The 144179-nt window shown below is 33.1% G+C and overlaps 1 protein-coding gene and 1 long non-coding RNA gene across 22 annotated transcripts; one reads left to right on the forward strand and one right to left on the reverse strand.

The window, feature by feature from the left end:
• Positions 1-13175: 13175 nt before the first annotated feature.
• Positions 13176-19359, forward strand: LOC127736567 (uncharacterized). 21 transcript variants are annotated; one of them, XR_007999022.1, is made up of 5 exons: positions 13176-13859; positions 15524-15587; positions 16100-16291; positions 18277-18532; positions 19174-19359. It is a non-coding gene; the product is annotated as an uncharacterized LOC127736567 (long non-coding RNA). The 21 variants fall into 21 exon arrangements; XR_007999020.1 differs by having other exon boundaries at positions 13177-13859; positions 18213-18532; XR_007999038.1 differs by lacking the exon at positions 13176-13859 and adding an exon at positions 14613-14627 and having other exon boundaries at positions 18213-18532.
• Positions 19360-40323: 20964 nt separating this feature from the next.
• On the reverse strand, positions 40324-73792 carry LOC127736563 (uncharacterized). Its single transcript, XM_052247136.1, has 9 exons — positions 73514-73792; positions 71833-72177; positions 63304-63609; positions 54818-54922; positions 52837-52861; positions 50693-50733; positions 49613-49795; positions 48078-48214; positions 40324-44257 (listed from the first exon to the last, which is right to left on the reverse strand). Exons 1-9 carry the CDS (start codon positions 73767-73769, stop codon positions 44045-44047), a joined length of 1611 nt encoding a protein of 536 aa, XP_052103096.1. The 5' UTR covers positions 73770-73792; the 3' UTR covers positions 40324-44044.
• Positions 73793-144179: the final 70387 nt, after the last annotated feature.

Here is a 144179-nt window from a genome sequence, read left to right on the forward strand (position 1 = left end):
CAGGTTTTATTTAGATTTAATAAATCCAAATTTACAATCAAATACTCTTTAATCATATGTATGCTTAGTCAGCGTTGACTTAAACAGTTCTTTACTTAAAGCAAATATGTGTATAAGTTAAACAAATGTATAACCTGTGGTGCGCATGTTAACTGCTCACTTGCAAGGGCTGTATTTCATTTTTTTTTTTAAATCTATGTGTTATGGAACAACTTTTGTATTAAACATAAAATATAATAATTATAATTCACTCTTAGGAATATCTGCATTTGGGCATGAGTTCCACGCAAGTTGTATGTGTTAGCCAGTAATAATAAACTAAGATTTAGGTAAAATGATTCTCTATGTGGTCGTTTATTAGAACTATTACTGGGTGAATAAAACATCTAATTGACAGAAGTACAAAATAAGTAGTTAATTGGCCTTTTTAGAATCTAAAGAATCATGTGTAATTTTATTGTTCGTACCCCAAAATGAAAATTACATCACGTCATTGGTTAAATTTCCATTTTTTATGACATTTTTAACCAATCAGGACGTTTTGGTGTACACTTTTGAAAATATTTCCCAGGATTCATTAGATTCTGAAACGGCGAATTGTACAGCTTTATCCATAGTTCTGATTCTTTGGGAGTAAAATTCACAAAACACATGTTGTATGTCCTTAAACACAACTAAGGTTGTATTTCCTGAATGCAAACTATCACTGTATTGGCTAGACATATGCAATGTATGACGCTGTATTTTGGCATTTCGTAGCTTTTAGTGCTATAATTATCCTAATACTTTAGTACTCTGTGTTTTTGAACCACCGTAATTGCTAATGAAAAAAGGCGCTACGGTACAGGCAAAATTCAATAAAAAACCAACTATTTTTGATGCAGAAAACTGAAGATTGATCAACACGAACCTAAACAAAATTCCCCGACTAGAACAATTCTATCAATGATTTAGACTTTTGTTCCTGTCTTTATTACTACTTTGAGATATGTTATTTAATACATTTCAAATAGATATATCGACAGGAGACATATGGTCCGGGTACACAGTTATCTTCCCTCAATTTTCGTTGTCCAAATATAGTTCCCTTTAATTTCAGTATATTTTTTCTTAATTTTTTTTTTTTGCCTTTCCTTTGAATTTTCCCCCCTTTTTTTGCTTTTATGTGAATGTAAAGTCATCTAAGATAATTTCTGTAAAATTTCTTTTTGATATTTTGAGCAGAAATGAGTGATTTGGTTGGGTAAACATAGGTGTAGTTTCCTCTTTTCGGAAGCTCTCTGGCTTAACCCATACTGGTGTCCTTGTGTTTTGTGTTGCCAAGAGAAAATGAGCCGATGAAGTTTTCTAATTTTTTGATATGTTTTGTGGTTAATGCCAAACCTTATGTACACCAAATCTTGTTAGAAAAGCGCAGGTGGGATTTTTTTTATTTATCATTATGTTATAATAGACAGATAGGGGAAAATAACTGTGTACTCGGACCTAAGAGGCAGAACCCACTTTATCTAAAAATCGACTTTGTGGCCCCCTGATTTGCTCAATTTGCCTAAAAATTGAAATTTAAAGATAATTTATTGTTTATTTATAGAAAATATGAACAAAAAATTTTAAATTGCAAAAAAAAACAATTTTTGGCCTTCTGGTTGAAATGTTTTTACTTGTTGACACTTTTGATTCAATTTTGCTAACAGGGGTTCATAATTTTTCTCTTTTTGGGGCAAATTACTACACATACAAATGTAAAAAAGTTCTTTAAAGTTTAATGGAGGGAATAATACAAAAATATTCAAGAAAATTGTCAGACAATTCAGCCCCTGGCCAAAATGGACATTGTCTGATTTGGACAGGGGATTGTACACCAAATAGAAAATATGGGGTGATAAATTGCAAGCTTCCCAATGCTGGCGGGTGGAAACAAATGCATGTGCACAGACTTGCGTTCATGATAAGGCATCTTAATTTTCAACTACCTAATTTTGATGTCTCGCACCTGTGCCACAACACAAAATGTATCAATGTTGATCATCTTGTGTTAGACTCACACGGCTTCAACAACAGTAGAAAACATGCATTTCGTGTGGTCCTTGTCTTGGGCACCCAGACCCTTTGCCACCTTGCATGGTACACTTGAAGATGGCAAACAATAATATTGGTATTATTTATATTATTTATCTTTCAAGTAAAATTGAGAATGGAAATGGGGAATGTGTCAAAGAGACAACAACCCGACCATAGAGCAGACAACAGCCGAAGGCCACCAATGGGTCTTCAATGCAGCGAGAAACTCCCGCACCCGGAGGCGTCCTTCAGCTGGCCCCTAAACAAATATGTATACTAGTTCAGTGATAATGGAAGTCATACTAAACTCCAAATTATACACAAGGAACTAAAATTAAAAATGATACAAGACTAACAAAGGCCAGAGGCTCCTGACTTAGGACAGGCGCAAAAATGCGGCGGGGTTAAACATGTTTTTTTGAGATCTCAACCTTCCCCCTATACCTCTAGCCAATGTAGAGAAAAACAAACGTACAACAGTACGCACAGTAAAACTCAGTTTAAGAGAAGTCCGAGTCCGATGTCAGAATAGGAAACAAAAGAAAATAAACAAAATGACAATAATACATAAATAACAACAGACTACTAGAAGTTACTGACATGCCAGCTCCAGACCTCAATTAAACTGATTGAAAGATTATGTCTTCATCCTTTTAAGGTCTATTTATATATTTATTTATTTATTTATTTTTCTATCTTTTAATTATTTTATTCATTTAGACAACAATTTCAAACTTCTTTTTGAAAGATATGGTTGGTCCTTAAAAGGACCTTTGGTTAATATTATGTGCTGCTGGCTGGCTGGCTGGCTGGCTGGCTGGGTGTCTGTCATCTAAGGTGCAGGTGGAAGTGGCCTTTTACAGTTTGTACTATGGCTTAGCAATGCAGGAACCGGGTCTAACTGTCCTTTTCTGTAAACATCACACTTCTTTCGGCTTTGCTTAGCTTCTCTGTGTTCCAATATTTTTTCACCACTCCGAGTTAGCCGTCTACGTGTAACTTCAGGTTTTTTTTCATATTCTTGTTTGTAAGTGTAGTCGCTGTCCATTTTGCTCAAAAACTGTATACTGCACTCCGTCAAATTATTTTTTAATCCCAAGGTGTTCACACTTCATTTTGGCTGATGTTCCTGGCTTGTTGTTGTTACGGTGTATTCCGGATGCCAATCTTGCTTGCATGCCTCTTGAATGAATAACATTCTTCGGTAAGTTGACACTGAGGGCTCTATGAACACCTTCATTCTTATTGGTGGTGTCATATAACTTCATGCTGTTTAATGCCTGTCCACTTAGCTTCATCTTCAATATTTCTTGTAGTAATAATTTGTCTTTTTCGTCCATTTGCAGGACAGTGATATTGTAGCATCCTAGATACTTGGACCGAGTCCACCAGTTATAACCCTCATCACCGGTACAAACTACAGAGTACTGTTTACACATGGAGCAGTCACCATCATAACATCTGAGTGTAGCCTCCAGGACTTCGGGTAAGTCTTTACACACATCTTCTGTTACTTTGTTGTGCTTCTCCATTAGCTGTCCAATGACCATTGAGCTCCTGCACTTCACATCTTGGCTGAACGCTTTCTCCATTTCCATCCTTATCTCTTTCGTACGCCTATAGAACATGGATTCACTGAACTTAGCTCTCAGTGATGCCCAAAACTGTGACTGTCCAAGGTGTACATAGTCGGCTAGTCGTTCCACTTTCCACATAGGATGTAGGGCTCTAGTTGCATCGTCTATTCCTTTAGCTGCCCGTCCGTCTCCATCAGTTGTGGCGTTCTTCACCAGGATGTCTTGAAGAGCAAGCTGTGTACCAATTTCCTTTCCCATCTCATACTCTGACAATGGAGCTGCTCTGTGTAGGTTTGCCGTGCAGTCTTCATGACCATTGGGACATTCCACTTTAAATCCTTTTCCTCTCAACCAGGCCCCTTTCCAGCACATCTGATTCTGGGCAAATGATGCCACAATATATTTCTTTTCTGTTGTTGTCTCTATGGCAAGTGCAAAACCTTGGGTAGCATTTAGTCCAGGTTTCTTTCGACTGGTTATTGTCTGACTGTTGTACCTTCCGTCGACTGTGACATTGATTTCATTCTCTGCAAGTCCCCTTTCTTGATTTTTTGCCTTTACAATCTCCAGTTTTTCTGCCATATCTCTATTATTAAGTTGTACCAGTTCTTTTCCAACATTGTGGGTCATTCTGTGCATGCTGGTTCTTGAAGGAGGAGGACAGTCCATTCTGGCAAGTAACTACTGGAGTTTAGTACTCCCCATTGGACAGTCTTGTATTGCTGCTGCTACTGCTACATTGAGTGCTCCAGGGTTGGTACCAGGTTTATTTGTAACAATCTCCTTATACAGCTTCATAAATGGACTCATGTAGGTACAGGTCTTGCATCTAAGGGTATATTTCCAGCAGACTCCCCATTTTTCCTGTCTGTGTGCTAGTATTTCAGGATTTTTACAGTGCCTAAACTTCTTTATATGGACATTTATAACTGTGTTGAGCATCTTCATCATCTCTTCATGGTCGACGAACCTCATACCAGATATTGAACACCACTCTTTTTCTGTTTTCAGGTCAGCTGAAGGAACCAGTAGGTGGGAACGAGTCCTTTTGCTGTCATTGTCTGCAGGTGAAGTAGAAGAAGTGCATGGGGATTCATCAAGGATAGCATTCTGTTCAACATTCATTTCAACAGCAGGAGCATGGTTTTCTTCTGGATCTGGTGATGTGGACAGCTGTAAGACAGGGACTTTATTCCATGGCGTACTGTTATGCTTAAACTTGTAACCAGGTGCAACTCTCCCTCTCTGCAGTCCAATAAGGCCCTTGTTGAATGGACGGGAACCCTTTGGAAACATTTTGATGATAAATAGAATATTCTGGTGCAGTGTAAAGCGTCGAATGAAACTTTGATGACAGACCTCAACATTGTTAGTTTTTATACTTTTTTGCATTATGTAACTTTGATGCTGATTTTTAATTGGCTTAATGATGCTGTCAATCATTTTTGTTTATTGTTTTGATCTATTTTTAGCTGTGGGATTAAAGAAAGTGATTTTTAACTTCAAAGGGTTTGGTCTGCTTCAAAGAAAATGCCTTTGTTTGGCCTTTTTAATGGGAAATATTTTGTTTTCCTTGTTTAGATTTCAAAAAACATTAATTTAGGCAAATTTTAAAAGTTGTTTTGTTCAGAAAATGTGATTTTGTGAATTTTTGTTGAATTTTTTGTTGAATTTTTTTCAAATTAAGAAAAAAAAACAAATGAAAAAAAAAAAAACTGTACTATTTATTAAATTTTTCAATTGCAATTATTTCCTCACTTCTTAACCTTGGAAGTTCCAAAACACTTTATTTCATCTCAATATTCAAAGAAATAAGGATTTTATCTCATTTTAAATTTTTTTATTACATTCATATTTAGCCTTGGGCAGATGATGTAAAGGGGGTGTTGAATATACAGGTAATTTAGCCTAAAGGTTATTCAAGACCCCCATAAATTTTCATTTTGTTTATTTTAGAATGAATTTGAATTTTTTAATGCAATTCTCACAATTTAGGGATGAGTTTTGAAATTTTAATTGAATTTTAAAAGTATTCTAAGTTGGGATTTCACTGATTTACAACAAAAAATGAAAATTTAACTTTAATTGCACCATGAACCATTCTGATTTTGGGAATTTTTATCTTAGATTAGATTTGTGTAATGATTTACCTTTCAGAATCACTTTAATTTTTTAAAAAAACTTGCACTAATAAAAAAGTTATGAATCTTTTGATAAAGTGGGTGTCTTTAGGAAAATGACAAATTCATGCTAGGAAAACTGTTGAAATTAGGGTATGAGGGTAGGTGTTTAAGAAATGTCATTGCTGGTGCAAGTATTGTCCGATTGGTCTAAAATTTGGTATGCAGTCTTGATATATATTAAAGTTAATAAATATAAAATTTTATTTCATTTGGATAACTAAATAGGGTCTATTAGGTCCGGGTACACAGTTATCTTCCCTCAATTTTCGTTGCCCACAAATATAGTGCCCTTTAATTTCAGTATATTTTTTCTTAATTTTTTTGTTTGTCTTTCTTTAAATTTTCCCCCCTTTTTTTGCTTTTATGTGAATGTAAAGTCATCTAAGATAATTTCTGTAAAATTTCTTTTTGATATTTTGAGCAGAAATGAGTGATTTGGTTAGGTAAACATAGGTGTAATTTCCTCTTTTCGGAAGCTCTCTGGCTTAACCCATACTGATGTCCTTGTGTTTTGTGTTGCCAAGAGAAAATGAGCCGATAAGGTTTTCTAATTTTTTGATATGTTTTGTGGTTAATGCCAAACTTTATGTACACCAAATCTTGTTAGAAAAGCGCAGGTGGGATTTTTTTTATTTATCATTATGTTATAATAGACAAATAGGGGAAAATAACTGTGTACTCGGACCAGAGTCAGTAGATAAAAGAAGATATGATATGAGTGCCAATGAGACAACTCTCTCATCTTATAAGTCACAATTTATAAAAGTAAACAATTATACTAGGTCAAAGTACGTTCTTCAACACGGAGGTCTTATTAACGCAGGATAAGAGTTAAAGACCACTAGCAATGTGTATAATTGCAAAGAGATATATATTCAATGATTTCGTTTTGATATGCCTTTCGTTCATTTTCTTTTGTTTTCAAATTAATGTACAATATTTCTCAAGAGATATTTTACAGTCCCAAGTGGTAATAGAACAAGTGCATCATTTAGATTTATCAAGACTGTGTATTTTTTCCCCATTTTTACATTCAATATACCTGTGAAACTTTACTTACCTTTGTCCTCTGTCAGCTATTTACCTACATGTAGTCATTGTTTATAAATCAACAATATTTAAATATTTTTATATATAGTCAACTTGTTAGGGTACTGAAGGTATTAGGTATGGAGTTTTAAATTGGACTTATATGTGAAGTAAATGATCATAAAGTAAACGTGGTTTAATATGTAAGCCTTGCAATGCCGTTCAAGTGGTAGGAATTATTAAGTCTGTTGTAATTTCCAAATAGAATCGACGGAAAATAATTCTATAAATAGTAAGTGACAATAATGAATAAAAGAAATACTAATAGTTTTAGGACATTGCAGGAATAACTCATAAGTGTTATGGAAGCCCAGAGGGGACCTACAAAAAATAATATCATTTCGTTATCTCAATATATATATCGTTATCTCGATTTAATTAAATCGTTTCCGATATATGTATATCGTTATCTCGATATTTATATTGTTATATCGATATATTTATTTCGTTATCTGGATATAATTATATCGTTATTTCCATATATTTATTTCGTTATCTCGATAAAATTATATCGTTATCTCGATATAATTATGTCGTTATCTCGATATAATTATATAGTTACGGTGGGGTTATGGCAGCAAATAGCTCAATCAGTACATTATGATCTGCCTCTGCCGAAATTTAAGTTCAGATTGATCGGAAAATTCCTTCAGAGCTATGGCCATTTATTTTCAATTTTTCTTTATATTTTATAATTTGACAATATTTTGAAAATCGTAAAAGCTAGAGCCTTTTTTATGCATATTGTGTTACCCCTATCCGTCCGTCCCATTACGGGTATATAGTTATTCTGGATAACTTCTCCTACAGTTTGAATGCTAGGAAGTTTTCACCTATGCAGACTGTTTGAACATATATTGAAGGTGTGCATGTGGTCAGGGTTTTGATTTTTTATTAATATTTGCTCTTTTGGGAGATAGTTGAACTTTGTCATTTTTGGAGAATTTATTTGTATAAGAGGTAGTCCTACAGTGAACCATAAACATATGTGCTCCCATGCTCAACTTTGTGTATTTTAAAATAAAACTTTGCATCTGCAGGTGCATCATTTGTGTCTTTAAGACACAATAATATCTCAAAAAAAGTTTCACATTGTTACAGTTACTTCAGAGTGAAGTGGGGAGGGGATCACTTTGTCTAGTTTATTATTATTGTTCCAAAATATTTCCTGTCTACAATTATCTTAGTCACCCAGGTAACAGATTAAGGTTCCCGGTTTACAGAAATACCATCTATCTATGTGAAATAGAAAGCTAACAAAGTCCATTTTAACCTTTATTTAACAATAAGTTTTAAATGTCCCAGGCACGCTTGAAATAGTATACATATCTTTAATATACACGAGGTCGTAATAATATAAGTAAAAGAACTAATAAGTCAGACAACTCTTACCTTGGACAAATTGGCGTGAAATAAAAATATGTACACAGGAAAATATATGTTTGGGACCTATGTTGTAAATTTACAGTTCTATGCATTATCGAGTTATCTACAGATTGATACAAAACCTTTAACTACATTACGTTTTCGCACATGCAGTTCGATCGGCTTCCCTGGTCTGTCGCTTTCTTCTTTTCGTCCTGATCATGCATGAAATATTTGCGACTGGATGTTAGCAAACAGCAATCAATGTCAACAGAAATTGACATATCAAGCAAGCGGATCAAACTGTCAGCACAAAATAATAAGCCTGTTTAATGTCTTTCAAGGTTTGGCATCCATCTGAAGCGCGCGAAATGAAGAATGTTCGATTAATCCTCCAGTGGTGTTAGCCGGCGCTGCCCGACGGATAGTAATCCGACCTCAGTAAATAGGTTCAAATAATGAGATGTTTCATTGCATAACTTTTTTTATTATTACATGTAAAATGTCGGTCTATGGCTCATTTTAAAGAAAATGGAATATACCTTTGTAAATTTTCAGATGTTGATCCAGACAATTTAATTGAGTTCTGGAGCTGGCATGACAATAACTGCTAGTAGTCCTTTGTTAATTTATGTATCAATGTCATTTTGTTTAGCTTCTTTTGTTACCTATTCTGACATTGGACTCGGACTTGTTTTAAACTGAGTTTTACTTTGCGTATTGCTGTGTGTTTGTTTTTCTACATTTTCTAAAGGTATATGGGGAGGGTTGAGATCTCACAAAACATCGTTTAACGGTTAATCTCGCCACATTTTTTCGCCTGTCCCAAGTCAGGAGACTCTGGCCTGAGCTATACTTGTATGATGTTTAATTTTAGTTTCTTTTATATATTTCAGAGTTTAGTATGACGTCCATTATCACTGAACAAGTATACATTTTTGTTTAGCAGTTGGAAAGCAGGTCACGGTTTGACCCCAAAGTCTATCTGCAACAATAGAGTCACGTGACCGTGAAAATTCAGTAAAACTACGGATGAGACAAACCTCACTTTTACTCACTAAAATACCACCGTCGTAGTAAAAACTTATTGATCTAAATAATCTTGAATATACATAGTTTTAACTCGTCAAAACTTACACATCAACTCAAAGTCCTTTATTCTTTATTTTATCTTCAAACTTGAAGTTTGTGTGAAAATTGTCAAGGCTCCTGATCGAAAAATCTAAATATTTTCGAGGAAACTAAAAATAATGGGCTGAATTTGAATTTAATAAAGCAGCTCATTAAGTCAAACACTCGATATGAATATCTAGGCAATACAGTTTTGGATACGCAAACGTCAAGTTATGTTCAACACGAAGCGGTGGTTTTTTTGTCGATTTGTGCAAGTGGTTATCTCCCCTTGATATCACCAGTCAAAAATAAAAACCCACCAAAATGAATAAAAAGGAGTTTATTTTACAAAAATCAAGAAGAAAATAAAAGAAAGTCGATTAACATCTATGTTATTATAATATTAAGAAGAGATACTTCTCTACTTTTCAGAGAAGGATTACAGGTAAAACTTAAAAGACAAATAATTGGTAAAAAATAGATCTAGAAACATAGCTGAATTGTCTGAATTGAATTGATATAAATTAGCCCTGGCTGATGAAATTTACTTTCAGTTTGTAATTTTTATAATGGGATATGGGATCACTCCTAATGTAACTACTTCTAACAATGTTTAATTCAATAAAACATACTGTATACAATTTAAATAATCTTTCTAAAAAAAATAGTACTGACCATTTATATTTTATATTTTAATAAAGTGGGACCAAGAGTCACAATTTAGTTTCTTCAAAGTAAAAAAGCCTTTTAACTCAAGCCTATGTTTCTTAGTTGAACAGTACAGCACTGCCTAGAAAATATCATACAGAAAAAGGATAAGTTTACCAAAAAAATGACAAAAATTCTGTAAAAAAATAATGCTTAAAATTATAAGTGATAATGGAGATATCGTATGAAATTGTGAAAAAAAAACTATTTTTAATCACAATTTCATTCATATATATAATAAAATCAGTACAGTGGGAAAGCCAGTGACATTGAAGAGTTCCTTTCGGTGGTCACGCGGGAAAGGGGACATAATCGAAAAATTTCGAGGTGGCGCTGTAATCAGCTTGTAAACAAAAACGTAGCATGCGATTCAGACAATAAATTTATCAAAACGACTTATCATTCAACAGTATTTGCGGTTTAATTTTCATCAGAATAGATTTTGTTAAACGACTGCCAAAAAAAAAAATTAAAATAATTGGTTCGTTATTGAAATATGACAAATAAAGTTTCGACCTCCGTTGACTTCCAAAAAACCGCGGGTAATACCCCCGTCTGGAAATAACTGACACAATTGCATCCTAAAGCTTTTCATTGGTTGAGATATAAATACATGTGACCCAGATAGATAAAGGCACATGACTATACCAAGAACTTCCCGTCACTCTTTGTCTTGTTTACATAATTAACACTTGAACAGGAGGTGAAAAATCGAAATTTTTCAAGCGTTTTTGGAGTTATTTCATCGCAAAATGGAGCACAAGATCTATAAATTACCCGTTTTTAACCACGAAAATGATAAGGACAATGAAATATGATGATGTTTTCTCGAATTCAAATATATTTTCTTTTTTAAAAATGGTGAAATGTTTCTTTAAATTGTTCCGTCTTTGTTAATCTGTTCCTTGTTGCCCAGACTCTTAGTATCAATTATTGTCAATTGATATTTAATCATTATGCAGTATGTAACATATTAAGGTACTACACTGAGACAAGGATTTGTATACAAATCCTTGACTGAGACTTGTTTTGTGTATGAATGGATTTCGTTATTATTTCAGTTGTCTGGTGGTGCCCCCTTCCTACTTTCAAGAAAATGAAAACCTTAAACACATGCCAGGTGAAAAACCTTAGCTAATCTCTACACAACGTACTAAAACAACATATTTACATGCAAGCCAGGAAATCTTTGATCATGTTGATGTTGTGTTGTATACATTAATATTAAAAAACAGAATTGAACCAGCCATTGAAGGATCCCAACAAATTAGGATCCACTATATTAAATGGGTCTTATTGTTCTTATTCAGAACTTGAACATTTTTAGCCATATTTTCACAACTCATGAGATTGAGTTATCTGTATTCATTTATCCCGAGATCAACAAATATAGACTGGCACTGTGACTTGAAGAACCAGCTAGTCTGATGAGTTAATCCCTTTTCACTTGATTTTTTAGGGTCTGTTCTTGTTAAACAAATCTGTACCAGACTAGTGGGAAGGTTACACTCCCACATTTGTTTATATGTGCCTATCCTTATCAAGGAATCTGTTAGACACTAAACCATTCATTTTTAGGGGTGTTTAGGACTGTAACTATTGAAACAAAAATTGTTTTAATCAATCAGCAGGAATACTCAAAGCCAAGAACACACAAGTCTCAATTCATGAAAAAGCTGTATATGACTAAAAGGGAAATAAAACAAAGGCCAAATTGCTTCTAAGATCAAACTTGAAGATGCCTTGTATATGTCTCACTGATTTTGGTGATCCTGTTTTATCTTATTGAAATTGGTGTTAAACCCATATCTCTTATTTCACACTGTTCTTTCTACATGTCTCTCATGGTGGACATTTTAGGTACTGTAAATTCAGAAATGATTGTGAAGTTTTTATTAATGCAATAATGTGACTGGGTGAATATCCCATCAAAAAGAACTTATATTCCGATAGCCTATCAATCTGATTTAAATACAGATCCTATGTCCACGCTTTCGTTACAAGGAAGCAAAGCTTGGACACAGGATCTATATCTTAATCAGATTCATATATCTGTGTACAGATTTTCCTGAAACAACAATATTTAATCTTGCATTTTAGTTCATTCTTCAAAAATAGCAATAATAAATGAACACAATAATTTGTAAATTTACAGTATTAAAAAACCAAGGTTTTACAAAATCACGTGATCACATGTGGGAAAAGACCACTTGGGCATATCATTCTTAATACTACATTTTGAGCAGGATCAGCTTTCTCATTCAGAGCACCTGAGATCACCTGTATTTTTGTGGGGTTCATGTTGCTCAGAGTCTTTAGTGATCCATGTTGTAAAGTAGACACATGTTTGTCTTGTCATCTTTATTTTTTTGTGATGGCTTTATCCATTGTTTTCAACTTGCAAGTTTGATTGTCCCTTTGTATCTTCTGCCTTTGTATATCAGTAATACATTGAAACTTGACCATGCAATGCAATATATTGCATGCATATCCTTGACTTGAAACATGCCATATTAAAAGTGAAATTACCATTAATGTTGATAGATTATTAATGTAAAACAAATTGGAAAATCAATCAGGCTGAACATTGGATACAACAGTTTTGCACTGATTATTTTACCATTTATACAATGGTCTTGGTGGATGGTTTGGATATGGGTGATTGAAATTACTTGTTCATACCTAGTTTATCCAAATAGAACACTAAAGCATACATAAGATTCAATTTTTATTAAACTAAAAAACAAAAGAGGAAAATAAATTGAAAAAAAAAATGAAAAAAGAAAAAATACACCAGCTACATTATCAACCTTTAACATATTTATCATTTAATATAAGAAAGTAATAAAAGTCATTTTCAATATTCCATATAAAAATAAAGAATGTGGTATGATTGCCAATGAGACAATGTCCTTTTGTATCAGTCCTATGGATCATAATCTTTCCATTTTGAATACTGTGTTAAATATCTAAATGCACACCATTTTAATGAAATAATTTTTAAACAGCTTTGTAACCTTGCAAAATATTTTTTTTGTTAGTTTCAAAACATGAATTAAATTCCTATTCAAACTTGAAACTTACTTGTTCTCAAATAATTTCTGGTCATATTGGCGTGAAAAAGCCAGAAAACCAGTCGACATATAGCGGGTTGCAATTGGCAAACAAAACAATTTCTCTCTTAGTCTGATAAGTTGCAGACAATTTAGTCACTGTACTTAACAAATGAATGTCAACATAAAAACTACAAACTGAATGACTAGCATTCATACACGAAACATACAGATATGGAATGACCAGCATTCACAATTATAGGTACTTAGGGTGCAATACCGTCTTTCCCCAAACAACACAAAATGACTAGCATTCACAATTATAGGTACTTAGGGTGTAATACCGTCTTTCCCCAAACAACACCAAATGACTAGCATTCACAATTATAGGTACTTAGGGTGCAATACCGTCTTTCCCCAAACAACACAAAATGACTAGCATTCACAATTATAGGTACTTAGGGTGCAATACCGTCTTTCCCCAAACAACACATAATGACCAGCATTCACAATTATAGGTACTTAGGGTGCAATACCGTCTTTCCCCAAACAACACAAAATGACTAGCATTCACAATTATAGGTACTTAGGGTGTAATACCGTCTTTCCCCAAACAACACCAAATGACTAGCATTCACAATTATAGGTACTTAGGGTGCAATACCGTCTTTCCCCAAACAACACAAAATGACTAGCATTCACAATTATAGGTACTTAGGGTGCAATACCGTCTTTCCCCAAACAACAAAAAATGACTAGCATTCACAATTATAGGTACTTAGGGTGTAATACCGTCTTTCCCCAAACAACACATAATGACTAGCATTCACAGTTATAGGTACTTAGGGTGCAATACCGTCTTTCCCCAAACAACACAAAATGACTAGCATTCACAATTATAGGTACTTAGGGTGCAATACCGTCTTTCCCCAAACAACACATAATTACTAGCATTCACAATTATAGGTACTTAGGGTGCAATACCGTCTTTCCCCAAACAACACAAAATGACTAGCATTCACAATTATAGGTACTTAGGGTGCAATACCGTCTTTCCCCAAACAACACAAAATGACTAGCATTCACAATTATAGGTACTTAGGGTGCAATACCGTCTTTCCCCAAACAACACATAATGACTAGCATTCACAATTATAGGTACTAAGGGTGCAATACCGTCTTTCCCCAAACAACACAAAATGACTAGCATTCACAATTATAGGTACTTAGGGTGCAATACCGTCTTTCCCCAAACAACACCAAATGACTAGCATTTACAGTTATAGGTACTTAGGGTGCAATACCGTCTTTCCCCGAACAACACATAATGACAAGCATTCACAATTATAGGTACTTAGGGTGCAATACCGTCTTTCCCCAAACAACATCAAATGACTAGCATTCACAATTATAGGTACTTAGGGTGTAATACCGTCTTTCCCCAAACAACACCAAATGACTAGCATTCACAATTATAGGTACTTAGGGTGCAATACCGTCTTTCCCCAAACAACACAAAATGACTAGCATTCACAATTATAGGTACTTAGGGTGCAATACCGTCTTTCCCCAAACAACAAAAAATGACTAGCATTCACAATTATAGGTACTTAGGGTGTAATACCGTCTTTCCCCAAACAACACATAATGACTAGCATTCACAGTTATAGGTACTTAGGGTGCAATACCGTCTTTCCCCAAACAACACAAAATGACTAGCATTCACAATTATAGGTACTTAGGGTGCAATACCGTCTTTCCCCAAACAACACATAATTACTAGCATTCACAATTATAGGTACTTAGGGTGCAATACCGTCTTTCCCCAAACAACACAAAATGACTAGCATTCACAATTATAGGTACTTAGGGTGCAATACCGTCTTTCCCCAAACAACACAAAATGACTAGCATTCACAATTATAGGTACTTAGGGTGCAATACCGTCTTTCCCCAAACAACACATAATGACTAGCATTCACAATTATAGGTACTAAGGGTGCAATACCGTCTTTCCCCAAACAACACAAAATGACTAGCATTCACAATTATAGGTACTTAGGGTGCAATACCGTCTTTCCCCAAACAACACCAAATGACTAGCATTTACAGTTATAGGTACTTAGGGTGCAATACCGTCTTTCCCCGAACAACACATAATGACAAGCATTCACAATTATAGGTACTTAGGGTGCAATACCGTCTTTCCCCAAACAACATCAAATGACTAGCATTCACAATTATAGGTACTTAGGGTGCAATACCGTCTTTCCCCAAACAACACATAATGACTAGCATTCACAATTATAGGTACTTAGGGTGCAATACCGTCTTTCCCCAAACAACATCAAATGACTAGCATTCACAATTATAGGTACTTAGGGTGCAATACCGTCTTTCCCCAAACAACACCAAATGACTAGCATTCACAATTATAGGTACTTAGGGTGCAATACCGTCTTTCCCCAAACAACACATAATGACCAGCATTCACAATTATAGGTACTTAGGGTGCAATACCGTCTTTCCCCAAACAACACAAAATGACTAGCATTCACAATTATAGGTACTTAGGGTGCAATACCGTCTTTCCTCAAACAACACATAATGACCAGCATTCACAATTATAGGTACTTAGGGTGCAATACCGTCTTTCCCCAAACAACACAAAATGACTAGCATTCACAATTATAGGTACTTAGGGTGCAATACCGTCTTTCCCCAAACAACACATAATGACTAGCATTTACAGTTATAGGTACTTAGGGTGCAATACCGTCTTTCCCCAAACAACTCATAATGACTAGCATTCACAATTATAGGTACTTAGGGTGCAATACCGTCTTTCCCCAAACAACATCAAATGACTAGCATTCACAATTATAGGTACTTAGGGTGCAATACCGTCTTTCCCCAAACAACACAAAATGACTAGCATTCACAATTATAGGTACTTAGGGTGCAATACCGTCTTTCCCCAAACAACACCAAATGACTAGCATTCACAATTATAGGTACTTAGGGTGCAATACCGTCTTTCCCCAAACAACATCAAATGACTAGCATTCACAATTATAGGTACTTAGGGTGCAATACCGTCTTTCCCCAAACAACACATAATGACTAGCATTCACAATTATAGGTACTTAGGGTGTAATACCGTCTTTCCCCAAACAACACCAAATGACTAGCATTCACAATTATAGGTACTTAGGGTGCAATACCGTCTTTCCCCAAACAACACAAAATGACTAGCATTCACAATTATAGGTACTTAGGGTGCAATACCGTCTTTCCCCAAACAACACAAAATGACTAGCATTCACAATTATAGGTACTTAGGGTGTAATACCGTCTTTCCCCAAACAACACATAATGACTAGCATTCACAGTTATAGGTACTTAGGGTGCAATACCGTCTTTCCCCAAACAACACAAAATGACTAGCATTCACAATTATAGGTACTTAGGGTGCAATACCGTCTTTCCCCAAACAACACATAATGACTAGCATTCACAATTATAGGTACTTAGGGTGCAATACCGTCTTTCCCCAAACAACACAAAATGACTAGCATTCACAATTATAGGTACTTAGGGTGCAATACCGTCTTTCCCCAAACAACACAAAATGACTAGCATTCACAATTATAGGTACTTAGGGTGCAATACCGTCTTTCCCCAAACAACACATAATGACTAGCATTCACAATTATAGGTACTTAGGGTGCAATACCGTCTTTCCCCAAACAACACAAAATGACTAGCATTCACAATTATAGGTACTTAGGGTGCAATACCGTCTTTCCCCAAACAACACTAAATGACTAGCATTTACAGTTATAGGTACTTAGGGTGCAATACCGTCTTTCCCCAAACAACACATAATGACAAGCATTCACAATTATAGGTACTTAGGGTGCAATACCGTCTTTCCCCAAACAACATCAAATGACTAGCATTCACAATTATAGGTACTTAGGGTGCAATACCGTCTTTCCCCAAACAACACAAAATGACTAGCATTCACAATTATAGGTACTTAGGGTGCAATACCGTCTTTCCCCAAACAACACATAATGACTAGCATTCACAATTATAGGTACTTAGGGTGCAATACCGTCTTTCCCCAAACAACACATAATGACTAGCATTCACAGTTATAGGTACTTAGGGTGCAATACCGTCTTTCCCCAAACAACACATAATGACTAGCATTCACAATTATAGGTACTTAGGGTGCAATACCGTCTTTCCCCAAACAACACATAATGACTAGCATTCACAATTATAGGTACTTAGGGTGCAATACCGTCTTTCCCCAAACAACACATAATGACTAGCATTTACAGTTATAGGTACTTAGGGTGCAATACCGTCTTTCCCCAAACAACACATAATGACTAGCATTCACAATTATAGGTACTTAGGGTGCAATACCGTCTTTCCCCAAACAACACAAAATGACTAGCATTCACAATTATAGGTACTTAGGGTGCAATACCGTCTTTCCCCAAACAACACCAAATGACTAGCATTCACAATTATAGGTACTTAGGGTGCAATACCGTCTTTCCCCCAAACAACACATAATGACTAGCATTCACAATTATAGGTACTTAGGATGCAATACCGTCTTTCCCCAAACAACACCAAATGACTAGCATTCACAATTATAGGTACTTAGGGTGCAATACCGTCTTTCCCCAAACAACACAAAATGACTAGCATTCACAATTATAGGTACTTAGGGTGCAATACCGTCTTTCCCCAAACAACACAAAATGACTAGCATTCACAATTATAGGTACTTAGGGTGCAATACCGTCTTTCCCCAAACAACACAAAATGACTAGCATTCACAATTATAGGTACTTAGGGTGCAATACCGTCTTTCCCCAAACAACACAAAATGACTAGCATTCACAATTATAGGTACTTAGGGTGCAATACCGTCTTTCCCCAAACAACACAAAATGACTAGCATTCACAATTATAGGTACTAAGGGTGCAATACCGTCTTTCCCCAAACAACACAAAATGACTAGCATTCACAATTATAGGTACTTAGGGTGCAATACCGTCTTTCCCCAAACAACACAAAATGACTAGCATTCACAATTATAGGTACTTAGGGTGCAATACCGTCTTTCCCCAAACAACACAGAATGACTAGCATTCACAATTATAGGTACTTAGGGTGCAATACCGTCTTTCCCCAAACAACACAGAATGACTAGCATTCACAATTATAGGTACTTAGGGTGCAATACCGTCTTTCCCCAAACAACACAGAATGACTAGCATTCACAATTATAGGTACTTAGGGTGCAATACCGTCTTTCCCCAAACAACACCAAATGACTAGCATTCACAATTATAGGTACTTAGGGTGCAATACCGTCTTTCCCCAAACAACACAAAATGACTAGCATTCACAATTATAGGTACTTAGGGTGCAATACCGTCTTTCCCCCAAACAACACAAAATGACTAGCATTCACAATTATAGGTACTTAGGGTGCAATACCGTCTTTCCCCAAACAACATCAAATGACTAGCATTCACAATTATAGGTACTTAGGGTGCAATACCGTCTTTCCCCAAACAACGCATAATGACTAGCATTCACAGTTATAGGTACTTAGGGTGCAATACCGTCTTTCCCCAAACAACACAAAATGACTAGCATTCACAATTATAGGTACTTAGGGTGCAATACCGTCTTTCCCCAAACAACGCAAAATGACTAGCATTAACAATTATAGGTACTTAGGGTGCAATACCGTCTTTCCCCAAACAACACATAATGACTAGCATTCACAATTATAGGTACTTAGGGTGCAATACCGTCTTTCCCCAAACAACACAAAATGACTAGCATTCACAATTATAGGTACTTAGGGTGCAATACCGTCTTTCCCCAAACAACACAAAATGACTAGCATTCACAATTATAGGTACTTAGGGTGCAATACCGTCTTTCCCCAAACAACACAAAATGACTAGCATTCACAATTATAGGTACTTAGGGTGCAATACCGTCTTTCCCCAAACAACACCAAATGACTAGCATTCACAATTATAGGTACTTAGGGTGCAATACCGTCTTTCCCCAAACAACACATAATGACTAGCATTCACAATTATAGGTACTTAGGGTGCAATACCGTCTTTCCCCAAACAACACATAATGACTAGCATTCACAATTATAGGTACTTAGGGTGCAATACCGTCTTTCCCCAAACAACACAAAATGACTAGCATTCACAATTATAGGTACTTAGGGTGCAATACCGTCTTTCCCCAAACAACACAAAATGACTAGCATTCACAATTATAGGTACTTAGGGTGCAATACCGTCTTTCCCCCAAACAACACAAAATGACTAGCATTCACAATTATAGGTACTTAGGGTGCAATACCGTCTTTCCCCAAACAACATCAAATGACTAGCATTTACAATTATAGGTACTTAGGGTGCAATACCGTCTTTTCCCAAACAACGCATAATGACCAGCATTCACAGTTATAGGTACTTAGGGTGCAATACCGTCTTTCCCCAAACAACACAAAATGACTAGCATTCACAATTATAGGTACTTAGGGTGCAATACCGTCTTTCCCCAAACAACGCAAAATGACTAGCATTAACAATTATAGGTACTTAGGGTGCAATACCGTCTTTCCCCAAACAACACATAATGACTAGCATTCACAATTATAGGTACTTAGGGTGCAATACCGTCTTTCCCCAAACAACACAAAATGACTAGCATTCACAATTATAGGTACTTAGGGTGCAATACCGTCTTTCCCCAAACAACACAAAATGACTAGCATTCACAATTATAGGTACTTAGGGTGCAATACCGTCTTTCCCCAAACAACACAAAATGACTAGCATTCACAATTATAGGTACTTAGGGTGCAATACCGTCTTTCCCCAAACAACACATAATGACTAGCATTCACAATTATAGGTACTTAGGGTGCAATACCGTCTTTCCCCAAACAACACATAATGACTAGCATTCACAATTATAGGTACTTAGGGTGCAATACCGTCTTTCCCCAAACAACACATAATGACTAGCATTCACAATTATAGGTACTTAGGGTGCAATACCGTCTTTCCCCAAACAACACATAATGACTAGCATTCACAATTATAGGTACTTAGGGTGCAATACCGTCTTTCCCCAAACAACACATAATGACTAGCATTCACAATTATAGGTACTTAGGGTGCAATACCGTCTTTCTCCAAACAACACATAATGACTAGCATTCACAATTATAGGTACTTAGGGTGCAATACCGTCTTTCCCCAAACAACACAAAATGACTAGCATTCACAATTATAGGTACTTAGGGTGTAATACCGTCTTTCCCCAAACAACACATAATGACTAGCATTCACAATTATAGGTACTTAGGGTGCAATACCGTCTTTCCCCAAACAACACAGAATGACTAGCATTCACAATTACAGAAACAGTAGTATTTTTGCAGGAAGAAAATCACCAACAGTGACATTTAGAATATTTTACATTTAACGTTGACTTGCACATTTTCTTTTGTCAAAATTTGTTTCAACTGATTTTCAACAAGAAAAAATTAGTCAAGAATTTATATCCTTGAAGTTAGTACCTTTTGATCTTATTTCATCAAATAGGCTCTGCTGAAAATGATAAATGTAGCTGTGTGTATATTTAAAAATAAAAATATGTTAAGGGAAAAAAAGGTTAATTAGAGGATGAAAAATTTAAAAATAATGTAAAAATGAAACATATGTAAATAAAAATTGGAATAATTAAAAATAAATAAGCTTCTAGAAAATAAACAAAAATACTTAGACTTTGGATGTAAATTAAAAAAAATGCAATAATGATATATCCTAAAATGTAAGAGGCATTAATGTAAAAAAGTCCATATAAAACATCATCTAATGTCAAATAGTCCTCTGTTTCATAAATCCTCAAAACTGAAATGTTCCAAGCTCTTCTTCGTTCCTATTGTTATCTGTAAATATAAGAGATACATAGTTAAGAATTATTTTCAACTTCTAATTAAGCAAGTATTAGTTACCCAGTATGAAATTGTAGTCATATTTTAATTGTCTACTGAGTCCAACAATAATGACAAGTTTCACATTTCAATTTGAATGTTTCTAATTTCACTAAGACTTTTTAAAATATATTTGTAATCATCATTTTTATTAAACTGAAATAAATTTTATTGTAATAGTAAATAAACAAAAGTAAATAAGCTTAAATAGAATAAACAAAAAAGAGTTAAGACTAAAGATGTAAATAAATCATCTATGTTAATGACTTTATATGATATGTCTAAGGAGAAAAGGGGCATAATCATGATACAACTACATTATATACTCCAAGACATTATTCTATGTATTTATTAATATACTTTATCTTTAATTGACCACTTTTACATATCAATCTTTTTTTTATAGAAATCATGTCATATATATATTGTTATAATATATATATATATATATAAATAACAAAGTTAAACTTCACATTGCAACATTATATTATCAAATCTGTTGACTAAAAGGCAACAGTTAAGAATGTTACAATAATAATTAATAAAAACAATAACTCCAACAAACAATAATGCAGTCACTTAAAATTAATTTGCAGTTATTTAGATTTACTCCTAACATTACTTGTGGGGATGCCAAAGTAGTTACGTGTCTACACTGAGGTTGTGAGTTTAAACCCTCCTTGTGCGGGTTCGCTCAACTCCAATCTTAATTGACTAGGAGTAGGGTGGCTCCTAACAAAGGTTCTCTCTGAGCATTCTTGCTTCAAGTACCAATAAAAACTGGCTGACACAACATAGCAAATTATAAAAAGTGGCAAAAACACAAGCAATTCATCATATATAATTTGTGGGATTTTTTTTTAGTCCAACTTATTGAACTTTTTAATTTCCATCCCTAAATCTTGAATTTTGCTCTGTTAGTAAATGATATTTCAAAATATTTCTAAGCCAAACTTAAATGCAAATAAATCTTAAGTAGACTAAAATTAAGAATATTAGAATAAAGCACAATACAGAAGAATTCAAATTAACATTAACATGAATAATTTCTTTTGTGTGGACAGATTTTTATAGAAATCTGGTATAAAGCAAATTAAACTGTTAATCATATAAATATATGTACATGCAAAATGAATACTATATCAAGACCATGTGGACTCTCATTCCTATGTGGTAACTTTAGCCATAATTTGTTCCACATTATAACACTGGACAATTTAAACAATTTTAGATAGTACATGTATACAATTTGAAATTTTAATTTCCATCCCAGATCAGTCATAAATAATATAACTGAACTGCATTTGAATAGGACTTTTGAATTCTAAATAGGCTCATATTAATGGTTTTATATAAACAATACTATTTCTATTTGTCAATAGATGTCATGTTAGGGACTAAATAGGATACACAGAATGTATTCTCTGTTCAAGCTTTAAACGCACCAATTAGCATGATTAGAGAAGAACTTTTCAAGTATCAGTTCTCATTTAGTAATGCGTGTTAAAATTTTTAATTTCCATCCTAGATCAGTCATAAATATAGCTGAATTGCATTCGAATAGGACTTGAATTCTAAATGGGCTCATATTAATGGTTTTATATAAACAATACTATTTCTATTTGTCAGCAGATGTCATTTTAGGGACTAAATAGGATACACAGAATGTATTCTCTGTTTAAGCTTTAAACACATCTATTAGAAAACAACTTTTCAAGTATTAGTTCTCATTTAGTAATTAATGTGTGTGTAAATTTAATTACCTGTTTCATTAGCATTATATACAAATAATCATTTCATAATTAAAAAGAAGTTCATTAAACATAATATTCCATCTATGTAAGCAATATTTACATATAGATATAATAACATATATAATAATACTGTATAAGATATTTACATAGATTGAGTGCAACTGACCTGAAAGGACTTTCACATACATAAAGTAAATACCACCATTAAATTAAAAGGAAATATTCTAGATTCATGATAACAATACAAACAACTGTATTATAATGTATTCAATAATACATCAGAGACAATTAAAAACTGCCTACAAACACTTTTTTTCTACATGAAGTTTTTGACGCAATTTTACAAAAAAATGAGACGAAAGACATATGATTTTCATTGGATTTATTGAAAGATATATGTAAACAGTTTCAGAAAAGGTATTACTTGAAGTGATTGAAATTCTACTTTTGGTCAAATTTTGGGGAAATATGTCACATCTTTTCCCCCCTTTTTGCTATATTTTATAACAAAAAAATGCAGATTGTTGCCATGGATACACCAAAAAGAAATTATATTTTACTATTTTATATACTGGATATGAAATCTATGGAAGATTCTGATTACATACATATGCACATATATGACACAAACAGTAAGCTTAATATATTGCAAGAAGGCAATGAAAAGGGGATGGTTAAAATTTATGAGGGAAAATTTTAATACTTTTTCCTAACTGTTTATTGCTACCTTATGGCATACTTACCAAGATCAGAATTGTATAATTTAAGACTTTTCATACCTCAAATCTATTGATATTTAGATTCTAAATCAACTTCTGAAGGGATTAAGTGTTTAAGAATGACAATACATGTCAATTTTATTGTTTACAGTCCTTAGCAACCAAAATTAGACATTTTGACACAAGGCTTATAATTGTACTCTATTTGCTTAACCCTTGCTTCTGAAGGATTGCGGAGTATGTAGTAGCCTAAGTATTGAATGTTTTGTATTTTTTCTTGCGAATATATCAAATTATTATTTTTATCAGGATTTCATGTTACATTTTGACATATATTAAATGTATAGTTGATTCAGCTGTAAGAAATTGATTCCCCATTACCAAGTTTTTTAATCAAGTCTTTGGTATACATTAAACATAAAGATTAACATTTTCATGCTTGAAATTGTTAAATTTTGTACAATTTTGTATCATCAGAGGTCTTATAAAGATTTTCAACATTAAAAAACTGACAAAAGAGGTATAGTTTTTAAGATTTTGCCAAAAATTGAGGTAGAAACAAGATTTAACACTTTGACTTGGCACCTTTCTTTAAATCAGTTTTTGTCGCATTTCAGTGTCAACTGCTAACCTTCATAAAATATTCATTACTCAACCAATTTTGAAAAATTAAAAGGCCATTTTACTCGTTTTAGCTAGCAGAACACAGAAAATTAGTTAAAAGGGAGAATTTGAAAAAAATATTTACTATTAAGGTAGCAATACACAGTTAGATGTTTGGTTTCGCATTTTGGCCCCGGTGGATTTTTCATATATGAAAGTTATTGTGTAATAAAATTCATTTTTAGACAGCTGAGTACTAATTTAGACTTCAAAGGTGGTTTATAAGAACATCAAAATTATTTTTTACATGTTTTATGGGCTATTTTCTGTTTGACTCTCCGTATTTTCATAGCTAGACCGGTCATCGGTCCAGAAATTAATGTAATGTTTACAAACACTTTTTTTCTACATGAAGTTTTTGACGCAATTTTACAAAAAAAATGAGACGAAAGACATATGATTTTCATATGATTTATTGAAAGATATATGTAAACAGTTTCAGAAAAGTTATTACTTGAAGTGATTGAAATTCTACTTTTGGTCAAATTTTGGGGAAATATGTCACATCTTTTCCCCCCTTTTTGCTATATTTTATAACAAAAAAATGCAGATTGTTGCCATGGATACACCAAAAAGAAATTATATTTTACTATCTTACATACTGGATATGAAATCTATGGAAGATTCTGATTACATACATATGCACATATATGACACAAACAGTAAGCTTAATATTGCAAGAAGGCAATGAAAAGGGGATGGTAAAATTTATGAGGGAAAATTTTAATATTTTTTCCTAACTGTTTATTGCTACCAGAGGTTACAAGTTACAGACAACTGGTTCATCGCTGTATGTCAACAGATGTAAATACGCCAAAGAGTCTTCACTACAGGTAAAAATATATTTATTAGATCATGATAGTGTTTTTTCCACCATTCCAAAATCATTGATATGCGATAAAATTTCAAGCCATATAAAAATATTGAATAATCATCCAAAATCAATCTATTGACATTGATTTATCGTCTGCCATTTATGAGGCGTCCCAAACAACAGTCACGTGATGATAAAGCCTCCTTATGACTCTGAAAAATCTATGGAAAGCCTAATTAACAAAAATGAACACTTTTACAGTTTATTTTAGAAAAAAGTGACTTATCTTTTTTTTATGTTTTTGAAAACTATTTATGTTGATTGAATTTAATAAGAATGAGTAAAAATGACTATGAAGAACATATTACTGTGATTTAAGGACAAAATGCTTGCACAATGATTATAAAAATTTGTGCTTTAATAAATAAAATAATTGCAGCTTTATATTAGAGAAAAAAAAAATGATAATATTTTTTTCAAGGCAGATTTTAGATTTTACTGATAATTTCAAATGTTTATGAGCGTTCATTTTTTTTACAGATATCTTCACAATGAAGAAAAAGCAATACGATCCAAATGCTTTGAAATATGCCTATGATGCTGTCCAAAATGGAATGTCAGTTTACAAAGCTGCAAAAAACTATGGTATTCCAGAAAGCACTCTTACAGATAGGACACTTGGTTTGGTTTCTGTGGATGGGAGATGCTCCAATTATCTGTTTGATGAGGGTACAGAAAAAAAAAGGTGGACCACATTGCACATATGGCCAGTATTGGTTATGGTTATTCCAGGATAGATGTAATTTATCTAGCAACTGATTTAGCCATGTTTATGGGCAAAAGAAAACCCCAGGAGGATATATTAAGTAATAAATGGTACTACTCCTTTATGAAAAGAAGGCCAAATTTAACAATCAGTAAACCGCAGAAATTGTCCATGCAGAGAGCTAGATGTGCATCAAAGGAGACACTATCCAATTATTACAAAGAGCTGGGCACTATTATGACCAAAAACAATCTGCATGAACAGCCACACAAAATATTCAATATGGATGAGAGTGCTCTGCAAACTGAACATAGCCCAGGGAAAATAGTTCACGACATTGTTGTTAAGCCCCAGTCTGTCACATCTTCAAGGTCTTCAAATGTAACTATCAAAGGTGCTGGCAATGCAATTGGTAATGCTGTTCCACCCTATTATGTATTTCCTGGTGTTAAATTTGACAGGGCTCTTCTTCTTGACGGGACTCAACCTGGTTCTGATGGCCAATGCTCTAAGTCTGGATGGTCAAACAGTGACATATTCAAAACTTACCTTGAAAAGCACTTCCTCAAGTATGTATCTCATGATATCTCTGGCACTCCTCTACTTATATTGTTTGATGGCCACCGCTCCCATGTGAGCTTAACTTAACAAGATTGGGCTGAATCGAAGAATATCATCCTTTTCATACTCCCACCACACTGTAGCCACATTTTACAGCCACTAGATATAGGGTGTTTTGGACCATTAAAGGCTTGTTACAACAGGGAGGCACAGTTGTTCATGCGTAAAGACCCTGGATGTAAAATTACAAGATATAATATTGGACAGATGTCATGTTCACCCTACCAGAAAGGTCTATCAGCACAGAACCTGACATCATCTTTCAGGAAAAGTGGGATATATCCGTTTAACCCAAAAGCTGTTGACACTAGTGAACTTGCTCCGGCTACAATTTACCCCACAGCTACATCAGATGAAGCAACTGAATCTGCAATGAATAATACCCATATTTCCCAAGATGATGGAAACACTTCCTCTCAGCAATTTAGCAAAGCTGCCACTCTGACAATACAACAATTCGAAGTTTCATCATCAGCTCAAAAGGAACATGAAATCTCATCGGATCATAATGAATCAAATAGCCAACCTTTGCTTAGCCTAGTCCCTCCTGAAAACAGGTACTCTGATGACATCCAAATATATACTGCAGAACCTATAATTGAATTGAACACATCAAACAACTCTTCAAACATAAACACATGTACAGTAAACAGTTCTCCATCTGGATTCCTGCTAAAAAGGTCTGTTGTCTCAGTTGAAAAGACAGAAAAGAAAAGGAAGCACTTTACAATCACAGGAAATTAAGGAAAAAAGAAAAACATGGATCATCTGAATCAGTCAAAAAAGAAAGGAACATTTAAACCACCCTATAAAAAATCAGAGCCTAAGGCAGTTGAAATTGTAGCTAAACACCAAAACAAAGCAGGAAAAGATACATGTACTAAAAAGAGAGCACCTGTAAAAAGAAAAAGTTCAACTGGGATGGAAAAAACTGAAAAAAAGGTGACATTATCAGAGGATGATGTTAATGCAGGTCTTGGTACATCTGGTTTAAACAAGGATAAAGGAGGACCAATATGTCTATATAATTCATTAAGTGACAGTGATCTAACCGATGATGACGACGGTGAAATCTCCCTTAGAGATCAGACAACTAGCAGGAATTGTGTTTGTCAAATGGGCACAGTGTGACAATGATAACTGCCGTCACTGGACACATCTCCAATTCTGTAGTGCTGTTAGAGTCTTGCGGAGAGGAGATACTTTCTTTTGTCCACACTGTAAAGAACAGTAAACTGTCTTGTACACAGAACACTATTCCAAGAACTGTACGTTATTCTGATTCAAAAACAAAAAAAACCAATAGATTTAGAACTGTTTAATATTAATGTAATTTTTCCATTTATTCAGTTAAAGTAATTTTACAAAAAGTGAAAATTTGTGAAATATTTTTTTCCACTACCGACATCAAAATAAAATTATTTAAAATGATTTCCACAAAAAGTAGTAAAAAAAATTATTTTACATCTTTCAAAAAAAAAAAACTTGCATATTTGACTTTTTCAACACTTTTCATCTTGTCAAATATAAATTGTGAATTTGTCCTAAATAAAATAATGTTTTGCTGATCTGTACTTCTTTACTAGAATATTAGCGTTATTTGATGCACAAAATAAGGTGCATTAGTGTTCCTAGTTGTCCTCCATATTATATTTTACCTTTGCACCGGAAAGAGGTTAATAAGAAAAACAATGGCGGATGGTGATCACCGATTTTCAATCATTTATTAAACTGATAAAACTAGACAAACGGGTAACATATTATGCATCATTGAAGAGCTAAATATCTGAATTTTATTTATCTCAATCATATTTGTCCCATGTAGTTCGACCGGCACTTTGGTATAATGATTATCATTTTGACCACCGGAATGGGGTTAACCCAGTATACAAATTGACATGACTGGTGGTCACCAAAATTGATGTTTAATAGTAAAAAATGATAGCTTCATAATTGTGTAGAAATTTGAAATAGGTTACCCGGTTTCATTTAAGATTTTTAACGTTCTATTCCGTATTTGGATACGCAAACGTCAAGTTATATAAATTCGATGTTTTTGGCGAACAAAAAAGGCTGATCATTTTTAGAACGGACAGGATAAAGTAATAGCAAATAAAAGTTATTTTCGACAATGTTTCAATGTCGTATTGAAACTATATTGTTCACAAAATCTACAAACTTTAAAAATCAATTATAATAAAAGCATGACAAGTTGAAAAAAATAGTTTAAACGTCGATTTTTTTAGCCGATTTATTTCGCGGACTTTTTGACGTCACCGACGACTGTAGCGCCACCTAATTAATTCCCCCTGCTATTTCCAAGGACTTGCTTTCCAACTGTAGGGGCCAGCTGAAGCACGCCTACGGGTGCAGGATTTTCTCGCTGTATTGAAGACACATTGGTTACCTTCAGCTGTTTTCGGCTCTTTGGTCGGGTCGTTGTCTATTTGACACATTCCCTATTTCAGTTCTCAATTTGATATTACATAAATAAAATACATCGAGAAAACAAAAAAACATTTTCTTGATTTGTCGGGTTACTGACCTTGTGTATATTATAAAGAATATCATTTTTTTTTCAAGCAAACCTGGGGCCTATAGTTTTCAATGAATAAGCAAAAATGTGCGGAAATCTGTAAGTTTGTGTATTTTAAGAGAAGCAAAATCTAAAAGTTTAGCCCACAAGACTTTATTGTAGCTCTTAATGATCTGAACAATTTGAAATTTAAACTAAGGCTCAAGCTTTTAATCTAAAATTTGAATTGAATGGATTTGATTTGATCGATAAAAACAAATTAGAAACAGTCATTTTGAAAATTTTGGCGAAATTTATTTCTTACTCTAAAAGAAGTATATAAATATATGCAGTGTTGTATGTGTATCTATATTTATAATTGTGATCAATTTATTTGGCAATCGTCAATGGCAGTCAGCAGGGGTTAAGAACATCAAATGCGTTTTGTTAAAGTATACTTTTTCACTTTTTTGGTCTTTTGGAAAATGTTGTTTGTGCTGTATTTAAACCCCTTTACAACGAAATTTGTTTTACATGCACACGTATAAAAATTGCAGCCTTTATGTAATAATCATGCATTTATATTTTTGATATTGTATGCACTTATCATTATGCATAGGGAACTATTTATTTCTTTTAAACTCAATGTTAAATAAAGAATAAAGTGGTATTGATAGCTTTCTATTGCTCCTGGATAGATGACATTTCTGTAAACAGGGAAAATTAGTCTGGAGGAATAAGATAATTGTAAACAGGAAATACTTTGGAATATTTATGAAAAACTTAAAAGGCTCTAGCTTTTTTGACTCTCAAGATATTGTCAAAACTAAGATGAAGATTTGAAAAAAATTGCAAATAAAGGCCCAAAGCTCTTTAATAAGTTTTCCGATGAACCTGAACTTAAATTTTGGCAGAAACAGATCATTTTGTAAAGATCAATTTTACCCTCTGCTAGAATTTTGATATATGTATAAGGTTTTGAGTTATTTGCAAAAAAGGTGATATATTAGATTCTTTAATCTGAATGTGGAAAAAGATTTAAATATATAAAGCCATATGGACTACATGTAAGCTAAAGGAAAATGATAGGCATTAGTAAATGAAGTACAATGAAAATAAGGTTATATCGAAAGATTTGATTGCTACATTTCGGTTTTCCTGTTCAGAATTCTACTTCGTCAAAATTATTTCCCCATTACGACGTCTAAATATTTCGATCGTAGAAATGGAAGCAATCGTAGGGATGACACACTGTCAATTTAGCTCTTTAAAACCGATTAACGTATCCACCTAACTATAAAGCATCGTTTAGTGAACTTTTACGTATTTAGTCAACTTGAAACTATTGTCTGATCGGTTGTTAAGAGGAATTTTCGAAAGTTCAATAATACAAAATAAACAGCTGCGCCACGAGCGCATGATACGCTTGTCGTCTTGTGTGTGAAGTTTTATGCAATAATCAAAAATAGTTTTTGAGATACGGCGCGACACGTGTAACCCCCCCCCTTTTTTTTTTACAAAAAACTCAATAACTCTAAAATAAAATTTTGAATCATCATTAAAAAGTATACAGATCTTTAGATTAATGACCTCATTAATACAACTAAGAAGTGAGTAAAGTTTTAAGCAATAATCATAAATCGTTTTTGAGATACGGCGTGACATTTGGAAACTGTCGTTTTATTACAAAAAACTCAATAACTCTAAAATAAAAATTTGAATCATCACCAAAAAGTATGCAGATCTTTAGATTAATATAGATAAGAAGTGAGTAAAGTTTTACATTTGTAAGCAATAATCATAAATCGTTTTTGAGATAAGGCGCGACATGTGACCCCCCCCCCTTTTTTTCTACAAAAAACTCAATAACTCTAAAATAAAATTTTGAATCATCACCAAAAAGTATACAGATCTTTAGATTAATACAACTAAGAAGTGAGTAAAGTTTTAAGCAATAATCATAAATCGTTTTTGAGATTAGGCGCGACATTTGGAAACCACCCTTTTATTACAAAAAACTCAATAACTCTAAAATAAAACTTTGAATCATCACCAAAAAGAATGCAGATCTTTAGATTAATATAGATAAGAAGTGAGTAAAGTTTTAAGCAATATTCATAAACCGTTTTTGAGATAAGGCGCGACATGTGACCTCCCCCCCCTTTTTTTATTACAAAAAACTCAAAAACTCTGAAATAAAACTTTGAAACATCACCAAAAAGTATACAGATCTTAAGATTATAATAGATAAGAAGTGTGTAAAGTTTCAAGCAATAATCATAAATCGTTTTTGAGATACGGCGTAACATGTGAAAAAAACACCCCCCTGTTTTAGTTACAAAGTCCCGTAACTCAAAAAAATTTTAATCTTATTTTCACCAAAAAAGTATACAGATCGTTTGACCATCATAAGAAACAACTATGTTAAGTTTCATGAAATTTGGATAAGTCGCTCTGAAGTTACGGTGCGACATGTGGACGCAGGACAGACAGACGGACGCCGGACATTTGTATACCAAAATACATCCCGTCAAATTTTTGACGGGCGTTTAAAAAATCTAATGAAATATTTCCTGGAAGGGTACACAAAAAATATTCAGAGATTGAAGACTAATTTCTCTGGATAATACACACAAAACGGATGTTTTTTTTGTTGTTGTACTTTATGCTTTTTAAGATGTACTTGTAAAGTCTATTTGGATAAAATCTTCATTTTTCAACATCATTTAAAACATGTATGAAGTTAATAAATCATGTGGAAAAGTAAATGAAAACGTAACATATATCTTGTCAATACACATGAGGGTTAAACAAGAAAATAACATTACTCCAAACATAATTAAGATCTTTATCAAAATAATTTGACAACCTACTTGAGAACTCTTAGATTAGATCTGAGGACACAGTTTCGACAAATAATCAAGATTTACATTGTCTCATGTATACATACGATTTATTAACCACGTTTCCCAACTCCCGATCATACCACCAAACCCATCATTTGATACAGTTGTGAGATACTGGGTGCCTCTAACTTAATATCTGCTGATATTTAGAAATGGGATTTCATTTGACAATATTTACTCTAAATAACCTGCTGAAAAACTTCATACTAAATTCTGTAAATTTATTCTTAGAGCTCCAAAACAAAAAGTACTAACTTTGTTAAACTGAGCTGGGAAGATTTCCAATATATTCATATGATCAATCATTATGCAATGATTAAGTAGTATTACGGATTAGAAAAATCTGGTACTAACTTCACATTGTTTTACAATGATTTTTAGAGTCTAAGAAATTATCGAGTTATATGTCGTCTGAGAAATTTGTTTTACTGATTGATAATGAACTAACATCTTCTCACAAGGTTAAATAAATTGAAAAATATAAACTTGAAATTACCATGTTGAAAGATTGGATCCCAATAACCACTCAGACGGGAAACAATGTACCTATGTTACTTTTGAATGGTTTCGAAAATGTTTTTAAATTGTTAAAAATTTGAAGGGAGACAGAGTCTAACAAGATTTCGCATATCTGCTCAACAGTTACTAAAAGAGAGGGGTAGATATAACAACAAGTTTCGTTATTTAAAAAAGAAATGCAACCATGAACTTAAATTCCTGTTTGGCATGAAACATCAGATAATTGTTAATTTGAAACAATTTTTCTAGGAATTATGCCCCTTTATCTTAGAATTTTTGCCAAAATATACTATTGCAACAGTTTGTCATTGCAACTCCTCTGAAACCACACACCAGAATTTAACGAAACTGTGTAGATAATAAGGACATACTATGTAGATGTGCATATCGACAGTAAATTACGATTTAATTTTTCGAGGAGTTATGCCCCTTTATCTTAGAATTTTGGCCTTATAGTACATGTACTACTGCAACAGTTTGTCATCGCAACTTCTCTGAAACCACACAATAGAATTTCATGAAACTTTGTAGATAATAAGGACATACTATGTAGAAGTGCATATTGACAGTGTGGCAGCGATTTATAGTATTCTTTTTATATTTTACTTTGTATTTTTATAACTTAACCAATTTTCCATTTCAGCGAATTATTTCATTATTAAAAATATTTAATTTGATCTAAAGTTGTTAAAATATTTTGAAGACATTTTCTGAACTCATTACGCTATAGCTTTCCGTTTTCCAAATTTAGTCCCCGCTATGGTGTAATGAATAATTGACCATTGAAGCATATGATTATCCTGTATTGAACCCCATACAGTTAGTACTGCAGTGCAGGTATGACGTTTTCATGTACTATTGGTTAGTACAGTGAGTACATTTAAGTTCTGCCGCATTGGACTTTTCGGTGGTATTCATTGGGTAATTTGTACATTATTTTCTATTGGCTCTGTCTTGCTATTTCGCTTACGGTTTTCATTGTGAGGTTTATATTATTTGGAACTTTCTTTGAAGTTAGATGTTGTTTGTACCTGACTATTATTCTGGACCTTTTTGGACATTTTTGACAGTAAGTTTTATACATTTTGTAAAGTAATGCTCTTTCCGATAATATATTTTGAACTATATTTTGGTAAGAATAATTCTCACATTTTTGTAACTAAGTGTTTAAGAGTACATCTCATAATTTACAAGCTTAGAATTATTACGATTTCATCTATTGTAAATATAGCTATTCTTGTGTATCTTTTGAAATCGTTTAATTTAATTTATTGTCCTGTCAAGATGACATATCACTTAATTTATATATTTTTAATTGGCCTGAAATTGAATAGACTTTGTCACAGTATTTTGAATGTTCATTTTGAACATGGGTATTTATAATCGTATATTATTTTCAGAACATACCATATAGTGTCCTGGAATAATTGTATTAGTGTTTATGGCAGTGGATTTTGATAACTCAATCCCACATATTGGTAAGGATTAATTCCTTATTTTTTATAGATTGATCATTTTGTAATAGTTGCTTTCACAGCCAAATTGGCAACGAAATTGTATTTTATTCTATTTCTCTTTCGGCACATTTTAATAATTCTACATTGAAACTGTAAAGCGTATTGACGCTTTCTAAAATGAAGTACGGTTGTGTAGATTGCAATGCAATCCGAAACTTTGATATGTACTTTTAAATTAGCTATTTGTAATTGTGACACAAGTTAATCATGATTGTGTTTAATCATACTAGTGTTTAATATTGCTTGTGTTTAATAATGCTATGTAACATTTGTAAAATTGCTTATGATATTTGCTATTGTTTTGCAGAGTTACATTTTCCTGGTATATAATAAAGTATTTGAACCAGTTGGAGTCTATAATTAAAAGCCCTTATAGGACCCTATCACAACAGGAAATAACTATTATATTTGAATTTTTTTCTAGGAGTTATACCCCTTTGAACCTAGAATTTCGGCCTGAACATACTACAGCAACAGTTTGTAATCGCAACTCCTCTGAAACCACACAACAGAATTTCATGAACTTTGTAGTTTTAAGGACATAATATGTTAATGTGCATATCCATAAGAAATCGGTTGACTTTTGTAGAGTTATGAGTCTTTGAACTTAGGAATCTGGTGTGATTTTGTTTGTCCAGTGACAATGTGGGGGCGTGGGGTGTGTGAGCATGCTATAAATGTTCTATAAAATTACACCAAATTAATTTTGAATTATTTTGTATCATAGAAAAATAGGGCTGACACCACCTCCAAACGATCCATGATTCTGTAATACGGAGTACCAAAATTTGAATCCATGCTTAAATGCACATCCTCAAAAATCGAATAACAGATGTTTTGTATTATTTCTTAAAATATTCAGAACAATTTGACATTAGTCCATGCTTATTTTATTTAATTTTTTTTTTTAGATATGAATGATTTTAATATAACTATTTCCTTATTTTAAAAAAATACTTTTTGTAAACGTCGCATGGCGACGTTTCCGTAGATTTTACTTTTCCCAGTGAATGCTTCATCTATTGATATATACTGTGAAGTTTTTGTGTATATTTATATTTATCACATATTTTGTACTGATATGTACGTTTTTGCATGGCCAATAATAGCCGGAAGTCAAGGTTGGTTATCAGCCCTCGGGGCCAATATCGATATCAGCCCTTGAAATCCATATCGAGCCCCCGAGTTTAACTTCCGGTAACCTGTCAATCAAAAACTATTTGTAAACAAGTTGTCATCCGAAGCAGTTAGACGATCAGGAGAGGTTTCTCACAGATCAAATGACGATGTATGTAAATTCATAAAAGAAATGAAAAATGAGAACACAATGAAAAGAAATTTAGAAATTTACGAATCTGCTGTAGTAGAAAAAATGTAAAAAATCAACAGTGGAAATCACAAAAGTTCCCGTAAAATTTGGACGTCATAAAGAATTTAGAAAATAATTGACGTCATAATGAAAAAGCGATTGTTGTATGACATCGAAAGTTCAAGCGGAACATATTACCAAATCATAGTAGCGATATGGTGTATTCTTCGTCAGCATTAATTGGAAATGTAACACTTTTTAAAGTCGTTTAATATTTACAATTCTGGGAATTAATATATTTATTGTTAATTATTTGTTAAACTTTTCACAAAACTTTGTTTACTCACTGGGATTCGAACTTTGTTAACTCACTGTGATACATTTTTTAAATTTTTTTCGTTAAATGTTTTTTTGAATTTTTGTTGAAAATGTCAAACATAATTTGGTATATGCTATCTTTTTTCTCTTGCTTGAAAATATGTGATAAATAGATTATTACATGTCATTTTCCATATGGTCCGTGGTATCAGCCCACGACCCATATCAAGCCCTCGGGCTAAAGCCCTCTGGCTTGATATGGGAGTCTAGGGCTGATACCAGGGCCAATATGGAAAATGCCATGTAATAATCTATAAATATTTACCTACATGTTTGATGAAAGAGATGTGTGTAATATTAAATCGTAAAAATATCAATTGTTTTGTTTCAAAGAGATTTCCACAGCTATTTTTGTCTAATACTGTAGGTGCAATTTGGGTACTGTGACGTTTAATAGGAGTCGACCATTGGATGTTCCATTCTGATGTGCTGTTTTTGAAATAAGAGTTTTTTGAATTAAGATAAAATGCAAATGTGTAGAAATTTATCATCATTATTTGCTTTTGTAGCCAGTTTGAAACAAAGTTCAAAATTCTAAGCTGTATTCTTATTCGATAATCCAAAACTTAAACCGTGTTTTTCGGAAAACAAACCAAAACTGATGTGTATATAATATAAAAAAAAAACACATGTCTAATGTTTATCTCTAGATTCGACTTCCGTGACCATTGAACTTATATATTTTATATAGCGAATGTGGTCGAGTTGTTTGTTTTTTATATAGATAAGAAGGTTGGTTTTTCCGTTTGAATGGTTTTACACAAGTCATTTTTGGGACCCTTTATAACTTGTTGTTCGCTGTGAGTCAAGGTTCCGTGTTAAAGACCGTACTTTGACCTATAATTGTTTTTCTGTTACAAATTGTGACTTGGATGGAGAGTTGTCTCATTGGCACTCATACCACATCTTCTTATATCTACATATAAAATCGTATTACATTACTCTGGTGCCTTCAAATTTTAACTGCCATTATAAAAATAAAGAGATGTGTCACCGAAATTTAATTGCGAAATTCAGATTTGTAGGAAACGCTAGGGCAATGACCCCAGATACACATACACATTTTATAACGTTTTAATTGACGGAATTCATCCTTGTCCAGCTCTTGCCAGATTGAGGTTACTCAGAATCTGTGAATTGGCACAAATAGACTGCATTAAAGCCTGAATAATTTGAGATACTCAGAGGATATAAATCGGTGATAATTGTAACTTACAATGTAATATATTGGTTTCACGGATATAGCTGTTTACTGCATCAACTTGTTCAATCAATTACATGTACATTGTGTAGTAATCCCTTTTTTTGAACGGCCCAGGAGTAGCATGTTTTTTTTATAGGCATTTCAATGAAAAACAGGATAGTGCGGTAATTCTAGAAGGCAAGTTTTATCGTCGGAACATCTGAGATAAAACAATAATCTTTTTGTAAAATTTTGTTAATTGATTAACATTTGAATTGTCTCTCGATTTTAAAGAAATAAATTTTCCAGAATGCATCACTTTTAAAGCACAACTGAATTTTCCCTGCTGTCCTTGATCTAAGTTCGTTTTCTAGATATCTGACTTTACTACCACTCAAACACTCAACATTACAGGCGTATGATCAAAATAAAAATTTGTTTGTGAAGATTCCAACCGATGGATCTGCTTATGTAGCTGATTTTGGCTCAATGCCGTCCATTTTCATTAACAATGTCACAAATCATGAATTATACCATAATCAGTTCAAAAAGTCTTAATAACTCCTCCAGCATCTCGTGAGCCTCAATACTTTTTGTTGGCCGGGGTATTGTAAGATTGAAGTATAAACGCAACCATATTTAAATTATATTCTATTGCGGTTGAACAGCCACATGTATTTCAGACGGAACTTACAGTTCGCCAACGACAGGCATGAGAAAAGTAAAAAGTCCCGTAAGATAGCATAAAACAGGATAATTCAATATTTTCTATATTTCCGGTAACCAGAAGTACTAAAAAGAAACATATAACAAATGAGTTCATTTTCTGTAAAAGAAGATACTTTTTTTCATAAAAAGTGCTATTCTTGATTGACATATTTGTAATGCTACATATTTTTGATTTTTTTTTGTAATCTCGGAAATTTTGTCTTTATTCGTAATCGGACTCACCCTTACTCTTATCTTCACACATGTTTAGCTTCAGGCAAGAAGCTCGGTACTGTATTTTTCGTATTTGGAAACTTTAAAACACAATAGAGAAAGTTAATTTTATTATTCTGTGCTATTTGTAAGGGACTAAGCTTATTATAAGCATTGTTTCCTTGATGATTATTATGTGTATTTTTATAACAAACACACTCTGAGTCTCGTGTCGTCCGATAACCGATTCATTTATGTTTTGTTTCGCAGAACTTATTTTGACTTTATGTCTACTTTATATAATTTTCGGAGTTTCTATTCGTCCGGCTAGCCGGACGAATAGTTAAAAATCTCTATTTGTCCGGCCATCCGTTTGCGGTTGCGCAAATCTTCAATATCAATAAAATTGCCATGTGGCGCTAAAATTGTCCCGGATGAGGTGTCGGATAACAAACGCGCGTATGCAATGGACGTTTTGAGAATTGGAGCTCGTGATTTATATTTAAAGATGTCATAAAGCAAACCAGAGAGAACGAGATTGCTTTAAAACAAATTTCTATAGGAGTGACTCCAGAACAATAGCATTTTACATGTTAACCGATATAAATAAAGCCTAAAATCAAACTGAAATTGGTGATTTACCCCATGGAGGCAAAACGCATTCGGATAAATTACTTAATCAAATATGCTTGGATGGACTATTTATAAGTTCTACAAACTTTGAGATATATGAACATGCACTGAAATTACAGATATACCTGGACTGGGAATAGGATACCAGGGTTGGGGTAACCCCCCCTTTTTAAGCTGTTTTATCTAATAAATATTGTTTTCTAATTTTGTTCTATCGTTAATCACAGTCTTACTTTTGGGGCAGGTTACACGTGCAAACCTCTTTCTCTAATTCCTATGAGGAAAAAATCACCGAACATTTTCAATAAAAAATCGCAGTCCCAATTCGATAGAAGATGTTATGTTTATTCCATTGGTCACTTTTACATGCATATTCAGAACTTTAGCATGATACGTTATGAGCATCAACTAGACCTTCGAGCTGAGTCTGTATAAGTAATAATATAAAAGTCCGATCGGTGATCAAATCAGCCACCGAGTTTGTTTTTTTCTCTTTTCATTTCAATGATTTTTTTCCCTCATAATACGATGTTAGACAATATTTCTCATAACAACCCAGCCTTTATTTATCTCCTTAAAAACGTTATATCTTCATCATTATATTTTTGGCCGGACAAATAGCAAAATATCGTGAACGTGCTATTTGTCCGGCTTGCCGGAAGAATAGACATTTTTGACTATTTGTCCGGAGCCACTGCCTATAATTATTGCCACATTGCATAATATCCAAGGGTCGCGATAAACCCATCTTCGCTCTCCAATGGTTACGATATACTCCCCTCCTCACCACCCTCGGCGGATTAAACGAGAATTTCGTATCCACGAGGTAATGATTTTCATTGATTGCAGTCGTAACTGGCTGCATCCTATCAAAATGCGCCTATAACAAAGTCATGATCACGTGTAAATGTCGAAACTGTAGGTAAACAATTGTCACGTGCTGATTGTGCAACAAGTCTTAAAGTTTACCCCCCCCCCCCCCCAAAAAAAAAAACCCACAAAAAACATATGTCATTATTTAGTGACAATTTAAATGTTCTTAATCAAATGACTATGCGGTATGGGCTTTACTCATTGTTGAAGGCCGTGCGGTGATCTATAGTTATTAATCAGTGAAGTTCTGTGTCATTTGGTCTCTTGTGGAGAGTTGTCTCATTTGCAATCATACAACATCTTCTTTTTTATAATTATATGATAGAAGTTCATGTGTATATTTCTTGCACAAATGTTGGAATGTCAACGTTTATTTTCGTGTCCTGCTTCACCAAGTTTGTAAACTCTAGACGCTACCATGTTTTCACCTCCACACTGAAGAGATCCAAGTGCTACCATTAGTCAAGAATAATGTATTCGGAATGGGCGTGACTTTAATCAACCATAGATGGCGCAATATTGTTATCACAAATGTTGGCTTAATCTGCCAATGATGAAGAGGAGGGGAGTTGATCATAACCCGTGGCCAGGGAAGATGCGATTAACCCTCTTTTGTCGATTTTTGGAATTTAGGAGACGACACACACAGTCAATCACAGTCCTGCACTAGTATGTAAATTACAATAGCACACTATTTTGGTGTTTAAAAAAATACAGTACCGTACAAGTGGAACTTATTGTTTGATACTTTTTCCGTGTTACTATTAACACTGTGCACATTACTGAATTGTTATACTGGTGACAATTATTTCTGTGATTGTTCCTCATAATATGTAGTGTTTCGTAAATCTAATGTACATTTAAAACGGCGCTGAACAGTGAAACTTGTACCTAAACACACTATGATCTCTTGTACTAAGGATTTGTTTTTGTATTGCAAACAAATTATTCAACATACTTTTAATGTGATCATTTATATAAATAAATATATAATGGTTTTATACTCAATTTTGTAGTCCTCATTCATATACTCTTTTTCGGCGTTGAAATATTAAATTGTAATGCTTCCATCATATTTTTCTGATGTTTGTTTAATTCATAGAACTCGATTCCATCCACAATATTCTTTAACTGTTATCAATGTCGAATTAACGAAATATTAACAAAACACTGTGCCATGTATTTTAACAGAGATCGAATACCAACTCCCGCTATTATAGATATAATCCTTAATCATATAATTTACCAACAACAAGCAAACATTTTTAGATATTTTATGTAAAAGTCATTCTTGGTGATCATTCAATCTGTCTATGAGAAAACTTGCTAAATGTTTAATGAATCCAATAGAGTACATTTGAAAACAATTAAATTGTCATACGGAAGCTGAAATCGTACCATGTGACTCGACAATTTTTTCACACAGCACATAGTTGTCGCCCCTCCTCTGTTTCAGAATATATAGGTGTAATACCACCGAATCATGGTACATCACATCGGTATACGAAAATAGGTCGAAAAAAATATTCCCTTGCATTTGACAGTTGTAGGTTATTAATCCTACATTTTATTGCAGTAAAACATTTCTTTGTCATAAACATATGTCTTTAGTATTTCAAAGCACCATTATTTTTTTATTTGGGGTTTCTATAGAATATTTTGTAAACTTGAGGTTACATGGTTACTAAATCTTGTACACAGATTAAATAAGGGGAGAAATTTGATTGGTTAACTTCCAGTGATGGTTATTTTCTTATATGCAATGAAATGTTATGTGAAATTTTTTCTATAGTACTGGACAGGATAAAACTTCACTCATGCCAAGTATTTCTTTATTTGAAACAAAGATAAATTCTGCACAATTTTTTGAAAAGTGCAAATTTAACAAAGACAAATAGGGGGAAATCAATGGTGGTATTACACCTTTATAAAAAAAAAAAAAAAAAAAAATAACAGCAAAATGTGAAAAATAGTTGGTTCCATTCTGAATGACAATATTTTTTCAATTATTTTAAAACAATGAATTTTGAACCAATACAAATATATACCGAAAAGGTCAATTAAGGCCATTCCATATTGCCTTTAAATTCTTTGGATTTTGTTGCATCAATTTATTCATTGATACAATAAATATTACTACACTTATTTAAAAAAATTGTAAGGGTTCCGCGGAACCCAGTGTCTCGCCTACTTTATAAGTTATATACGGAAAAACAGGAAATATATTTTTTCAAATTTATATATTTTGTAAATTAGTATTTGGTATGCAAATTTACTTCTGGTTACCATCTTCTGATCATAAACAAGCTTTTGTCCAAGTTTGGTAGAAATCCAGGATAGTTTAAGAAAGTTTTAAAAACTTTAACCTCAGAGTGAATGTTATGTTAGCTGACAGAAAAACTAAGTCCATTTATAAGTAAAATACGGATAAACAGGATTTTCTTTTTGCAAAATTTACTTTTGGATACATGTTCTATCTTATGACCATAAACAAGCTTCTGTCCAAGTATGGTAGAACTCCAGGATAGTTTAAGAAATTTATTCAAATTCTAAAAACTTTAACCACAGAGTGAATGTTATGTTAACTGTCAGAAAAACTTAGTCCATTTATAAGTAAAATACGGTTAAACAGGAATTTGTTTTACAAAATTTATTTCTTAATACTATCTTATGATCATAAACAAGCTTCTGTCCAAGTTTGGTAGAAATTCGGGATAGTTTAAGAAAGTTATTAAAATTTCAAAATTTTAACCACGGAGTGAATATTTGTGGACACTACCGCCGCCGACTACGACGACGCCGACGACGGAATGTAGGATCGCTATGTCTCGCTTTTTCGACAAAAGTCGAAGGCTCGACAAAAATCACCATTGAAGTCACAAACAGTCGTTCAAAACATAACTTGCTCTATGCAAAAACTAATATTGTTAGCTAATAAAGACATTTACATGCACTAAATTATTGAATAAGAAAATTTACAATAGTAAGTAAGTTAGAATGTATATTAGTGTCAACTTATTTAAGATTTTGGCACAATATTTAAGATATTATAATTATATTTATAATATAGATTCAGTAAAATTCAATGATAAATTCAAAGTTTGACTTCCACAAAAACTGACAGATTTAAACAAATTTAAAGACTACCTCAACAAACGGAAAATTTGGGAAAAAAAAACTATTATATTTTAGACTTGGTCGAACGCTTTCATCCATATGAACAGCTTTGGACGTTGTTATTTGTCACGTTACTGTATGGTTTTATGCCGTTATGTTAATGTTGACGTAACTACAACAGTCATGAAAGTATCGTTTATCTTTCAACACCGAGATAAACGCTTTTATAAGATAGTGTGTCATTTCTTCCCGGCATGTTTTAATTTTCTGTTACATTTGCAGAACTGCATTACTAGTATTCTAAATTGTCTGTTTCTCTAGTGATCTAGATGTTTATTAAATTGGATAATTCGATATAGTAGATATATGATATATTTATGAATACGAACCCGTTTACAAATAATATAGTGTTAGAAGTGTGAATTATTAATGACATTTCCCAGAGATACCATGAGTAACATATCGGATCTATCGTCGCCGCACACCTTAAATAACCTTTATTTCATCGGCTTCCCTAAGAATTTATTTTTGGATCGTTCTTAAAAATATTGTGGACGATTATATTCTGTTTGGAAGGTCCAATCTCTGGTCCAATATCAATGGACATGGTTCATGTCTCAATGTTTGTCAAAGAAAAAACATTAATGTACAGTTAGTGACAACGCAATAATCTAAGGAGACACTTAACAAATATTTGAAACATTTCCGATAAATTATCAGTAAAAATGTGTAGTGACACAACATGCTATTTGTTTTGAAATGGATGCAATAATGTAGAGACAGCTGAGAACCGTTTTCTCAGTGTCAAAAAGATCCAAAATAAACGCAAAATATGCCATATCAGTAAACCAAATACCGTATATATAGTGCTTAGTTATGGTCATTGGTGATTTAAAATACATTGGTTAAACTGTTAATACGTCTAGTTGAATACTGGTTAAAATACACAAAAAACAAGCAAATTACCAACACTATCAGATAATTATAGTAAGGAAAAATTTTGAACGTTCTGAACAAGGATCTTTAAAATAGTTTGCTCTTTGATGAATGTAATAGAAAAATACTATGATGCCGATAAAAAAATGGAGCACTCTCATTCCGTGCAATTGAATTATTTACCCAAACTCTAAATGCTCTCTACATGTACAACCACATCAATGACACAGCGTCAAACAAGCTCCCCAGAGCTATTTTTTTAACTTCGAGCTTCATTGAGTTTGATAAGATATGCGTCCCTTTGTGTTAATTAAATTATTTTTAGTTTTTATTGAACTAGTATATAGAACGGAGAAGTGCATTGTATTGTATGGGATAGGGGTTCATAATCTGTTTGTCCAATTTTTTTTTTTGATTTTATGTTATTAAACATTATCGTTCTTTACCAATAAAGGTTTAAAAGTATCGTCTTTCTTGTTGTCAACAAAATTCTATAAAAAATAATCTATCCTTTAGCTGAATAAATTTAATTTATGTTTTTTTTTAATTCTTAAATTGTTTAATAACTTAAACTAAATAGTTTGCAAGTCTTGTTTCTTTCATTAGAAAATATATTATAATTAGCCAATACAATTACATAAAAAACAGATTGAGGATTGTTTTCATAACCGACATATATTCACAAATTATTTTGGTTCCTGAACTCCTCGGAACTTTTATTTACTTGTTCATCCTCCTCGTCGCTTTCATCACTTGGCAGTGGGTCTACCTTGATACTCAAATCTACATCAGCATAATCTGTTTTATGTTCTATACCCCGAATTACAAATCTTCTCCCTCCATCATCGTTGAAAACAAGGTCGGCGTATACAAGACCATCTTTGTTCTTGTTCTATTGTAAACAGAAACAAGACATGATGATCAAGATAAATTCAAATATGATGTATTTGCAATCCATAATGACAAAACTGAACGGCTTTATTGATCATTATTTCAAAAATCTTAATATTTCATTTATGCATATTTCTTTTCAAAATCTGATCGTAAGTATTCACATATGATATAAATTTTATATACATCATAGCTTAAACAGCAATTGATTGGTTAATTCTCAAATAATTCAAAAAGTAAAATCACAAAAATACTGAACTCCGAGGAAAATTCATAACAGAAAGTCCATAATTAAATGGCAAAATCAAAAGCTCAAACACATCAAACAAATGGATAACAACTGTCATATTCCTGACTTGGTACAGGCATTCTTTATGTAGAAAATGGTGGAATGAACCTGGTTTTAAAGCTAGCTAAACCTCTCACTTGTATGACAGTCGCATCAAATTCCATCATATTGACAACGATGCGTGAACAAAACAAAGACATAACAGGTAAAAATGTCAAATATACAGCAGTCAGCAATGTTTTATAATCTTAATCACTACAAAAATAAACAAATATGTAACAAAGAAGCACAAAATGGTATAAATTTGCCATAGTACAATAACACAATGACGGGACGTATAAGTACAGAGCTACGTCATATATGTAACGAAGAAACATAAAAAGGCATATAAACAAAGCACAAAGCAACAAACAAGATTTACAATAGCACAATAACTGGCTTTATAAGCACAGAGCCACGCCACATGCATACGAGAATAGTGCAAACAAAATTGACAGGACGTGAAACACAACAAAAACCAAAAAATATTTAACAAAGAAGCACAAAAAAGCATATATCAAACCTAACAACGTCACCCATCGCTTTCCCATCTTTGAATTTTATCTATGTATGCCAGTCCACCTATAAAAATCTTTAAGTACTGGGGCCAAATGGCTAGACCAACATTGACTCAAACGTAGAATCGTGCGTTTGACGTCAGAATGTAAACGTCACACAGGTAGAGATATAAAATAATTTTTTCGTTCAAAGTATGAAAATATTATAGTCTTCATATGATGAAAACATAATCTTTCAATCAGTTTAATTGAGGTCTGGAGCTGGCATGTCAGTAACTGCTAGTAGTCTGTTGTTATTTATGTATTATTGTCATTTTGTTTATTTTCTTTTGTTTCCTATTCTGACATCGGACTCAGACTTTTCTTAAACTGAGATTTACTGTGCGTACTGTTGTACGTTTGTTTTTTCTACATTGGCTAGAGGTATAGGGGGAGGGTTGAGATCTCAAAAACATGTTTAACCCCGCCGCATTTTTGCGCCTGTCCCAAGTCAGGAGCCTCTGGCCTTTGTTAGTCTTGTATCATTTTTAATTTTAGTTTCTTGTGTATAATGTGGAGTTTAGTATGACGTCCATTATCACTGAAATAGTATACATATTTGTTTAAGGGCCAGCTGAAGGACGCCTCCGGGTGCGGGAGTTTCTCGCTGCATTGAAGACCCATTGGTGGCCTTCGGCTGTTGTCTGCTCTATGGTCGGGTTGTTGTCTCTTTGACACATTCCCCATTTCCATTCTCAATTTTATTTAGTTGTTTAGGCATATCCTTTGCAGAATGCAAATTACAAGTTTACATTCCCTTCTTGCCGCTTGTCTATGCTTATTGTGTTTTTCTTCTAAAAAAAGAGCCACGTCATTATGTATAAAAGAAACACAAAAGGGCATATAGGCAAAGCATGAGCAAATATGAAAGACCAGACTACAAAATTTATAATAGAACAATAACACAATAGCGGAATGTTTAAGTACAGAGCAACGTCATATGTTTCAAAGAGACATTAAAAGTCACACGGACAAGGCAAATATGAAAGATAATACAAACAACACAATGACGGGATGTTTTAGTATAGAGCCTCGTCAAATGGATATCACCAAAAACAGAACAAACAGTAAAAGTAATATTAATAAAGACAAATAAAAAACACTATAACACGTATTAAGATGATAAACAACGTCAGTACGCAAAATCTTTACTTCAAGACAGTCTTGTATTATGTGTGATGCTGATACGCAATATTTATTAACAAGGTCTTGGTACCTTCCAATGAGACGAGACGTTCTTTGACATACCCCTGGTTCATCAACTTTCTGCTCAGACACTGCTGACGATTTACAAAGTCTGAGTAGAAGCTGCAAGCTCTTCAATACCGAATAAGTTGGGAAATGTATATCCCATATGCCGGTGAAGTTGGTATATTGCTACTAAGGTGAGGGAAATCGATAATTTCTAAATTAAAATCGTCTCGTTTGTCATAGATTCTGGTACTGAGATGATTGTGTATGTCAAATTCGAGGTATGAGTCTGAAAATGAGGAGGAGAAAGCCGTGTTTGTTGTTTCTTTAATTTCTAGGTCTAGGGGATATATTAATGGAATCCAAATCAGAAAAGTGGGGATTGTTAATGGAAAGAACATCATCAATATATCTTAAAGTGAAATTAAATAAACTGTCTTCTTTGATCTTCTTGTTTTTGACAAGTGTCTAAAGGAACTTTAATTCAATGAAAAAAGGAAGAGATCGGCGAGGAGAGGCGCACAGTTCGTTCCTATAGGAAAGCCGACAATTAGTTGAAATTTCTACATCCAAATTCAACAAATATATTGTCGATAAGAAGCTCCAGCATACTGATCACTTGTCCCTCTGTGTAGCATCATTTACCCTTTTGTTCACTGTTAACAAAATATGCCTTATGGTACCCCAAAGTAATAAATTTATAGCGTATGCTACCATTTTTATGTTGAAAGGCATTGTGGATTAATTCTTTTAGGTGATTTTTCAGTTTCACATGGGGAATGGTGGTATACAGGATTGAAAAATCAAAAGTTTTGATTGAACGTATTTCAGAAAAAGATCGAGATTTAAATTATCCAGAATTTCATTAGAATTTTTAAGAATCCACATATGGTTAATACCACTACGCGAGTAAACAGTTTTACATTATTTCTGAAGACCCTCTTTCACTACGTCTTTAACTAATGTTGAAAATGAAAGAATTGTAAAGAATGACTGTATATGAATTTATTAAAGAGTCTAAGAGGTTTCTTATTGTGTAATATAACATATTAAAGTGCAAATACATGCATATTGTGTACAACCATTCACTACACATCATCACCCATCATCTTTCCACAATTCAAATGTATATATATATATATATATATATATATTATGTATTGTTTGCATCCATGCTTTGTAAGTATTCTATGGTTATAAATTGTTCATGGGAGAAGACTATAATTATACAAGTTTGATTAACTTGTGTCTCATCCTATTTATATATTTAAGCAAATGAAATATGATTAAACTATATATATAAACTAAACTAAACACTGCGCACAGAATTTTAGTCAATCTAATGGAAAATTCTTTAGTGGAACATGCAGATGAACCGGCTATGTAATTTTGTTTGTACGGAATTTTGTGAAGCTTAGGTATCCAATACAAACAAGGTAAGTCCTCCGATTTGTTGTTCAATGTAATGTTCATTGAAGCCATGAAGGACTTATGATTCGCCAAAATCTCATCCTTGTCAAATGATATGTCTTTGTATGTGGGATTACCTGGGTGCTCATTTATTCCTTACTCTTTTACAAGACATTCGTAGTAATACGATTTACATACAAAGACACTATTATTTGAAGCTCTGTCCGCAGGAATAACAACAAACTTATCCCGAAGAGATGATAGACATTTCAAAGCCTCATTGTTTCTGAAAAGGGAATGTATTCAAATGTGCGGCGTATATTAATTAAACTTACTTGTGAAGCTACCTGTCTGTGGTTTACTTCACCTACATTTTCGTAAACATCGTCATTTCTTTTTATTTCGATTTTGGTTTTTCCCTTTTTGTTTGTTTTCAGTTTCTTCTTGCTTTCAGGATTACAGCCTACTGTTGCTGTATCATACAAAAATCATTTAAGTTAAAATGAGTTTGAATTTAAATTTAAATCATAATAGTTACTTTGACTTTAAAAACAATGATTCTTATTTCTTCTTTTTTCAATTGTCGATATTTCTTGTTGATCAGTCTTTATTTCTGTTAATGTAACTCATGTTTGTCGTTTGGTCGTTTTTCTTTTTGTCTATGATATTTTCAATTAAGTTTTGACTTCTGAGTTTGAATATCTCTTTAAATTAGTATCTTTCGCATCTCCTGTTTTTAACTTTCTTTTCGTCAGAACGAGTTTATGCCATAAATAAGGACGTATTTCTTTTGGCAATTCAGACAACATAAGGTGTGTTCAACGACAAGACAACCATATCATTATGCATTATTTGACTTATATGGAACGATGACTTTGTTCATAAGAAGGTAAGCGGTGTTACTATACCATAAATAAAGTCCCGCTGAAGAAGACCGGCATGACTTTTTGGAAGCTGCGAATTATTTTAAAGAGTTTTATATTGTTTTGTATATCAAGAAGTCTATACAAAAAAGATCAACCATCAAATTTAGTATGTGTATAGATCATACGGTTGCACAGTTGGTATGACAGTACCTAAAATTTGGAAATTCCCGATTGTGAATCGTCTGCTTTTAATACTTCTAAATTCAGCACCAATATCAGACAATTACACAAAAAAGTAAAAGAGCAAAATTTACGAATTCCAAGGAAAACACAAAACGGAAAGTCCCTTATCAAATAGCAAAATCAAAAGCTCAAACACATCAAATAAATGAATGACAACTGTCCTATTTTCAACTTGGTACAGGCAATTCCTTATGTGGATTCAAAACGAATTAGAAAAAAAAATAAGTATGAAGTGGTTTAAGTAGTACTTCGAGCTTACGTCAATATATAAGATGCATTACTTGCTGAACTGTGGGTTATTGATCTTGAGTGAGAGGAAATATTAAATAAACCGCGACCGGAAACTGTAAAATTTATGTTTGTCATTGTTCAAATTTTGAATGGATTCTGCTTCAAGTGAATACAATCAGCCAGAATGGATGTACACATAAAATTAATTCCATGACAACCACTTTGTACAACAGCTTTAATATATGGAACCAAATAATGTCCCCGATATGTTTAAATTACGAGAGTACTTTTTATACCTTTTCTGAAGTATAAATGTACTTGTTTTTCTGTCAGATAGAAATAAACTTTAACCTTATTTTTCTGAAACGCTGCTTAGTATTACTCAAAAGATAAGTAATTTTTTATAGATTATTTCACCAGCTTCAGGACTGTACTTGGTCTTCACAATGGTAGGCAATAGTTGACGTTCACATTTTTCTTCATTCGTAATACAGAACCTTATTCATAATGGAAACATATCAAAATATAACCTTTGATTGGCGCATCTGTTCTTTTACACACTTCAGCATACAGGGCAGTTTCGTGAGTATTTTGCTTTGCATTGGACTTTTCCCTATTGGATTTATCAACAACTGCATAGACATCTCCCGGTTCTTTGCATCGATTGAAGTCATCACCAGCCGATTCATAAAGTTCATTGATTTTCAGACCATCTGGAACATACATGTACTAATGCATTGGTAATCCTAAATAAAATTGAGAATGGAAATGGGGAATGTGTCAAAGAGACAACAACCCGACCATAGAACAGACAACAGCAGAAGGTCACCAACAGGTCTTCAATGCAGCGAGAAATTCCCGCACCCGGAGGCGTCCTTCAGCTGCATATTTAAATTTAACCAATTCATCAAAGAACAAAATGAAAAACACTTCTCAAAAGATTTTATAATAAGGGACTAAATCTAAGATATTCAACACAAGAACAAAAGAAATATATAATTCATACCAACATAGATAAATTATAATTAAGAATCAAATGTTTAAATAATTAAGTAACTAGTAAGAAAATAGCAAATATTTCCATATTTTATAAGCAGAGCTACATGCCATTTGAAACAAAATGATAGGCATTAATAGTATTCGCAATATAAAGAAAGGTGTTGATAAGAATTAATATAACAAAACAAGAAATCTAGTTTCTTAAACTGAATTATTATAATAATTTGATTAAACATGCATTTATGAAACTGTATCGGAAGTGTTCTGTTATATAATGTACGAAGTGATTATACAATTTATTCATTTCTGTACAGGATTATATATTTTAAAATTCTATTGCTGATTTAAAATGGTACTGTGATTTTCGTATTGAAGTATTAATAGAAAATAATGATGTCGTATAATGGCCGATGAGACAACTATCTACCAGAGATAAAATGAAGGTGTTTCCATTCTACCAATTTAAATCAACGAGACAATTTTTATAAATTAGAATAGGTTGAGAGGAGGGAATTAAAACAATGACATAATATGAATTGAGTATAAACACATAGCATTTCGAAAAATTTCTCTAACTACAAAATTGCTGTGAAAAATATAAAGAAAGTTACCTTCGTCACCCGCTTCTCTTGAGGTCAATGTCAAGTTGTTCCTAGATTTACAGTATGAAATATATAAATTCGTGTGCAGCAGAAGAAAAAATTAATTCTTGACGCTAGATTATTAACCAGTTTAGTGCACTGTGTATGAATATGCTCCTTTATTAATAAAAGCAAAACCGGTCCATAATAGACTAACAGGATATTAATACAGGGCCATTATGAAAAATAAGGTTATTATGAAAAAACAGGGCCAATATGAAAAAAGCAGGGCCATTATTGATTTTCAGTGTTATCAATTCAAATACATTTCTGGGGAAAACTTAAAGAAACATCAAGAAATTGAAAGCTCCTAAAATCATGACTTATCATCTTATTTGACCCAGTTGTCAAGTAAATAATTACATAATACATTCAATGGTGTGTATCAATTTATTTAATTCTGAGATTTAAAATCCTGAATGAATTAAAAAATATTGTATTTTGTATGCCATAAATTGCGTTGAAAAAGGCAACAATACACGTCAGCTATATTTGCATTTACATGTTATTCCATCACATCACTTTAAAAGTTTCTTTTTAACATTGCATTTAGTATAATTAAATAAATATATAGTCAATTTACCACAAAAACTGATCTGGCTTGGTTAAACATTACACATTGACGGTATGGTTAATAAAAGTGTAAAACAAATTAGTGTTTTCAATAGACCCTGTCATTTGTCCTCGGTCAGTGATAATGGCCCTGGAGGCTGTAATGCCCTCGGCGTTGCCTCGTGCGATTGCAGACACCCTCAGTCATTACAACAGACCTATAACAAGGCCTTTACGAAAACACCCATTAATTAAAACTATAATAGTATCCATTAAGTAAAAAACGTAAATTTACAATATTACGGTTTTTACACGATGTGACAACTACCTATGTAAAACTATTCTTTCCTGTGGAAAACAAACATCGGAAAAATGAGATGAATAATGTCTGCAGTTTTGGGAGATGTGTAAATTGTTCTTCAAATGGATATTATTTTTACCGGACGGGTGTGTTAGTCCCATAAATAACAGTATTTATAAATGGTTAATTATACACTGGTGACTATATTATTGGTAAATATTCTACTATGTGTCTGTCAACCATGGTGTCGAGTTACAAACTAAGTTATACAGGTAGCGTTGCTGGCAAAATGTTTACGGCAATGATAGCTAGCATAGCAGACCAGACGACGTAGATGGTAAGCCACAATCTAAAACGTGGTGAAATGTCGTTAGTTAGTTAAGACACAGAAACGTCGTGATGGTGTTCGTAAAATGTACGGAGTGTCATCTTTAATTTTTATCTCACTACAAAACTTAAATTTACTACGTGACTATATTTTGAGTCAGATGACCCTTTTTCTGTGAATACAAATTTTGGTGTGCTTAGTAGTATTGTTCACGGGCCCATACAGGGCTTGTCCGTTCATAATGATATTTCACTGCATGATTTTGTTCGTTTATTTATAAATTAATACAAAATAATCCTAAAAACTATGAATCTAGAGTGGCTGTTTATTTTACTTAACATAATAATCTTAAGCCAAAATTTGAAATGATACTTTTTTACGAATATGTTTCTTATTAAACGAGCAAAACATCAAGTCATGATAACTTACAGGTTGAAATCATAAAAAAATATTGGTATTTAACTCAGGACATATAAAACTTACAAAAACTGTAATTGAAATTTATATATGCTAGTACATATGTTTAACGATTTTAATAAAATCAGCAGTTGAAATAAAAGATTCGGTGAAGGATTTATCTTTGACTACACTATTTTAATTGTCAACTTTCCAAATGACATTTAGCAACATTAAAGCAGTACCTTTGTACGTAGGATAAATTTTTTTGACACTTGTCCTGGTCTTGATTTCTGCGATGGAATAATGTTTATTACAAGGGAAGAATTGAAACAATTTCAAATTGTAAATATGTCTAGGATCTTCCCGTTGGAAGATTTACAAAGTTTTACGTCATTATTGTATTATTATATCGTTCCATGTAACAGAGAGGCGATATATAACAAAGGGACATGCAAAATCAAAAGGTATTGAAACAAAACTAAGCGTTACCATTTTGGCTTCCTTATATTGTAAAAAATACTGGTTAAAACTCACCTATCAGTTTTTCTAATCGTCTTTCCTATAAATTAAATACATGTCAGCACTATTTTATTAATAAACATGTGTTAAAACAATATTTATAACTTATAAAATTTACGAATACTGTCATTTATATAGGATCGATTTTTTTTAAATATATAAAAGAAACTAAAATTAAAAATCGTACAAGACTAACAAAGGCCAGGGGCTCCTTACTTGGGACAGGCGCAAACATGTGGTGGGGTTAAACATGTTTTGTGAGATCTCAACCCTCCCCCTCATACTTCAATTAAACTGATTGAAAGATTATAAGATGGTGACAAGGGAATTATGTATACGATACATTTTCTTCATAGTTTGTAATTAAAAATAACTATAAAAAATAAAGTGTAATTGAAATTCCTTGTTTGTAACGATTAGAACAGAAAAAATCAACAGTCTTTACGACAAAAAGTTTCGATTTTTTATCATTGTTTCATTTCCGTTGATCAGTCCGTACAACGTAGACGATTAAAGTTAAACAATGGTTAACATGACTGATTTCTTTTTATTCCCAGGTACTTTGTATGTGTTAGATTAATGAATGGAACTTGATAAGCATAGATTAAGCACCTGAACAAGAAATCCGAAATTTCATCTATGTTAAGAAAAATGCGCCATGACTGCGAAAAGACAAGTTTAAATATGAATACCTGTGCCCTTTTTTCGGTAAGTTTCTTAGTTTGAACGAAGAAGTAGAATCGTATAATAAAAGTGCAATGAACTGAGTGTTCCTGTATTGATCCTGTTCAAGATTCCCCACCAACTGCACAGTTAAGTTTGAATCATGACAGGACCGTTACAAACAACGCAAGTTAATAACGCTACAATATGAAACAGTTATTATGCATTTGAAGCTAACCATGCTTTCTTTAAATTGTGAATTGAATGGAGAGTTGTCTCATTGGCACTCATACTAAATCTTCTTATATCTATTTCTTTAAAGTTGGCTCATTTCAATATGTTTCATGTTTTTGTATTCAAAAAATTTCCAAATAAAATATGTCAACAACTAAGTTTATCAGTTTTTACCTAAGTTAACCGGAAAGCTCCCATTATGCCTGATATGTATCTCCTATTTCAACAGTTCAGAAAACATCATACTTGTTGTTTTCTGAACTGTTGACAACTCCTCAACCTACAGAACTTTAATTTGTTGCTATGTCATTATGGACATATACACTTAAACCACTGCATTTAATCCATTATTAGCAGCAATCATAACACACAGATAAATGTGCAGTAACTCATGAACTTGTATGGGATATTGTGAGAAAGATTTGGTTTTTCGTACAGTTATGAATTTTGCATTGGTTCACGCATAATCAATCTGTTTAAAAAATTTGCATATTTCATTTTTTAAAAGTTATGAATACCATTATTACTGATTTTGTTAAAAAGAAACCCACGTAAACACCTCATACATGAACATGAAGTTGGCGTTCGGCAAAAACAAATTAATATAAGTGTGTGTCAGATTGATATTTGTTCAAATAGATAAGAATATATTTAACAGTTGAACAGGAAACAAAACTTTTTAATGAATCGAAAAAACAACTTTAATTTACACCAGTGATATACTTAAACCTCCTTTTGTGTTCCAGGCTTCCAAAGTTGCACGTTTGCATGCCGTCTTTGAATGTCATCAATAACCATGGTAGTCAAATGTGATGTAAGTAGACAAAAGAAGTTATAATTCTGGATGGTCAAACTATAGATATAGGAAGATGTGGTATGAGTGCCAATGAGACAACTCTCCATCCAAATAATAATTTATAAAAGTAAACCATTATAGGTCAAGGTACGGGTTTCAACATGGAGCCTTGGCTCACACCGAAGAGCATATCCCCGGTATGGCAGTATCAACAATAATTTTCAATTCGCTAGATGTTTTTAATAAATAAGTTCCATAGAATCAAATAATTTTATGCAATTTACATTGCTAACTCGTACGTACCCGATTTCTTCCTCATGACGAAAACAACTATCACAATGATAAGTATGACAAAGATAGTTCCACCAAAGAAACCACTAATTGGGCCAAGAATAGAAGTTGATGTTTCTGTAAAACAAAATGAAGCATGTTATGGAATTTTTTGTTTAAAGTAGTTATACATTTCATACGACTGAAGCGCTTTTCCGGATTTACCTTTATCAGGAACACTCAAAGACGAATTAATGAATTACGCTGCAAACTAATTTTACTGAAAGCTTGGTAATCGAAAAGTGACTCTGTACATCTGGTTTGTTAATCAAACTTCATCCCAAAACTAATGCAATGACCCAGTTATATAAATATAAATTTTCAAGAGTATTTGTTTTCAAACTTCTCTCATAAAACAAAAAAGCATATTGAAATCAAAATGTTCAAAACACTTGTGCATGTTTCATTTACTTTCGAAACAGCGTTAAAAGAAGTTAGAGACAACTGTATTTTCTCAACCAATGTTCGACATTGTTCGAATCGCATTAATATATTTAAAAGACAGTGATAGAGTTCAGCGTGTAAAAGGGTGTAATTGTATGAACTTCAAAAGACCGATTGCGTTGAATAGGTAAGCGTCACCTGCTATTCAAAAATCTCTCGTTACTCGAATACACATTCGATAAAAAATGCAGTAAGACGTTACGCACGGTATTCGGTCTATGTTTCATTTGACCATTTCTTGATGCATAAGTAGGACAAAAACAAATCAATTCTGCGTATTATTAAATAATTACTTGTCTTGATTCATCATTGAATCGAAATTAGATAAAACCTGATTTTAATAAATTTAATGTTATGTATTATTACATAATTAAGCAATGATTCCGTGTTCATAATGCCATTTTTGCCGTGTAAGACGTAACAACAATAACTAACCATCCAAATATAAACGAAGAAAAAATACGAACTACTGAATGAATTTGGATGAAATCTGTACAGGTGGAATATAATATGATCATATTCATGGTGTGAGACGGTCACGATTAATATCAATTATGCAGTTCGCAATCTAGCGACCATTTTCGAAATTCCATAGAGCTGTAAGATAGAAAGTTCGAGTATACAAAAATGAAAGGAAGCACTTCAATATTGCAATATTTTCACATAAATTGTAGAAAAGGTTCGCCACCTCTACATTAAAATGTGATTTTATTGAATTTTACGAACACATTTTTATTTCTAACACAGCTTCTCTCATTTTATTTTTTTTCAGTATTTTCCGTGTCTCCCTTAAATGTTACCATAGATCCATTGTTCAAGATTTTGCAGTACCATGATAATTTAGGGTATTTTAAATATGTGACAGACAAATGAACTATGAAAACAAATGTTACTACTGAAATGTGATTTTTTTTAAAGATTTGTTTTAGCCTTCAATGTTAAGGAAACGCTAAATTTTTCATCAATTTCCATCAAGTTGTCCGTGTCTCCCCAAAATGTTATCACGTCCAAATTGAACGTTTCTTGCACGGAACGTCAATGTAACGTAATATATATAATTTTATATTCCATTGACTGAAAGTTTATCATTTTTGTGTCTTTAGCATTTGACACGTTCTGTTTAATGATATATTTTTTGGAGATAATTCTTAATAATTGCTTTTACAAGGTAACAAATCAATAAGAAAATTTGACTTCCATCAAAGTTTTGTAAACCATGTGCTGATCTTAAAGCCGTCGAAGTTTTTGATAAATAATAAATTTTCTATAATACCGAACCTTTCGACTTTGGAACCTAGTAACAGATATATTTCTGCTAGTACGAATGTTTGTTGTATACACTAACAGTCATTTCCACGCATTCGACAAACAGACGCATGTGAAAAATACTCATTCTTATTCAAGAACTGTAGATCACATTTTAATTTAAAATAAAATGAACAATTCCAAACTGCCGTTTTCATAGATCAAGCAAAGAGAGGATATATAGTAGCTGTTGCTGCCGTTGACCCGAACAAGGATTATTTTTCATTACAATCTTCTTGAAAGACACATATTTGGGATGTTGATAGCACGGATAAAAAGACCCTAAAACTATTTGCTAATTGCAGCTCGAAAACTACAGTTGAAGGCGGGGTGATAACATTTATACTCTTAAAGCACTAAACAGCTTTGGTAATGTCTGTTTCCACGCAATATATATGTAGTATAACTGAAGTGCGATGGTCTGCGCCGAAGTGCGATGGTCCTTTCGCTGAAGTACGATGGTTTGGCGTGACATTTGGATATTGTGACGTTTTCACATACAAAATTACTAAAAACAAAATGGATTCGCAGGCAGAAGAATAAGATTTGTAACAGTAGATAAAAGTTTCATTCGTACACAGGAAAGGAAACAGAATGAAACACACCATGCTAGACCGGAACATTTGAGATGGAGGTAACCAAAACGTGTAAATCTAATTGAGTCAGGCAGCAAACCATGGGTAACAAGGCGGCTAAAAGAGGTCTTAGTCTGAAGACGGACTAACCAGTTCGAAAGTTCAAAACATTACAAATGTATGCCGCAATTGTTTTGTACAACAAGTAAAACGTCGTGATCTTAATAATACTTTTGACTTCTTTCTTCAAGTATACATCACATGATTGTGTCTGGACAGTCTTATTCTCCTGAAACGGGTTAGGTCAAAATAGCCCGAATGGTCCTACATGTAATTGGTGTACTTTTAAATTACTGTTGCTTAGAGGAGAAGCAGCTAATACTCAAGCTTTTGACAGAACACGCGTCGCTTCTCACTTTAAGACAAGCATAAATATACTAGGTGTTTTTTTCTTAAAAACTGTTATAATTTCAGATAAATGAATGAATGTGTGTTGTGAGCAATTTCTTATAGTTAAAACGTGACAAAAAGTTACTAGTTATTTGATAAAATTAGATGGAACCCTGTTTAGTTATTACTATAGACCGCCGCGCTGAACCCGTTTTTTTTTTTATCACACTTGAGTTCTCAATATCAAGTCTGTTTTTTGACTCCATACCGGATACTAAGCGGATAATGAGCAAATTAAAAATTAAAGTATTTGGTTTGACCTGACCAGAAATAAAACCCGATCATTCAAATGCGAGGCTAGCAAGCAAACTACTACACCGCCACATGGAGTTCTAATCTAACTTCAGACTATCATATTTAGCTATAGAAAAGAATTATACACGTCACAGTTAGCGTCACAATGTCACCATCGCACTTCAGCGTGTTAACCAACGCACATCAGCGTGTTAACCAACGCACCTCAGCGTCGACCATCGCACTTCAGCGTGACCATCGCAGTTCGGAGTACCATCGCGGTTCAGAGTCCTACATATATGCCTAGACTTAATTACTAGTGATGACGGAATCCGGAGCATCATAGTGGATATGCATTTTGCATCAATTGACATGCTTGGGCAGTGACAAATATTTGAAATATATACTTTCAATAAGTTAAGATTATGAGGAAATAAAGTGTATTTGTCAAAAATATATAATCAGTCATGTTTACATTTTTTTTTTAAATAAGTAGTTAAACATCAAAATGCCAGCTGTATTAAAAATAGTGTAAAGGTTTGACGTTTTGTACAGAAGTCGGTTGAAATAATTGAAAACTACGTCGAGTAACGTTACCATTACTAAACCAAACACTGTGCGTAACGTCTAAGTCAGACCTTGTTGTATCTGAGAATCAAAGACCACTAAAACACGAAGCAACTAAGGTCATCATCGCATAATGAAATTCGTTAAAAAAAATTCTCAAAATTTATTTATTTGCGATTTCAATCATTCAATTAAACATCTTAGCTAAACTCATGTAGAACTAGGAACCGCGATGGTACTCCGAACCGCGATGGTCACGCTGAGGTGCGATGGTTTGACGCTGAAGTACGTTTTTTGATCACGATGAAGTACGATGGTGGCATTGTGACGCTATCTTGAGGATAACTACGCCGAAGTGCGATGGTCTACACCAAATACATTTGCAAAGCTTTTCTTGTCAATGTCTTTGTTAAAGCAGTTTTTAATGTTTTTAAGTTGATAAGGAGCTTATTAACTTTTAAAACTATGGGAAACTGGGAGGATTGGTAGATAGGTACCGAATATCTGCATGCTGATATTTTAAAATATCAATATGCAGATAACCTGATAATCGATTTATCGGGCGTATTTTGCGTCTTTTGGAAGTGTTTTCCTAGTTTCATCAGAAACTGGAAGATGCCTTGATAAGATCGGGTCAAATTTATCAACGTCGGTTCTAACAATTTGACGTGGTTAATATGTCCGGGTCAAAGTTATTAAGCCCGGGTCACCGATAATGGAAAGTTAACATTCTGCAGCGATTTTTTTCTCGATATCTTCCAAAATGTATGTTTTACGTACGACAGACCGTGCTATTCTCTAAATACTAACGGGACAGCAGACATACTTTCTTCATTATATTATTAATTATAAACGAGGAACTCATGAGAAACAACACAAAGATAAAATGCTAATGCAGAATTATATAGAAATATGAAGATGTCTACATGTAGAAAATCACAGAGGATGATCTCTCATTTATTAAGCAACTGTAATTAAGGACAGCCATAGAAAATAATATGGAATGTATATTTATACACTAACTACTAACTAGAGGCTCTAAAGAGCCTGTGTAGCTCTTTGGTCTATGGGCATATCAAACATTAAGCACACTCTCCAACATTGTAGACGAGAAAAGAATTCCTGACAAAAATTTCCTATGAAGGGCAATAACTCGTAAAAGGGTCAATTGACCATTTTGGTCAAGTTGACTAACTTGTAGATCGTACTTTGCTGAACAATTTTGCTGTTTACAGTTTATCTCTATCTGTGAAAATATTAAAGATAATAACCAAAAACTGCAAAATGTCCTTAACATTACCAATTCTAGGGCAGCAACCCATCAACAGGTTGTCGGATGCGTCTGAAAATTTCAGGGCAGAAAGATGTTGACCTGATGAATATGTATATCTCATGTAAGATTTGCTGTAAATACTTTAGTTTTAGAGATATAAGCCAAAAACTGAATTTTACCCCCATGTTCTATTTTTAGCCATGACAGCCATCTTGGTTGATTCGAAGGGTCATTGGATACATATTTTAAATTAGATACCGTAAGGATGATTTAGGCTGAGTTTGGTTTAATTTGGCTCAATAGTTTTGAAGGAAAAGAATTTGGTAAAAACTTACAAAAATTTACAAAAAATTGTAAAAAAAATACTTTAAAGGGCAATAACTCTTTGACTCTCAATAACTTATTTGTAGATTCAACTTTGCTGAACAATTTTGCTGTTTACAGTTTATCTCTTTATATTATAATATTCAAGATGATAACCCAAAACTGCAAAATTTCATTAAAATTACCAATTGAGGGACAGCAACCCATCAATAAGTTGTCTGATGCGTCTGTAAATTTCATGACAGATAAATCTTGACCTGATGTATTCGGCGTAGATCATCGCACTTCAACGCCCCAATCGCACCTCAGAGTCCTATATATATATTTCGCAAAACAAAATAGCTACATCATACGCGTGCAGCAATCCCCGTCAAAACGGATGCTGTTAAGAAATTTGTTTAGCTTATTGTTCATGTCCTTTCAATATATTTTTGCAGCTTATTGTACATTGCGATTGATATATTCAAAAATATGTACTGTTTTTCAACTCTAGATTCTACTGAAGAGGAAAAGTATGACTAGGCCAACGATATCTTAATCATAAGTTCAGTCTAGGTGGCCGAGTGGTCTAGAGCGATGGACACGGTACAGGCGTTGTTGGATCGATATCCTAATAGCACGAGCTCGAATCCGCCCCGCAAATTTAACATTGCTGTGGTGATATTTAGAATAAATATGAATATAACATGTGTTTTCAGCCTTGTATCACCTTTACTGGTGATCCAATGAACGCATCTGTCGAAGAGTTGTCTCTTTAATAGTTAGATGGGCTTAATTATTATCATTTCTGTGACTGTATCTTACGATCCATTGCGATATATATTAGCTGCATTCTATTCCATCTTCATGCATGCCTTATATATTACGTACTGTGTTACAACTTTAGATTTTACTGACAGGGAAAGGTGAATAATTACCTCAGTTTAGGTGGCCGAGTGGTCTAGACCGATGGTCACGGTGCAGGCGGTGTTGTCTCATTATCCCAAATAGAATGAGTTCGAATCCCGGCGAAGGAAGAACACAAATTTCCTTCAGCATATTTAACATTGTTGTGTTGAAATTTAGAGTAAAAATTGATAAAACATGTGTTTTCAGTCGCGTATCACCTTTACTAGTGAACCAATGAATGGATCTGTCGAAGATTTATCACTTATTTTGACGTACTTATCATATATACAATTATAAAGATTTACATAACGATACTTTTAGAAGAGAGTAATATACGAAGATGAAAATTGTGTTGACAATTATTTCGGCTTAACAGCCTTCGTCAGTGTCATTATTTTTACAATACTAATTGTTTGTGTATATAATTTCAATAATAAAGGAATTCATGTATTCCAATATCTTGAACCTCATGAAATAAAACAAAACTCAATACTCTATAGAAGTGCCTGTGTACATGCTACATCCCAAATTGTCAAAACGCAGTAGTATGCAAGAATGTGTGTAAAATAGATGAAGATTGATGCCGTTTATATATGATTATATGACCGTCTGCATACTTAGGAGTTCACCCCAATGTTCAATTAGATGACTTCCAGACTACAATAAACACAGCCAGCATGCTGATACATATTATCGGGCCAATCCATTCTTAATTGTTTATTATCATTTTTTTTCCAATTTGGACATACGTATAAGTATGAAATGATTCCAATATTAGGCTTTGAGCCAAATCGGTGAACACGAAGTTGAAAATCACTACTCATTTAAGCAAGGGGAAATAACAGTTAATGGGAGTAGAACAATCAAATGTTTTGATATTGATGCAAAATGTAAATATTGTGTTTGAAAACAACATATGTGTATTTACATAACGCCGTCTACATCGCAGGACAGAGAACGAATAAAGTAGATACCTCTTTCCGTCACGGAAATTCTTACATTTCTTTCTATGAGGAGCAATACTACCATTGTTTTGCACTTACAAGACTTTGTTAAATTTTGACTTTTAAAGAAATTTGCAGAATTTATCTGTGTTTCAAATAAAGAAATACTTGACATCAGAACAGTTTTATCGTGACAAATACTACAGAGGAAATCTCACATAACATTCTATTGCAAATAAGATTATATGTATCACCGGAAGTTAACCAATCACGTTTTTGATCCCTTTTTTGATGTTAACATGTTTTAGCAATCATGTCTACTCAAGTTTCCAAAAGTTTTTAATAGTAACCCCAATTAAAGTAAAGGCGCTTTGAAACATACAAGATTTATATTTTTGGTCCACATATTTGTTTCTGCAATAAAATGCAGGGTTTATTACGACCCTTTTATTTATGAAATCAGATATTGCGTACTATGATTTGGTGGTATTACACCTATGATCATTTAAATATCAACTATAATTGATTGATTGATTGTTGGTTTTTAACGTCTAGCAAATAATTTACACATGTTCATGACCAGAACAAATTTGCAATACATATAATAGGTAGATCCTGTATTAGAGCCCGTCCGGGATAAAGGTCGTGTAAATTCAGACTATCACTTAAAATTGAGAGTATATTGGACAAAGACAGGAATTTAGAATTGCAACAAGCCGCCTCAATGGACTCCTTATATATATGTTACAAGGGTAATCAACGTGCAGATATTGACGGACTCTGTAGGCGAGGCATCGCGTATTTAACATCCGCATTCTGACCGATCGTTGCTGACAATTTTTATCTAAAGTTTCTATCTAAAAAAACGTAAAATCACAAAAATACTGAACGCCGAGGAAAATTCAATCTTAAAGTCCCTAATCAAATGGCAAAATCAAATGACAAAACACATCAAACGAATGGACAACAACTGTCATATTCCTGACTTGGTACAGGCATTTTCAAATGTAGAAAATGTTGGATTGAATATAATATAGTGTTCAGGACAATTTGCAAAAATGCAAATAAAAAATGAAAAAAAATCGTCATTAAAGAGCAATAATTTAACAAGTTATCGACTGACGCGTCTTTTGTAGATGCTTTATTGCTGATCGTTTGCTATTTAGAGTTTATGTCTCTCTATCTTAAAGTTCGAGATGATAAACAAAAAATAAACAGAAAAAAAATGGTAAAATTTGTCGTTTAAGGCCAAAAACACCTATAAAAAGGCGTCTTATAGTATCATGTGATTAGCCATTAGGTAAATTTATTATTTTTGAACCTCATTTTTTGTCAGACTTTTTTTCTATCTGTAGTAGCTAGATAAAAGCCAAAATGCACTTCGCCCGTATGCTATAAATTTAGCAATGTCGGCCATGTTTTTCGGCAATCTGTTTAATATATATATATGTATACCTGAAATGCCCCTTGTCTTATAAATGACTGTATTATTGGCAGCATCAGATATCCCTTCTACATTTTTTGAATTGATAACAAACATATATGTCGTTGAAGGCAATAGATCCTGTATAATCTCTTCATAATCATTTTTTTCACTGAGTTCTGTAACGTTTTTAGAACGTCTGCCTTCAGAATTAATTTCCCAATATAAAATTATAAACGTTTGTTGATTTCCTCCATTATATCCACTTGTCCATGCTAGGGTAACCGTAGTGCTTCCAATAACGCTTGCGAAAAATTGTGTGGGTGGTTTTGGCCGATCTAGAAGTGAATCAATAGAATTACTGTAATTATTGAATATATATGACTGAGTAAAATGGTGACAAGAGTTGACATAATGACTTCATAGTACACACGCTTGTGTCTTGCGGGACAAAATCGAAATTGAATGATATTAATGGTCCAATTTTTAAAGTTACTAGTGGATGATTTGTTGAATGAGAAATAGAAGGACAATATCAATAAGCGAAAATATAGACAAACAAGGATATATACACTTGTAAATGAATAATAGTCTTAAACGGTCTTTTTGATGTTAAAATCATCTAAAAAGTCTTTAAAAGGTAAATTATTCAGTCATGTTCAGTCTTTGTAGTCTATTTCCAGACTTATCCTCTGCGGTAAATTCAGTAATGTACAGACAGTATGATGATAAACGGTCCTGACTTTACCACAGTGGTTAAGTCTGAATGTTGACTAATAAACTGAATATTACTTATTAATGATTTGTGTAGTCCTTTATGATCTGTTCAGACTAAAATGACTGTTCCAGATCAAAATTATTTAAAATACCTACTTTCCAAAAAAGATGGATTAAAATCAAAATTCAAACACAAAACTACATCGCTCTGCTTATACATCATCATCATACTTTATTTCCTCCTATAGGAGATTGACAAAATGCATATATAAATTATGTACAATTACAAAGTTTTGAAATTATATAATAGAATTAATGTCACTTAATATTTTGGATTGAAAAGTATTTAAAGTCTACAGTATTTTAGAAAGGAAAATCCTTCGTTAAGAACGTCCAAACAATGATCTGGTGCTAAAAAATCCAAGAGAGCTTCATGATTGCCAAGCAAAAAGCAAGACACGTACTCGTTTGATTTCGAAAGCCGTGTGTATAAGACATTTTCACTAGTCATTTCTGATAATCTTTTATATAGCAAGTGTCTTTGTGTTTGAAGTTCTGTGCACATTCTAATTTGATGCTAAAGTGTATCTTGAACAAAGTGTCCACACAAATTGCAGTTTCCGCTAGTCGGGTGAGTAGACCAAAGTTTAGCTACATGTTTCGCGGTTCGAAGTCTACCAGTATTTGTTGCATATTGCCATATAAAAACATATGGAACGCTTCACGAATTTGCGTGTCATTAAAATCAAAATTCAAATACAAAACTACATCGCTCTGCTTATACGACATAACACGATTAAAAGTCGTATTTAAACTAATTAATGAGCTGCTACCGATCAGAAATGTTATAGTATTTTCATCTTTCTTTGCACTTTTACAACCACTAGCTCCGATAATTATCAGATACAGCCACAGGAGTTCACATGGCCCAACACGTACATGACCTTCGAATTCTATGAAAAAATTTGGTAAAGAGATCTAGCAATAGCCAGGATCGTGAAGAAAAAAATGTGCTATTTAAAAGGGTTTGCGAGACAAAAATAACAAGACTTTAACAAATAATGAATAATTAAGTTTTCAAAACAAATAAGAAATAAATAAAAAAAAAAAAAGCGTTCACCGCGCACATAAGCTAAAACAACAGATGATTACTAGTGGCATAGTTGATAATTTTGGAACTAATACACTGATTAAATGAAGAAGCAAAAATTTTCAAATAAAAATTGTAGCGGTTAAATTCTTTATTACAGTCATCGAAAGAATAGGACAATCAGTTCTATTATTACAAAATGGAAATGACCCTATGATTTTATCATGACTCCATGGAACCAAGTGAATTGTAGGTGCAAGTTTGTGACGTTTTCTAGTTAATATCACAGCGGTATGCAGGTAGAGTAAGTAAGCAAACCCTTAACACGCATATATTTTTATTTTACCTAACAATTAATGCAAGTATTATGAAATTAAGACAATCATGTTATTTTGAAACTGAACAACGAGCATCATTAATTAATAAGCCATAGTGAACATTGAGTATCTATTACAAATAAGACAATGAACAGCTTTAAGGTGCTATTAAACATTGCACGTGTGTGTGTGTATGTGTGTGTGTGTGTGGGGGAGGGGGTGGAATGGGGAATGTAGCAGCCATTTAAAAAGGGCCAACAAGTTTGCTACCATCTAATTTTAATGGAAGTTTAAGGATAATTAAATACAAGGCAAATATATTTAAATTGGAATTTGACAGCTAATCAAATAAGCCATTAAACATGGACAATAGCCATTACTTTTGGTAATTTTATTCGAATGGGTCTTAATTTTAATGTAAGTTTAATGGTAGCATGTGATAGCCACTTAATGGGTGACTATGCAGAAGTGTAACAAAAACAAACCAAGAGACAGAAAGTACAGATCTGAGAGAACTCGCAGATACTGAAAGCTTGTTAAAAACAAGGAAAACTAAGACGAAAATTGTGTACTAGTACTAGTATATGATACTTGAATAACAATCTGTGTACATCTTTCAATGAATTTAGCGTTAAGACGGCATCAACTGTCGTAGACAAACATGAACATTCGCAACGCCAAAATATAGGTAAAAAGTGTAAAATAATGTATATATTTAGTTGGGTTTTGATTTGTTGATAACATAATCAATATTTTTAACCGATAAAAATAGCATTCAACGACTAAATAACTTTGACACACTGATAACCTTGTAAAATAAGTTTATCAAAAAAAAAAAGACCAGTTATCCCGGGTCGTATCTAAATCGACGGGCTCAGTGAACAATATAACCTTAAAATTACGATATGCTATCCCATTTACAATTAGTGTTTTACAGTACAACCAAATATCCAAACTCAATCTTTGTATCGAAGAATGAATTGAATGATTGATTGGTGTTTAATGCCACTTTATTGACTTTTGACTATTTCGTTACGGTCTATTTGCATTGGTGAGTGAACCTGGGTCCCCGGAGAAAACAACCCACCTTCTATGAAAGAATTTGGTAAAGATCTTTAGCAATTAGTGGTAAAGAAATCCTTGACTTAATAATTACCATTTATACATATACCAAAAAGTATTAGGTAGTTTAATTTCACGGCACGTATTCAAAGGTAAAATCACAAAAATACTGAACTCTTGGAAAATTCAAAAAGGAAAGTCCCCAATCAAATGGCAAAATAAAAAAACCAAACACATCAAACGAATGGATAACAACTGTCATATTCCTGACTTGGTACAGGCATTTTCTTATGTAGAAAATGGTGGATTGAACCTGGTTTTATAGCTAGCTAAACCTCTCACTTGTATGACAGTCGCATCAAATTCCATTATATTGACAACGATGCGTTTGTCAAAATCTCACATAAAGGAACAAAAAATCGTTGGATGTTGCAAGGCTATTCAATAACTCTTAATTTCACGGAAAGGTTGAACATAAGAGTGATACTCATGTACTTTTTAATGGGCTGTATCTGTCATGATCTTAAACTTTTAACATTTACTTTTTTATTTTACAAAGCATACATTTTGAAACTTAGAGATGGTTGTAAAAAGAAAACAACCAAAAAGCAAATGTAAATACCCCGAAAATATGTTTCTATAACTTACCTGCAATTAAAGAAATATTAAGTTTATCAAAATAATGAACGTTTTCGGAGATTTCTCAGAATATAACTGTATATACATTTCATAGTAAATATTAAATAATTCTTCAACTACAATCGTGCAACAATAAAGTATTTTTGTATATCTTATAAATAACTTCCTCAGGCAAAGTTGAACTGAAATAGAGCCTATTTTTATTTCAAGGTCCTTATGGACATTTTGCTCCTCGACTATGTCGGTCCCTAGCTTCCATATATTCAGTGTGAAGTGTTCCTGTCGAAGGTAAATTAAAAAAAAATCGCTTTGCTTGCATGGAAATTTATCAAATGTTGTAATCATTGTTATACTTAAAACAGATTTAACTGTTGATACAAGCATATACGAATGCTACATTTATTTTTATTAGTATTGAATTCTTACTTTCACTAACATATATATTATGTGACTACATTCAAGAGGCAGAACGTCAACTCTCTGATGAGAGATTTTATAAGAAATTAGACTCTGACCCCACCCCTCAATTCAACAAAGAGATCACCACAAACCTAAAAAACATGTGTGAACAGGGACATATTGATGAAAACACATTTAAATATCTAAAACCTGAAAAATCAAAGCCGGGGCGTTTCTATCTTCTGCCCAAAATACATAAAGTCAATAATCCAGGTAGACCAATTGTTTCCGCCAATGGCCACCCTACAGAGAAAATATCAGAATTTATTGAATTTCATCTGAGACCACATGTGGAAAATTTACCATCCTATATACAAGACACAACACATTATCTTAAGAAAATTGAATCTTTGAACCCTCTCCCACCTGAAACGATCCTTTTCTCGCTTGATGTTACCTCCCTCTATACTAACATCCCCCATGACGATGGTATTGAAGCCTGTAGGGAAGTCTGGAACTCTCGTAATACCTTACATCCACCGACTGAATGTCTCATCCAGCTTCTAACTTTGGTATTACAATGCAATAACTTCACATTCAATGGTGAACACTTTCTCCAAGTTAATGGAACAGCAATGGGAACAAAGATGGCCCCGTCTTATGCCAATATTTTTATGGGGAAATTAGAACAGAGAATTCTCAATTCTTCTCTTTATCAACCCCTCTCTTGGTTCTGATTTATCGATGATATTGACATGAAGTGGGATAATACTGAACAAGAACTAAATTTGTTCATTTAACATGCCAACGATGCCCATCCCTCAATAAAATTCACATATGAAATCTCTGACTCTAAGATCACATTTCCTGACACTACAACGCAAGTGAGGGATTGAAACATATTTACAGATCTGTATTGCAAGCCCACAGACAAACATCAATATCTATCTCCTTTGAGTTGTCACCCTAAACATTGCACCAAGAGCATTCCCTACAGCCAGGCCATACGAATAAAAAGGATTTGCTCCACCAACGATATTGCAAAAAAAAAAAGACTACAAGAACTTCGCGGTCACCTAAAACATCGGAGCTACAAAAGAAAAGACATTGATAAAGGTTTTTCTCGTGCTAACAACATCAGCCGAGATGAACTTTTAAAATATAAAGTCAAAAAGGTCAACAGGAGGGTGCCTTTTGTGTTGACTTACCATCCAAAATTTGACAACTTATCTCACCTAATCCGCGAAAATTGGAAAGAAATCGAAAAACATCCTAAACTATCCAAGATCTTTCCCGAGCAACCTGTACTGGCTTTCCGTAGGCCCAAAAGCCTTAAAGACTTGCTGGTGAGAGCTGATTTATCCTCTCAAGCAGGCTTTTCGTCTGTGGGCTCTTGCAAGGGTTGCGGAAACAAACGATGTCTGACTTGCAAACAAATACTGGTTACCCAGACTTTTAACAGTCACTCCACTGGTACAGAATACACCATATTTTGCAATGTTAATTGCAAGACTACAAATGTTGTGTATCTCCTACAGTGTAAATGTGGTAAACAGTATGTTGGCGAGTCAGAACAGCCGTTTCACAAACGAATGAACGGTCATCGTAGCGACTACCAATGCAAGCCAGACCTCCCTCTCAGTCGACATTTGAGATCCCCTGGCCACACTCAGGCAGATCTCAATCGACTGACCATTACAATCATTGACCACAACTCTGCTTGGTCTAGGGAGGATACACTCACTCGGGAAAGATTTTGGATAAGAAAATTAACAACTTTGGCACCAAATGGGATAAATGAAAAGATGTAGTTCGACTCCATGCAGTGCTTCACATTTGGGTTATATTACTTATTATTACACTCTCTGTTTCTATTTCTTTACCTTACTCATTTCTAAAATAAATCTGTTGAATATACCAATTTAAATTGCTTAATATTTTGAGGGATGTAAAAGTACCAAGCCACGTTCAATTAGTTAACCTTAGTCCAAATGTATTATTATATTTTAACGGCCGTTTGTTTGCTATGTTTAAATACGCAGACTCTGTTGTAACTACTCTACCGTTGTCAAATTTGAAATATTTACAAAGTTAGATCGTTCAGTGCTGTTTATTTGGAATTCTTATTGACGCAATCGTTCTTGTAACATCATAACTGTCGTCACCGTTAAATCTTTAGAATTGTGCTAGTTCATATCGCACATTATTATTTTTTATTTAAAACATATATTTGAACTCTCTGTTGTAATTAGTCATATAACCTATGTCGTGTTTAACACATATTTAGAATTGTGCAAGCGTCTTACCTGATGTTCGGTTTGAATTTTTTATTGTACAAATTTCAAGATTGTTATAGTTTAATCTAAGTAGACTGATATATGATTCATTCAACATCACAATCATATTTACTGATGAAGGATATCTGTTATCCGAAATATTTATAAATAATTACATTTATAGTTCCTTTTTTTTTGTTATTGGTGTTGTTGTGTACACTTTTTAGGCGTTTATATAATTTATTTATTGTGTTCATGTATCGTTACTCGTAACGATCCAGCGCCCTCGTGGGAAAATCGTTGACTATTATTCAGAAGTTTTATATATATATATATATATATATATATATACTTTATATTCATAATTCTTGAATTTAGTTACATACTGATAATTATAAGCTTCACATCGAGTGAGAATTAGAAAGCGCTTGATATTATCTCGTGTTATCTAAATTTAATATAATAATGGACGAGTTGACGTCAAGCGAAAATCAATTCTTACGAGTTACATCAATTCTCCTATTGTTAAAAACACAAAAACACAGGTAATCACTGTTATTGTCTTTTGTCCGTTAACAGTACAGCGCATGAGAACGTACAGCGTCGATATTTGGCCATTTTACGCATAACAGTTGAATTAAATTTGACTACATAAATATTTTCAGCAGAAACATGTGACTGTTGTATATAATAGAAACAATCACAAACTTGCGTCGCCACGATAAAACAATGTCCGTTTTGACCCTCGCAAGTCATCATAGGCATTACGTAAAGACAATGGAAACGTCGCATTTCCTTGACAAATTTCAAACAAACGGTTTTTGTATCATTTTAACTTATATGAAACTTAGTTCATGGAGATACGAGATTATTGTCATTATGACAGCAATAGATAAAGGCAACAATCATAACAAAAATTTATATCTATTAAATACTGAAATATCTTTGTTTTCAGTTTTCGTGGGTTGAAGGAAAATGTTTCCTAATGGATAAATAATAGGTGTTTTACAAATTTTACATTAAAGTCTGTAGGACATTCTTGGAAATGATAATAAAATCGAGGTCAACGAAGGTGTTTGCCTTTAAACAAAGTATGAAAATGACAATTGTTTCATTTGCAAAACATGATGTCTGGTCTTTTATTTGCATGTTTTTTTTTATCAAATGTAAGTGTTAACCCAACTTCGTACTCTTAACAAATGTAATCATTGCCGTTTTTTTTTAATCAAACGGTTCATACAGCTGCTTAGTAGTTAATAACAATTTAGCCTATATACAAACAAATAAACAACAATAAAAGACAAACTGAAAATAATAGCTTCATTCAAGATCAAAATTAAAAACTTAAGATAACTCATACTAAAATCAAGCAACTAGGAGACATAGTTCAGAGCTTACCAAAAAATGAAAACAACACATTATGTAAACCTCATGCATTTCTGTATTTACCTTCATCAAAGCTCAAGCCCAAATAATTCAAAGCCAAGCATTTATAAGAATAGAAACAATTGAAGAGCTATATCACAAAAAAATAACCTATGGCTAATAAAATAGTCAAATTCATCTGAGGCCAACTTTGCCTGAGGGAGTTGAAACCTTAGTTTCGTTTTAATTTCAAAATTTATAAAAAGATAATTGTAGAAAGGATTGTTATAAATCATGTCAGTTCCGAAGTACTGACTACTAAGCTGATGATACCTTCGGGGACTGATAGTTCACCAGCAGAGGTATTGACCCAGTGATGGTAAAAATGGAAACAACACTTTATATAAATTTCATATATCAGTATACATTTGTTGGTACAGTTAAAATAATTCATTGTGGTATATATTTGCACTATATGTATTATTAACGTATAACAGTTATTTATGTTACAAGGGTCAGTGGAGGAATTATGTTAACGTGATAGATAAGTTAACAGTAAAGTTTTCCAAAGTTTTGTCTGTATTATCAATTTATAAACGGTTACGAGTTATGATAAAAACTTGTCAATAAACATTCTACAAAAGTAGACGTTTTAATCTTATCCGTTCTTATTTTAAATTTTAATGCATTACTAACCAGATACTACAATTCTTAGCGTTATGTTGTTTCCTCCGACAGTGTTGTTGACTTGAAAACTGTAGAAACCGGCTTGGTCAATCCTAAATTTTGAAAGTACCAAAGCTGATCGGTAACTAAATGTATAGACTGAAACATTCCTCCCGTATATGGTTGTATTGGCAGTGTGCCTCTCCAAGGTTGTAAACAAATTAGAACTATTGATCACAATTGAATTACTAGTAGAGTTTGTCCATTGGATTACTCCATTTATATCAGGGAAAGTAATAAAATCTACCGCGATTATGACATTCTCTCCAACTTTGGCAGTTATATCTGTGTTGAAGTTGATAAAAATCGGTTTATCTAAAAACAAAATATTTCAGATGGATTATTTCTATAACTATGAAACATCTTCTGAAAGTGTTGCGGAAAATTCTTAAGGGACATCTAAACACAAAAGTCGAAATAAACTGACAACGACATGACTGAAAAGAAAAAGATCAACGGACAAGCAACAGTATACAAGACACAGCATAGAAAAAAAAGGCTGAGCAACACGAACTTAGTGGAACATGTGATCAATACGACTCCGTATGTCGGTTTTATAAAAAATACGACACATAAACATGATCTTGTCCTGATATGAATGATAATTTTCTCTGGAAGTGTACCACCAATCCATTAATTTTTCTGTCGTATTGCAAAAGTCATAGTACACGGGGATAGCTGACAGCACGTGAGCACAATTTTTATTTGCTCTTGCATATCTATTTGTAGCTAATAAAGCAGTCAGTTCTTCTATAGAAAATGTATATGAAATCCCATGAACGTCTTATATAAGCACCTCTGGTAATGCATGCATTATTTGTATATTTGAAAATAATACCCGGCCACGAATCTGGCATCATATATCGAACTAATTATTCACAAATTTCCTTTAAAACAACAATCACATGGATGGCTGGTTGACAAAGATCACATGAATGGCTAATTATGTATGATTAAAATGATCAAACAGTAATACATGTAACAAGCAACTGATCAACCTTCAAATCTTGCCTAAGATCTTTTCGAGTACAGACAATCTAAGACACTTTTATATTGCAATAGTATTACAACATTTGACAATCCCGTCCATTTTTCACGGATGTGACCTACCGAATTAGACTTATTACCGGGTTTTTACTAACATAAGCAACACGACGGGTGCCACATGTTGAGCAGGATCTGCTAACCCGTCCGGAGCAACTGAGATCACCCCAACGTTTTGATGGGGTTCGTTTTGCTTAGTCTTTAGTTTTCTATGTTGTGTTTTGTGTACTATTGTTTGTTGTTGGTCTCTTTCGTTTTTAGCCATGGCCTTGTCTGTATATTTTCGATTTATGAGTTTGAATGTCCCTCTGGTATCCTTGTATCTTTTGACTGTCTTTAAAACATATTGGGTAGGGACATAATGTAACGCTTTCCCTCCTGGATATGAATTTTTAAGTTTGCCTCCATAATGTTTATATTCTATAAAAGAATCTAATTTAATAACAAATAAAAAGTAAAATCACAAAAATACTGAAAATTCATAACGAAAAGTCCATAATCAAATGATAAAACACATCAAACGAATGGACAACAACTGTCATATCCTTGACTTTGTACAGGCATTTTCTCCTGTTATTGTAATTGTACGTTCTACTACAATACATACATTTTACTTCAACTTCTGTTCCATTTGTCTGATTTAATCTTCCCTGACGATCCTCGATACCATTATTTACGATGCAGTCATAGTGTCCAAAATCTTGATATGACAAATTTTCCAGCGAGAGAATTTGTGAGTTTGTTTTAAAGGTTCGAATAACTTTATCACGGAACATGTGCCTCCACCCATACACAAAATTGGATGGTTTCCCGTTGGCAATGCATTGAAGTTTGACATTTTTGCCCTCTTCAATGTCATACATATTTTTGTTGACTGTTACATCTGGAGCAACTGAAAAATAACTTTTGTAAAAAAATACACTAATGCATATGATCATGATGATATCCTGACGTAAATGATTTTTTTTATGAAGAATACCATCAGTTCAACCTAACATGCACAAATTATATCAAACTTGGTTGTAATAAAATTATAGATATTCCGTCGACAACTTTGAAATGTGAAGGTTTTGTTTAATTTGTTTTCACCAATAAACCTATATATATCGTCATCTCCAAGTTCTCAGTGATTAATTTGAAGACAATTATTTTTTGTGATACTTCGAAACCACTTTTGGTTGCTATGTACGCGGCTACAAATACACCATGCTTCCTCGAGAATTTTTGATGCTCTACATTTCTGAATTCAGGATAGCGTTTCTTACAATAAAGAGGCATTACGGATCTTTCATGCATCTTAACGTTGAATCATCACAATGTAAGCAATAAGCAGTAAACATTTTAATATTACAATCGTCAGCAGTAAATGTATACGAAGAAATGATATTTCTGACAGGCTTTTGATATGTGTATTAATAATTTAAGATTATCAATGTACTGAAATAAACATTATTGAGTATTGCAATAATTGAATGAAATAAATAAATTGATCAAATCTATATCTTTGTTAACAAACAATATTGAAGGAATGATGTTTGCATTTGAAAGTTTACCACATTATCATACATCTGAATATTCAAAAATCTTAATATGATTCAATGCAAGAAGCTCGGCTAGCTACTTAGATAAAATAAAAATAAAAAACAGCCGAAAAAATCATTGAAGTTCCAAAATTTCTGATAAGCATATATAGATTTGAATTTTCTTTAAAAAGTTCCATTATTTTTTGTTATGAAGTGAACTTTCACGTAAACTATCATGCCTACGGGTAAGATATTTTGTTATGACATATGATTGTATATAAATGGATCTATGGTGAAAAGGTTAATAAAAAAAACCCCAACATTTGAAATCATTGATATCTTGGAAATATTTGTAATTTGACATGTATTGGGAATAGTTATTCAGTATGTGGTGATTATATAAAACTCAAGCCATATTGTATTTACATGAAAATAGTTTAATGTTGTTTATATTAATATTATCATCCTTGTCTAAAAAGACAAAAAATTTTTTTATGGTTTGATTAAATGTATATTACTAATCAAAAGGTACAATAAAATTTTAATTTATTGTATATTTTCATTTTTAAAAGAAATCAAACGGAAAACGCTTCTTAATAAAGGCAATAGTAGCATTCCGCTGTTCAAAAGTCATACATCGAGTTAACTAAAAAAAAGCAGGGTCACAAACCAAAACTGAGGGAAACACGTCAGCTATAAGAAGAAACAAAATGGAACAACAGAAACACTGAACTACTACAAAAAAACCCTCAACAACTGCCATATTCCCGACTTGGTACAGGACATTTTAAGAAAGAATGGTCGGTTGAACCTGGTTTTATGGCTTGCCAAACCTCCCGCTTATATGACAATGTTTAAAATAACGCTAATATGACAACATTGCATGACAGGAATACAGTACAAATAAATGGAAGAACATTCAGGACAGAGAAATACATTAATAAATAATATAATAAAACCTTTTAACATATAAACCACAGAATAACAACATACACCTAAAATTAATTTACGAAAGATTACAATTACAGCACAATAGAATAATGAACTGTGCGTCATAAGAATGTATCAACGCCACAAAAAAAGACGTCACAGGTAAATTTCTCAAAATACAATATAAAATAATGATTACGTTTGTATTGGTGTTATTTGATGTATTTTCTAACCATTACGAGCATATTAATATAGAACTGTGTTAGTAATGGTGTAATTATTTTATTTTCTAACCATGTCGGCTTGTCTAATTCAAACTGTGTAAAAAGAAATAAATCCTGTGCGTACAGTTGCTCCAAACTAAACAGTCATACAAATGAACTAGGTGATTAATATATTTACTGTTACAATCATATAGAAAATAAAAATATAATTAAAAACACAAACGATAAGACAGTATATCCAACCAGAATTACTAATCAAACATCATAGATAATACATGAATGTTTGATGTATACCGAGACACGTCTAATAGCAATGCAAATTCACATTCGGCAAAACAGTCACATTCGGGAATAGGTCACGTTCGGCAGACCGGACGACGTTGATAGGTAACCACAATCTAAGACGTGGTAAAAATTTCGCCAGTTAGTTTAGACACAGACACATCGTAAAGATCAACTAATTCGTGAATGTCCATAAAGTTTACAGAACGTCATTTTAATTTTTCCACCTCATACCTCTGTTAAAGCAGTTTCTGCGTAAGGAGAACACTCCTGTTTATGTAGTCCGTATAGTGTGAACATGCACAAGCATAACTTATCAACTGAGATATGTAAACACCATACAATGGGACAGAGGGTATGTTACTGCTGAGGAATGGGAAATTGAAAATTGTGATTTGAAATCGTTCCGTTTGTCATAGATTTTAGTGTGAAGTCGTCCATCTGTATCAGTATTTAGGAAAAGGTGAAGGTATGAAGCAGTTTTTCTAGTATCAGTAGTATCCTTAATTGCAAGTTCACTGGGATATATGAGATGCAAGTACTGGCTGAAATATGGATTACTCAGTGATAGGAGATGATCAATACATCTGAAAGTAAAATTAAAGAATTTCGCAAGGTTTTTTTTGTTTTGTCTTTTTGAAAGTTCTGAATGAATTCTGCATCATACTAGTACAAAAAACAAATCGGCTAGTAGGGATTCACACGTACTACCCATTGAGATGCCGAATGTCTGTTGAAATATCAATCCTCCAAACTCAACAAATATATATTGTCGATCAAAAAGTCCAGCACTTTGAAAATATCATCTTTAGTATATTCTCTGATAGAAGCAGTGTGGTTCTTCGAAAAATAAGAATCTTTATAACCCATTACAAAAAAAATGTATATCTACGATTTTTATTTTTATATAAAAAAAAGTTCTGTTCAATCAGATGGTGAAGTCAATCTTTCAATTGAGCATTTGGAATAGTAATGTTAAGCTTAGAAAAATCAAGTGTTAATGTTGCTGCAAAATTGCAGAGATTGCGATCTAATATTTAGCAGTAGATTTGTAGAAATTTTAAGAATCAACATCTGATTGACACCACTGATGGATTATATTTTTGAAGATTATCGTTTACCGTAGAAAGAATAGTAGTCAACTCTTTAGAGAGATGTTTAGTTGAACGTCTTGATGATCCTGCTATATCATGTATATATCGTTCTATATAAGGAGTTTTGTGAAGTTTTGGTATCCAGTATAATGACGATACATTTTTTTCGTTTTCTTTGATGTTAAGACCAAAAGAAATAATACGGTTAAAAAAACATGGTCCATTTTTCCCTTTTAAATATTTGCATTCTACTTTTATAATAACATTCATGGAAAATATATTTGTATAACGTAAAGAAATGTGGTATGATTGTCAATGAGCTAAGTTAACAAAAAATAGGTCACCGAACGCCTTTAAAAACACACCTTATACGTTATAGTATTCGATAAAATGCCCCTAAAAGACTAATTTTAAACAATTTCAACGAGAAAACTGAAGGCCTGATTTATGTACAAAATAAAAAACGAAATCAGATATGACTTAACAGCAACAACTGACACTGAAATACAGGCTCCCTACTTAGGACAGGCATATACAGAATGGGGCGGGGTTTAACATGTCTTCTGGCGAAAAAAAAACATTCCTCTAGGACAGTGGCGTAACAGTACAACATAAGAACTACAAATAAAGGCAACAGTAGTATACCGCTGTTCAATAGTCATGATTCGAATAAGCAAAAACAAATCCAGGTAACAAACTAAAACAGAGGAAAATACATCAACTATAAGAGGAAAATAACGGAACAACAGAAACAATGAACTACAACAAAAGCAAACGCCAAAATTCATAGAAACTGACTGTAGATAACAACTGCCATTTTCCTGGGGGAAAAACCAGGTTAAATGAGCTTAACTCATCAGATCGACAGAATGTTCAAAACAAAAGACACAAATTACAGATCTGAGAATACTCACAGTTGCTAATTCAAGGTCAATAACACAAAATTTGGAAAATCATGTATCTTAGACTTACATAAATCAATACACATCCAGAATCCAATAGATTAAGTGTCAAAGTGGCAATCTCCATGTCAACCACTAGCATTTAGATAATGAGTAAAACTAAAACTTATTTGGAAAAAAGTATTGCTTTTGATTTCGGTATTTTCTTAAACGAAAAAACAAACTTGCAGACATGAAATTTTTGGTGACAGATCTATTTCTATTACAGGCATATGAACACATTTTTGTTCTTCTTTTTAAAGTAATAAATTCATTAATACATAAACATTAGATTTACTAAAACAATTGAATTTTCAACAATAAATGTTTACAGAGCCGATTATTTGGGTTAATGGCTCTATTCAAAATAAAAAAGCAAAAATGCAAATATTTGGAACCATTGTCATTAAAAGGAAATAATTTAAAAGTCGACTACGATTTTTGCCATTCCTTTGCTTTATTTGGAAAACCGTTTTGGAATTGTGGGTCCTTAATGAGTCCCTGCTGAGTCTTTTGTAGACAACCGTGCGTCTTACGTACACAAATATAATTCTACTGCATGAGTTTTTTAGTTGTAGATCTCTACTTGCTGATCATTTTTGTTTTTTTAAGTTTCTTTATATCTACTATAGTTTTTAAGATAATAGGCAAAAAAGAAAATTAATTTGAAAAATAGTCGTTAAAGGGCAATAATTTTAATAAGAAGTCGACCATTGAGTTAAGCTATATTGACTTTTTTGTAGATCTAGTCTAGCTGATCAAATTTGATATATAAAGTGTACGTCTATTTATTATCATTGTCTAGATAAAAGGCAAAACTTCATTAAAAACATTGGTAGAATTCACTGTTTCAGAGCAATAAATCATATCGGAAGTCGTATGACAGTTTTGATGTCATAGGCATCAAATAGATCTCATTATTCTGGATATTTTTGCAAGGTAAGATTTTCTCTATCTTTAGTGGTTTAAAGATAAAAGCCACAAGTTGCGTGTTACTCCTAAGTTAAATGGGTAGTAAGGTCGGCGCTATGGTTTTTCGCCTCTTGGGCACATTTGTTAAACTATGTACCTATTGATGATTGTGGCAAAGGTGTTAAAATGCGGTCCAGTAGTTTCAGAGGAGATGATCTTTGTAGAACAATGTAGAATATAGTTGACGACGACGAACGACAACAGCCGACGGTTACCAAGTGATGATCAGGTGATCTAAAATAAGTGCACTTTTTTTTAAAGGTTTTTATAAAAGCAGCTGATTAAAGAAGCAGTTGGTAAAAACATACAGCAATAGTGCATTTGTGAAGACTAGAAGAAAAATGTAAAACAATAATCCTTTGGGACAAACATCGTAATCTACCGAATTTGCAAATACTAATATGACAACAGAAAAAGTATGCAATTAAGAGTAGTGGCCTCGGTGGCCAAGTGGTCTAAATAATTTCGAATTCCGCACACGACTCAGATCTTAATTGATGTTGATTGACCAATTTCCTACCGATGGTCGGTAAATCTCTCCGTGCACGTCGAATTCCTCCAACAGTAAGAAAACTGACCGCCACGGAATATGACAATAGTACTGAAAGTGGTGTTTAAACACCAACCATTCAATCAATTAATCAATTCAGAGTATAAGGCAATACAGCGTTTAAATGGATGGTTACTTTATTGCTTTATAGCACAAAATATATCAAATAATATCATGTGAGATACTTGACATGCTTGATATAAGATACACCAAGATAAGATATATACTGATGCAATATATGGAATTGATCAGTCTGAAAGCGGTTCTTTCTATCATAAGCTATGATATCAGAATAATCCAAGAAAGTTCCCCATACCGAATTTTAATAATTGATTAGGAAAAGTACACAAAATAGAAGAAACTAGGGGAACTGAAGTAATCATTTCAGAAAATTAACACTTGTCATCAAATTACATCAAGTGGAATTCATTGAATTGATAACATTTGACGGTCACCACTGGATGGCAATACAATTTGCAGACTAAAAGTTATAAGTAAATATTCGATTTGATATCCGTCACAAAAACTGATGATGATGGTTAAGAGCGGTTTGAAACAATACATCACATCGTAACAACACCTCTTGAAATCAAACGAACGGTAAGCACCACTCAGCAAAGTAATATATATATTGAATACAGAATTGAGCGTTCCTGCTGAAGGTAAATCTGTAGAATTTATAGAGTTGTTTTTTTCGGTCGTCAAATTACGATTTCAGCGTCTTCTATACCTACATGACCTAGGATTGTAACACAGTAAATGCTATTTGTGATATGTAGAAAGTAACAACATTAACGGTACCAGTCTTATTGCACCAGATGCATTTCGACAATTATTGTATTTTCAGTGATTTTTGAGGCCATAGCAAACACAATCGTTGAGGTTGATACCTTACAGATCAGGTGTTTTTTATGTGTCATAAAGGATGATAATGCGTACTATACAGTCATATCAAAATTATTTTATAATATGCATGTTAATCTGAAAACAAGTCTTTGACATATTTGCATAATAAAATGCCATCGTATGTGTCAATCTTTGAATAAGAATAAATAATGTATCTGAAAATCCGTCTTAATGTAAAGTGTCCATATTCATAGTAAATATTTGTTCGTGATCTTAATTTTTGCAGATTAGTCGAAACTCGGAACTGAATGTGTGTGAATTGTCTTATACATCGCATAATGCCAAAATGGTTTGTATATATTCGGCATGCAAACATGTATATACCTGCACAGGCAAATCCATTGATATGTAAACAAAACAGGTATTTGTTTAGTTAATGCCATCTACATGACATTATTATAAGTTAGCATATCCAACATATTTCCATATCATTATAGTAATCGTTTACAAGCAGTAAACATTGCATGCTGTTCAAAATATTAAGAATGTGGTCTGACTGTGTGAACTGTTGACTTACTGGGATAAATTATATATATATAAAGTTAAGAAGACAATATTTTAGTTATGACCACAACAAGAGACTAATCTTCCGTATTTTATATACTTACAATTCACAACTACCGAAACATTCTCTTTTGTTATAAGATTGCCATATGTTCCTGATGTTGAGCTAGCTATGCATGTGTATATACTGTCGTTATTCCTGTCTATATTATTAAGGCTGAGGATAGAATGTCCTGTATTGGGTCCTGTTATCTGACTTGTATCTCTTATCCATTTAACAACGGGGACAGGATTACCAGTGGTATTACAATTAATCGATATGTTTTTTCCTTCCGATGTATTAACAGTTGTATGTTCTAGCACAACACTTGGGTAATCTGTAAAACAATAATGTTTCAATTTAACAGACAACTAACACTTTCATATATATGTTTCCAATGATTATGGTCAAAAGTGTTTTCATCTGTTTAGTATATGCTTGAAAATTATTCAAAGAAAAATGGAATGCATTACGTTGAATATAAATAAATAAGTATTACAAGCTTCTTCGAGATGCAAGTCCGGGAGTTAGCGTTCCAAGTTCCGCAATATACTCAATGGACGGATATTTGATTTTGACTATATATAGATATAAGAAGATGTGGTATGAGTGACAATGAGACAACTCTCCATCCATGTCACAATTTATAAAAGTAAAACATTATATGTCAAAGTACGGTCTTCAACATGGAGCCTTGACTCACACCGAACAGCAAGCTATAAAGGGCCCCAAAAATTACTAGTGTAAAAGCATTCAAACTGGGAAACCAACGGTCTAATCTATATAAAAAAATGAGAAACGAGAAACACTTATCAACCATATTAACAAACGACAACTACTGAACATCAGATTCCTGACTTAGGACAGGTGCAAACAATTGCAGCGGGTTTAAACGTTTTAATGATACCAAACATATCAACCCGTTTTTAATGAATGTGTTCGAGCATTTTATTTTGCCATTTGATAAGGAACTTTCCCTTTTGAATTTTCCTCGGAGTTTGGTATTTTTGTTATTTTACTTTTCTCGTTAATTCATATCAAGTGAGGTTTACAGACTTATTTCTGTCTATTAATAATGAAATGTTTGGCAAGAAGACAATAGTAATGAACAGAACATGCAGAACACTAGGAATAGAACCAAAATTTTTCTGTTTTTTAAATTTTAGATTATTGAAATATAAATTTAAATATAAATTATAATTTTGAAGAATGCGTTAACGAGTCCCTGTGTGACAAACAGTCAGCTTATTAATTAGTAGGTTGGTATCAAACCTTTAAAAGTGGTTTAAACGCCACTATCAGCACTATTGGCATATTTTGTGGAGGTCAGTTTTTTTTACTGTTGAAGGAATTCGGCATGCCCGGAGAGAACTACCAACCTTTGGTAGGAAAACTGATAATCCTAGGCCGTGTTCACATTGACCTAAAATTGGTGTTGTGTAGTGTAATTCACACGTGAACTAAACACAATTACATTCCCCTTGACAAAACGCAATGTTTACATGTAGTTTAAATCTTGTGTAATCTACACGCAGTCGATAGTCAATATAGGCCTTGTGTGGGTTAAGTGTACACAAAACAAGGTATAAAGAACGTGAATTGTCTTACAAAGACTTTAACCATAACAACTATAATCTGCCAGTATAACTTTTTAGTAATTGAATGTGTTTTGGGTTTTTTTCTTTAATCGGGTCTCTTAAAAATAATAGTAATACTCAACTACAATAGTTTAATATGGTTAATGGATAAAGTAAAACAAATAACTTACATTCAACAATGATCTCTACTAATTTAGATAGCCTTGCATATGTGTTGTACACTACACATGTGACAGTCGAACCATTGTCTTTTCTGTGGAGATTATGGAATTCATACACATGTCTATTAGCAATAGACTGCACATCATCGTTTTCTTTGTTCCATTCAATTGTAGCGTCTGGGTTACCATTTTCGAAAGCGCACTTTAATTTTGTATTATTCCCTTCAAACCATGGCATTATTGGTAAAGGAGTTACATTTGGCATACCGGGACCAACTACAAAATTAAAAGTGGATAATGATGAAAATTACAAAATTAAATATACAATGAACTGATGAAATACTTTATATGTTTTACAATTTATGATGCAACAGATAAACAATGTAACGTGCAGAAGCCTCAAAACCAATTTATTTTGAGTTCTAAAATTCAAGATTAATGCTATGCAACAGATTAACAATGTAACGTGCAGAAGCCTCAAGGCCAATTTATTTCGAGTTCTTAAATTCATGATAAATGCTATGCAACAGATTAACAATGTAATGTGCAGAAACCTCAAGGCCAATTTATTTAGAATTATTGAATTTATGATAAATGCTATGCAACAGATTAACAATGTAACGTGCAGAAGCCTCATTGCCAATTTATTTCGAATTATTAAAATCATGATAAATGCTATGCAACAGATTAACAATGTAACGTGCAGAAGCCTCAAGGCCAATTGATTTCGAATTAATAAATTCATGATAAATGCTATGCAACAGATTAACAATGTAACGTGCAGAAACCTCAAGGCCAATGTATTTCGAATTATTAAATTCATGATAAATGCTATGCAACAGATTAACAATGTAACGTGCAGAAGCCTCAAGGCCAATTTATTTCGAGTTCTTAAATTCATGATAAATGCTTCACAATGAGGGAGAGAGTAATTACCACTGAATAAAACCGTTTATCTAATGCCATATTGCATTAAATATTTTTTATAGATACTTGATGGATAGGGAAACAAACCATTATGCATTATCATATTTGTAAAATAATATTCATTATCAACAAAACTTTTAAATAATTAATCGGATTTGACTGATTTATAGTGTCAAAAATCCAGAAATAAGAAATTTAAAAAAACTTTAAAGCATCTTTATTGTTGTTAACTTTAACTTATTCATGGAGATCTCTGTGTGAACGTAACGTCATTTGAAGGTTGCCGGTTTAGCGTCACGAAATTCCGCCAACTTGAAGCTGACGCATAACATCTTTTGTTTTCTTGTACTTGTATTTAGCCCTATGTTTCATTATTAACTGCTATTTAATGTTTTATATTGCTTAATCGGTGTCAAGACGGATGAAATCGTGCTTGCTTTCTGATTAATCCTATATTTATGCTCATATTGAGAGTGATTTACATGGTAACCTTGAAAGTTAACGACCTATTTTCTTACACGCAAGGATAGGTGTCCCGGGTTATATAAAAAGGGGATTTCGATCAGAACATCATTGATAAATATATGTAAATACTTTGACATTCAAACTAATATACCAAAGTAGATGTGTCGGAACGGAAGTCCAAAATCCGTAATATCGGCAAAAACCAGCAGAGCTGAACGAAACTTAGACCCGATCTGTAACACATAATGGTAAACTCACATAGCAAAAAAACAGCCCAATATCTGAAGGTATTTAGAAAAGAAGCCCGGATACCTCATTTTCAACAATTCATCAAGTTCAAAGTCCGTTATTTCGGCAAAAATTAGCAGAGCGGAACAAAACTTAAACGTAATCTGTAAAACATCATGCTAAACTCTCATACCAAAAAATCAGCCCAATATCTAAAGGCGTTTAGAAAAATGTCCGTCTAACTGTGATTTTCAACAATGAATCAAAGTCCAAAGCCCTTTATTTCGACAAAAATTAGCAGAGCGGAACGAAACTTAGACTTGATCTGTTGCTTATCATGGTTAAATCTCATACAAAAAAAATTAGCCAAATATCTGAAGGCGTTTAGAAAAATGTCTATCTGTGATTTTCGACAATTTATGAAAGTCTAAAACCCGTAATTTTGACAAAAATCAGCAGAACGGACGAAACTTACACTAGATATGTAACACATCATGGTTCACTCACATACCAAAATTCAAACCAATATCTAAAGGCGTTCAGAAAAAAAGGTCCGGACAACTGTGATTTTAAACAATTTATCAAAATCAAAAGCCCGTAATTTCGACAAAAATCAGCAGAGCGGAACTAAGCTAAAATTTGATCTGTAACTCATCATGGTAAACTCACATACCAAAAATCAGCCCAACATCTGAAGGCATTTAGAAAAAAGTCCGTATAACTGTGATTGTCAACTATTTATCAAAGTCCAAAGCCCGTAATTTCGACAAAAATCAGCAGAGCGGGACGAAATTAAAACTTAATCTGTAACTCATCATGGTTAACTCACATACTAAAAATCAGCCCAATATCTGAAGGCGTATAAAAATAAATTACGTATAATGGTTTATTGCGGAATGACGGAATGACGGAGGGTTAAACAATATGGCTCCGTCAACTTTGTGGCGGGGCCATAAAAACCGTTGTAACTTATCTAATTTACTTATATTTATTTATTGATATAAAGGTAATATAATTTCTATTTCCTGAAGATAATTTAGTTATTATTTGTTTAAAAATACAAACAAAGGTATTTTACATAAATTGAATATCTAAAAACTATAGTTGAACTAAAGAATGAGAACAATCGTTGCAACGATATAAATACATGCCATAACATGATTAGCCAAGTACAATACCTATTTGATTCTTGAAACAGTTATGCCGTAGAAGAGAGGCGAAAGATACCAACAGAATATTCAGAATTATAAGTCGAAAACAAATTGACAACAATATGTCAAAATAAGGATGAAAAGACAAACAGTACTCAAAACAAAAACATAGAAAACTAAGACTGAGCAACACAATCCCAGGTTCAGCGGAAGGTTAAGTATAGCCAGTTCCCATTGTGGCACCCGTCGTGTTTTTCATGTTGTACTATCCCAGATATAATTCTAATTTAATAGGTCACATTTCAGGATAAGGGACTGGATTTTGTTTACGACCCTTTGGAAAATATTCGTCATTACTGTAAAACAGATGTCATAAGTCACCACTTTCATGATGGCGTTCGTAAAAAGGGATGTTTTGAAACTGACCACTTGGAATTCTTGGTTGAATCGCTTCATTGCAAGCAGTAATTGACCATAGATAAGTTCCGATCGTACGCATGCAACTATATACACCAATATTTACTAAACAGACAGCTGATTTATAATGTTTTCAAGTGATGAACCTTGAACATCTGATCGAAACAAAACATCGAAATGTAAATGCACTTTCAAGAAAACATTGTAAAGTATGCCTGAGATAGGAAGCTATAGATGATTTTTCTGGTGATCAACAAGTTAAAGTGATAGCCTGAAGCCAATCTTGTAAGAGGCATTATCTTGTAAGAATTACACATTGCATTTCAGAGGGTGGGCTACTACAGATATAAGACAGCTATAATTAGAAGATCCGGTTATAGGCTATATTTTAGCATCAAAACAAGAAAATTCATATCGACCATACGGCGACAATGGGATCGATCAGTGGTTCATATTGGAATGCCTTCTATAAACTGGAAGAATAAATAAAATGAAAGGAATGTAATATAACTTTTGCCTGATAACAATCAAAAAGAAGTATCGAGGTGCTTGCATGATACTCCCATTGGTGACCATTTTGGGCAAACTATTAACTGGCCAAATATGAGAGAGACTCTATACAAAAATAAAGTAACATATGTGATCTTTACACATCTTGTACATGAAAGCACTCGAAAGAAAACCCAGCTCCTATGGGAACCTACATATTAGGCGAGCCTATGAAACAAATAGCTAAAGATATTCTGTGTCCTTTTTCGCTTACAGATAGACGTAATAGATATGTGTTAGTAGTCCATGATTGCTTCACTACGTGGGCATACCAATAGCTAAACCAAGAATTGGAGACACACCCCAAAACATTGGTAAATGAATTCATCTGTACATAATAAACTCCTATTCAGATACTGACTGATCGAGGACAAAACTTATGGGGTAATATATTTCAGAATATATTTGTACTTGTAAAAAGCTGGGTATAGATAAGGTCAGAACAAGCGGTTTAAGACCTTCAGCAAACGGAAATGTCAAAATATTAACCGTTCAATTGGCACAATGTTAAATATTTACTGTGAAAAGAAACAAAAACTGTGGAAGACTTTATTTCCACAAAAATGATGGCATATCGTTCGTTTATACACTCAATTACTGGAACAACACGAACACAAATTTCTGTTTGGCGGACAAGTCAAATTTTACTGTTCGTTTAGTAATAGCATTTTTCATTTTGTTCGCTTTAGTAAAAATAATTCGGACAAGTAAAGACAACTTGATAACATTTTTTTTATTAAAGAATATCAAATTTTTGTCTTTCTAAGCGTTATTAACCAAAAGACATAAGTTACGTTGCTTTTTGATAAGATTATCTGACGTTTACTCTTACGTCATCGTGTGTGCAGTTTTGCATAGATCTATAGGAGCATAATGAATAAGATGGCAGTCTGTACATGTATCTGTCCTTTGATTTGTAAACTAGGTTTAATTATATCTAAATAGAAAATTGAATGATCAAAGTCAAATAATAAAGGTTTGAATAATATCCAATATGTTTGCTTAATTAATCTTTATTTAAATGTATTATCTTTTTCGCGAAATCAAAAGTTTTGCTCTTAAGTGTCAATTTTATTGTCCACTAACCAGGAAACCATTAATAAGTTGACTTTTTTCTGTGTAAGTTAAATTGACCACCATGTGCAATTATTTTGTCTGTCGAAAGCTAAATGCGTATTTGTTGTTATACTATTGTTGGAAATACCAAGTCATAATAAGCACTTATGTTGAAATAAATGATATTGTTAAGTTTATTACAAAGTTTTTTTCTCCACAAATGGCGATGAGATAAACGATCCTACGATCCTCAAGTCCTCCTAATTCTTGAATTATTTAACAGTGTTACATTAACACAAGGTCTGTTATAATATGTTCTAAAAATGTATATTTTTTTTTTATTTCACCTCCATTTCAGCTAACGATTGAGAAGGTTTTTGCAGTTTGGACCAAATGATGCGCTGCATGCATAGCTATTTTTTTCGTTTTGAAATAAATTTCAATCCAGTCCAAAGTATATGCACCTCAAAATGTATAACCTTATAAAAGTACTTGTATGATGATACTTTGTTAACCTGAACAATTATATTATACTCCCTCATTTATTTAAAACTTGATAATATTTATGACAAAGATATCATCTTTGCAGAAATAAATGCATATACGTATTATCAAAGTTTTGAAGTGGGTATAAATACTGGTCAAGCAGTCTCAGTGGGTGTTGGTGATTATAGTAACGTTTTGTGCCACATCAACTACACATTTTTTTTCGGGTAAGATGCAAAGCTTTTTAAGATTTCGCGAATATGGAATATGTATTCTGTTGTATTTAATATAATCACATTTTGCTCTATATTTGTTATCATTTGTTCAAGTATCAAACGAAATGAATACTGTAAATTCAAAAATTATTGCGTGCATTTATTATTGCGATTTTTGAAGAATGGACATAAATGCGAGATTAATTATTGCAATTTCTGGAAAATATGCATACAGATATAAGTATCGGATATCTGAATGCGAGTTCTTATTATTGCGATACTCACTCAGTAGCAATAATAAAAACCTCGCAATAATTTCTGAATTTACAGTAACATAAAAGGTACCAATGTTTCTGCACCAGATGCGCATTTCGACAATCAATGTCTCTTCAGTGATGCTCGAGGTCAAAATATTTGAAAATCCAAAGCTTATTAAAAAGATGAAGAGCTATAAGCCAAAAAGGACAAAAAAGTATAGCCAAAGCCAGGCACGGAATCAGAGCTTTGCATGAGGGAGATACATTCCTTAATTTTAAATAATTTCAAACATTTTGTAACAGGAAATTTCAATAACACTAAATCCGTATTTTCATGCCAGTACCGAAGTACTGGCTACTGGACTGGTGATACCCTCGGGGACTATCAGTCCACCAGCAGAGGCATCGACCCAGTAGTAGTAATAACATAAACGGTACCAATTGTTCTGCACCAGATGCGCATTTCGACAATCAATGTCTCTTCAGTAATGCTCGAGGTCAAAATATTTGAAAATCCAAAGCTTATCAAAAAGACGAAGAGCTATAAGCTAAAAAGGACAAAAAAGTATAGCCAAAGCCAGGCAGGGAATCAGAGCTTTGCATGAGGGAGATAAATTCCTTAATTTTAAATAATTTCGTGAAGTGTCAATCATGCTCCTTTTCTGCAAACATGTACTCTATGATTCAGAACAGTTAATTAACAGAACGTTTAGTACTTACAGTAAACGTTTAAACTATGCTCTATGACAGGAGTATATGATGTTTCAAGATGCGAACCTGAACATGCACATATTGCCTTGTTATGGGTTTTCTTCACTGGAAACGATACGCTGTAGATTGCTGTAGTATTTGTTGTACTATTAGTCGTGTCACCAGAACAATTCCATCTTAATACCGCCGGTGGATTCCCCCCATTGACAGAACATATTAAAGTCACAATACGACCGGTGATTATACCTCCATCAGGTGTTTGTTGTATTCTAGGAAGAGCACTTGGGGAGTCTGAAATAGATTTACGGGAACATGCCTCATTATATAAAAAGTTATATTCTTAAAAGCCTTAGAAGTGTACAAAACAACACCTATATTAAAAAAGGAAACAATGTAATTATCTATAAATATTTCGGATAACAGATATCTCTCATCAGATTGATTACTATGTAAAATTAATTATAGCAATCCTTTCTGATTAAACTATAACAATCTTGAAATTTATACATTTTAAATCAAACACAGCAACGTTTGTAAAATTCTAAAATTTCAAAAATATGTATTTACAACAGAGACTGCATAGATATGCTACTAACGAAAATAGTAATGTGCGATATGAAATGAAAATTGGAAATCGAAAAACTTCCTAAACTTTCCCGGGCCACCTGTACTGGCTTTGCGTAGGCCCTAAAGCCTTGAAAACTTACTAAATCAGGATAATTCTCTCTGGGAAATTTGCAAGGGATCCGAAAACAAACGATTGCTGACTTGCAAGCAAATAGTGAATACCAAGGCTTTTAAAAGTCACTCCACTGGAACGGCCAACGTAGCGACTATGAATGCAAGCCAGACCTTCCTCTCAGTTAACATTTGAGATCCCCTGACCACAAACCTGCCTGGTCTAGAGAGGATAGACTCGCTCGAAAAAAAAATTGGATAAGAAAATTAAAATGTTTAGCACCACATGGGATCAATGAAAATGTTCTAATTCGCCTCGCGAAATACTTTTCATTTGGGATATATCTCCTATTACTATGCAGTCTCTGATGCTATTCTTTTACCTATGTCAACCCTATTATTCTAGAATAATACCAGTATAAATCGCAGGGTGCTATTCAGTTGAGATGTATAAGTACGCAGTCACGTTCAATCACCTATTTCAATTTTTTTTAAACATTATCAAACTGCTATTCATCGTTTAGGTGTGTAAATAAGCAGCCACTGTTGTAATCATTTTACCGTCGTCAATTTTAAATTTGAGTATTAGACCAGCTCAAATAGGTCAGTGCTGTTCATTGGGAATGTATTCCTACGGTGTCTTTGTTTTAATTTATTAAACAGTAACCTTCGTCATCTGGGAAATTTTAGAAATGTACCAGTTCATATTGCACATTACTATCTTTGTTGGTAGCATATCTATGAAGTCTATGTTGTTTATACCTAACCTACGTCATTTCTAAAATTTCAAAATTGTTCTAAAGAGGGGCTAAAGATACCAGAGGAACATTCAAACTCATAAGTTGAAAATAAACTGACAACACCATGGCAAGAAAAGAAAAAGGCGTTGCTGTGTTCGGTTTAAATCGTATAAATTTCAAGATTGTTATTAGTTAAATCAGAATAGATTGATATGATTTGTTTTACTTTATAAGCAAACTAATGAATAATATCTGTTATTCTAAGTATTTATAGATAATTACATGTAATGTTTCCTTTTTTAATACTGGTGTTGTTTTGTACACTTCTTAGGCGTTTATGTAATTTATTTAATGTAAAATTGAGAATGTAAATATATTGTTACTCGTAACGATTCAGTGACCTCGTAATAAAGATCGTGAACTAGTATCTAGACGTTTTATATTTATATATATGATTTCTTATCAAACTGACATGCTGTTTTCGTAAAGCTGCGTATGGTACTTTTTGTTCAAAGGGGTAATTTAACTAAGCTGAATAAAATTTGACACAGTCCAATCTCTGCAGACAGACGGGAAAATATGTATTGCTACATTGTACATGTCTGATGGACGCCGAATCGTAAATCTAATTAAATAACACGATAGCAGCATACTTGGAATATTCTTTTTATCAATTTTAATTTCAATTCTAATTGATCATGATCTGCAGGACAATTTATTTCTATATATAATTTATCATGTTGAATCCGTCGCAAACATGTATATATGCAAATCATAAATATATATGTGATCATGATGATTAATGTAAATATGCCAGGGTTCATTCTATTAATAATCTAAACAGATTTAGAAGTTGATGAGAAACAAGTTTCAAATATCAATGAATCAGAAATCAATTTCCTCTTTGAAGAATGTAAACTTACAAAAGACAACTAGGTTATGCCGAACTGTTGGTTTGTATGCTGATATTTTATGATTGGCTGTACATGTGCATAATTTGGTTATGTAGCTTTTATTAACAGCGAATGTAATACTATATGAAGCTGTGTCTTCTACTGTTTCGTTTTTCTTGATACCAGGACAGTTCCAGGACAATGTGGCAAGTGGATTTCCTCCTGGCACGGAACAGGTTAATGTTACATTTTTACCAACGATTATGCCTCCAGATGGTTTCTGTTCTATGATTGGATTTATCCCAGGCTCATCTGAAATTGAATCCTTATTCATTAGTAGCCCCGTGAACAGAATACTAGAAAAGCGAGTGTTTGCTCGTTGACTTATATTACAAATACATATGGGTGCTGTCCTACTAGTAAAACAATTTTGATAAAAAACGGTCATTTGAAATGATAAGATCTTAAAAGACCGAAAAATACACAAGTAAGACATGGTCAGTCTTTTAATAAATTTTGAGATTTATCTTCTGCTATAAATTCAGTGATGTTCAGCGTATATTTCCCATGAAGTCAATAAAAATCTGTTTACTTTTTGTTCAGACTGTTGACTATTGACTCCAGACGAATTGTCTAAACAGTAGTTCATTTACCACAGCTGAATAGACTGAATAATTCATTGTTTAAACTTTTTAATTTTCAAATTCTAAATTTTATTCGCTATTTTAATTACCTGACAGCGAGTTAGCCTGATTATCAGTCAATCAAACTAGTCTAAGTTACCCTATGGCCTGTGACAGATTTTACGACAGCTCATACTAGTCTTTGAACCAAAATTTAGTTAACATAAAAGAACATGCTTGTTCGCAGGGTTGTTTTATGACTGTCGATATAGTTTACTAAGACCGGTTCGCTCTTGATGTAAACTTTGGAACCAAACCTTCACAATTTTATAATGAAAAAAAAATATTATCAAGGAAGAAATATAAAGCCTTCATGTCTATTAGTAATGGATTTTATATAATTTATAAATAAAGGATGAACTTTTTTTTACTAATAAGATTAGATAACAACTTGACTGAAAAGGTAAATTTGATTAGTTTAAAACATTTATTTTATTCAAAAGATAGTGTATAAGGTGGACAAGTATTTGACTGTCAATTATGTTAACCGCACGATCAAAATAATTCAGCTTTTATATTATCGAAATCTACAATTAGTTTCATAACCATGTTCCAATTAATTGGATAACAACTTTATAATTGGCCAGACGTATTTAATAAGTAGTCTACGAAAATCAGAACAGCATTTTATGAGAGAAAAAGCTTAAAATGCATTTAAACCCCCAACTGAAAGGGTACAAAGTGATAAGTTCATTTACAAATTATCCGCTGGACTTACAATATAAATAGTTTCAGTTCTTCGGAATGGCATATAATCTATAAACGGTTTAGTGATTTTTATGTAGTAATAATGGCTTTGTTTCTGCTTATTATCCAACACTAGGTCAATACTAATGCTGCATTTTGTCTAAAGTACACAGACACAAATGTTTACTGTCTAAAGTATTTTATATCTGGGATGGTGACGAACCCACTAAATACAGAAAGAGAAAAGGTAGGAATAATTTAATGTTGTTGTTTTTTGTATGAGACAGAAGAATTCAATTGTCTACAACCGTTATAGATTAATGAAGAAATCAGTAGAAATGCACGTCAAAATGATTACTAATGTGAACATAATCTCGATATTGCTTTAACTCTCGTTAAATTGTGCGGGAATACAAGTACAAACAGAAAGATATATACTCGGTGATTGCAAATTACTGACTTTGTGCACCTACATTTTTGTAATTCAATACATGAAGTGAATCTGTGAGCTAGTGCTCACTAATGATACCCCGCCCATTAAAAGTATATGGTAAACAAGAAGTTGTTAAGTGATGAATCTGAAAACACATCACATGGTATAACTGACCTATATAAACCCTGAAACCAAATTTCAGAAATCCTTGTATTGTAGTTCGTGAGACAAATATGACGAAAAGATTTCAACTTGGCTGTCATGTGTAAAATGATACAAGTGTTCGGTAAACAGGAAGTTGTTGAGTGATGAATCTGAAAACGCATCACACGGTATAGGTCACTTATATAAACCCTGGAACCAAGTTTCAGAAATCCTTATGATGTAGTTTCTGAGAGAGATGCGACAAAAAATATTCATGGGACAGACGGACGGACTGACGAATGGATGGACTGATGGACATACAGAGGTAAAACAGTATACCCCCCAGCGGGGGTATAAAACTTAGGTCACATCAACATGGTAGGATTCAGTGTTGTTCACTTCACCATGACCCGGTTTTGTTTTTATAAAGGACCCGTTTTTTTTCTTTTTGGAATCACAAGTTTCTGAAAGGCTAATAACACTCATCTGATTACTTTCCGTCAAATATTTTGAAAAAGGGAGTGTCATTTCTAAAATGTTATAAGTATACCTTATTGCACATATCGGCGACTCACTTTTTGTGGAATACAAATTGTTATATATATGTCGTGTACACAAATTTTGTACATGTTATAATTTGTACAATGCAAAAATACAAGTTATAACATGTACAAAAGTACCTCGTACATGTTATAACATGTACAAAATATTGCTCAAAAATGGTTTTAAACTTATACAAAATTTGAAAATTCTGAAAACTTTGCGAACACTCGGCTCTAAAGAAAAAAATGTGCTGAGATTTCAAAAAATGGTCTATCGATCAGTCCCAGACAGAGAAATATTCAAAACGGAAAGTCCATAATCAAATGGCAAAATCAAAAGCTCAGACACATCAAACGAATGGATAACAACTGTCATATTCCTAATTTGGAACAGGCGGTGGATTTAACCTGGTTTTATAGATAGTTAAACCTCTCATCTGTAAGACAGTCGCATACAATCTCATTATATTGACAACGATGTGTGAACAAAACAAACAGAAATTATAGGTAAAGATTTTTACCTTTTTCCACATACACCCAATAATCGAAAAAGCAGGGTTGATATATATAATATTCTTATTTCTGCTTGTTGTTAACAGTTACAGTATAATTTGGCAACATTGGCGTCGAGTTTAAACGATTTCGTAACACGGCTTATACAATGTAGCAACACGTGATATACAAATCTATTTGAGTGGGGATTCTGTAAAAAAAAAGTTAACACAATTACACAAATGAATTATAAATTGCCTAACAATGTAGTTTTAATGAGCTATTTAGTAAGTAAACATTTAAACGTTAAAAATATTTACAATGCGATAAAAAATAAACGCAATATCTTTTCTCGTCTTTTTCATTAAGCCGATCATGTTCTAAATGAGGTCTCACGTGATGGACTTTAAACAACTACACTAGTATGGGCCCTATGTGACATGTCTTCTTCTAAACAAAACAAACAGAAATTATAGGTAAAGATGTAAAAAATACGGGTAGAACAGTCAACATTATGTTATAATCTTAATCACTATAAGAACAAACAAATATGTCATCAAAGAAACACAAAACATTAATGCGACTGTCAAACAAATAAGAGGTTAAGCTAGCTATCAAACCAGGTTTAATCCACCATTGTCTACATAAGAAAATGTCTGTACCAAGTCAGGAATATGACAGTTGTTATTTATTCGTTTGATGTGTTTGAGCGTTTGATTTTGCCATTTGATTAGGGACTTTCCGTTTTGAATTTTCCTCGGAGTTCAGTATTTTTGTGATTTTACCTTTTTCCACATACACCCAATAAATGAAAAAGCAGGGTTGATATATATAATATTCTTATTTCTGCTTGTTGTTAACAGTTACAGTATAATTTGTCAACATCGGCGTCGAGTTTAAACGATTTTGTAACACGGCTTATACAATGTAGCAACACGTGATATACAAATCTATTTGAGTGGGTATTCTGTAAAAAAAATGTTGACACAATTACACAAATGAATTATAAATTGCCTAACAATGTAATTTTAACGAGCTATTAAGTATGTAAACATTTAAATGTTAAAAATATTTACAATGCGATAAAAAATAAACACAATATCTTTTCTCGTCTTTTTCATTAAGCCGATCATGTTCTAAATGAGGTCTAACGTGATGGACTTTAAACAACTACATTAGTATGGGCCCTATGTGACATGTCTTCTTCTAAAGTATTGGAAACTTATAGAGAATGACTCCAATATGAAAAAAAAAAATCTCCCCACTAGTCCTGACTTTCAGAAGACCTTTAAACATCCGTGACATATAAGTGAGAGCTGTATTAACAAAACAGCCTACTCCTTATCCTGGTTGCTACAAAAAAAGCGGATGGAGGAATTGCTTATGTTGTAAAGGTGACGATACTTTCATCAACTCATTTACAATACAAAATTATACCATCTACACAAATTCGATCTTTAAAACAGAGAACTAAATGTATGTATTAATAAGTAACACCTATGGCATTCAGTACGTGTGAGAAAAAATAGACAAATTCAATATTCGGCTAAATAGCCATTGTCCACTGACAAGACATCTTAGCTCAAAGAAATATGCAATGTTACATTTCAAATTACAGAAATGAACACTGGGTGGGACAATACGGCGATAAGAAGAAGAAAACACTGTGGGATCCACCAGACACATGCCTGAGAACCTAATGTCTCTGTAATATTGACCAATTGACATTGCAAACTTCAACAACAGATTTCAAAAATAAATAAACAATCTTGAACTTCATCCAAACTTTGAATTTATTTATTGACAGTCAAATTCAGTGTACAATGAGCTGTAAAAGTATCTTATCTGCATCCGATTTCAGCTGGATATATGCACCCTCGATGAAACTAGTTTGTCTAGCGAAAAGAAAATAACAAGTATACCGAACTATAGTAAAATTCAATTCGGAGAGTTCCTTATCACACGACAAAATCAAAGGCTCAAACAATTCAAACGAATGGAAAACAACTCTTATTTTGACTGCGTACAAGCATTTCCTTATGTAAAAAAAAATGGTGGATTAAATCAGGTTTTACAGCTAGCTAAATCTCGCACTTGTATTACAGTCGCATAAAATTCCGTTATATTGAAAACAATGTGTGAACCAACCAAATAGACAAAAAAGGTATAGCAGTCAACATTGTATCATATTGTATTATAATCCTATTCACAATATAAAAAAACAAAAATGTCAACAAAGAAAAACAAAATATAATATAGACAGCACATAAGCATAGTTTAAAGACAAAAAATAAATACAAAAAAATGACCACAACACAACAACATAGGCGGGATGCATACGTACCGAGCCACACCAAAGGATATATAAAAAGAAATCATTTTGGGGGCCCTTTATAGCTCGTTGTTCAGTGTGAGCCAAGGCTCCGTGTTGAAGACCGTACTTTGACCTATACTGGTTTACTTTTACAAATTGTTAAAAAAAAGTTTAAAAGACCAAATAAAGTACGAAAAGCATTGAGGACCAAACATTCCTATAAGTTTTGCCAAATACAGCTAAGGTAATCGATTACTGAGGTAGAAAAGCCTTAGTATTTTAGTTAATTAATAATTATGACCATATCAATGATAATTCATGTCAACACAGTTATGCTGACTACTGGGCTGGTGATACCCACGGAGAAATAAAAACTCCACCAGCATTTTGATTTTAACAGTCTCATTCATTCGACTGTCTACTGACGGTTAAGGTGTTGTAAAGTCATTATTTCAATAATGCAGTGGTGTTTGGATCTTTCTTTTAGAACGCCGTTAAAGTTCATCATGTTCCAATTGATCGTAGATATTTGATAATTCATTTTAGGACAAAACCAGATCGTTGTATGGACTATCGTTCTCACTGATGTGATCGTTTGGTAGGACTCGTGTTCTGACATTATTTGGTCCATATTCGTTATAACTTGATCCATGAAATAGTTATTATGATTTGGTTTGCTTACATATGCCGGCTTCAATCGGTTAACATGAATTCATACTTCGTTTAAGTTGGCATTGTAAGCGGTCCGATTTGACGGTCCGAGTTGTCTTCATAGGTGGTCTGAGTTGTCGTTTTTAGTAGACGAACCGAGTTGTCTATGGCCCAAGTTGTGTTGCACCCAAAATATGTTCCAGCAATAATTTGTATCAAACAAGTTATAAGAGCATCATAGACAAATACATACTCATAATAACGGCAGGATCCCGAAGAGAATTGTATCTTAGTCTTAGAAAACTAAAAAAAAAAGTGCATTCAAAATTTTAATGAAAAAAAAAATATGAACTTACAGTATACAAGCAATCTGGTCTCTACAGTTGGTCTGTATGTAGCAACAGGATGAGTAGCGGAACATGTACATATTTTGTTGTTGTCACTCTGGTCCACCGTGAATTCAACACTGTGTGATGCCGTATTTTCTGTTGTGTAGTTGGTATTGGTACCAGAACAGTTCCATGATAATATGGCTACTGGATTTCCCGCTGATGCAATACATGTTAAATTCACTTTGTTACCGCTGATTATTCCTCCAGCTGGTTTCCTTTCTATAGTGAGGTTTCTATCGGGAGCAACTAAATGAAATGTGTACCGAATTAGAATATAATGATTTACAAAAGATGCTAACTCTTTCATTTATACATTATAGAAATCGGAATATGCTTTTGATTTCAAATAAAGCTATCATCTGCGACATACTAAACTATTTTTACGTATCCGTATCACTGATAATCTATATAATGTTTGACAGAAAAACAAAAATAGGCTAGAATTAATGTGTTTATATCGATATCTCTTATAAATAGTTAACTTATGAGTAAGGCCATGTTCAACTTATTTAGAGATCCTGTCGTGCTGTTTATTTTTTTTCTATGTAAAGTTTGTATCCATCTATTATATTTTCTGAAGAAATAACTGAAATGTGGGTAAAATACGTCATGCAAAGACAGTACTTCCTTTTAGCATCGGACCAAATAGAAGGCCTTCAGAACTAATTTGTGGATATTTTATGCTGATCATCTTTGCATATATGTAAAATTAATTTTTCCGCAAAAACACGGAAACAGGTAAACTTAGCTATATAGTGATTTAAGAACAATTACTCTTATAAGGCGTCAACTAACGATCTCAGCCGTGACTTGTTTTGTAGATTTTATCCTGATAATCGTTTTCTCTGTTTTATTTCATTTACAGCTTCTTTGTATCTACTGTACGTTCTGCGAACAATCAAATATTGGTAAAAAATATCATTCAAGGGCAATAACTCCAAATCCTGCCAGATGCGGACATGTTAACTTATTTATAAATATTGTCCTGCAAAAACTGCTTGCTCTTTATAATTTCATCTCTATCTATTCTTATTGTTCATATACATGATTTGATGGTAAAAAATGTTAAATTAAAAGGCAAAAACATTTTTGGCATATAGTCCAGTAAGGATTCGTCTGACAAATTTGGTTAAGTTGGACAGTAGGTAAATATTGACATTTGATTTTTTCTTTTTTGTCAGATCTCCCCTACACGTAACCGTTTTCAGGATAATGAAAACTATTCGCATTTTTTACAAATCTCTTGCTGTTAGCCTTGATTATTATATACTATGTTTGATGTTGGTTGGCAGCGCGATAATTGAAAATAATTTGACATTTATAGATACCCAATGATAACTGTGGCAAAAATTGGTTCAAATGATCGATTTGTTTAGACGTTACTGATACTGACGACTGACGCACAAAGGGAATACAAAAGCGCACTTTGGTCTTTGGACCAGATGACTTAAAGTACATACTATCCGAATAGACATGTTCAAAAACACCTTCGATTATGATATGATAGTAATGCATACCAAAAATTGGATAAAGTAAGGCCTCCTTCAAACTCAATGTGGGACATATAGGGAAATATGTTAATTCGAGTAATTTTTCTGGAAATAGGGAGAAAGCAAGGAGTCCGTTTAAATGGAATATGGATGGCTTAAAATATTTTTTTTTCATTTCGTTTTGATTTGACACGAAAAATGAATCATCTGGACAAAAGTGATCACTATTAAGAGAATCATAAAATGATCGAATAAAAGCAGGAAATATTGCTTTCATTTGTGGTATTGAAATTATGGAGGAACATGATGGTCAATTCATGTGTAAAAACGTCATTTTCGAAATATCCCACTAAAAAACAAACGGTAAAAATTCATTAAAGTATGTGTATAACAATCATTGAAACTAATAATGTTGAAATAAAATGATAGTCGGGAATAAAATAAATGAATAACTGTCAGAGTAGCATAATATAGAAATTAAAATTCATTCGTTATGCAATATTATTCTTATTTTATATTATCTAAAAAATCCACTCTTGTAATTAAAAGTATGTTGACAGTTTCTTATAACCGTTTACAATCTCAAAAGTGTGCATTCTACTTACAGAACACGTTTATGTAGATATCCACAGTCTCTGGTAATGTCCAACCGAGATGGTTTGCTATACACGTACACTTTTTGTTGTTGTCACTTTCCATTAAAGTTAAATTGACCGTAGACTCTACTTCAGTGTCAGTCGATGAATATTGCTCGCCGAAAAGGCCATCACACTGCCAGTCAATGTTAGCCAGCGGAGTTCCACCGCTAACTTCACATTTTAATAATATTGTGGTGCCAACAAAAATAATTCCTGGCGGGTTCCTTGATAATGACGGTCCAGTCTCTGGAGGCACTGTTAAGATTTAAACATAAATAAAATTAAGGTGGCTGATGATGGGAATTTTTAACGTCCTTGGCTGGCTATACAGCCCTTGCACGGTCGGTAACTTAAGGTGGCTATGGTGTCTTCCTCCATCTTGTATTTTGAAGAAGCAGACAATAATTGGTCTTAATCTTTAATGAAATGTGTAAATTTTGAGTATTATACAATTTTTGTGTAAGACTTTTCATGTTAATATAGAAAAGTATTTGTATTATCATATCTGCGGCTGTATTTTCTGAAAAATACCCACAATATTTTTGTTTGATTCATATGTTTTCAACCCTGCCACATAAGGGGAGACAACTCAGATAATAGGGGAGATAACTCAGGTAAAGTATTTTTTATAATAGAAATTGTTGACCATTTGATATTTTATTATGTAGCAAGAAAACAAGTCCGGTGACCCCATTTTTTTCTTTTCTAATCTGAATGCATGTTATAAGAGCTATCTTCTCACATTTTATCTGAAAATTCGATGGTGTAGTTTTCTTTTTATCCCTTAAAATTGAATTTTCCAAGCAGGATCTATATAAAATTTGACAATTTGCACAACATGTAGGGTGAAAAAAAGGCCGGTGACCCATAATTTTTATTATATTTTGGAAAAAAAGCATGATAAAAACTCCATTTTGACAAATTATTTAAAAGAATTCTATGGATTTTAAATTCACTTAAATAACATTCTTTAACATCAATTTTTTCTGCAGTTTTTCACCACTTATAAATTTGTCCAAGATTTTACTCCGGGAAACGTGTTTTGTTTATTATGATGGTGTACAGGTTTGTTTAGATTTAAACTAAAATATTGTTTCTCATTAAAGAGGCAGTTATGTGCTGTGGTTAGATTTTCTCTCTCCTTTAAGGAAATACTTGTGTTATCATATTGTCATTTATGTTAGCTTTGCTATTTTGGTTTTTTTTCTCGGCCTGTAAATCAATTCAATTACATAATGTATTTTATAAACAAATATTATATACATGTATAATCAACATCAATTCATATACCTCGATTACATTATTTGCTAAGCATATCTTGTTTAACAAATATTTTATGAATATTTAAAATGTAGCGTTGTCGTTTTTTTCAGGATTCTTGTATGTCGATGTGTTATTTTGAGGTAGCGTAAATTACGTAAAATCCATGTTCAAATGGCACAAAGAAAACAAACCTCAACACAAAGTCTCAAATAAAATCACAATGTTAATCTGTTAAATATATAATATCAGTTTAACATAATAAAACAGCTGAACAATAATCCTTATATCACTAACACAATGTCACTGTCCTTTCGTTCTCTAATTATCCTCTCAACTAACTATCTATCAATTTCTTCATTTTGATCTCTCACGCATCCCCTTATATACTTTATTACAGGCGGTACCCCGACGGTTCCAAAGATGGGATACCGGGCAGTTCTAAAGATACCGGGCGGTACCCCGACGGTTCCAAAGATGAGCTACCGGGTGGTACCCCGACGGTTCCAAAGATGGGCTACCGGGCGGTTCTAAAGATACCGGGCGGTGAATTTAAATGAATTAGACACCGTTCAGATAAAAAAAATAACGGGCGGTGCCCTATTGAAATGTAGTTTAACCCGAATGTAATAAAAAGAAAGACATCTTACATAATAATAAATTTTACTGTCAAATTAAAATCGCTACAATCCCCCTAAATAGCAATTGATATTCCTATTTCAATGTAGTAAACAAAACTAGGCTATAAATCACTACAGTTACATAATCCAAAAAAGCTCAACTCAAGTCAATGTTTATAAGTTCAATGTAACATGCATAATAAAGTTACAACAGCAGATGTTAACACTTTCAAACCACCACCACTACGTGTGATGCACCTGGTATCCAATATGTTATTGAAATAATGTCCCCGGGGTTTCAATATTTTACTTAAAGAATTGTTCGGCGGTTCCAATGTTTTATTCAAAGAGTTGTCCGGCGGTTCCAATGTTTTATTCACAGAATTGTCTGGCGGTTCCAATGTTTTATTCAAACAATTGTACGGCGGTTCCAATGTTTTATTCACAGAATTGTCTGGCAGTCCCAATGTTTTATTTAAAGAATTGTCCGGCGGTTCCAATATTTTATTCAAACAATTGTCCGGCGGTTCCAATGTTTTATTCACAGAATTGTCTGGCAGTCCCAATGTTTTATTTAAAGAATTGTCCGGCGGTTCCAATATTTTATTCAAAGAATTGTATGGCAGTCCCAATGTTTTATTTAAAGAATTGTCCGGCGGTTCCAATATTTTATTCAAAGAATTGTCTGGCAGTCCCAATGTTTTATTTAAAGAATTGTCCGGCGGTTCCAATATTTTATTCAAAGAATTGTCTGGCAGTCCCAATGTTTTATTTAAAGAATTATCCGGCGGTTCCAATGTTTCATTCAAAGAATTGCGGTTCCTTGATTGGTATCTGTTCCTCCAGTATAATTTCATGCTTTACCAACAATGTATGTCCAGTTTGCTCACTAGGGTCAGCAAATTGTGTTGCTATACCCTTTTATAATCGACTTGTTTATTTGTTTTTAATATGTTATTGAAATAATGTCCCCGGGGTTTCAATATTTTACTTAAAGAATTGTTCGGCGGTTCCAATGTTTTATTCAAAGAGTTGTCCGGCGGTTCCAATGTTTTATTCACAGAATTGTCTGGCGGTTCCAATGTTTTATTCAAACAATTGTACGGCGGTTCCAATGTTTTATTTAAAGAATTGTCCGGCGGTTCCAATGTTTTATTCACAGAATTGTCTGGCGGTTCCAATGTTTTATTCAAACAATTGTCCGGCGGTTCCAATGTTTTATTCACAGAATTGTCTGGCAGTCCCAATGTTTTATTTAAAGAATTGTCCGGCGGTTCCAATATTTTATTCAAAGAATTGTATGGCAGTCCCAATGTTTTATTTAAAGAATTGTCCGGCGGTTCCAATATTTTATTCAAAGAATTGTCTGGCAGTCCCAATGTTTTATTTAAAGAATTGTCCGGCGGTTCCAATATTTTATTCAAAGAATTGTCTGGCAGTCCCAATGTTTTATTTAAAGAATTATCTGGCGGTTCCAATGTTTCATTCAAAGAATTGCGGTTCCTTGATTGGTATCTGTTCCTCCAGTATGATTTCATGCTTTACCAACAATGTATGTCCAGTTTGCTCACTAGGGTCAGCAAATTGTGTAGCTATACCCTTTTATAATCGGCTTGTTTATTTGATAGATTCTGTATACAGCTTTGGTACATCTTTTCAATATATTGAGGCAATATTTTATAAGACGAATTACGATGCTCTACAATATCTCAAACATCTTCATTTTCATCTTCTTCCTCAACAGAATTACCGGTATTTAAAACTGGTACAAACACAGCAATATGTGTTCCTTTGTACAATATAATATCTGTACTGGTTGGATTAAACAAACTTGCATACACCATACGTAGTGATGCGTTAACTAGTACTCTTGCTATCGCTAGTCCATATTTTGTCATGAAATTTCTATCAGGAGATAAGACACCGTTTATAACTGCAGAACTTGTACTAACTTTCCTCGTTAATCCCAATCTTACAACTATTTCATGATTAGCTGGTACCGTCACTGTTTCTAGTGAAACAACTCTACTAGAACGAACGCATTCATTTTGTTCGTGAAACGGAATATTTCTACCACTTATTTCTATAGATAAGGAATCCCAGTCCCATTGACATCGAAAGGATTGGATAAAATTTTCACCAAGTAAATTATTACTTATGTAACAGGGGTGGCCACTGGCTAATCACAAAAACTAGACACCCTTGTGTACAGGAAATATTTAATAGATGGTAAGAATATAACCCTGCAATTAACAATATAATATGTATAAACAGATGTATTAAACAATAATATCACATTATGCATTAAAAGACGATTGTACATCTAGTCCCTGATAATTAACAGTAAATAAATAAAAGTGCTATTGCAAAGTATCACAAATACATAAGTATGAACAGAAGGTTATTCTTTATAGTAATTTGCTATAATATTCAATATACAATATTCAAATAATTATTAAATAGTATTTCTTTATTTATACGTTAATCAAACTGTGAAAGTTTCAAGAATGTAAACATTATATAAACACTGATCAAATACCACAATCAAGATCAATCATTATTTAATCATTGTTTACATTATAACATAAAACATTTAATTACCTGTCTATGGGATTTAGGTTATAATACCACACGTACTGGTAACAATAATTCAACTGTCAACATTTAAATCTGAAAAATACATAATTGAACAAATTCTCACTACCCTTCGTAATAAGACAACAACATAATACACACTATGTCTTAGATGTATAGTTATTTTATATTCAAAACAAATATAATACCAGTTACTATAAATTACAAAAGTAACATAAAAAGGGGGACTTTATACAACTGTCAATTATTGAGTATGGAAACTTCATAGAGTTTGCTATTTAACATTTAACCACTCAATACATTATACTAAAATAATGAGATACAAATATTAAAATGAAGTAATGCTATTAACAATTTCATGACTATGGTACAGGACATCTGATTGTATAATTTTATAATCTTTTGAACATCAAGTGTTTTTATTAATACAAATATAAATACCTTTATTCGTAGAGACAACAGGAACATTTCCTAATAAATAATCACAGAAATATAATAAATTTCCGAAAGTTACACAAGACAAAATGATCCAGTGCTTTCTCTCAAACAATATCAAAATTTTGTAATTTCCCTCGGTCAAATCTAACCAATCAGAAAATAGAATTAATCCCTTGTGACATAATCGTCCAATGAAACTCCTGTACCAAATCTACATCACACAGATATACGAAATGACATCACAAGACTTACATCACAACTAAACAGTCGATATGACATCACAATAGTAAAAACATGTATATTAAGTATTGATCACCTGTATTAATCTACTGTTTATGTCCATACTTTCGTAATAAATCAATACTACATATATTTTAAACTACAATTATCTGGACATGGAAAATAATAAATAATAAGATATATGTGCATTGCAAATAAATAATTTCAATATATAAATGACCCTATCACATTCTCCCGGTCCTTGCAAAAAAAAAGTTTCCATACCATTTTTCCAAGAGATGTTCTTAGAAAGCATTAAATACATGACTTAATAAATACAACATTAGCTACATATTTTCAGTCACAATCCGAAGTAATGCTTTTCCAAAGTCTTCTTCAGCAGATGGAAACATTCCAGATAGAGCGAGACGTTTTAAATATTCAGCTTTCTGCATCCAGTCTGGCTGTTGCAACATGACAAATTCACCACTTCGCATCCAGGCTGGTTTACGTTTAGTCCGTACTGGTCTCCTCTCAGAATTATCCTCCCTATCAGACTCATCATTTTCAATTTCTTCATCAGGGCCCTGTTGTTCAGTCATATGTGGACTTGACTCAACTGTATGCTGTACTTGAGTAGGAGATTCGTGTGTTATGGTTTCAGTTTCTGTCTCGCTTCTAGGAATATCTTGAGATGAAACATCATCTATATTTTCTGGATATAGGGCGTCCCCTGTCATATCCTCTCCACATGTGTCAGTTGCAGAGGGCTCATCTGCTGACACTGTGTAATTACTTGTATCAAGCACTTCAAATTGAACTTTTTCTGGTGCATCTGTTGTACCAATTCTACTTGTACTTGAATCTTCAATTGTATAGACGATTTCATCTTCGATTTCATCCTCATAATGACGATCTGTGGTTCCGTCAGATAGGTTCCCAATTGGTAATAACAAGTTCCTGTGAAGAGTTCTGTTTCTACCAACTCCATCTTTTCTTTTTTACGGTGTAAACTGGAATATCAGTGTTTGGCTGTTTCAGTACTGTGTATGGTTCTTCTTCCCAGCGGTCTGATAATTTGTGTTTTCCGTCCCAGGCTACTATTTTAACTAGTACTGTATCACCTTCATGAATAATAGATCCCCTTTTCTTTAAATCATATGATTCTTTCTGCTTTTGTTGAGACTTTTTAGCTGTTTCTGATGCTAATTTATATGCAGTGTCTATTCGTTCTTTCAGATCTTTGATATATTTAGTAACAGGAACTTTACTGGTATCTGGTGATTTTGTTGAAAAAATAACATCTACTGGTAACTTTGCGTCTCGACCAAACATTAATTTATAAGGAGTAAATCCTGTAGTGTCATGTCTTGTATTGTTGTAGGCATGAGTCATTGTCCCAACATGAGATTTCCAATCTTTCTTCTGGTCTGGATTGAGTGTTCCTAACATACTAATCAAGGTTCTATTAAATCTTTCGCATACTCCGTTACCCATGGGATGATATGGAGTAGTTTTTGATTTCTTCATTCCTGTTATATCACAGAGCTCTTTCATTAACTTGCCTTCAAAGTTTGCACCTTGGTCACTGTGGATACGATGTGGAAATCCGTAGTGAACAACAAAATTATTCATAAATGCCTCAGATGTTGTTCTAGCAGTAGTGTTTTTAGTTGGTACAGCAATAGCATACTTGGTGTAATGATCTGTGATAACAAGAAGATACTGGTACCCTCCTTTTGATGTTTCTAAACCAAGAAAATCCATGCAGACTAATTCTAGTGATTGTGATGTTTGAATAGTTACTAATTCAGCCTTATCTCTGCTTGGCGTCTTTCTACGTAAGCATCTTCCACAAGCAGCTATATAATTTTCTACATCTCTTGTCTGTCCATACCAGTAAAATCTGTCTTTGACCAATGATAGTGTACGGTCTCTACCCTGATGTCCCATTTCGTCATGAAGGTATTTTAATATCATAGAACGGTGTGATGATGGAATGACTAGTTGGTTGACTTTTTCCCCGCTGATGTTATCTGTAATGGTTCTTTGTAGAACTCCTTCACTTAAGCTTAGCTTTTCAAAGTTTTTATACATTGCATGATATTCAGGTGTCTTTGGAGTAACTGTCTTCAGTGGTTTTTGACCTATTTTTACTTTATCTATCCAGTATTTTAAAACTTTATCTTTCTGTTGAATTTCAGCTAAATCTATCTTTAAGCCTGTCATTGGATCTGCAAGATTATCAACTATTTCTGATGAAAAAGAAATTGTTTCTATTACTGGTATCGATGTTATAATGCAGATTGCATTAACTGTTTCTTTCTGTAAGTTAACTGTATCTTCTTTCTCAGACACTATTCCTGGCAGTCTTGATAAAGTATCAGCATCTGCATTACTCGAACCGGGTCTATATTTGATTTCAAAATTGTAAGAAGATAACGCAGCAACCCATCTTTGAGAGGTGACATCAATTTTGCAGATTTCATTGCATAAGTTAACGGGTTGTTGTCAGTGAACACTACAAATGTGGAGGCAATCAGATAGTCGCTGAATTTTTCAGTTATAGCCCATTTTAACTCTAAAAACTCCAAACGGTGAGCAGGATAATGTTTTTCTGCTTTAGTTAGTCCTCGACTTGCGTATGCAATAACTCGTTTCAATCCGTCTTGTTCTTGGTAAAGAACTGCACCAAGGCCATGACCCGAAGCATCAGTGTGAAGTTCAAATGGCTTTTTGAAATTCGGGTATCCTAAAACCGGTGGTGTCATTAAACAAGATTTTAAAGTACTGAATGATTCTTCCCGTGCTGTTCCCCATGTCCATTCTAGTTTTTTCTCTACTTTCTTTGTTCTTTTTCCTTTGTCTTGTTTCTTCTTGATAGGTGTTGGCATAAGATTGGTAAGTGGTCTAGCAATCTTTGCAAAGTCTTTTACAAAACGACGATAATAGCCAACAAAACCTAAGAATTTTCTAACTTCTTCTGGTGACGTTGGTATTGGCCAAGATTTGATCTTCTCTATTTTATCAGGATCAGGTTCAATTCCCTCCTCAGACACTATGTGTCCTACATAGCGTACTTTTCTCATAAAGAAAGAACATTTCTTTGGTGATAATTTTAAACCTGCTTCTCTCAGTCGACTAAAGACCAGATCTATTCTATTCAAATGTTCTTCATATGTGTTGGAGAATATTATAACGTCATCAAGATAGACAAAACAAATCTTCAAATTTAGGTCCATCAATATGGTTTCCATTAATCTTTGATATGTTGCTGGGCTATTTGCTAAACCAAATGGCATTCTTTCATATTCATAAAAGCCTAGCGGGCCAACTGTAAACGCAGTCCTTTCCTTATGATCTTCTTCTATCTCAATCTGATGATACCCTGACTTCATATCTATTACTGTAAAGAACTTGTTTCCTGCAAGCCCTTCTAAAATTTCTTCGATTCTAGGCAACGCCTGTGAATCTTTCACAGATTTATCATTGAGTTGGCGATAGTCCACGCACATGCTCAGTTTACCATCCTTCTTTCTGCATAAAACTACATTTGATGCCCATGGTGAAAATGATTGACGTATAGTTCCGCTTGCTAATAATAGATGAAGATGATCTCTAACTTCTTCATACATTGATGGTGGTATTCGTCTATGTTTCTGTTTGAATGGAGTTTCGTCTATACACTGTATTCTATGCCTAACCATTTTATTGTGTCCAATATCAAGGGCATCTTTGGACATAATATCAGCATATTTCTGTACAAGTTGTTTTCCTTTCTGTATCTGTGTCTGAGTAAGACCATCTGTACACATAGTTATTCCTTCTATGACTTCTGTGTTATCTTTTTGATGTTGTTCATCGTCATATCGTTCAATATTTTCAATATGGACTGGTTGAAGTTCACATAAAACACTGTTTGGTGAAACTGTAACGGTCCTTGTCGAAGGATTAGAAATAAGTACATTTGTTGTTCCAAAAGCATGTTTACAGTAACTATAAGAAATTATCGCAGGTGTAATATCTAAGTCAAGTGGGATAGATGATCTTTGTGTTGGCTGCAGTAGAGCACAAACCGGTTGGTATGGCACTTTCTTGTCTAAATAGCCAGATATTACAACTTCAGAATTGGGTTCTATTGTAATTCGTTCTTTTTCAGCAGACTTTATAACAGCTAGTTTATTATTCTGTCTTTGCAGATTTTTTTCTCTAAGTGTCAAGCATCTTAAGGTCATGTATACTGGTGTAAATAATTCGGCCTGCTGCAGGTATCTTTCGCCATATCTTTTCTGTAGAATTTCCATAAAAGAAGACAAAATATTAGTACCTATCAAAACTGGAACATTGATATTGTATTTACTGTCAGGAACGATAAGGAAAAGGCAATTGTTCAGTGTGTTGTCCTCATTCTGTTTACTTCTTGATCCTAAGATGTTCATATTTGTTTCAATAAAACCTTCATAAGGGAGTTCTTGACCATCTGCACATTCAATTTTTAAGATTTCTTGAACTGGATGGATAGGTATTTCAAAGAAATGTTTATCATAAAATGATCTACTTATTGTGGAAACTGATGAACCGGTATCTAAAAGAGCTATTGTAGTAACTGAACCAATAATTATTTGAACTTCATTTGATTTTCCAACTAAATCTGTTAAGTAATTAGGATTATTGGAGCTCCCAAAACGACGACCAAACATACGCCCCGTTATGCTGATCCCTTCCTGTTTAAAGAATTTCTACTGTGGTCTAATCGAACTCTACATCCTATTCTCGTATGTCCCTTTTGACCACAACGCCAGCAAACTACTTCCTCATTTTCATTCCTGTTAAATCTAGGTTGTTGTTCCTGATTGACGTTATTTCCATATGTATTCTCAAATTGTCTCTGACTCTGTTGCCCAAATTGTCTTTGACCCCGATGTCCTTGAAATTTGGTTTGTTGTGAATTTCCTTCATTATTTCTTGCTCTCCAGTTATTATTCTGTCGGAATGGCTGTTGTGATTGATTCTTTCGATCATCTTTTAAAGTCTGTATATCAGCTGCCATCCTTTGTATAATAGTCCGTAAATCTGTCTCGTCAGATTCAGCCTCTTTGACATTTGCCATCTTTGCTGTAGCTATCTTTACATCTCTCTTTACATCTGCCTCTAGTTGTCTCATTTCTTGTTTCAGTTCATCATAATTCTTAATTATATAGTGCAAATGACCTGATGCATTTTTTAAATCTGCTCTTAGTCCACTCCAGAACATGGAACACAATTTATCATTCTTGTCGGGTTCTGGTATCATCTTCCTCTGACTAGCTTTATACAACAGATCTTCCAGTCTATTAGCCCATGTAACGACATCTTCTTCAGGTTGTTGCTTTGCGCTATAAAACTCTTCCATCAGTTTATCATTTTGAATGGATATGCCATATGTTGTCTCCAGTTTCTGTAGGAGCAGATCCAGACTTGCATCTGCGCCTAATCTCATGGCTACACGGGCAGCATGTCCCCTTAATGAACGTCTTACTGCCATGTCTATAATATGTGGTGCGAGCTTGCACCTTCTTAACGACTCAACCTCATATTTCTAAATATCATAAGGAGCCTCTCCTTTACCTGCTTCTCCGAAAAATGTCGATATTCTAGGTGTGTAAACTGTTGATTCCACTTTAGCATTTGTTGACGATGTCGGTAACGTTGGTGATGCTGTGCTTTGGGATGTTGTATTATTGACGTTTTGTACTACCGGTGCTGACGTACTAGGTGTAGGCTGAGCAATATTTTCAGGCTTTACCTCTTCTGTTTTTAATGTTGTACCAATAAATTCAACCATCCATTCTTTTAGTTCTTTTGGAATTGTAATCTTTGGTTTTGTTCCTAGCTTCTTAAACGTTTCAATTAAAGCATTTTCCTCCTCTCCTGTTAAAGCTGTTTCTTCTTCTGGTGCTTCCTTTTCAGCCATTGTTATTGGATTACTGGTGTTTTTCTTCTTCTTCTTCTTTTTCTTTTTGAGTAGCCTCTTTGGGATATCTTTGAGTGTCAGATCCAGGATATGTCAACTCTTTAAACTGTGATATGATAAACACACCTAACAGCCAAAAGAGAGACAGTAGCTGGTTGTAGATATCTTCGAGTAGAATATGTCTACTCTTTCAACTGTGATATGCTAAACACACCTATCAGCTAAAAGAGAGACTGCAGCTCCTCCTCCTCGACTCTTATCTGTATAATATCTGACTCCTGGATAATATGGTAGCACTCTTTATATGAATCCAAAAGTATATATTTGCTAATAGCTAAACTCAACAGCTTCCCGGGGTGCACTCCGTCTTTGCTATTTATAGAGAGTAAAACAGACTTTCTGGTGGTCTTGCCTCTTCGCTTTCTTCCTCTAAAGAAGCATCTACTTATCTTAACAGGTGTTTTATTCAAACTTAAATTCAAATTCCAAATTCTTTTATTAAGAGATTTGATTTGTGCAGTGATGATGGAATCTGCGTTTTTGAAACTTTCTGGATCTTTGTGGCCTTTTGCCTTATTCCACTGCGATATTGACAACAACGGACAATCAACAAATTTTATATCAGCCTTTGTACATCTTTGAACAATACTGACGGCTCTGTTAAACTGTTTCAAGATTTTATCCACTGATGATGAGTTCTTGTGACGCAGGTGAATAAATCTTCCCCGTTTGTATGTCAGATCACAAGTACCGGCCCATAAGTATATTATGATGCTAAAATGTCTGTTGATTGCTTTCTGTATTCTCTCTTCTATGATGTCTACTAAGACAGATGTTGTAGCTCCTGATTTGCACCAACTTTCAAGTGGAAATTCGTATTCTTGGCAAATATTTCTAAGTGTATATCCTTTGCTGTCTGTAACTAATATAGGAACACGGTATCTGAATCCTTCTGGTAGATGTGGTTGTAAACGTAGGTATTTCTGAATCTTCTTACTCATAAGTAATGATTATTACATACAAGTTATATATATATATATATAAACAATACATGAGTTAACCACACTTGTATCAAACAAAATACAAAGAAATCTACACGTTAACCGTATTCAGTTCTCAAACAAACACAAACAAAAAAATATCAGTATGGACTTTATGAGCAGGTGATCAAAGTAAAATACAGAGGAGTATATAAACAACTAAGGTAAGTATGAACTATACTCTAGTGATATCTTGTATGCAATTATATCAATTATAAAAAAAATGTATTGTATTATTCAATAGAAACTAAGTAAACTATTATGTATAAAATGCTATATAATACAATAAGTATTCTATTAAAGTTTTTTTTTTTTTTTCTGAAGTAAACTTCAATATGCACTGACAAAAAAAAATCAATTAAACTGTTATAGTAAAGTATATATCAAGTGTACTAAAACATGACAATACACTGGTATAATGTTATAAATATTAATGCATATAACTATATCAATCTACTTAAGTTCACAAAAATTCAAAAGTTCACAAATTCACAAATTCGCATAAATGCAAAAGGTAAATGTCAATATATCAAATATGCATACAAACAAATAATAAATGTACAAATAATTTAAATGTAAACACATATTACACAACAAAAGGTTACCTTCCCAGTGAAGTTTTGTTTCTGCTTTGTTTACACTGTCATGTGTGTACACCGGAACCATGTGGTAACACCAAGTTGATATCTGTATCCGGTTCTAAAAATAGAACAGGTGGATTCCAGTCACAGTTATAGTCTATAAATTAATAGTCACGATTATAGTCTATAAAAAGTCCACACTATCACTTCAGTTCTTCTCCCCTCTGCAGACGAATTTCCTCCGTGAAATGTCCTGCTGCTCTTGGTTCTTATACGTTGGGCGCCATTTGTAACAGGGGTGGCCACTGGCTAATCACAAAAACTAGACACCCTTGTGTACAGGAAATATTTAACAGATGGTAAGAATATAACCCTGCAATTAACAATATAATATGTATAAACAGATGTATTAAACAATAATATCACATTATGCATTAAAAGACAATTGTACATCTAGTCCCTGATAATTAACAGTAAATAAATAAAAGTGCTATTGCAAAGTATCACAAATACATAAGTATGAAAAGAAGGTTATTCTTTATAGTAATTTGCTATAATATTCAATATACAATATTCAAATAATTATTAAATAGTATTTCTTTATTTATACGTTAATCAAACTGTGAAAGTTTCAAGAATGTAAACATTATATAAACACTGATCAAATACCACAATCAAGATCAATCATTATTTAATCATTGTTTACATTATAACATAAAACATTTAATTATACCTGTCTATGGGACTTAGGTTATAATACCACACGTACTGGTAACAATAATTCAACTGTCAACATTTAAATCTGAAAAATACATAATTGAACAAATTCTCACTACCCTTCGTAATAAGACAACAAAATAATACACACTATGTCTTAGATGTATAGTTATTTTATATTCAAAACAAATATAATACCAGTTACTATAAATTACAAAAGTAACATAAAAAGGGGGACTTTATACAACTGTCAATTATTGAGTATGGAAACTTCATAGAGTTTGCTATTTAACATTTAATCACTCAATACATTATACTAAAATAATGAGATACAAATATTAAAATGAAGTAATGCTATTAACAATTTCATGACTATGGTACAGGACATCTGATTGTATAATTTTATAATCTTTTGAACATCAAGTGTATTTATTAATACAAATATAAATACCTTTATTCGTAGAGACAACAGGAACATTTCCTAATAAATAATCACAGAAATATAATAAATTTCCGAAAGTTACACAAGACAAAATGATCCAGTGCTTTCTCTCAAACAATATCAAAATTTTGTAATTTCCCTCGGTCAAATCTAACCAATCAGAAAATAGAATTAATCCCTTGTGACATAATTGTCCAATGAAACTCCTGTACCAAATCTACATCACACAGATATACGAAATGACATCACAAGACTTACATCACAACTAAACAGTCGATATGACATCATAATAGTAAAAACATGTATATAAAGTATTGATCACCTGTATTAATCTACTGTTTATGTCAATACTTTCGTAATAAATCAATACTACATAGATTTTAAACTACAATTATCTGGACATGGAAAATAATAAATAATAAAATATATGTACATTGCAAATAAATAATTTCAATATATAAATGACCCTATCACACTTACTCCTCCAACAATAATTGGAAATTGAACACAAAATTCATCACATGATAATGTCATAACAGCAGTTCCTAACACTTTTAAATCACCACCACTAGCCGTGATGAATCAGATATCCACTAGTCTTAGCATAAGTTTACTATCAGATAAAATATTTCTGTACCATTCTTCTGTTATGAAAGTACATCTTGCACCGGTATCGGTCTTCCAAGTAACTGATGATCCTTCTATTTGACCATCCACCATCATGCCGACTTTTCCAGGTATTTTCGTTAACATAGCTACGTTGTTTTGTCCAATATCATCTGACAATAATTCATTGTCAATGTGTTCCTCTCGCAGATAAACAAACGCATCATCACTCAACTGCTTAGGTGTATGTGATACTCCGGAGTTAAATCTTGGTCTGTTATGTGATCCAAGTCAAGCTCGTTATCACCCCCCTCAGTTTGAGTGGAACGTGTCGTCCTCCGTTTACCCAAGGTACACTCCTTTAAACTTCTGCTAGGCCACCAGGTACCGTCGGTCGGAGCAGGGCCTATTGCTCCGACCGGTTGTTGTTTAACTGCTGGACGGTACCACCACAATTCTGGGCGGTGTTCTCATCTGGTACGTCTGATTTGGAATGATCTGATTGTTTAAATGTGTCTTACTCCAACAAAACTTTCTTGTGTGTCCTCTTTTTCCACATTTCGAACACTGTCTATTTCTTTTGTTTTGATACCTTCGGTTGTTCATAGGACTGTCTGAATAATTATTTTTCGTTAAATTCGGTTCATGAACATCACTGTCTTTTTCCACTTTATATACATTATTTCTCCTGTTAACCTTATTCACATTTCCTTCATTCATTCGTATACATTTTACTTGCATGGCACTTGAAACAGCTTCCAGGAGTGTCTTAGGCTTAGTTCGCCTTATAAACATGCGGAACTCCTCTGACTCAACGCAAGCGTCAATCAACGATCTGATACTATTTTCCTGGACAAGTTCTGGATGAGATGGGTATGCACGCCTGTATAAATCTTCAATAGATTGACCCAAATCTCTAAACGATTCACCCGGTTTCCTCCTTCTTAGTTTTTCCTCTGCAAGGTAGCTTTCTTTCATGTTTGAATGTCCAAACCGTAACTCCATCTTATTTATTAAACTATCCCATCTCATTTTGATATCTGAAGACAATCCGTGCACGTATGTTTCTGCCTGTCCTCGTAAGTTAGTAAAGAACACTAACCTTTTTATCTCTTCATTCCACGCATTTAGTGTTGCAATGTTTTCAAAGTAACGTAAACAGTCTGCTAGCACATCATCGTTACTGCCACTAAATGTTCTCTTTACCTGAACTTCGGATCAGTTAACTTGCAAAGGTGATAATGAGTTCACCGGTACAGTCTTTGCATTGTCTCTAATATGTGGAATGATCTGGTCAAAGTTCAATTTCTGACGTTTGGTATCGGATAGCCTTCTTCTGTCACCATTTAGATTGTAAAAGTGTTCCAAACGTCTCGAGGTTTCATCTATGAATAACTTCACAATTACCGAAACTAGAAATGTTATCAGTAGAGTAACCACAAATAGTAAAACATTTTGCCTCAGCCAACACACAATGTCATGAAAAGGAAATGTTACAGAAAACCATCCAATCACAAGTATCAAACTTAAGATAATTCAAATCCATGTAAGAACGAATTTCTTCCATTTATGACCAATTCCGGCTGTATTGGCATTTTTGTTGTCTCTGGTTCATATCAGACATCGATGTGCTCGAAAGAAAAGATTCATCCTTCCAATTACTGCTACCGTCGAAACCAACCCACATGTTAGTTGTCGGCACTGTCGGCAATGGGGTCCCAGGGACCGTCCGGTGTCTTTGGAATGGAATCGAGTACCCCTTGGAATTCTTGAGATGGTTAAAATAATCCTGGTGAATATGGACTCCTGTTCCTAAAGTTTTGTTCTCCAGAAACAGTCTGCTCTTCTCCAACGTTCGTAAAATCCATTGGATAAATATTATAGTCAGTTCTATTTCGATCCATCTCTATTAATAAGAAAACACAATTTGAACTGAAAATTGTAACCTGTAGACGAATAGTTTAAATCTCACTGATATTCCAACAATTACCTTCATTACGAATATATAAAACTTTGTGTATGGCTATCCCACCGCTGCCGCCATTTGTAGCGTTGTCGTTTTTTTAAGGATTCTTGTATGTCGATGTTTTATTTTTATGTAGCGTAAATTACGTAAAATCCATGTTCAAATGGCACAAAGAAAACAAACCACAACACAAAGTCTCAATTAAAATCACAATGTAATCTATTAAATATATAATATCAGTTTAACATAATAAAACAGCTGAACAATAATCCTTATATCACTAACACAATATCACTGCCCTTTCGTTCTCTTACTATCCTTTCAACTCTTCTAACTAACTATCTATCAATTTCTTCATTCTGATCTCTCTCGCATCCCCCTATATACATAATTACAGGCGGTACCCCGACGGTTCAAAAAATGGGATACCGGGCGGTTCTAAAGATTCTGGGCGGTACCCCGACGGTTCCAAAGATGAGCTACCGGGCAGTTCTAAAGATACCAGGCGGTGAATTTAAATGAACTAGACACCGTTCAGATAAATAAAATAACGGGCGGTGCCCTATTGAAATGTAATTTAACCTGAATGTAATACATTTTACTAATTTATATGAGCGAATACAGGATTTCCGCTAGCAGTCGCCATTTCCGCATTCGGCAAAAAAATAAAAATAAATTGAGGCGATTCAGATTCATTGTTGGCGAAAGAATATGGCGAAAGAATTATAACAGTTCGACTTCGTCCGTCTTGCTTAATTTTTTGGTTTTCGCGGACTTTTCCCTGACCAGACAATACTGGGATTTCACCTTGAACTCTGGCTACGATTTTGACAGAAAATCAATAATCAGCTGATTGCATTGCATTGCTATCGCCATAATGGACTTATTAATAAAGGTGTTGATTGTCTTGTTCAATGAATTGGTGTGGTGAAAGGAAGTCCAATGCCACATAAAGGATTTTTTACAATTTTGATAGAAATCATTGTTTTGTAGTGGGAACATCACAAGCAATTTAGCGACGCCCGTGTTTGAAGCATAGTTTTACGTCTCTATTCTTTTCTTTTAACGATTGTCCGAAAAAGAAAACTGCTGTTATGAAATGAATTATATTTAAAAGAAAGAAAAATCACTATCCTTCAACTAGACAGGAAGTATATGATAAACTTATTGAAGATGAATCCTGTGTTCCTTGAAGTAAAATAAGATGATTTCATGATCGATATTGTTATATTATAGTATATTTTAAAAGTAAATGCGGCTTATGAATTTCATTTTTGTTAGAAAGTAGAAAATTTTTAAACGAAAACTATGTGTCAGTTAGTTGGCAAAAAAATATGAAAGTGGAAAATGGACCCTGGGAAAAAACCTGGAGAAATACATGCTCGACTCCTTCGTAAAAAATATTAATGTTAGTCCTTCAACCTTTCCGAATGTAAATGATTTCACCATGATTTTGTTGTAAATATAATAAAAAAAAATATCGCTTACTGTGCCATTTTTTTAAGTTTAAGTCGTGCAAAATTGCTTAATTTTGAAAAGATAATGTATAAACACTTTTTGTTAATTATTAATTTAGACATCTACGAGATAAAACTTTTGAAAAAAATAGTAGATAGATGTTATAATATGCTTATGAAAAAGAAAATTAAAAGGTGTCAGTAAACATGTTTTCTATCTTCAAATAAAAGATGAAAATTTCATTAACATTCCATTATAAAAATTTTACTATCAGAGTTATTTCCTCTTATATGGCTGAGTTGAAAAATAAAAATTGAACAAAAACAAACATTTGGGAGGAGTCAACCAGTCTAAATTATGCACTATATCACTTTTGTTGTTTATTGAAATAAACACTCGTACATATTATTTGCCAAATACTAATGCTAAAAACTTGCAGATTTATACAAAAACCTATACAGAAGGAATACTGATATTTTACAATTCAACACATGAACGACTTTCTCTAGAAGCAATGCTAGATCGAGGATATTTTGTCCAAAAGAGGTTATTACTTGGACTAGACAGTAGTTATTGTGGGGGCTTGGGAAAGATCTTGGATAGTTTGCGTTCTTTTTAATATTTTATAAGGCATGTATGATGATATAAGACTAAAACATTGTTGCGATGCTTTATAGCCAGTACAGATTGTTAAATCTAATATGATTCACCCATTGTGAATATCTTTCAAAATTATGAAAAATACATGGAAAACCTGCTTATAAAATAGCGCATAAAGCAGTCTTATAATCAACATCAATTCTTCACAGAATGTGACATATAGTTACAATTGGGACTAATTTACGTAGTTCCAATTTCATACTATTTTGTACCGATTTTATATTTTTCTGAATTTTCATTAAAAACGTCTTACATGTATATGCAATTTTTTACAAATAATAAAAGTAGGACAAAAGGTTAAATTATAAGATACGGTAATGAACTATATCTTTAATGATCGGTTGCTTAAAAAAAATCAACAACTTATTGTTAAACCCTGCAAGACATAATGACAATTCAACAACCAAAATGAATTTGACATTGTAACGTTTATCAACAACTTCAAGTACAGTAACACTTGTTTAAGAAAGTCATTCATAGATACAAATTTATTTATTCCAAATTCTATTCATGCATAAGAAAAATTATTTCATCTTGATTCTGAATATAATCAAAACAGAAACAAACAGAAACGCAAATATATATATATATATATTCATATCCAAAGATGGAGTCAACTCATTTATGTAAGGACTATTTGATTCACTAAAATATGCACCAACCTAATAATCTCATATAGAATCACTACTAAAGTGCTCTAGAAACGATGAAATCATTATCAAATAAACAATTATTTTACCTGATATGCAATTTGATTTCTTTAATTTGATTAATTACATAATCGCGTGCATTAAATGATATCTCCAAAACAACACTAAGGGTAGAGTTACGTACCAAGCGTACCTAAAACGTTTCAAATCGGGTAATCTTTAAAACGTTTTTAGTAGGACCAAAACCTGTAAAAATTAAAAACCAACACTTGAAATCATTCCACCCGAAACGATCTATTTCGATAAGAGAATATTAAAATCCAGTTTAAATTGTCATTTCCAGTGTCAAATGATAGCTTACTGTATGCTGATTCCAAAACTTCATGGTTTCTATACACTTTTGTTTGAAGAAAGGGAGATTATTTGTTACTTCCAGTTTTAAGCTGTGGTCACACCTTACCGGATAGCACGAACGGACGGCTAACGGGTGAAAAAAAAGTTTTCCGTTGACAAAATTGTTATCCTTTGGGAGTCCGTTGATGTACTGACCAAACAAAACGGACGCGTAACGAATGCATAACGGACACGCAACGTACGAGAAACGGAATCGTACCGGACAGAACATTTGTCGAAAATACATCCAACGGACGAGTACCGCATAAAACGGACACATAACGGAAGCGTACCAGATAAAACGGATGAACAAGATATGCGGAAAAATTAAAGGCGACAATAATAATACATGTCAATCGCATAAATATTCAAAAAGTTTCCGTGAAGACGTACGTTTACTCTAAGATCAATAACGAATAATAAGCATTCATGACACTCAAGAGATCTGACATACTAACTATTCGCATTTCTGACTCGAAATTTTCAATTTGCATGTATCCGTTTCACATCCGTTCATCATCCGTTTTATCCGTTATACGTCCGGTAGAAGTCTGTTTCACATCCGTTCATCATCCGTTTTATCCTTTATACGTCCGGTAGAAGTCCGTTTGTGAATTTATCTACCGGACCCCTAACAAATGAATAACGGACAAGTAACGGATACAAAACGGAAACTGAACGGACGACTATCTTAAAAAACATACGAATACCGGATGTACAACGGACACTTCATCCGTTGAACGTTCGTTCAAAGTTTTGAACATACTCACAATTTTCCACCGGACAGAACGGACAACGACGGATAAAATGGACGCTGAACGGACATTAAACGGAAATGAACGAACGTCTAACGGATAAGAACGGACGTCTAACGGACATGAACGGACTGAAAATTATCATCCGTTCGGCGTCCGTTCGCGCTATCCGTTAATGTGTGACCGGGGCTTTAGAAATGTCACTTCCGTTATAACTTAATAGTTTAATTAACACTGATTCCAAAACATATATGGTTTTATATACTTTCACATCAAATGAATACAAAAACTAGCTACTTCCGGCTTACACAAGGTCATTTCCGGTTTGCTATTTCAAGGTCATATGGCTTGCACCCTCATGTAAAAATTCTCATGGCTATATCATGCATGCATGTGAAGGACCAAGGACCTCAAATCAAAAGACCATAGGTCTTTTATATAGATGGTTAATGAGTTATATTAGCCATACAAGTAATTTTTAATGTAGGAGGGGAAAAAACTCCCATTTAATGTCAACGTATCCTTTCAAACAAAATTTCTGTGTTACGATATGTGGCAACTAAAAATTTAGTGAAAATATGTTGTCGGTTACTTATAAGGTTTTTGAAAAGAAGTGATAATAATCCAAAATAAAATTTAGAACATGACCTTGACCTTTGACCGTGACCTAATTTTCATTTTTGTTTTTGACCAGGGACCTCAAATCAAAAGACTCTAATTACCAGTTACAAATGCATATCATCTATAAAAAATGCATACGGGGAAATAACTCTCATATGGAGTCTCCGGATAGCTTATGTCAAAATTATTCTTTACTTTCTGAAAATATAACGAGTAATTTGGTAAAATAATTTGGTCGTAATATTTTACGGTTCTGAAGGAATAGTGGACACAAAAAAAAACAGTGTTCGGGGAGATAACTCTCACAATAAAAAGTGTTCGGACAAAAAGGGTCAGTTTCAAAAGCGTATGACCTGTCCGATAGCATATTCCAAAAATCTAAGTGACATCTTGTATAACAATAATACTGCGCTTGAACAAAAATAGGTGGAAGAAAAAAAAAAAATTAAAAATCAATTGTTCAGAAAAGAGTTGAAGGTCTCTCTACCCAAATTCACCTAAAAAATTAAGAAAATCTTGATAAAAAACAGTTTATCGGGCTTAAATGATAGCTTATCACACATTGATTTTAAAAACACATCGTTTGAGGCTGTTTTTCATCAATTAAGGGAGTTAATAGGCTACTCCCGATTAAATACAAAATCACTTCCGGTGTCAAATAATAGCTTACCTTTCTTTTATTCCTCAATTTAAAGGTCATAAACCAATGACCTCAAATCAAAAGACCCTAGGTCTTTATTAAATATGGTTGATGAGTCATATCACAATACAAGTTATATCCCAATACAAGTTATATCACAATACAAGTTATATCACAATACAAGTAATTCTAAATATAATAGGAGAGAAAACTCCCATTGAATATCGATGTTCCCTTTCAACCAAAATGTATGTTTTACGATATGTCGCAACTTATGAATTAATAAAAATATGGTGTCGATATCTTGTACGTTTTTTAAAGAAGTGAAAAGCAGCAAAAAAACAAAAAAATAGTATATGACCTTGACCTGTGACCTTGACTTTATTTTCTTTTTTTTTACTTCAAATCCAAAGACTCTAGTTCTCTATCATTTTTGGTTTACCAGTTACAAATGGGTCAATATCCCTAATGCGCCTCAAAATGAGGAACTTAAAAGTTGTGTGTAAACAAAAAATCTCTGTGTAGTGATATTTGACACGTTTCTATGATAAACAAGTGACTGAGCTTAACCATTTGTGCTTATTGAGAAAGTAGGGGAACATAGAATAAATGTGTAAAAACTATGGAGCTATTAAATGTGTTCAAAGTATTAAATTTTCAAAGAACTTATTGTGTTAAAAAAGTGATTTTTTACCACGAGGAGCCGCATCACGAAAGGATTCTCGGGGTTTGCTAATTTACGGAAAAAGTAATTTCACTTCGTACCCCGAAAATTTAACCACATATGTGAAAATGTCTCAGCTTCGAAACGAGCCATCATATATATCCAAGTTAACGATATGGACTGAGCAACAGAAGAAAACGTTACCATTACCGCCTATGGAGAAACAATTGCGAACATTGACCCAAATGCATTTCACTTTAACCAAATGCATAAGGGGTAATAACTCTCATATGGAGTCTCTAGAAAGCTTCGGACAAAACCATACTCAACATCCTGAAGATATAGCGACCAATTTGGTAAAATAAATGTGTCGCAATAGTTAAATAAATAATTTGCAGCGGCCCTGCCCCTCAAAAATAACTTGCAGCATTGTACATGTAGTCCAACAAGGCTCTATTCATTTCAAATTTTGAAACATTTTATGTAAAAAAATGTGTACAAAATGTTTTCCAACTGTTTTGTTTTTCTTCAGAAAATCTGTGAACCAAACGTTACGGTATATTTTTTGCTGCTTCAAGATGTTCTGATTTTGACTATTTTAATGTTGCTTTCGTCTATGACCATGTTGACCATTTCAATTATTTTATCTTCATCTATTACCTTTCCCTCATTTCAAGTTCTTCCTGTTTTAATTTAAATGCATCGTCTCTTTCTATTGTTTACTCCATCTCCAACTATTTCCTCTTTTCCAATTGTTTTATTTTATCTTCGTTTTCTAATTGTTTTTCCAGTTGTTTTAGTTTAAATTCCTGTTCTAACTCAAGTTGTTTTAATTTGATGGCATAAACAATTTTGACCTTGAGTTCAAGAGCCTCTTCACCAAAACTATCTGAATCGACTAAATTGTCTACTATTTTTTATATTTTGTTTTCTAATAGATACTCTATAATTAATATTTAGATGTTTATCAAGCAACAGTAATTCCTCATTTTTTAAGTTATCAAACCCTTTCAGATCTGGCGTTTTCAAAAATTTACTGGCATCAAATGCCATTTTGATGAATTTTGTTGGCTAATTCTAATTAGATAAAATACTGAAGAAGAAAACAAATAATCTGATATTAACGTTATCCCTGATACGGCCAGAAATTAACTTACATTGAAGCCAACAAAAGACAACAAACCAATAATAGAATTTAACAATATTTATAATACACAAGTTTACAAGAAATATTAAACAAATAGATATGTCAACTTAACTGTTAAAATATATGTCCGATCTTTTGTCTTTTCTTTTATAATATCCGGATGTCTTCTAGGGTAATTTTGTTAATGAATGTAATAATTAGACAAAATGCGGAGAGGGCTTTCGTACTTAATGGAACATTATCAAAAGCTGTTGTCAGGAATGGTATACAAATTTTTAATCAGAACAAATTAAAAAAAAAAAAGTATCAATGAACAAAAATGTTCTTTTCTTTTTTTCATAACGACACATATATTTTTGATTTACTAGATCCCCTAGTTACAGACTGACAACCGTTGTGACTAAACCCTAATTATATATAGATCGTTCTCTGAGGAATTATTTGCAGAATAATTAATCTTTGTATTTGTTTCAAGAAGTACCTGTACCAAACAAAAAAAAAGTTGTTTCATAGCTACGACACTTTAATATGAATACAATTGCCAACTTTACCTGCAAATTCTAATATAACCAGACCCGTTTCTGATTCGCCATCAATCTGTGCAGCGCATTGGTATTGCGCTTTATCAGACTGTTGTATGTTGAATATACGTAAATTGTATTTCTCCTTCATCTATTTGACCGACAACACTTATTCTGTCACTGTGTGGTAAACTTGGATCTACATCTCTACCTATTGTATACGTCTTATACTCTGGTGGACCAGTCCAATCTATTCTAGAACCAAGGTTCTTCAATGGACATCGTAGAACAGCTGTTGAATTTTCAATAGCATCAATAACAATTCCATATACATAATCTGAAAATAAAAATAAAACTTAAATTAATAAAACTGAATATTTGGACTATTCATGGTTAAGTTACATATTATTTTTCAGAATTAAAAAGTCAAATAGTCAAAATTTGAAGTAATTTCAACAATTATGTGTATAAATCAATTAAGTACGGCAAATCCGTCTTAAAGAAAGTAAAACCAAAAAATTGCATGTTTACAAGATCCCAGTTTTGTTTTGTTTACTGAAGATTATTTTAATAACTTATTGTATGCAAACGACGAAACCATTAATGTCTTTCTTAATTTTGATTATTTTCATAACCCTTTAGGGAACCCCTGCATTACGATATTTTGACTGGATAACCATTGGTTAGTTTCTTCACAATGTATCTTATTACACTTTCTTGATTTTCTTGATCGATAGTTTTGTAAACAAGATTTTTATTTTAGGATTCTATATACTTTTAATAGAGGTCGGTCATTGAAAGACGTATCAACCGTATCATATACGTTGACGTATACGCATCTGCAGATATACCAAAAATAGTATGTGATCTCGAACTTTAATATTGTACATATACTTTTAATAATGCAGATGGCCGGCAACTGATTAATTTCAAATGCTATAGTATTTAATGGTGTACCTGGTTTTCTCCCGTTTCGCCGTACAAATATTTGTTTTCCCGACAAATATCCATGCATTGATTTTTTTCTGAATTATATTCCTTTCGGGTAAAATAGGCTTATAAATATGGAAAGCCAACGTGGTCAAAATTCTTAATTCGTAAATTGTCAATTTGTAACTTGTATCTTTGTAATTTCAAAATTCTTAATTCGTAAATTGTCAATTTGTAACTTGTATCTTTGTTATTTCAAAATTCTTAATTTGTAAAATGTCAATTTGCAACTTGTAACTGTTTGATTTCAAATTCTTTATTGGTAAATTGTCAATTTGTATATTGATGTTTTGTAACTTGTAACTTGTCGATTCGTGAAATGTCGATGTGTGAAATGTCGATGTGTTAAATGTCATTGTTGTATTATGCTAACGATCATTATGACGACAGATGGCGCTCGGTTTCTTCTTCGGCGTATAAGTTTCCTATAAGTAGGAGCACCTTCATATGGAGTATATACCCAGTAATTTAAATCAATTAAGTACGGCAAATCCGTCTTAAAGAAAGTAAAACCAAAAAATTGCATGTTTACAAGATCCCAGTTTTGTTTTGTTTACTGAAGACGACGGGTGGCGTTTCGTTCGAGAACGGAAACTATATAAAAATACATCCCGAATAGTTCAGTCCCTCCACGTAATCGATCTCTCCTAATTGCGAGGTTGATGAAATAGTCGTTGGTAAAGGGAATATAACGACTGAATTATTCAGGTGAATACAATAAGGAGATGTAGTAATAAACCGTATGATTTCCAATTGTCTCAACCATCCATCAAAGTTCAAATAAAGTCGATGTAAGCAAGTATAGGCAACTTACGGCCTTCAACAATGAGAAAACCCAATACCATATAGTCGGCTATAAAAGGCTACATCATTACTGGAAAACCCAGGTACTAGTAATAAACGATTTCTAATAATCCTAAAATGGTATTAGCGGACCATTTTATTCTGACAGGAGAAGAAAGGGCTGACATATATATATATATATATATTAAAAAAATATATAAAAGTCTAAATTGAAAACAACGTTCAAACCTTTGATAACGTTGGATAAAAACCGCAATTTTTATACGTGTGTATGTAAAACAAATTACTTGGTAGAGGGGTCTAAATACAGCACAAACAAAAATTTCCAAAAGACCAAAAAAAGTGAAAAAGTTTATTTTAACAAAACGCATTTGACTAACAGGTCGAACAACTGATGTTCTTAAACCCTGCTGACTGTCATTGGCGATTGCCAAATAAATTGATCACCAGATCTAACGAAATGGATCTTAATATTAATTCAATACCAAACAGAAAACAATAAACTTGTGGAAAAGACGGTATACCACAAACATGAGGTGCAAAAATTTGTACACCATATCCGGATTTCGACAAGTAATGTCTCTTCAGTGATGTTAGGGATCGAAACGGTATTTGGAAGGCCATATTAATTATTAAAGCTAATTTTTTTGAAATTTGCATTTCATATGAAATTAAAAATAATTTGCAATGAATTCGTAACAATATAATTACTTCCCGCCATATGTCAAGAAATGACGCTATCCCACGAAGTATCATCCTAATATCCAATTGACGAAACCATGTTGTATTCCGCCTGGCTCTTCTGTCGAGCAGTGAGCCAGGATCCCAGGCTACTATTTTACTCTCCAAAATGACACAAGACATACCCCCCCCCCCCTCCCCCCGCATGGGCCAAAGCCCAAATCATGTGCAAAGATTTTCATGGAGAAATAAAATTAGGGTAAGCATATTGGAGATAATTGCTTCTGTCATGCAAAGTGGCGAGATGACGAGATTTTCTCTCTGATAAGTAAAAGGGGTAGGGTGTCACCTTGGTTAAAAGTGGGTGTAGGTGACGTGTGTAGTAAAAAAGAAACAGTTTCATAGTTTTACGTTCATTCTAGATCTGTATCTGCATGTATCTGTAGGAATACGTTGTGGATACCAATGCTGGCTTTAATAAAACGGTAGAGAGAGCGCCGTGACGGTCAATGTATTGACGGTGCACGAGAGCAGTTTCTGAACGGGTGTCAACGCTCGGTGTGCGCACTACAGTGTCTTCAATGTGGTTCCACTCGATTACTGTTTTTACGAGTTAGAATATTGTGGTATTTTGATCGTTGAAATCTCAAAGCACTGTGTAGTTCTTGACCTGTTTTTTTACAACATTTCTTGACTGACAATTGTTAAATCCCTTGGCAGCAATTGCTCTTTTTGGACGAGCTTTTTTTAAATTGTCAGGTTCTATAGCAGAAACCAGCCCCTCAACCACCTCGTACAGAAATATTAGCTTCTGGCTTGAGCGTCTTGTCTGTTTGTCTTGTAGTTTCATTTTGGTGAGCGTGTTTGAGATGCAACAGTCTTCTCTGGATTTGTAGTCTCCTGTTATAAATCTCGCAGGTTGTCGCTGTATTCTTTCAAGCTTGTTGATGTTCGTAGATGTGTAGGGGTCCCATACTATTGACCATACCCCATTATTGACATGACCAGTGAAATATATGCGGTTTCCTTGCATTCGGATGGGCAATATCTCAAATTTCTAATCAGGAATCCTAGTGTTGAGTTTGCCTTCTTGGCTACGTTGGAAATATGGGTAGTCCATTTTAGGTCCTCGTTAAGTTTTCTGGTTCCTTCTGATTTTATTACAAAATATTGCATATTCAATACAGTTTTAATATATAGTATACATTAACTAAGTGGCTCATTTAAAATAATACTTCATTCAATTTGTTTGAATACAAATATGATATAAAACATTTTTTTATCTTCATTACTCAAGAGCCAAATAAATAAAGATTGTTCGTCCATTTGCTTCTTGTATTAAAAAATCATTAGATAATTACATCATTTTCTAAAATTTTAATATTGAGATTATAATATTAAGGAAGAATGGGTGTCAACCCATTTCTCCGATCATACATTTACGGTCCAAAATGTGCGGCCCAGAACAATATTAGTATGAATTTTCCAGATCCGTCTTATATTTCATGTATTTAGTCTAATTTTGACCCGGTCAAATATTTAGATGAAATTTCCTGCCAAGTGACAGTAATATATTTTCGAAGTTGATAATAAAGCCTATTCCAGCGACACATCTGAATATACCTTAATACAGGAAGTGACACACCCCATCCAAGGTTTGGTGACCAGTACAGTAAACATACATGTTTATTCGAGGTCACCTCTATATAAAACCGAGTCCCTGGTATCGTGCCATATAAAACAAACAATGTATTTTTCTATTTGTTTTCTTTTATATGTATGTGCTGTACACAATTGATTTAAATTACTTAGGTATATATTCCATATGGAGGTGCTCCTACTTACAGGAGGCTTATCAACCGAAGAAGAAACCGAGCGCCATCTGTCGTCATAATGATCGTTAGCATAATACAACAATGACATTTAACACATCGACATTTCACACATCGACATTTCACGAATCGACAAGTTACAAGTTACAAAACATCAATATACAAATTGACAATTTACCAATAAAGAATTTTGAAATCACACAGTTACAAGTTACAAATTGACAATTTACAAATTAAGAATTTTGAAATTACAAAGATACAAGTTACAAATTGACAATTAACGAATTAAGAATTTTGAAATAACAAAGATACAAGTTACAAATTGACAATTTACGAATTAAGAATTTTGACTCCGTTGGCTTTCCATATATAAATACGTAAAGTTCACATGAACTGATTTCATATTATTTTCACGTGAAACTCGCTTACATGTATATGATATATTTTTTTCACGTGAAATTCACTTAGAAACAATTAGGAAATATCGATTTTTGTGGATCATGTAATCCGACATTTAATATTCAAAGGTTAGTACAGTTAACAGGCATGATAGTAATGAATACGGTTTTAATACGTTTGTTTATTTGCTAACTTGTGCGCTCGTAGAACCAAATTGATGTTTGTTGAATAGAGCAATGCTCAGTATGTTTTTTTTTCAATATTTATGTATTTATATTACATATGAAAACAATTAATGTATCTATTACTCATTTTTGATAAAATCGCAAATGAACAATTTTTATAGCTCTTACATATGGAAAGCAAACGGGGTCAAAATTCTTATTTCGTAACTTGTCAATTTGTAACTTGTATCTTTGTAATTTCAAAATTCTTACTTCGTAAATTGTCAATTTGTAACTTGTATCTTTGTAATTTGAAAATTCGTAGTTCGTAAATTGTTAATTTGTAACTTGTAACTGTGTGATTTTAAAATTCTTTATTGGTAAATTGTCAATTTGTATATTGATGTGTTGTAACTTGTCGATTCGTTAAATGTCGATTCGTAAATTGTCAATTTGTATATTGTTGTTTTGTAACTTGTCGATTCGTTAAACGTCGATTTGTAAATTGTCATTTGTATATTGATGTTTTGTAACTTGTCGATTCGTTAAATGTTGATTTGTAAATTGTCAGTTTGTATGTTGATGTTCTATAACTTGTCGATTCGTTAAATGTCGATTTGTGAATTGTCATTCTGATAGTTGTATTATGCTAACGATCATTATGACGACAGATGGCGCTCGGTTTCCTCTTCGGTGTATAAGCCTCCTGTAAGTAGGAGCACTTCCATGTGGAGTATATACCTAAGTAATTTTATAAATCAATTATGTACAGCATATACAAATAAAAGAAAATAAATAGATAAACACATTGTTTGGTTTATATGGCATATATACCAGGGACTCGGTTTTATGTAGAGGTGACCTCGAATAAACATGTATGTCTTCCGGACTGGTCAACACACCTGGGAGGGGTGTGTCACTTCCTGTATTTAGGTATATACTGATGTGTCGCTGGAATGGGCTCACTTATCAACTTCGCAAATATGTTACTGTCACTTGGCAGGAAATTTCTTCTTAATATTTGACCGGGTCAAAATTAGACTAAATACATAAAATAAAAGACTAAGCTGGAAAGTTCATACTTATATTGTTCGGGGCCGCAAATTTTGGACTAAATGTATGATAGGAGAAATGGGTTGACACCATGGCCATTATTCCTTAATATTACAATTAAGATATTGGAAAAGAATGTAATCTATATCTAATGATTTTTGAATACAAAAAGCGCCGAAATTGATGAAAAATCTTTATTTATTTGGCTCTTGAGTAATGAAGATAAAAATGTTTTATATACATGCAAAACAAATTGAATGAAGTGTTATCTTAAATGAGTCACTTAATTGATGTATACTATATTTTAAAACAGTATTAGATATGTAATATTTTGTAATAAAATCTACAGGAACCAAAAAACTTATCAAGGACCTAAAATGGACTACCCATATTTTCATCGTAACCAAGAATGCAAACTCAACCGTGACTAGGGTTCCTGATGAGGAATTTGAGATATTGTCCACCAGCCGAATGCAAGAAAACCGCATATATTTCACTTGTCAATATTGGAGTATGAAACAATAGTATATGGGACCCCTACACATCTACGAACATCAACAAGCTTGAAAGAATACGGCGACAAGCTGCGAGATTTATAACGAGGAGGCTACAAATCCAGAGAAGATGGTTGCGTCTCAAACACGCTCTTCAAAGACAAACAGACATAACGCTTAAGCCATAAGCGAATATTTCTGTACGAGGTGGTTGAGGGGCTGATTTTTGCTATAGAAACTGAAATAAAAAAAAAAAGCTCGTCCAAAAAGAACAATTGCTGCCTAGGGATTTGACAATTATCAGTCAATAAATATTGTGGAAAAACAGATCAAGAACTACACAAAGTGTTTTGAGATTTTAACGATCAAAATCCCACATTCCAACTCTTTTTTCGTAAAAACGGTTATCGAGTGGTACCTCCTTGAAGACACTGTAGTGCGCACACCGAGCGTTGACAGCTTCAGATACTGCTCTCGGCACCGTCAATAACTTCTTAGCTTCTTGACCAGAAAAAGTTTAGTAGGCATGTACAAATAAATGTAAATATATATATATATAATTTAATTTTGGATGTAACGCGTCTTCCGATTGGCTGACGTTGTTTTGTTTATCAGCTCATAGACATAATTTTGTCATGTGACCTTGACGTCATCAACGTTTTTTCATGATTTACTCCGGTTTAAAATGGAATTAAGGATTAAATTATAAGAAATGACTGTAATATTTTTTCTGTCTATTCGAAATAACATAAAAAATGTGGTGCACACTTTAAAATAACCCGCTACGCGGGTTATTCATTGTGCACCACATTTTTAATGTTATTTCGAATAGACAGAAAAAATATTACAGTCATTCCTTAAATAACATTAAACACGTCTAAATGGAAAACAACGTCCAAACCTATGATTGCGTTGGATAAAAACCGCAATTTAATACGTGTGCATGTAAAACATATTTCGTTATAGAGGGGTCTAAATACAGCACAAATAACATTATACAAAATATATATATATGTCACCCCTTCCCCCTGAGACCTCAGTCAGAATCAAAATAGTCCGACAATAGCATTTTAGAATTAATAGAAATCGTTTATTACCTGGATTTTCACGTACTGGTGTAGCCTTTTAAATCCGACTATATGGATTGGGGTTTTCTCATTGTTGCCTATAATTGCTTACATCGACTGTATTTGAACTTTGTTGGATAATTGTCTCATTGACAATCATACTGTTCATTACCACATCTTCTTATATCTATTTACCCGAATAATTTAGTCGCAATGTTCCGCTAATCTAAGACTACTTCATTAACCTCACAAGTAGGAGAGATCGATTAAGTGAAGGGAATGACATATTTGGGTTGTATTTTTCATATGGTTTCCGTTCTCGAACGATACGCCACCTGTCGTCTTCAGAAAACAAAATAAAACCGGGTTTCTGTATACATGCCATATAAAAATAAAAATGTTATTATTCTTTTTGTGTTCTTTTAGATGCATATACTGTATATAATTGATTTGAATTACTTGGGTATATATTCCATATGCAGGTGCTCCTACTCACAGAAGGCTGATTCACCGAAAAAGAAACCGAGTGCCATCTGTCGTCATAATGATCGTTAGCATAATACAACAATGACAATTTACAAATCGACATTTAACGAATCGACAAGTTACAAAACATCAATATACAAATTGACAATTTACGAATCGACATTTAACGAAACGACAAGTTACAAAACATCAATATACAAATTGACAATTTAAGAATCGACAAGTTACAAAACATCAATATACAAATTGACAATTTACAAATCGACATTTAACGAATCGATAAGTTACAAAACATAAATATACAAATTGACAATTTACCAATAAACAATTTTGAAATCAGACAGTTACAAGTTACAAATTGACAAGTTACGAAGTAAGAATTTTGACCCCGTTGGCTTTCCATACTTACATGTATATAAGTAGTACATTTGAATTTTTTGTGTTTATTCAGGTAAGATCTTGAAATATTTTTACGTGTTTTTTAAAATAATTTTGTACGAAATTCGTGTCACTGCCCCACATTCGCTCCTTTTCGAGAGCATGCAGGAGTCGTTGATAGACGCCCTTTTTTGCAAAACACCTTCATTGCAAATATTGAAAGATTGTGTTTGATTCTTTTGAATAGGATCCAATTAGATAAAAAAAAAAAAAAATGAAGCACAAAGTATAATAGTCTTAAGCTCGGTATCACATAATATTTTTTGGTCTATCTGCAGATGCGTATACGTCAACGTATATGATACGGTTGATACGTTTTTAAATGACCGACCTCTAATAAGCTATTCGGACTTTTATACCGATACAATGATTGAATATTTGTAAGGAAGGAACTAGGTAAACTTTATTTCGGAATTCGTTCGTGCATTTTATTCTTTTTGAACTGATGAGTGTAGTGATGATGCAGCTCTCTCGATCGCCATCTTGGATAATCTATGTGCACGAACATAAATTCCGAATATGTAAACATATCGCACAAAGGAACATAAGGTAATAGTGTATTCCACAACAATGATAAACGATGAATATTTGAAGCACTTGAGTTTTTGATCTTTCACCACTATTGTCGTAAGTCGGAATTTATTCAAGCTTTATACGGAAGTTGATTTGTATGTTCGTTCTCGTCGTCCTACATATAGACATCGTACCTAATGTTTTGATACTAATTCACAGCTTTATTTCACGTCTCACTCAAGCTTTTTCAAATGAACCAAAGTGACAACCCGTCTTTAATTAAGCGTCACGTAGCTAGAATATGTAATGTGTTTGGTGGATTTTAAACAAACTTTATTCTTCATGCTTTATATGTTTGTTCGTTCTTGTAGTCCTATTTGATACTAAAAAAAATATATTTCACGTCTCACTTATACCGCAGTCACACTAGGCCACGATCACACTACGATCTCTGAAAAAAATGCAAATTTTGACGATCATAGTACGATCATGTAAACCGTAGTAAGGTCGTGGTACGGTCGTGGTGAGGTCTTCATGATTCGCGTAGCCAACTTTGAACATGTTCAAAACAATTGTGTTGCGGTCGTGACGAAATCAGATTGTAGTAGAAGCATAGCGAGATCGCAGTAAGGTCGTGGTATGATCGCAAAGGTCGCTATACTATCGTAGCGAGAGCGTAGCGAAAGCGCGATTCTAGTCGGAGAGATTGCGCTACGATCTCACAGCGACGTTTCAACGACCTCATTACGACCATCACGTTCTCCCCGCGACCTAACAAAGCTTTTACTACGACTATACCACGTTTATACTACGCTGATCAAGACTATAGTACGATTCTAGCACGCTCATGCCGTCCTCATCACGCTCGTCTTACAACCTAACTACGTTCATATTACGACCATTTTGAGTTCTAGCCATGCTCGAGCTCTTTGTCATTGTCACATAAAATATATAAAAGCTCTCCAGATTTTTTTTTTGTCTGTATGTAATTTGGACCTCATGTCCCTTATTTCCAACAGCTCAACCATGACAGCTTCACACATCTGTATCATTCCCATTATTGTTCAATAAAATATCGTCATTTGATCTTGATGGATCAACAATACGTTGTGAATTAGGTTGGATTGGTGGACTGGTTGATCCGACATCTCATCTGGATCAGGATTCGTATCAGAGGCCCCTCTAACTATACCTCTACCCCTACCACTACGCCCACGAGTTCTTGAAGATTTTGGTGGCTTTCCATTGTCGTTTTCGAGAATTCTACGTATGAATAAAAATTAGAAGGAATGGAACAGTATTTATATGGAACATGATGTTGACGTTATTGCTGAGAGCGTAGTTAGATCGCGATATGAAGGTGGTAATATCGTAGAATTATCGTGGTAAAAGCGTGTTTTAATCGCAGAAGAAGCGTGGTAAGATCATGTTGCAATCGAATAAATCGTGGTATGGTCGAAGTGAGAACGTTATGAGCGTAGTAAGATCCTGAAAATCGTAGTGAGGTCGCAGAATAAGCGTGGTGAAAACGTGGTATAATCGTAGCGGAATCGTTGTAGAAGCGTAATGAGGACGTAGTAGCATCGTAAAAACAACGAAAATCTTCATTTTCACGCCGCTCATACCTCGACCTCACCACGATCTGAATTTATTTTAGATCGCGGTGAGCGTTGTGCGATCGGGGTCTAGTGTGACTGGGGTATAATTTAAGCTTTTACAAATGACCCAAAGTGACCTCATTGTCTTTAATTCAGCACAACGTAGTGGTAGTGTGTATTGGCATTGGTGGATTTATTCCAACGTTATTTTGTTCGTTCTGATCGTCCTATAAATTGATGTTTTACATAAAGTATTGATACTAAATCACAGCATTGTGGCCCGTCTCACTCAAGCTTTAACAAATGACCCGAAGTTACAACCTGACCAGAATTAAGTGTCACATATATGAGTGTGTAATGACATTAGTAAATTTTATACGTGTACAAACTTTATTCAATGGACGTTTCGTTTGTTCGTTCTTGTCGTCCTATAAATTGACATTTTACCACAGGTAATGATACCTACTGGTAAACATTATATTTTCTTTAAATCTTTATTTCATGTTTCACTCAAGCTTTATTCAAATAACCCAATGTTCAACCTGGCTTTAATTCAGCGTAACTAAAAGGGAATGTAATGGTATTAGTGGAGGCACAGTGAACAAGTTGCAAAATAATGCAGCCCACAATATACAGTTTAAACCCTAAGTGATAAATTTGAAAATGAAGGAAATGGCCCGTGTGATGCAATTTTAAAACCACATACATGCATTAGCATGTTGATTTAATGTGAGATTTATAAAATAAATAAGAATTTGTAAATCTTGTTTGTGTGAAAACTATTTTCATGAACAACCCCTGGTTCATTACAGATTGAGAAGAAGTCAGAGAGAAAAGAATAACTGATTATCAGATACAATGTATTACCTATTATTATCAATATAGCAATGATAAACATTTAGCTTGGGAACATTTAAGACAAAAAAAACAGTTTGCTGCTGATGGGATACATTAATCAGCATTACCATGAACTATAAAATATTTCTGAAGTCTTTACCTTGTCATATTGTATGTTCTAGATTTTATGATGAAGAGAAATTATTTTATTTCAAATAATATTCAAGTTGATGTCAGTTTGCTAACTGCAAAATAATACAGTTTGCAAATTTGTCTTATGCATGTATATCATCATGCACTTATAATTAAAATAAATAAACATTTGACCAATAGACACAAGTGCAAGTGAAATATACATATGCCACAGCAAATGTAATGTGTCCACAAAAATAGAAAAAGACACAAATATACACTTAACATGAATAGATATAAAAAAAAAAACAAAAAACACCAGTATTTAAGCATTAAAGACCATGTACATGCATTTAGTCTACATTTGCATTTTTCATCACAAGTTTAATTCTTATTCATCAAAGACATGTATTTAGAGTCTGACCATGTATTTGGCACATATTATACTTGTTCATACATGTACATGTTTGTATGTACACAAAAAAAAAAAAAAACTTGAACCATGCATAGATAAATTTGTATTTGGTAAATGGTATTTACATTTAAAATACAATGTAGATCATGTATTTGGTCAAGAAAAGTACAAGTTCACTATATATATACATATGGCATACAATTTATTTGTAAAAACCAAAAAATAAATTACAAATTACAACGTATCAGTTGATGTGTTGATAAACACTGTATATATTAAGACCATGTTCATGGTCAATATATTCCTTTATAGAATATAAATTGGCATACATGTATATATTTAATTTAGTTAAACATTGCATATTTAAAGTTTATGTACGTGTATTTGTTCAATATGTGTTGGTTAAATATTATATACTTGTTCAATAGATATAATAAATGTTAATTATAGACAATATATTTGTAAATTTATGTTCGTAAAAGATTGATTGATAGGTATTTCATCCCACTGTTGGTAATATACATTATTTGATAGATGAAAACTGATTTTTAGATATAATGTTCAATAGAATGTGATTTTGATATTTATACATTTTATTCAATTTAATTTATTTATTCCCAAAGAATATGATTTTTAGATCATAATTTTTATATAGATCATTTATTCATTCAATAGAATATGACATTTAGATATATATATATATCTATATATACAAGTCTAAATTGAAAACAACGTTTAAACCTATGATTGCGTTGGATAAAATCCGCAATTTTTATACGTGTGCATGCAAAACAAATTTCTTGTTAGAGGGGTCTAAATACAGCACAAACAACATTTTCCAAAAGACCAAAAAAGTGAAAAAGTATATTTTAACAAATCGCATTTGACTAACATTTCGAACAACAAATGTTCTTAAACCCTTCTGACTGCCATTGGCGATTGCCAAATAAACGGATCACCGTTGTAATAAATGGATCTTAATTTTAAATTTAATACTAAACAGAAAACAATAAACTTGCGGAAAAGTTGTATACCGCAAACAAAAGGTGCAAAGGTTTTTGTACACCATATCCGGATTATATATATATTTGATGTATACAATATATTTGTTCAATAACATTTGATTTTTAGATACATACAAATTATGTAAACTAGTTACAATGATGTATGTTGGTAAAAAACCATGTGTTTTGTTCAATTTATATTACTTTTTAACCATGTATTTGGTCAATAGATGTTAGTCCTGACAGACCACGGTTTTTGTCAATACATGTATATGTTAATTTAAATGTATTAAACATGTATTACCAAATGATTAGGTCCATGAGGTTGGTAACAGACTATATATTTGTTTAATAGAATACGATTGGTATGTATGATATGTATTTGTTCAAAAGAATATGAATTGATTGATAAAGATATGTACTTTTTATGTACAGATTATATTTTTATTCTATAGAATTTAATATTTTGATAAATACATTTATGTAAATTGTGTGTGTGTGTTTTAATTTTACATGTATGTTTCGTATAGACCATGGTTTTGGTCATTTGATATTATATATACTAGTAACAGACCATGGTTTTGGTCATTATATGTTAAATATAAACCATGGTTTTGGTCAATAAATAGAAGTAACAGATCATAGTTTTGGTCATAATATGTTACGTATAAACCATGGTTTTGGTCGTTTGATATTATATTATTATAGTGGCAGACCATGGTTTTGGTCTTTATATGTTACGTAGACCATGGTTTTGGTCAATAAATATAAGTAACAGATCATAGTTTTGGTCATAATATGTTACGTATAGACCATGGTTTTTGTCGTTTGATATTATATTATTATAGTGACAGACCATGGTTTTGGTCATGGTATGTTACGTATATACCATGGTTTGGTCGTTAGAAATTAGTAACAGACCATTGTTTTGGTTATTATATGTCATGTCTAAATCATGGTTTTGGTCGTTTGATATTATATATATTAGTAACAGACCATGGTTTTGGTCATTGTTGTTAGGTATAGACCATGTTTATGGTCTATTTGGATGTTCTAACAGAATATGGTTTTGGTCATTAGATATGTGTAACAGGGACCATGTATTTGGTAAAAAAATATTACTTTTAGACCATGTATTTGGTCAATAGATGTTGATAACAGACTATGTATTTGGTTTATATATTATTTATATACCATGTTTTTGGTAAATAGATGTTGGTAAAAGACCATGGTTTTGGTCAATATTTGTTTTATATAGGCCATGTAATTGGTCAATAGATGTTTGTAACAGACCATGTTTTTGGTCAATATATATGAGTATTAGACTATGTATTTGGTCAATAGCTGTTGGTAACAGACCATGTTTTTGGTCAATATATATCATATAATTTACTTTTAGACCGTGTATTTGGTCAATAGATGTTAGTAACAGACCCTTGATTTGGCCAATATATATAACTTTTAGACCATATTTTGGTCAATAGAATATAATTTTAAGTTATATAGTTTTTATATATGTATTTTTTGTTAAATAGAATATGATTTGATTTATATTAATTTTAGGTAGACCTTGCATTTGTGTATAGTATATGATTTTTAAAATTAACATGACCAGTTTACTTTAACCTGGTATTTGGTCATTAGATTATGATTTATAGATATAAACATTGCATTTGTTCAATAGATTATGATATTTAGATACAAGCATGACCTTTTTATGTGGATCATGTTTTTGATCAATAGAATATGAATTTAAGATATCTATACATTTAATGTAAACCATATATTTATTTAAAGAGATGTACATTTTAAGTAGACAATGTATTTGTTTATTTATATTTATCCTTTTTATGTAAACCATGTATGTGTTCAATAAAGTATGTGTTCAATAAAATATGATTTTTGGAAAATGACGCTATCAAAGCGTCAATTTTACTATACCATTGACCAGATTTGATTAGATATATAGTAGTAATACACATTGTACATGTGATGTAAACGATGTATGTGTTGATTTTAGAACATGTATTTGGTCAAATGAAGTTGATGCTCAGCATATGCATTCAATATAAACCCTGTATTTCAGCATATGCATTCAATATAAACCCTGTATTTGGTCAACATAATTTGATGTTTAAATATGTGTTTTAAAACAAACCGTTCATGTTCATGTGTATTTTGTTAATAGATACCACTTAAAGATAGACCTTGTATTAAGCTAGGTTCACACTGCCGATCAGACCAACTCGATCAATCACGATCAAGACAAATTAAGCGATCGGGAGACTGGTCTGACTCAATCGACAAGAATGTTCGGGGTGGTCTACCTTGGTCGTCATTGATCTGACTTTCTACCCGAGAGTTTTTGACATGTCAAAAACATTCGAGTAAGGATGGAGAAGCCAGTCACTCGAGAAGAGATCGAGAATTTGTCGAGTAGTGGACGAATTGATCGGGAAAGGATCGTGTAGAGATCGAGTTTGGTCGGAATACAAATAGTTTACCGATAAGTACTCGATCATTTCGATCTTTGCTCGATTTATTTCATTTCATTTCACGATCAACGCCAACCTGTTCGATATGTGGTCCAGATTAACTCGACCAATGCCCGATCGTTTCATAATCACTGCGACTTCTATATTTTTTTCATCCCAGACCAACTCGACCAATACCCGATCTCTACGCGACCACATTCGACCACTCTTCGATCTCTACTCGGCCATACACGATTCTATAAATATGTGTGCAGCTCTGATTAACTCCCGTAACTTTTTGCTTCTGCAAAACTATGTTGTCTCTATTTATTTTTTAACTATACACAAATTCCTCCATGGACAGTACGCGTCTGTACTTTTGCAAGGAGGTGTATAATTTTAAAAGAGAGACAAAAGATACTAAAGGAACAATCAAACTCAAAGGTCGAAAAAAAACCGACAAAGCCAAGGCGAAAAACGAAAACCGACGAGAAGACAAACAGCAGTCTACATAACACAACATAGAAAACTAAAAACTTAGCAACACGAAACCCAATAAAACCTGGGATGATCTCAGGTGTTCCGGAAGGAAAGTAGATCCTGCATTTTGGCCTCAGAGAATTTTTTAAATATGAAAGTATTTGTGCATTAAAACTCACTATTAGACAGCTGATGACTAATTTAACTTTCAAAGTTAGTTTTTAAGAACATCCATATTATATTTCACTTGTTTGATAGGCTATTTTTGTTTGACTGTCCGTATTTTCCGTATGTCCGGAAATTTTTGTAGTATTAAAATTAGAAGATGTGGTATATTTGCAAATGAGACAACTCTCCACAGGAGACCAAATGACACAAAAATCAACAGCTATATATGTCACCGTACGGTCGAATGTTTACAAACACTTTTTTCATACGCTTTTTGACGCAATTTTATATAAAAAAAATGAGACGAAAGACAAACGATTTTTATTTGAATTCGTGAAAGATATATGTAAACAGTTTAAGAAAAGGTATCCCCCAGGAGATTGAAATCCTATTTTTGGCCAAATTTTGGGAAAACATGTGACATCTTTAACCCCTTTTTGCAATATTATTAGTAAAAAAAAGCAGGTTGTTGCCATGGGTATAACAAAAAGAAATATCTTGAGCCATTCAACTACTGGGTATCAGATCTATGGAAATTACTGATTACATACATACATACATATATATGCACATATATGACACAAACAGTAGGCTTAATTTGAAAGAAAGCAAAAAAAGCGGATGGTAAAATTAATGAATATTGCTATCTAACATCAGTACTTATCGAGTGACAAATCTCAAGAAAAGAGCAGTTAAAGTCCTATAACAAATCAGCGTCCTACTTTACTTTCAGGAACTTTTTATAACTATTGGGATCCTCTTTGTTGAGCTCCTGCAAATCTCTCATACTTTTGATTTTTCCATTTGATTAGGGACTTTCCAGTTTCCTCGGAATTAAGTATTTTTGTGATTACAATTTATACTGCCCACACAGTGGTCGCCGTGTCAGCCACTGCATCATCTAGATTCTCGACACCCTTTGCTGTCTACCCCTTTTTGTTCGTCTTCTGTGCTCTCTTCAAGCTCCGTCATAGCTATTAATCTGTCTATCTGAGCTCTTACCACCTTGCCAAATAATCCAACTGCTTTATTTCCATGTAGATACTTTAAATGCATATAACGCTATAAAGAGTCATTACCCAAGAACGATAAAAGTGACGCCACCCAAATTCGCACTTGATCTGTGTTTTATGGTATTTAAAAGCATTGTTCAAACGTTTCATATAAATCGATTGAGGCAAAATAAAACTAGAGAACGGAAACTAATTGTTGGGACGTACGTATACGTACTTACGGACTGACAAGGGTAACACTTAATGCCCCCTCCGCTGCAGCGGGTGATATAAAAAAATTCAGACGTTTTATACTGAGATTGTACATACCCGACCAATGCCCGACTTTCCCTACGACCCCTATACGATCAAGTCGATCTGGTCTGGCCGAGATCAGGCTGAGATCGAGTATAGTTGATTTGGTCTAGCTAGTCGAGTAAAGATCGTGTAGAGATCGCGTATATTGGTCGGAATTATCGAATATGTATTCAATTAGTGGTCGGGTAGGAGTCGTGATGGAGTCTTCAAGGAGTCGTGAATGGTCGAGTTTAGTTCGTGTACAGTCGGATAGCAGTCGGGTAGAAGTCGTAAATAGGCCCGATCAAGAATTTGGTTTCGCTTGGTCGTGGAAATTTGGACAATCGGGATCATCGAGTTGATCTGATCGGCAGTGTGAACCTAGCTTTAGGTCAAACGATATGAGTATTAGATCATGAAGTTTTTCAATTAACGTTACTTCTAGAACGTGTATTTAATCAATATGTTCCGGACCATATGAATATTTGGACCATACGCGTATGGTCATGACCATATGCATATGGGTATATACTCATATGGTCCAACCATACGCGTATGGTCCGACCGTACGCGTATGGTCGGGGTAATTAACACTCTGTTACACGTTTACTTTTAAGACTTTAAAACTCTTCACATGGTATGACTGTTTTACTTGTTACGTCATTAAAAAGACGCTATCATATATATAGATCATTTTATTATAATAAAAAGAATTAACTAAATAAAAATAAGCAGTTTCACATAGTTAAATTTACTCACTAATCAAAATTATAATAAACACATTTTATACCGATGGTAATTACCAGTGAATGGCAATATGTCGACTTGGGGAGATAACTTCCAAAAATTTCTATAATGAACTGTTTCATTGGCAAGCAGACCACATCTTCTTTTTTATATGTTACACAAGAAGTCACCGTCAAGGACCATAGTTTATATTTTAAGTTGTCTTGTGAACACTGTCTACTGCAGTCATGTTACAATATTTGAGATCCAGAGCTTCTTAAAAACCATAGACACATTGGAATGGCAAAAGACCTCGGTTTCACTGCACGTGCTAAGAAGGCTAACTGTTCACTCGCAAGCAAGAGGTTTAACTGAAAAGGATTGTGCACAACAAAGACGTGCAAATGCAAAAAAAATGTATAGTACCATGTGGAGGTAAATGTCATCTATAGCCTACATACAGGAATGCAATTAGCGATGAAAATAACTATAGCATCAATATGAAGTTTTTATTTAGCCTTTGAATTATAAAATTATTACATTTTCATGTAACTTTCATAGTTTTTTTTAGATAAAGGTTAGTGTATTTTTGAAACGTTTGTAATATATTTGAAAAAAATACCTATATGGTCCAAATACTCATATGGTCCGACCCGTTAATAACCAAACGAGTATATACTCATATGGTCGGACCATACGCGTACGGTCGGACCATACGCGTATGGTCGGACAATATGAGTATACGCATATGGTCATGACCATACGCGTACGGTCCAAATACTCATATGGCCCGGAACAAATATATAAAGGTAATAGATCTTGTACTTGTATTTTAGTAAATGTTACTTATAGACCATGATGTTATTGGTCAATAGATATTGATAAGCCATACATTTTGTCATTATCTGTTTCTTATAAACCATGTTTTTGGTTAGTAGAATTTCATTTTCAGATATACATAATATATAGAAACATATATTTGATCATAAATGTTTCATATAGACAAAAGACAAAACGATAGATCAAAATATAAGGAATATAGCTTTGAAAATGTCTTTCAAAAACACTTTAGATTTGATTTGAAATAATATTTTTTGGTAGTACCTGCTTGCAATGAGAAAATGTTTTAAAGGAGACTCCAATAGGCAATGTTTTGACATTTCTGATATAATTACCTGCATGGGCCGGTTGTTAGTTTTAGATTTTGTTTTTGTTTTCAAAAGTTCTACATAAAGTAGGCCTTTTATAAAAAAAATATTTTTATGCACAAAATAAGATATCATGCTAGTTTATCTAAACTTTACTGCTTGGGCCGTTAAGTCATTGTTACAAAATGAATGCTTGATTTAATCTCTCATACAGATATTTTCTTATATATCTTGCTCATTTAGTTGTTTCGTTTAGGTGTAAACAGTTGAAGTTTGATATTGTAATATAATTTTATATAATCACTGAAAAGATTGTTGACAAGGACATTGTCTCCTTGTTAATTTGCGGAACTTGCTTGGACTGGTACTGTATTGAAACTTATCTAGTAGCTTTTTTAAATGTTATTAATCACATTCAGTATTTTCACTGTTAGTTACAAACATAGATTGAGCTTGAACTAATATAGCTAATATGAGAAATTGAACATCTTGTGACAGCATTAATAACTTTTTAAACATCAAATATGACGATAGTGCAGGTATATTGTCCCTGTTGCTAACTTTGCCTTTAAGGAGGCAGACATTATGGCATATGGATTTGTGCCACAGCTTTTCCAGAGATTGAGTATTTGCCCTTCTTTGACATTTTCATAATTAAGTCGAGCCAAAGTAGATTTTGATTGAGCTTCATTGATCATTTGTTTTATACAGTGATCACCGACTGTTTTATTTACCAGATTTTTCCAAAGTTGTTTCCCGGGTGGGTTATCTATAGTATCATATGGTGATGGTAAATCATATATATTGACAATTTCAACAGGTTTTGTAAACCAGCTACCAGATTGAAATGATTTTATGGCTAATTTTCTTTCGATTGAGTTTTCGTTTCTTATGATATTTCCAAAAGTTTTGAGAATTCGTTTATGTATTTCTGATTCTATAGTAATCCGTCCAAGTAAAAGATGTGAAGCTACATTTGCAGTTCTGTCAGGCAAGTGTTAAATTTGTCGCAAGAGTTTCCGGAAATAAGTGGAGAGGTTTTTTATGTCTTCAGTAGTAAGTGTGATGACATCCAGACCATATAATAATCGTTGTAGAACGTATGTTTGAATCAGATGAATTGCGGCTTCAGGGTTTGCTCCGTTTAGTCCATGAAGACCAGCACCCATCA

The sequence above is a fragment of the Mytilus californianus genome, unplaced genomic scaffold, assembly GCF_021869535.1.
Source record: "Mytilus californianus isolate M0D057914Y unplaced genomic scaffold, xbMytCali1.0.p SCAF_33, whole genome shotgun sequence".
NCBI lineage: Eukaryota > Metazoa > Mollusca > Bivalvia > Mytilida > Mytilidae > Mytilus > Mytilus californianus.

What these genes read in the sequence shown, in the direction of transcription:
- LOC127736563 (XM_052247136.1), bottom strand. Translation starts at nt 73,769, where the DNA reads ATGTATGACATTGAAGAGGGCAAAAATGTCAAACTTCAATGCATTGCC. An exon ending in TAAGACAAGGGGCATTTCAG is followed by an intron (nt 54,923 to 63,303) that starts GTATACATATAT and finishes TTTGTTTTACAG; the next exon opens with AAACATCAACTTCTATTCTT. An exon ending in AACAGATGCGCCAATCAAAG is followed by an intron (nt 48,215 to 49,612) that starts GTTATATTTTGA and finishes TGTATGATACAG; the next exon opens with CAACAGTAGGCTGTAATCCT.